Below are 142,488 nucleotides of genomic sequence, written 5' to 3'. Positions count from 1 at the left end.
TGAGATAGAGCTGCAGGGAGATCAGGACACTTCTCTGCCCCATATTCCTTTAGTCCTCTGTGTCTCCTTGGCTCACAAGACATTTATTACCCTGGGCATTCGCTGCATCACTTAACAGAGGCCTTGGCCCTGGGCTGCTGTGGCCCTTGACATAGAGAGAGTCTCCAGAAGTGACTGGCTTACTTTCCACTAGACTGCTGTGCCATGCGTTGTCCAAGGATAAGGTTACAGTACACCTTGGCAAGGTGAATCCTGGACATTGCTAACTTCTCCAACACATTGTCCATTTCTGTCTTCTCAAAAGATATCATAGTCCTGTTGAAAACAAAAAGGGAAAAAAGTGTTCAAGGGAGGAGCTCTGGACAGAAGGGATGCCAGAAAGAGTGGCTGTTCTGAGAAGTGAGCCTTCATTTTCACGCACATAGACCAACGTGTTGCATGATACCACCGTGAAGAGACCCCACCGTGGCAAGCCTGGGTTCAGATGCTTCCAGCGCAGCTTGGCAATGCTGGTGGGGCCACAAGACAGCCTCTCTTACTCCACACAACCCATAAGCTGCATACCCACAGCCCATCTTTGATCCTGCATCGCTTATGAACCCTTTCTGCAGCCTGCATAAAAGCCCTGGAGGTGCATTTAGATATCTCCAGGCGCAGGCTCTGCCACCGGGTGGCCTGGAGCAGTTGGTCTGGCTCATTCAGACACAGCACTCACTCCTCTTCAAAAACACACACGAAACGCTTTTGGGACCGCCTCTAAACAGGAACGGCTGCCACCAGAAGCCTGTATTTTAAACCAATTCAGATCAAACACTAAGGAATGCTAAACCAAAGAGCTTTCTATTTCCTCTGCTTCCCCTGTAATCCACCTGAGTGTCTGGTGGTGCCTGGGAATGCTGCTAGCCTAAAACTTACCAGCCTCCTTTCACACTCAGGAGAGTTGGTTTTATCTGTCCTATCCCTGATGGCCTCCAGCTGTAAAGCTTCCTACACAATCCATCCTTAATAAATTAGGACAATTACTCTGGGCTCCTGAAGGATAATTGCTAATAAACTGTAGCAGATTTTTCCCCAAAAGACATGAAAGGGTTGGAAGCAGAAACAGACAATAAAGGGGGGGGGGGGGGGGGGGGAATGCAGAACAGAAATAATAGCCCTTGTTCCATTCATGTCTCATCCACCGCTGGCAAGTTTTTGTTCTTATAGTCACTATTTCAGAGGTGAATACTCCCAAGCTGTCTGCAGTGTGGGAATGCCTCATGCCCACTGCTTGGAAAACTGGTTGGTTATTTTTGAAGTTAGTTACAAGATCTTCCTGAATCTAGAAAAAGCCAGGAAAGTCTCAGGCTTGGATTTACAAAGAATCAACATGGCATCAACAAAAGACAAAGTCACAAGAAATCAAAGATGTCCAGGTTCATTCTGATAGGAACCCCTTTCAATACTTTCTTTTCCAAAGAAAGTTCAATGCAAAGAAGCAATGACTTCTGAAGCTAGGATGGTCTTAGATGTTCTCTTGAGGCAATGTGGGCTAGGTTCAAGGCAGTAGAGGAGCTCAGGCTAACCCAGGCTAACAGGCCTGGCTCTCTGTAGACAAAAGTAGACCCAACAGCTGAGTTGGGCAGCTCAAATGACAGGAATCCCAAAACACACCAACCAGGAGCAGGAATAACCAGTGCTGTTTTCTGTGTTGCACAGGGGCTACAAGAAGAGCAGCTCGAGAACTGCAAAGCCATCGGATGTGTCTGTCATACAGGAACACGAGGCTGATATAGGACTAGGTGGGTCACCAAGCCTGTCTCCAAGTAATCTGTCTGTCAGTTAACTAGGAGCAAATTATAGGTATCACTAATGAGAAACATGAAATGGTACCAGCAGGTCTTGCCTGCAGTCTGTCTCTACTTGTGGCACATAGGCTGTTCTATACAGGAAAGCAAGAAAGCTTCTGTAAAATTTATAAATATAAATTATATCTTGAAGGAAGGGGGAGGGAGTTTTCCTCCACAGCAGGCCACTCACAACAGCCCTGAACATGGGATGTATGTGGGATAGATATAGGAAACCAAATGGCTATGCAATTTTTTTCACATTCTCTCAAGTACATCAGTATATCACAAACCCAAGGATTCTTATCACCAGTGTAATTTTATGTCATTATGATTCTATTATGTAGTTATAAAAATCCCTTTCACAAGCTCATGGAGCTCCACCTTCAGAAACAAAGTAGTTTTCTTGTCTGCCCCCACTGCTTCTAGTGGAAGACCATTCCAGATGTTTACTCCACAGGAGGTAAAAGTCCTTGCTACATTTGATTTGAAGCATATCACATACCAAGTGCAGAATTAGACCAGATGGATTGCAGAGGAAATGGGAAGTTATTGCATCTCTTCTCCTACTTGAACAGGAAAAGAGATGAAGTATCAGAAAGCTCTTCACACCATGATTAGTATCTCCCTGCTCCTCCAAGGCAGTGAAGGTGCTAAAACAATTAAGGATGAACTTCAACATTAAATAGGACCTGAAATTGCCTTCTGTCATTTTATTTTCCTTCCTTGTATTTATACTTCAGTATGTCAATATCCTGAATTCCTGCTTCTGAATGGCATTTTTCTTTAAGCTTTTCTGATGTTAGCATAGTACAGTATGCAGGTAATCCTGACAAGAAAGCCACTTCCCTCCAGGGAAGGTAACGAATTTAAATGAAACAGTATTGTAGAAGTGGAGAGTAAGTACATGTTTCCCACCAAAAGGCAGATTCACTTTGGGAGCACTGCATGGCAGAATGCACTGAAAAGTCTCTCCTGGCACTGCTTATAGCTGATACCTACTAACCAGAGCCCTCTTGATCCAAGAAACACTGCAACAGGTCCAAACTTCTCTTTGCTTCAGTCTGGGTTTGTATTTGCCACACCAGTAGATGATACAATCCATATTGAGGAGTCATGACCCATGGAGTGGCCTCCTTGTCCTCTACCAGCCAAGAGCAAGGGTATCATTTTGTAAATTGCACCCCAGAGCACTTCAACTGAATCTACGATGTTTGTGTATGAAACTAGGCTGACGGTTTTATTTATGAATTACTCCTTGCACAATGAAAGAAACACCTGTCTACATCTCTGGATGTAGAGCAAATCAATTCCTTAAGGCCAGCAATCCTCCAACAGTGTTTTTCTTCAATCCAGATAAATCAGCCGCTCTTTATATCAAAGCTTCATGAATTGTGAAGTAAGCAATCATTAAGTGTTTTAAGAAAATCAATTCTCAGGGACAGTTACAGACTCCAGAAAGTCACTGAAGTTTCTTACAATCATGGTTTGTAATTCTGTAATGTTTTCTCCCATGTCATATAACCCTCTAACACAGCAGCTCCTAAACTATTCCCCTTCCATTCTGCAAGGTAGCAAGTGTGGTCACACACCCTTACTTGGGAACTGCTTTCCTAGCATGTATTCCTCATGTTATAACATGTTCCTAGCACCTAAGAGTCATCTGAACCTGCTTTGCAAAGTATTTAGAAATGAAGTATTAAAGTGATGTGACCCAAAGCACACATTAACACCCAGCAGACTCAGGTGTTTTTTGCTGCTTTGTATTGCAAGCAGAAATGACTGGATGCTAATGTTAATACTGGGAAATGTCATTAAGGGATGGTAATTTGATCCAGGGCACTCACACAGGTTTAACGTTGGTGGTAACAGTAATGATTTATTCAAATTGCAGCATTACCTTGAGAAGCCACATTATTTGCTGACCCTGTTGCAACAGGCACTGCATCCTGCCACCATCTTGAAAGGGAGATTACGGTGATGCCATGCCATGGGAACAACAGTGCATGCTGCTCAGGGCAAAGCCGGGGCAAAGTGGGGCTCCAAACCTTCCAGAAAATCTGTCTCTACATAGTCAGAGGAACCTATGTCTTGGAGAGTATGGGAGACATAAATGGTGAGGCCAAGGGCTTTTTCTCTGTACTATTTGATATACTAGGCCAGTACAGCAAGCAGTCCCCATTCACACAAAGATTCCCACTGATTCTGACATGAAAGACTGCCCTGTGATTCCAAATTTGCTGGGGCAAGCTCTGTGTACTTACACCCCTAAAGTCTTGTACTCACAAAGTCAAGGATCTGTATTTCTTTTCCAGGGCAATTTTTTCCAGGTAAAAAGATATGTAGAAGAGCAGGGCCATGAGGAAGTCATCTAGTTTCTCATTCCTAAATGAGAGGTAGAAAGGTCACTGTGAAGTCTTCAGATTTACAGATACAGACACTACCAGACCATTGTGAAAAAGAACAAAGTCTCTGCTCAAGGGCCTGCATAATATCAAATATTAGCTATGTGGCTAAGATGTATTCGTAACCAGCACTACACCTCAAACTAAGACTTTGAAGGCTTTTAGAGAATTACTAATAGAGTCCAATAAACATGATAAAGAATGGATTCAATTGGATATTATCAGACATACTTCCAAGAAGAATGTTTTCTGCAGTGAACATACTGAAAGAGTGGCATTCATTTTCAAAGGAAGATGGATACAACTCAGACACCTCTCCCCTTCTGAAAGGACAGTATGACTAAGGCTCAACAAGGTCTGGAGATGCATTCCTAAGTCAATGACAGTGTAGCCACTGTAGGGCCCTGGTGATGACAGGAATATGCCTTTCAGAAATAATGCTCCACCTGCTGCCTCCTTGCTTATAGCCTATAGAGAAGTGATGCTGATAAGTGACAGCAGCAAATAAAGAGCCCTGAAGCTCTTACATGAACAGCGGCAGGACAGGAAGGAAGCCCAGACTCCCAGTCATGTTAGCACTCCTGGTGCACACAATGTTGCAGATGTGCTGGCTAACATGGAATTTAACTTAGAGTAAAATTGGTAATAGTCTTGGGATATTTAGGCCCAAGTTCTTGGCTTCTCTTAGGCAACAGAGTGGAAGGCTTTCAAACAGGTGATAGGATTATTTCTCTGCACATGTCGAGGACAACATGCATTTGGTATTGCTTTCCACTGAACCTTCCAGATGAGATTTTAAACCTCCAATATTTCACATTCTACTTCTCATACACTCTGGTCCCTCCCCTACCAGCTACACACAAACAATTCCCAAAACAAACTCTAAATGACATACCCCATGACTACTTCAAGTGACAACATGTGATGTGACTCATGTGTGTCTTTCAAAAGCAAAGCAGCATCTGAAAACATACACAGGAGAAAAGCAATACTTCCTCAAAAAAATTGCTAGTGTTAGTAGAAATAGCACCCTAACTGGTATGGGCGATGCCTTGCTGATACGAAATACCAGCAATTACTCACATTTGACGTCATCTAACGTCACATATTCATGTTGTACCCACTGGGATATCATATGCAATTTTCCGTCTTTGTCAGCCAGCTTACTTTCAGGGAGCTTTGAACTGCAATCATCTTGGAAGACGCTGGTGGTTGACCAATACATAACATTTAAGGACACAGTGTTAATTCCTGTCTGAGAATATTAAGATTATCTCCTTGATATGTACTGTCTTCATTGCACTTAGTTTCAAAGGGACAGGCAGTGAAATGTGTTTGGCAGGTATTCTGAACTAACTTTCAGCTATTATTACCACAAAACAGGCTGGGGATGTGGAGGGAAATAGGACATTGCACCTCTAAGGTTGCGTCTGAAGTTGCTCTTTTAGTTGCTAATATAATGAATTGCAACTATATTATTTAGATCAAAGAGGTTTTAAGCAATGGATGAAAGTCAGCTATACTGTGTTATGAATTTATAAAATTAATATTAATAATAATTTAATCTTTGAAGTGCCTTACACAGATGAATTAATTACCTCACAATACTCTTTAGAGTAGATGAGAATTATTACCTCATTCTAAGTGATCTGGAAACAGAAACAAAGATGCTGACTGACTTTACCAAAGTCATACCAGGCTAGTGCCTGAGCTAGCATTCAACATCAGGCATGTCTGGCTCTGTCTTTATGTTCAGACCATTCATCCACCCTGTTGAAATGACAGCTGGTTTCCTGTTTCATGTGCTTTGTTCAGGCATGATCCTAAGACAACGAATAAAAATATTCCCACCCAGATGATCTTGTTTCATTTTGAGCCAGGCTAGTCAAATTGAAATACCTCTTTAACGTCCTTACACGTATTTCCTGAAAGAAAGTATTTTTTCCTTCTTTAAGGTTTTTCTCAGCTGCTGGACTGGAGCTGAAATACAGAGTATGAGCGTGCATTAGTGTGAGTTTAAATTACTAGCAGCAGTACAAAGAGGTCAACATCCTATGATACAAAGCTATATCTACCCTGGTCTCTGACACTAAGAAAACATCTCGGTTGTGGTGAGGTCAGGATGAGACACTGCTTTCAAAAATACAGAAGTAAGAGTAATGGGGTTTCCCTGGGTCTTCCTGCTCTATCTCCTGCTACCATATGCACTCTGTCGTGTGAACTCCTCAAGCAATGTCCCGAGTGGCTTTAGGAAGATTTTACACATAAACTGCTCCATTCCAGAGCTTTTATTTGGGATCTTTGAGGGCAGAGACAGGCAGAGGTCACCAGGGAGCTCACACCTCTCCCTGGAGAGCTACTGGGCAGAGTCAGCAGCGTTCCCAAGCCCAACAGAGAAGCTGGCCAGAGCTGCTGAGACACAGAGCATGAGAGGTGCCTGCAGTAGTGTGTGACCAATAGAGAGGTGAGCAGCCTGGTTCCGCCATAACAAAGGTCTGGAAAATGCCCAGCAGGGCAGGCGGCAGCAGCGGGCAATGCGTGACTGACCCACCATAGCCACGCTAAACCATGATCCCTGCCCTGCACTTGAGAAGAGAGCAGGAGGGAGATAGTTTGAGTGTTGGGGTCTTTCTGCCCCAGTGGTCTTAATGGCCTGAAAAAGTCTTAATTCACAATTGCCACAGACATTCAAAGCACAGTTATGTGGAGTTTGGCCCCTGTAGAGCTGTGGCTTCCCTAAAGGTCTGCAGTACTCTGATGTTCTCACCATTGCACAGGGTCAAACGTAACACTGGCAAAAGAGAATGACCAATTTGGTGGCCTTCTATGATGGGGCTACAGAATTGATGGACAAGGGTAAAACAGTTGATGTCATCTACTTGGACTTGTGCAAAGCGTTTGACACTGTCCCACACAACATCCTTCTCTCAAAATTGGGGAGACATCAATTTGATGGGTGGACCACTCGGTGGATAAAGAACTGGCTGGATGGCCGCACACAAAGAGTTGTGGTCAATGGTTCGATGTCGGGCTGGAGACCGGTAACGAGTGGTGTCCCTCAGGGATTGGTGTTGGGACCGGTCTTGTTTAACATCTTCATCGCTGACATGGACAGTGGGATTGAGTGCGCCCTCAGCAAGTTTGCCGATGACACCAAGCTGTGTGGTCCGGTTGATACGCTGGAGGGAAGGGATGCCATCCAGAGGGACCTTGACACGCTTGTGAGGTGGGCTGATGCCAACCTTATGAAGTTCAACCATGCCAAGTGCAAGGTCCTACATCTGGGTCGGAGCAATCCCAGGCACAGCTACAGGTTGGGCAGAGAAGAGATTCAGAGCGGCCCTGCAGAGAAGGACTTGGGGGTGCTGGTTGATGAGAAAATGAACATGAGCCGGCTGCAGTATGCGCTCGCAGCCCAGAAAGCCAACCGTATCCTGGGCTGCATCAAAAGGAGTGTGACCAGCAGGTTGAAGGAGGTGATCCTACCCCTCTACTCTGCTCTTGTGAGACCTCACCTGGAGTATTGTGTGCAGTTCTGGTGTCCTCAACATAAAAAGGACATGGAACTGTTGGAACAAGTCCAGAGGAGGGCCACGAGGATGATCAGGGGACTGGAGCACCTCCCATATGAAGACAGGCTGAGGAAGTTGGGGCTGTTCAGCCTGGAGAAGAGAAGGCTGCGTGGAGACCTCATAGCAGCCTTCCAATACCTGAAGGGGGCCTATAGGGATGCTGGGGAGGGACTCTTCGTCAGGGACTGTAGTGGCAGGACAAGGGGTAACGGGTTAAAACTTAAACAGGGGAAGTTTAGATTGGATATAAGGAGGAAATTCTTTTCTGTTAGGGTGGTGAGGCACTGGAATGGGTTGCCCAGGGAGGTTGTGAGTGCTCCATCCCTGGCAGTGTTCAAGGCCAGGTTGGATGAAGCCTTGGGTGGTACGGTTTAGTGTGAGGTGTCCCTTCCTATGGCAGGGGGGTTGGAACTAGATGATCTTGAGGTCCTTTCCAACCCTAATTATTCTATGATTCTATGATTCTATGAATATGAGTCTGTGGACCTCCACATATAGACACCTAGGGTGGCATCTGGCCCTCACATCCAGCACTGCTATTCCAGTGTATTGTGCATGATTCTGACACATGGCAGGACTTGCCACATACTTTTAGCCATTCCCCTGTAGTGGGTTCGGCTTGAAAGCAGTATGAAGTAAATGTGTATTTCTGGTTTTCTCTGTTAAGATGATGCCACAGAGCATCATCAGTTAAGGAGCTCCAGTCTCAATTAAAAAAAGAAAAGATAAGAAAAAAGAAAAGATAAGAAAAAAGAAAAGAAAGGAAAAGGAAAGGAAAGGAAAGGAAAGGAAAGGAAAGGAAAGGAAAGGAAAGGAAAGGAAAGGAAAGGAAAGGAAAGGAAAGGAAAGGAAAGGAAAGGAAAGGAAAGGAAAGAAAAGAAAAGAAAAGAAAAGAAAAGAAAAGAAAAGAAAAGAAAAGAAAAGAAAAGAAAAGAAAAGAAAAGAAAAGAAAAGAAAAGAAAAGAAAAGAAAAGAAAAGAAAAGAAAAGAAAAGAAAAGAGAAAAGAGAGAAGAAAAGAGAAAAAAAAGAAAAAAAAGAGAAGAGAAGAAAAGAAAAGAAAAGAAAAAAAGAAAAGAAAAGAAAAGAAAAGAAAAGAAAAGAAAAGAAAAGAAAAGAAAAGAAAAGAAAAGAAAAGAAAAGAAAAGAAAAGAAAAGAAAAGAAAAGAAAAGAAAAGAAAAGAAAAGAAAAGAAAAGAAAAGAAAAAAGAAAAGAAAAGAGAAAAGAAAAAGCAAGAATTTGTCCTGTAGTCAATGTTCAGGTAAAAAAAATATTATACACTGATTTTACCTTACCTGGAACTGCTGTATCAAGGCCTAAACCTGCATAATTTGAAACTAAACATCTTTCTTACCTTGCAAATTCAAGGGTGTTAGTATCATCTTTCCAGTACCACATGCCTGGTCTTACTGTCTGCAAGAGAAAGAATACATCATAAATCTATGCTCAAGTTCTCAGCCCAGCAAGGTGTTTATCATGCAAGCACTGTGCATATGGGCCAATTTCTATCTTTCTTCAGTTTGCTTTTCACCCAGATGTTGTTTGTGCAAGAGTTATTTGAACAGAAGTTCTCTGAGATTAACGGTTGACAGCGAAAGAAAGAAAAACATGTATCTGTCTCTTTTTGTGTCTTTCAAGTTATGAATAAATAATTGAAAGTTTGCTAACGAACATCAGTTCTTTGACTGCCAGTGAATCAATAAAGCCTGAGAAATCAAATGGAGCCATGCATTGAAAAACTAATTGTTACTTTTATTTAATAATATTTATGTAATTGTAGAGACTAAGTGTCAGGAGAAAGGAATATGTTATGCATTTTCCTGATATTCTGAGAAGTTTAAATAAACACCAGATAGACGGTTCAGGGGACACTGGACAAAAAGACCTGTAACAGTATTTTACAGTATCCATACGTTTTTAAAAAACTATCCATTAAAAAAAAATCCCCTGGAAATAAAGAAGAGGTATTAGTCCTTTCTTAATTAACATGAGAGACTTGCAAACCCTGAACTACTATTTGCAAGTCACCTTTAAAGCAAAATTACTCTTATTGCTGAAATCCTTCTGCCCACAAATTTGAATTGAGTGAAGCTTTAAGGCTTTCTAAGTCTTTCTGCCAGGTACCATTCAGCCAGCCAGCCACGAGGCTCTCACAATCCTTGCTCAATCTAATTTGGTAGCAGAGTGGTGGATATGGGACACCAGAATAATTTCACCTCCGCAGCCAGCAATCTGTGTAATGGTTAGACCACAGAGATGAATATTAGGAAACTATGGCTCTAATCCTTTGACAAAAAGTGGTTATTTGAACTTGTCTGTTCTAGCCTTCAGTTCCAGTTCTCTAATACTGGTTTACAACTCTTGGATGAAAAGGGCCGTGCAGGTGCTGTACCTTTATGTTACACACAAGGGATTATGAACCACGAAGGAAAAACAGAAAAGGTGGTAGCACAGCATAGCAAGGCCTACCAGCACATCACAAGAAGGAGAAAATACCACTCCTGTGTCTTCAAAATACAGCTCAGCTGCTTCTCACTATTACGAATGGCTGAATGACTGTCCCCAGCTGCTGTGCTCCCTGGCTGGAGCAGTGGGACAGGTCCCTGCCCTGCCCACCCCATGCAGCCCTCCCATGTGCCCCAGGATCTGCTGCAGAGGCAAACATGAATGGCAGCAACAAGATGGAGCTGGGAAAGTTGGGGAGACTCACAGGTAGCATGGTGCTTGGCTGGAAGACCACCAGAGCAAGGGGCAAGGCAGGCACTGTTTCTGGCAGTATCCTGGTGACAGCCTCCTGTCCCCTAGGAACCACAGATCCCAACACACAAGTCCCCCTTCAGCCTGCTCTGTTTGCTGGGATTCACAGTCTGTGTGCTTTGCTCCCTCCCAGCTCTGCTAAGCAGCTTCCTTGGGTGACATTTTAGTCCAAACAGGCGAATTAAGCACTTTCCATGCAATATAGCATCTCCACAGCCACTCACTGGGCTCACTGTGTTTTTGAGGGGTGGGAGCTGCAGAGGTTTTCCTGGTTGCTGGCCCAGGACCAGCAGCAGTGAAGGCAGCTGTGCCTGGCCCCTCTGCTATGGGCATTGATGTCTGTACAGCACTCTGAATGTTAAACATACTTTAGTTTCAGACTTTACAAGATTCAAAAGTATATCTACAGCGTCCCAAGTCTGTGACATGACCTAGGTCCCAACACAAGCAACCGGCTCAAGTTGCCCCTAGAAATAATTCCCATACGCTATGGCAGATCGCTTTTGAGGGAGAGGTTTTGATCTTTGGGATATTATGAAGCACTTGCTTTTGCAAGCAGAGAATCTCTCATACTAGTCATTCACAGTGGGTCAGTGTTATATATAACTGGTACTGCTTAGATTGCACCCAAAATTAGTACAAGTTATAGGGACAAAAGCACTTTTTGCCAATAGAAGTCAAGTCCCCGTGAGGAGGGAGGCTTCACGTTACAGCTAAGCCAGCCTAATAGCTAGTTGTTGATGGAAGAGGCATTCTTGCTCCCTCCCATCAATTTTTACAACATTTATCTTGTGTTGATTCTTTATCTTCTCTGTCCCTGCAGCAAGGCGGCTCCCTACACTGTCAAAAATAGTAATCCAGCAAAAATAAATAAGAAGCTTTGTGCTGAGTTAGCATTTTACATCAGTTCATGGTGGAGTCAAAGAAGGGCCAGCATTGATGCAGATAAAGACAAGGGGACAGGGGGGAGGACCACACTTTTCAGTACATCGGGTCAGCTATAAGGTGAAAACCAGCCATAATCTAGGAAAATGTTGTTAGTATAGCTGCACTAGGCCAGTATATACTTTGAAGAGATGAAGATACCTGACCTAAGACTTTTAGATAAGTCAGTTCAGTAAGACAGAAGGAACATATTGTGTGCTTTCGGCTCTTAAAGTTGGCATTCATTTTTGCAATAGTTTCTGAGATGTTCATGATCACATGGAATAACAAATGGGGAAAGAAAATTTCTTTAAAATAACTTGTCCCTAACTTACCCCCATTTCCACAGCCCTCCGAACACTGCAACTATTCTCCTACAGGTACTCTTTAAAGGTTTATTCATGCAAACAGAGTCAGCCCATGGATAGATAAGCAAAAATCTCAGATCAGCCTGAAAATTCAGCTCTGGCTCTGTCCTCTACAGCCATCTCATCTCTTCCTTTTCTTTTTTTCTTTTTTTTTTTTTTTTTGCCAGTTGTATTGTGTATGTTTTGTTTCCAGTTGCTATTGCAGGCTGCCAAGTACATATCCATGACTTGGCAGCCAAGTTACATATTTAAGAGGATGAGAGAAGCAGGTTTAGAAACGACCTCAGATCTCACCCATGGCAGCCAGGCAGCACTATAGAAATAGGCTCCCCACCAGGGGAAAGGGGGAGGTATGGAACTGGTAGCTTGTTGACTCATTTGTGTAGAGTAGGGCTGTCATCAGCCTCAGGAGACCATTATCCTATCTTGGCTCCAGTAGAAGTCGTGCCAAAAGGACTGGCAAAAGTAACGGCGGAGTTGCAGATACTTGGGCTACCTAGGCTAACATTCACAGCACAGGAGGCAGGGGAGACAAGCCTTCACCTGTGCTAATGTTGGGAGAAAATTGTCACAAAAAGCCCAGACTAAAGATACGGAGAAACTAAGACTCAGAACTACCTACAGGGGGAGCAACTGTGAAGGAAAAGGCTGGGGCTGAGAGCTAAAGACAGAGCTGACTAGGCAGGCAGCGAAGGCCTGGGAATCAGGGCAGCAGACAGGTGAACCAGGGCAAAATTAAGACAAATCCAGCAGGAATTTATGGAGAGTGGGACAGAATTGGCTCTGGCCCAGCACACGGACTAGGACAGGCAACAGTTTCAGGGGGAACCCCAAGACTGACTGAATTACCAGGGCAGGAGACTTGGGATACTCAGAAGCAGCACTGTACTACCCTTCACCAAGTGTTTGCTGGAGGAGAACAGAACAGCCCAAGTATTTCATGAGCTAAGGCTGCAGAGGTGAGCATCAAGCATCCCACCCATGCTGACTGCCCAAATGGGTATCAGTCTTGAAAAAGAACTAGAAGCTTGGCATTGTGTGGCAAAGAAGATTAGTGTCTGCTGGATCCCTGCTTCAGCTGTTGCAAGAGTTGGAAGCTGTAAAAGGAGTGAGCCAGAAGATTAGAAGTGGAATCAAGGTATAAAAGTTGAAGCAGTTGAAGGCTACATGGAAACTGATTTCCACATGGGCTTCAGTCACAGAATGCCAGGCAAATCACTCCAACCTGCATTCAACCCTAATGACCATTATTTGCATGCTCTTTTCTTTCTGAGCAAATGGCTTGGCTTCGTGGAATTCTGAAATGCAGGACTCAGTATCCACAGCTGTGACAGAAGCCAATGGGAACTCTGCTTTGAACAGCCTTAAAAAGCATTTAATACTAAGCTGTCTGAAAAAAAGCTCCTTGTCATCTCCAGGGAAGATCATGTAATAGACACGTGGCAGCTGGCTTTTGCTGATTTGTTTTATCACCGTCTTTCTGTGGGAATTATGCACATCTCAGGGGTGAAAACTGAACTGATAATATTGTGAAGCACTTGAGATGTAATGGTGATGACCTCCACAGGCAACCTCCTAAGCGATAATTCTTCTCCAGAGCCGAGGCTGGAAAGCACACAGAAAATAGGGTGTAAATTGTACTGGGAAGTATTACTCTCTTTGAGCACACGCTGCCCATTGTGTGCACTGTCTGAGGCAGGTGCCCTACAGAAGGAAAAAAAAGAAAAAGAAACTGTTACTGCATAATTAAAAACTGGGTTCTAAAGCACAAGCACAAAGCAAGCAAGAAATCAGCTTGTTCTGATGGTCATAATTCTGAGCAACTGACCTTGCAGCCGTAATAAGCTTCTTTTAATGTTGTCATGTTTGTGTGTCCATGTGCATCCCAGTAGCTGGGAACACTCAACAGTACGTGAATACATCCATTCTGTAAGTATATCTGATGTTTCAGTTGGATATCACACCCAGAAAATAAACACATGAATAAACTCAACAAAATTATCACTGACTCACCATCCAGCCATTCACTTCTTTTCTGCCTCGTTTCTTCTTGCTGGGTCAGGTCTGTCTTCCATACCCACCGCATTAATTTCCTCCTCTTTTCCCAGGGTCAGTTAAATGACAGGCCTGGTTTCTCTGGGCATATTAGGCTCTGTGTGTGCGCACTACTGTTTGTATTAGAAACACAAGTGCAGAATTCAATTTCACAGTAACTAATTCTTAGTCCATGACTACTCCATTTACCTGCCAAGTATTTCTGCCTGCGCATTAGAAACAGGATCATGCTATATGAATGGAATAAATAATGTCCTCAGGCATGATACCAGGAACACCGGTATGTTTTTTCACTTCAGATTTGTGCAAAATTGAAACTCAAAATTTCTTGGTTTCAGCAATTTGCACCGTTTTCACTTATCAGCACTGCTGCATTCCAGTCCCATTCCTTGGACCATGCACAGCAAAGGGTAGTTAGACAGCTGCACTGTAAGTCCTGGAGAGATACTGTGTCCACCTCACATCCTGTCTTCTGGGACACCGGCACTAGCCTTGCCACAGATTCAGAGCCCTGTGGCCTGGCTATCTGCCGCGTTCAGTGGTGGCTACATCCACAGCCACCAACTGCCTAAAGGTGTTTGATAGGCAAAGGCAGCAATAGCTACAGAGCCCAGGTCTAAGGGAAATCAGGAGGCAGAGATTGCCTAGCACCGCTTATGGGAACGCAGGCTGCTTTTGGAAAGCCAGAAAAACCAGCTGCACATTCTTTTACTGAAATCCTCATGCAATTACTCCCTGTGCATTGTTTTATCAGATGAGATTACTGAACATTAGCAGTTGTCAGCTGTTTTCATACAGCTAGGCATTTGCCTTGTGCCCCCAGTAATCAACCTTTTGTTATTAACATGCCTCTAATAGAAAGGCCAAAGTATTCGAATGTACCTCATACTCAGTAGGTATTTTCAAAACTTTTGATTCTGTATTCTGAGGTACTCAGAAATCTATGGAGCTTAACAAAAATGTCATAGCCTATTTTCTAGTTCTGCTGTAGGATATAATAACCATCTACATGCTACAGAATTAGGAAAACAAGTGAAAATTAATATAGAAGTACTATAGGCAAGATCTTCTCTATTCAACTCCATAAGCTTTGAAGGTAGTTTTTGCATGGAACTCCTTCACTTTTAATTTCTTACCGGACTTATCGGCTTATTAGAATATTTAGTTTAGTTAGCCTCCACCTGCAGTGCTGGGGATAGGACTAAGGACTTACTAGCATGAGTTCTCTTTAACCAGACTGTGTTGGTACATTTGCAAACATGTTGTGAATGAGATCTGCAGCAGGAAAAGGATTCTGCCAAATGAGAGATAAATGTGGTTTTGATAGAAATAAGCTTACATTTTTAGATACAGCCTGGAAAAAAAATAATGCTGTGTTCAGCTATGACGTGATTGCTAGAGTGTCAGTTCAGCCACGCAACAGCTCGTACAGGGGTTGACTTTAAATATTTCATTATGCTTTCCAGTGAATAGCAGGACAACCAAGACCCTAAATCCATTTTTTCATCCAGAGTGCTGCCTGAAACAGATAGCACTGGCACTGCTAGAAGTCTTTTTGTTCTTCAATCCTATTAAAAATAGATTTTTTAACTGCTGACCTGCAATCATCTGGAGCAGCAAAATTTTGAACTGCTCCAACAGACAGGGTACAGGTGATGCTAATTGTTACCTAAGCAGAAGCAAGAATGACCTTACACTGCTTGGTCCAGGATATAACAGCGATCTGTCAACTTTGTGCTGGCCAACACACACTAAACCAAGTCCTGAATGATGGGAGAGTGTCTTCAGCAATAGCAAAGGAAAAAAATTTCCTATACTGCTATTGATTTTCCTTAAAAGAAAGACTACACGAAACATGTTGGCTCTTAAAGGAAAATTCACCCCCTCTTTGAAATTCCTGGCTCATGCTGTTATTGGGATGACAAGAGGAACCAGCTTGTCTGTGTCTACACCCTACTGATGCAGGAGAGAGTAAAGGCAAATGGGTCATGCAAGGGTGGATCAGGGGTTTTTAATACTGCTGCTTCATATGTGGAAATGAAATATGTTGTTGCATCTGGAAATGCTGGCCTGCCCAACTATATAATCACCGTGCTGCTGCAAGCAAAATCTACTCTGGAGGCAGGTCTATGCTATAGGCTTCTGCCTGCATAAGTATGTGGATGAGAGTGGAGGAGAGATGTGATACCTGACCCACATAGGTGTGCTAAAGCAGCTTTACTAGCATAACTTGTTTTGCTGCGGGTTAGGGAGGGGTTATAACTTTCTTGTGATGAACAACTGCAGAGCATAATTTTGCTGCAGTAAGAGCATCCACAAGCTTTGCTGGTTTAATATCATAGAATTCCCATGTGCCAAGGTACAGTGGCTGTGATGTAGGCAAAGATTAGACCACTGTGTGCTTTCTAAAGGGACACAGTAAGGGAAACTTATGGCAGGAAGAAGGCAAAAGAGGAGACCTGGAACACCTTTTAAATAAGTAGACCTTGAAATGCAATGCACTGACAAGACTGAAAAAAAAGAACTTTAAAATATATCATGTCCTAACTGTGAGTGTAAGGACACGCTTTTGATGATGCCTTGCATTTAGCATAAGTGCAGAGACTGGAAACATGAATTCCCTGAACATTTCCTTTCTTTTTTGCTGTTCCTCATATGTGTCTCTTGGAGTGGCTCACAATGGAGAAGACAAAATTTCTGGTGTAGTACTAAGATGCCACATCTCCTTCAAAGTTGTCACCCCGTGGCTGTGCCCCACAGTGCCCCAACCCTTCAAGGAGAACCTCTCAAATAAATGACAGGCAGCTCCCAAGAGAAAGGCTGCCCAGCCTGCAGGGCCCTATGCCATTTCTCCCGAGAGATAAAAGGAAGGCTGCCAGGATATATTCATTCCTGCCCTTGAGATAGTATCACAAGGGATGAGCAGGGCTGCAGCCTGTCTGCTAAGTCCTGTGTGCAAACTTCAAACAGATGCTCTGGAGGCGGCAGGGCACGGGGCTGACTCACCCAGCTGGCTGGCTGGACACAGCCTGCCCAAACACGTTTCAGCGTTCCAGCTCCCGGGTGGGTTGCCCCCAGACACCTCTCTTGTCCTCAGCTCCCTCCAAAGCCTCTCACATGGCACGTTGCTGCAGTAATGCTTTTGGGCTTTGTCTTTTTCTGGCTCTTCCCATTCCCCTGCAAAGCGAGGGTAGGGAATTGCAGGGTGACCTGCATCACACACAGGAGTGATTGCTTTGCATTGCTCCACACCTGGATGCACCATAAGTAAGGCGTTAAGGCGCCTAAGATTTTAATTTGGGTGACTAAATTCTCCAGTATTAATGCTACAGGTGTTCTTCTATATGAAATAATACCATCCGTACAAACTCGATCAACAAATATAAGGAGTTACAAAGTTATAATCACTCTATATCCTTCCTATGGGCTTGGCCCTTTGCACAGCCCTGTTTAAGTAAGCAAGTTCAGAAACTCAGGCCCATGGTTTTGACAGAAGACGCTGGCTTTCCTGGTGAGTCAGGACAGTACAAAGGATGAGAGACGCGGAGCACGGAAGCAATGAAACTGCAGATTTTAGACAAGATTATTTTCCTGGCTTTGCCAAATTAATTTGCAATGTGCAACTGCTGCCCAGAACTACATGTACTCACCAAATACAGCTATTTGCAAATGAGGAGCAGCATTTTCCCCTCTGACATTTACTTTATTTCTTTAAGAAAACTGGGGGGGGGGGGGGGGCAAATGTAGTCCCACCAGAGTCTATGGGAAGTTTCGACTAATAGGATCAGAGCTCACGCTATGGTAAGTACAATATACTGAAAATCAATTCAGAGTTATTCTTTGTTTTATAAACTGAGTGAATGAATGCAAGGAATCTAGCTCTGAGCCCTTCAAGTTTCCTGCCACTTGCATTCTGGGGGCTTGTTCACATATTTGAAAGGCTACTTTGTGCCTCAGGACTTAAATCCTTTTCCAGTCATGTAAGTCAGCAGAATTTTCTCATCTTTCACGTATCTCACACACAGTCCAGGTGTGTCCACACCAAAAAATATCCCTTTCCAAGGGGAAGATAAATAAATAAATATATATATATATATGCACACACATATATACGTATGCACACTATTACTCCAGTGTTAACCTGCTCATGCCCTCAGCCCCTGGGGTATTTTAACCATCTGGACAGGTACTACACTTCTGTGGTCTCTGTTGCTCCCTGCCTGCCCCACCACCAAAGGGCACAGAGCAGCAGTGGCCAAGCTGAGAGAAAGGACAGATGACAGCACAGGCTTGTAACAAACCATCTGCTGTGTGCATTTAGCTACAGCAGTTCTGCAACATACTTAAACAGACATTTGGGAAAAACAACAAAAAATTGCATTTAATAACTAGGTAGCAATGCTGAGGAATGCACAGCAAGGGCTGAAAAGTAAAGGAAACTATGTGGCAAGGGCAATTACCAGTCAGTTAGTAGAAAAAAAGGTTCACCTACATTTTCAACAAACATGAATGCTACCTAATCCTTACTACTGCCCCACAGTAGTAGGGTTTCAGTCAGGAAGAGTGTATCTAGCAAAGCATGACAGTTTGCAGCAACAGCTTTTCACTTACAGATCAGCTACTCTATTCATAAGCATATATACCTATTAGTTCCTAAAAAAAGAAGTAAAATTTAAAACTCATTCTATCGCCTCATTCTCAGGGGTCCTGTATACCTCAGCCTGGCAATCAAGAGCGTGATTGCCAGCAAGATGCCATGCACACCAACACCAAAAGCACCCAGCCTCATTATAGCCTGTCAAGATTTTACTGCAGCACTCAGCAGGTGCTGAAGTTGCTGTGACTTCTCAGATCTAGCGATGGCACAGCCATTTCACTAGGAACCATTCAATAAACTTGAAGTGGGTTGAATCACTTGTGACAACAGTTGATCATACAAGCTTTTAACAAGCCTCACACTCCCCCATGGCAGCTACTGGAGCCCCTTTCAGTAGCCAGTGAAGAAAACCCCACAGTCAGTGCCCTGGCAAACAGGCAAAGAAAAATCCATATAGTAAACCAGAGTCCTACATCTCTGATGACTATTAAACACCAATCAAGTTTATTCTTGTCAGCCTCTTATCGCAAAATATTTTTATAGACTTTTAATATGCATATATACACATCAGCTACAAGCTGAAGAAACTTAAGTCCTCACCCTTCCTTGCAGCACAGGGAGGCAGCAGGGCAGCGCTGCTGTGCTTCCCAGCACCCCAACACTCCCACTTACGAGCAAACAAACCAAAACACAGCAGATGACTGCCTTCAGCTGCCCACTGCTCTGCGGTTTTTTCCCTTAAAGGATAAGCCAGTCAAAAAATGTGCATGTCATCAGACTCCTCCATTAGAGCTCATTAATTTGCAGCTCCTCAGAGTCTAAACACTGCATGTTTTTTGCTTTCTTAAACAAATGAAGAGCTCCGGAGACGATTTGTAGTAAAGCCAGACAAGTTTAACTACTACAAATTTTGCCTGTTCCATCAAGTTCAGCGTCTCAGCTCTCTGCTCAGCACTCCCAGCTCTCAGGGTGTCCTTGGCAGCATTGTAACGGAGTGGCAGGGGTGGAAAAACCAACCCCACAAACAAAAAAAACAAGCACATTCAGTGAAGTATATGCTCAGCTTGCACACTAGCAACCCCAAAATAACTCTGTAGCAACACAATAGCTGGTCACAAACCCATTTCTGTTTTACTGAGCCCAGCTTTTGCAAAGCACGACTGTGTTTGTTGTACTTATTTCCCCACTGCTTGCTTTCAGCAAGAGGAACACAGCATTTCCCCGTGCATTTCCAGGGCTGCAGCAGCCGGGCTGGGTCCTGCCGCCCACACCACAAGCTGTGGATGAAGAGCAGGTCCTGCCCAAGAACACCCCCCTTACTTCGGGTAACTTGTCCCCCCCCAGCATTCCCCAGGCTGCACTCTGTTCCAGCGAGCTGCCACCCCACATCCCAGCGCGGCAGCCACTTTACTCACTTTCTGCTCCCAGCACCTTCTCGGGTGCAAGAGCTCGGGGAGTGCAGATACCAGCAGGAAGGTCTTCCTCACACAACCCTCCCACACCTACCCCACTACTGCCCCTTCACAGACAGAAGGAAGGTTTATGCTTTAAATAAGTTTTATTTATTACCAAAATTTCCAGAAGCTGAATTTGGCATATATTTTTAATCTTCTGTAAAGATTCTCATGCATAACTTGAAACATCTCAGCTGCAACAGTCAAGTGGTTACTTTAGAAGAGACACTTAAACAGAGACAAATATCCAGAGTACAAACAGCTGTATCTGAATTAACAAAACTTGTCTATTACTAACCTTATAAAGCAGGACGTGCCTTCCCTTTTATCAAAACCAAGCTGACAGATCTGCCTTTATACACACCCAACAGAATAAATTCTGTTATCGGCAAGGACGTTTTCCTTAAAGGTTAGAAAAAAAACCAAAACAAAACAAAGCAAAGAATGGAGTGACTGTCCATTAACCAGTCTATGGTTTAGTCCTCTTTAATCTACTTCTTCAATGGTTGGGCCACCGGAGCCACCTGCCCCAGCACCTCCAGCCCCCTGGTACAATTTTGTGACTATCGGGTTGCAGAGTTTCTCCAGCTCTTTCTGTTTGTGCTCATACTCTTCCTTCTCAGCCATCTGGTTGCGATCGAGCCATGAGACCACCTCCCGGCACTTGTCGAGCACTTTCTGCTTGTCCTGGTCACTTATCTTTCCCTTCAGTTTCTCATCCTCCACTGTCTGTTTCATGTTGTAAGTGTAGGACTCGAGGGAGTTCTTGGCAGACACCCGATCTCTGTTAGCTTCATCCTCTGCTTTGTATTTCTCTGCTTCTTGCACCATACGGTCAATGTCATCCTTGCTAAGGCGACCCTTGTCATTGGTGATAGTGATCTTGTTCTCCTTCCCCGTGCTCTTGTCCACAGCACTGACATTCAGGATACCATTGGCATCGATATCAAAAGTGACCTCGATCTGGGGGACTCCACGGGGCGCTGGAGGGATGCCCGTTAGGTCAAACTTGCCCAGCAAGTTGTTGTCCTTCGTCATAGCTCTCTCACCCTCGTATACCTGGACCAGGACACTGCTCTGGTTGTCTGAATAGGTGGTGAAGGTCTGAGTTTGTTTGGTGGGAATGGTGGTGTTGCGCTTGATGAGAGCAGTCATCACTCCACCAGCTGTCTCAATGCCCAGGGACAGAGGGGTGACATCCAACAGCAGCAGATCCTGCACATTCTCAGACTTGTCTCCCATGAGGATAGCTGCTTGCACTGCAGCACCGTAAGCAACGGCCTCATCGGGGTTGATGCTCTTGTTGAGCTCTTTGCCATTGAAGAAGTCCTGTAGCAGCTTCTGGATCTTGGGGATACGGGTAGAGCCACCCACCAGCACGATCTCTTGGATCTGGCCCTTGTCTAGCTTGGCATCACGCAGAGCCTTCTCCACTGGCTCCAGGGTGCCACGGAAGAGATCTGCATTGAGCTCCTCAAAGCGGGCACGGGTAATAGAGGTGTAGAAGTCAATACCCTCGAAGAGGGAGTCAATCTCAATGCTAGCTTGTGTGGAAGAGCTGAGGGTGCGCTTTGCCCTCTCACAAGCTGTACGCAGCCGCCTCACTGCACGCTTGTTGCCAGCAATGTCACGCTTGTGCTTACGCTTGAATTCTTCCACAAAATGGTTCACCATACGGTTGTCAAAGTCCTCCCCACCCAGATGGGTGTCACCAGCTGTGGACTTAACCTCAAAGATTCCATCTTCAATGGTAAGGATGGACACATCGAAAGTACCCCCTCCCAAGTCGAAGATGAGCACATTCTTCTCACCAGCTCGAGTACCTTTCTTGTCCAAGCCATAGGCTATAGCAGCTGCTGTGGGCTCATTGATAATACGCATCACATTAAGGCCAGTGATGGTACCAGCATCTTTGGTGGCCTGGCGCTGGGAGTCATTGAAATAAGCAGGCACTGTAATGACGGCATTCTGCACTTTACGCCCCAGATAGGCCTCAGCAATCTCCTTCATCTTGGTTAGGACCATAGAACTGATCTCCTCAGGAAAGAAAGTCTTCATCTCACCTTTGTACTCCACTTGCACCTTGGGCTTGCCACTATCATTCACCACGCGGAAGGGCCAGTGTTTCATATCCGACTGCACCGTGGGGTCATCATACTTGCGGCCGATGAGACGCTTAGCATCGAAGATGGTGTTGGTAGGGTTCATAGCCACCTGGTTCTTGGCTGCATCACCGATGAGGCGCTCTGTATCGGTGAAGGCCACGTAGCTGGGTGTGGTTCGGTTCCCTTGGTCGTTGGCGATGATCTCCACTTTGCCATGCTGGAAGACACCCACGCAGGAGTACGTGGTGCCCAGGTCGATGCCGATTGCCGGCCCTTTGCCAGACATGATGTCAGGTTGCTCTGATCAGCCACTCACCCACGCTCGCAGCTCCCGCCACCCGCTCTCGCTGCTCTCCGCGGCGCGATGTGCCGGCCCGCTGCCGCTGCCGCACGCTTTATAGCCGGCTGGGCCGTCTTCTGGAACCTGCCAGAACCCTGATGGCCAATCTGGACACCCGCCCGTGGCCAGCGGCCAATCGCCTCTGAGAATTACCGCAGAGCACCCACCTCCTACGCCCTGGCCAATCAGAGCCGTGGCTCCCTCCCCGCTGTACCGCTGCCAAACGAACCCCTTCTTCCGGGTCCTTCTCGATCCGTCTCGTCTTGCAGTCTGCGCCACAGCCCTCCACCAATCACCACACGCGCTTGGCACTAGCCCCGCCCCCGCCGCAAACGCTGCGAGAAAGTTCCCGTAGACATTCGAAGAAGGGCCGGTGATTGACATCAGTGTTATCCAATGGGGATCGGGCCGCCGCCACCGGGAGGGGCAGGCCGGGTGGTCGCTATGCGACTCACTTGCTCGTCCCCCTCAGGGCAGTGGCGTAAGGGGGCAGCGTGGCCGCGCCTCCTGGTGTGTGCCTCAGCGCTGCGGTCATCTCCGAGCCGGGCGCCAGCTGAGGGGGAATTTACCCTTATTTGGTCGCGAGGAGGCAGAAATTCAGCTCTCTCCACACACACCCCGCTCTCCGTCCAGTCCCCCCCACACCCGCGGCTTGTCGGTGCCAAACGGCAGCAGAGCCGTGTCCGCCCTGTCGCCGGGACCCCGGTGGGGCCAGGGATGAGGCGCCGCCCGCCTGAGGAGACCTCTCCGCAGCGCCGGTGGCTTGTCGCCGTCCCGCTATGGCAGAGGGAAGGTCCCGCAGCGAGCGAAGGCTGAAGCGTTTTTTAGCCTTATTTCGGCAGCAGTTGGCTGGCTGACCGCCCTCCGCGCACATACCCGCCCGGGCGGGCTGTCCCCTCGCCCTGAGCGGCCGCAGTCGGTGGTCAGTCACGGCTTGCGGGTGCTGCCGAGGTGGCGGGTAGCCTGTCCCAGTAGCGGGAGGCAAACATGGAAAGAAGGAGTTCGGGGCTTGGGAAGCCCTGTTGCTGCGTGTTCCTGCGTGGTGACCATTCTTGAAACGTCTCCAAATTTTTTTCTGTTGTGCTAATGCAGAATGTCGTCACGCCTACATTTAGCAAAAGCTATGAAGCTATTAACTCGGAGCTGGGAAAGTGCTTTGATGGAAATCTATTACACATGAAAATGCGCTGCTGTGCTTCCTCCAAATTACTCTTCCTTACTTTGAGACAAACGCTTCAAAATACTCCAGTAAGGAGAGCAAAATACCACACCGAGTTCTTTGTTTCCTCCGAGGCTTAGTGAGTCGCTCCTTTATGATAGCTACTTTAAAAGTGCGGCTAAAAGTCTGCCACCCACGTGAGACAAGGATTAAATACGCTGTATGCTTAAATCATCACTAATTTTGTCCCCAGCCTTGAGCCTTACGCTGTAGCAGCCCTCATAGAAAATACGTTACAGCTTTTCCCAGCCTGGTTTGTTTTCACGCAGTTACTACAGATAACTCCAACTCCCGATCGAAAACATCCTTGCTGCGATTACTGTGGTTTTCAAAACCTTTTTGCAAGACATGAAGATTCCACCCCTTTTGTGTGGTATGTCTGTATGTAGTTTTGAGATGGAAGAGCTTCAATTTCTGACAGTAAATACTGTACATGCTTAAGTAACTATTATTCTCCCACAGATCCTGGTCTTTTTTCACACAGGTTCTGACCTCGGGGAAATCCAAGTCAGTGGAAAATGGAAACAGTCAGCTCCCCCTGCCTCCAACAGGAGCTGCTCTGTATATACCATATGCATATTTCTTTGATGGGAAGGGTGTCAGTTTCTCTTGTAGTTAGACCAGTGACTGATTCATCACCAAGCTATCTCTTCCTGTAATTCTGCTACTTCATTCAGTTGATTGTATCGTATGGAGAGAGGAGAAATGCCAGAGCAATACAGAGAGGTGGTTGATAAATTCCGTTTCAGCTGAAAAGTTGTATTATTTATTATTTGTGTCCTTGTGAGGATTGTCCCTTAGGAGCACTAGTAATGCACAAGAACCCTGTTTTGATAGCTGCAGTACAAACTCAGATCATGTTATTTCTGAGTAAAAAGAGGATTCCTGCCTCAAAAAGGTATGTACAGAAACAGAAATGGAGCTAAGAAATCATACAGTATCGATTAGCACAATAACCAGTCTTTGCAGCAAAATTAATTTGATAAGCCTTTTAAGTGTAGCTGTAATCAATCAGGTTTTTATCAGATTTAGAAGTGACATTTCATTAATTTTGGCCTAAAACTTTTTAATATATGTTTTATCAGCTCAGGGACAAAATACATACAACAGCTCCAGACAAAACTTGTTTGGGGTTTCCTTGGCCCAGTAACTAGTATAGCCCTGATATGGTTGTACTGATACCCAGATGTGCTGATATCCCAGATGTGCTGATAACCTGCTAAAGAGCTGCTTGCATTGAGTGGGTTACTGCTTATCCTGATAGTACTCCCTCAGTCCTATTTATTTCATCATTTGAATTGTTGTTTTGCTATAGTAAATTTGGGGGAAAGATCTTGGAGGAATTACAATTCTTACAGTGTAAATGACACACTCGCTGTCAGTCTCAGGAAAAATCAAAAGGTCTGTAGACTCAGGCTACCAAATATTTCATTAAGCTTGTTGCAGAAATACTTCTTTTCCAGTTGAGCACATAGGTGCTGTTTTCTTCTCGTACCACGATACGTACAGGTCTGAGCTGCTCTTTAAGCTGTTGTTCCTAATCAGAAGTTCATGTGATGTTCTTGCCATCACCTCTCATCTCTTAACAATGTCCTTAGAGAAAGTCCTGTCTAACTAGAGAGAGCAACCTCCAAAACATTATTAAACTTATTCCCTTTTCTCAGCAGAGCTAACAAGCCTGCTGTTTGTCAGCAGTTCTCTAGGACTTTTTGAACAATTTGTGGACCAACTCATCTATGCTGTCATACTCTTATATGGGAAGAGCCACATGACTTTCTTTTATGTTGCTTCACATGCAGTCATGTTATAGGTGAGCTAAACAGACTGGTTGAGAAATTAAAGAGTGAGCTTACGGTGAAGACTTCAGCACAAGTCTGATTTTCCCTTTAACAAAACATTAGCTGTTATTCTCCCATCCTGAATGTGTAAGCCATATTTTTCTAGTAACTTTCAGAACAGCAAGTTGGCACCTCTGGAAGTAGGAGGCCTCTTTCTGATCCATTTATTTGTGTTTAGGATCAATAATACACCCATGAGTCCTGTTTGGCAGCATTATGTAATGTGCTGTAGGTTCTTCTCCATTACACTACCCAGCCAGAAATGAAGGCGGTATTTAGATTCTTCAATGAAGCAAGAGCTCAGTATCTGGCACAGAGCTAAGAATTCAGCCCTTTTCTTTATCTTGGTATTTCATAAGGCAGTGTAGTCTAAAAATAGGAGTGAACACAAGTTAAAGTTCAGTCAGACATCAGCCACTTGAATCATTAAAATTATAAAAGTAAAAATGCAATGATCTGTTCAGGTTTGAAAATCAGAAGCCCTTAGACCTTAAATTCTGGTATCCATTTCCCTTGTATCCATTTGCCTCATATCCATTTCCCTAGTAAGTCCATCCAGAATATTGCATAAATCAGATTGTATTGGTGAGGATAAATGAATTATTTTATAATACAGCAATCAGTTCAGAAAAGTCTAAGTAACAGCTGTGCTAAGAACGAAGAATATTTTGCCATAATACCTTTTCATCACTGAAATTCTTCATCATTTATATTTGTGAATACACGTCTAGTAACTGGAACTCAGACAAGAACTATCAGTATATCAAATGACAAGATTCTTTTGACAAGGTGCTGCTGTATTAAAAATCATCGTGTATGTGGGAGGGAACCATGTAACTTTTCTATGTTACTTTTTTTTTATATACTTCCACTTTTTGCACAGAGATGCTCCTTGTTAATTTGAAAGGTAGCCACAATACATGATTTTTCTTAAATAAGTGTTCCTTTGTGTTTGTACATAACAAAATAAAGTTCTGCTAATCAGTATGGTTTTGGCAGATTACACAACTGCATGATCACTAATATGGACATACTCAGAACAGCAGAATATAGGGCAGGGTAATTTCGTATTGCCAAACAAGGAGCTCAAAAATCATGAGTCAGATCGCCTAAAATTATAAACCTAGTTTAAAATTACGAGCTTAAAAAACACACACGGCTTTATTTACCTTCTGGCTTTTTAATCTTTAGCATATGGTCAGATTACACTTTCAGGATTTTCCATGTAATCTGCAGAGCTAAGTTTTTAAAAATTAAATAAAATAGCTGATTACACCATCTCACAACAAAAACTAAGCTGCTTCAGATTGATTAGACTCAATAAAATCATGGAAGTTGTCAACACTGATTAAACTAATGCTTGATGTTTCAAGGAATAATTATTTTATAATTAAGTGGTTTTAAAACACATTTATTTACATAGACTTCTGACAGTTACAGAGGCATGATTAAAAGCTGGGGTTAGTATCACTAGTGCTAACCAGATGAACTGGTGTGCTGTGCATTTTAGGCAGTTGGTTCTTTACTTTCCTAGAACTGTGGCCTCCTTTTCTTTGCAGTCAGTACCAGCTCTACTGACAGTAATAAATAAGGGACTTTAAAGCAGATAGTTTGCAAGCAATAATAGAATCAGATCAGAAAAGGACCTTAGTAAGATTAGTCTCATTTTGTGTCTCATTAAAATCTTCTTTCTTGCAATTTAATTTTTTTCCTCTGTCAGTTGTATGAGAAAAAGTGATTTTATTCTTTTATATATATGAAAAAACCCATGTTTCCCTTTTATCATCTTTTCTGTAAGATGACCTAAAATCATTCAATCTGTGCTCAAAGGCAAAGTTTTCTCAGCTTCTAGACATTCTCATTGCTTTCTTCTGGATTCTCTGCGTGCATCTTGTATCTTAACTCTTCAAGTGCATAATCAAAACTGGAGATGTTACTAGCTCATGCCTTAGAAGTTCTGAAGGAGCAGATTATACTCCAGTTTAGACATTTAGGTTTTACCCTTATTTGCAACAGCATGATGCTCCAGACTAATTTGCAGGATTTGATCCAAAATAACACATTTATTCTTTGCAATGGAAATTGAAAGGGTAGATTTAGATGAGATATTGGGAATTTCTTTACTGTGAGGGTGGTGAGACATTGGAACAGGTTGCCCAGAGAAGCTGTGGTTGCCCCAACCCTGTAAGTGTTCAAAGCCAGGTTGGACAGGGCTTGGAGCAACCTGGTCTAGTGGAAGGTGTCCTTACCCATGGCAGGGGGTTTAGAACTGGGTGGTCTTTAAGGTCCCTTCAACACAAACCATTGTATGCTTCTATGAAATTAAGCAATTGTTCCTGTACTTTCACAGCTAATGATTCCATCTAGCAGTTGTTTCTAGTTCCTATTAAGTAACATCTTATGTTTTCAGGTCTCATCTGCACCTTGCCAGGATTATTCTGAATTCCGATCTTACCTTATGGTATACTTGAAGTCAAACTCTACTTAGTCTTGTTTGAAGATACTAAAAGGATACTCTGCATGGTCCAGGGGGTGAATAAATGAAAACAGATCATTTTGTCTAGAACAGGTGTGAATGGGGTTAAACAACATACTGTAATTATTGGCAATAACTGTAAACTACAGTTATTGTAAGTCTTAAGGGAAATAGTGTACTGTAAACACAGGCAAAGACCAATACTTCATACTCAGAGATCAATATAATTTGATTAATTGCTCAGATTAACTTAAATGCTTAAAGAATGTTTAGAATAACTGAACTGTAGCAGCAGTAAAAATTTCTCTTTATTTTCTCATTCCTATGATTATGTTTTTTACTCATCTCAGTTTTCCTTGTCATTCTTAGCAGGTGAATGGGAAAAATGCAGGAGCAGATGAAACAGGTGGTAACCGGAACTTCACCCTGTTGTCAGGACTGTTATTAACTCAGGTATCAGGTGGAATTAAATGAAAATAATAAGCAGATTTGTAAGAATATTTTATTAGAGATACTGTATCAAAGCACAGAATAAGCTTTAAAGATGATGAAAACTAACCTGGAATGTCTTCAGCAATACTCTACATAGACTACAAATAATTGCTAAGTTACAGAACAGTCACAGCCTGTTCTAGATGTTCTACGCTTAGTATACTGTTGAAGGCCTGTCTTTAGGTGATGCTGTAAACATAATGCCCTTTTCTCCTCTGCTTCACGGTGGTCTTACTGTAAAGGTCCTTCCTGTTCTCTAGGGCAAGGACACCCCATTTTCTATTAGAGTTGCCAGCTATATTGTGCCTTCTCCCTGCAGAATCCCCAGTGGGATCTGGCTTTGCCCAGATAGTCACCATCTTCCCCTTTGCTCCAGCACAGCTACTTGGAAGAAGCATCAGCATTCCAGTATTGTACTGAAGGCTTTTAAAATGCCTACATTAATGTTCAAGGTGTTATGTGTTAATAGAGCTGATACTTTCAACATCTATATGCTGAAATGTTTGGGGCTGTGTAATTAGATTAAGCAACCACATTCAAAAATATCTGAACATCTTTTCTTGCATTTGTATAGCAACTTTATAAACTCAAAAAGAGTAAAGCAAGCACAGACACATGCCCTATACAAGCTGCAATACAGACAGTATTTTACACACTTCATAACAACAGTAATGAAAATTATGCCAATTATATATAAAATTATAGACAGACTCTTCTTGAGATAACAGTTATACTGAACAATGAAACATCCTTTTATAGTCATGAGTAGAATTAGTAAGATGCATAACTATAGCAGAATATAGATCAGCATGTTTAGTCTGCTTATGGATCTCAATCTGATCCATTGCTGTCTGGGGGAAACAAATATTTTTTTAATCCATGCTGGCCCTAAATTGAAACATTTACTGCCTTGGTTTTTTGGTTAGGGCTCCCCCCCCCCCCCCCCATTACTTTAGCTGTAAACATTATAAAAAATGCATAAAAATGCATAAAAAATGCTTAAATCTGAACATGAATGCCTGATTCTCTTCTTCAAGACAGGTTTTGCAAGGCTTAGCTCCAGAACAATGTGCACCCTGTGCCCTGTGAAGATGATTTCACATTTACTGATCTCCTTGTTGGTAAAAATTTTTCACCATTCTTGTAATAAGACCAGAGCACCATTTCTTTACTATCCACATACAAGCACTGTGCTTCATGGAAGGTCCGCTTCAGCTTGCAAATGATGATCGTGGCAGCAGGGGAATCAGGTCAGCTGGATCTTTCTCACCATCCTGCCCTTCCTCTGCTTTTAAGATTTTTCTTTTTCACCTCATACTTTTTTTTTTTCATTTCTTTTTTTTTAACACATGATAAGTTTAGCATTGTACATAAGTATATACTTCTAATGTTTGAACTAAAAAAATCTAAGCAGTTTTTGACAGAAACTCTAAGAAGCCTTATTTCAGAAAAGGAGTACTCCAACATGTGAATAGCAAATTCTGCAAACTCATTTCGTGCAGCCCTTAACACCTGGCATCTGCCTCTTTTGGCTGTCTGCTCCATGAAAGGAGTCTTCAGATCTGTTTTTAACAGGTGTAAATAATAGTCACAAGGAGGTAAGTTTTATCATACAGAGAGAAGTCCAACAGAACTTTTACTGCAAGTTCTAATTTGACTGTTTTGGTGCCTTTTGCGACTGCTGCAGTATGTCAAAAAAAGGAAAGGTGGTGCCAATTCAGATCTGGCACACGCAGTTCTGAGTTTTTATGAAATCTTTTGACGACCAGTTCTTCCTCATGTCTTCTCCAAACCTGGTTCTCTCAGTTGTTCAGAAGCTTAGAAGTCCCTATTTCACTACTGCCATGCAGAAAAGAAATGCAAAAAAAATATTAAAAGTCAGAAGCCCACACTCCAGTACTGTATTTGCTAGCATGATGTGGTCCCTCCCACCTCACTATGGTGTGGTTTTGCTCCAAATACCCATCCTTCAGTTCTATTCAGAGCACCTACCACAATCAGGAACTCTGTTTAAAAGCCATACAGTTAATTTCCTTAAGCCCCTACCCTAACAAAACATAATTTAACCTTCAACCTGTTTTGACCTTGTTTCAGAAGCTTTTGTTTGTTCTTTTCTCCTTTGCCTTCCATTTGCAAAACAGCTAAAGATTTGCTGAAGAAAAACTTCTCTTTACTATCCAGCAGTGGTTTATGACTTAGCTTAGTGGATACTCGAAAAATTGCATGACTGTTACTTCTCAGCCTGGATTTCTCATAGCTTAGAACCCCCCTTACTCTGGAGTACTTATTACTGCTTCATATTTGCCTCTGGGTTTTGGGTTGTGTTTGTTGTGTTTTGGTTTTTTTTTTGTTAAATGCAGATAAATGATATAAACATCTACAATTCCCATAAATCTCTTTTGACCAAACTAATTTATAACAAATATGAACAGCTCTGTATCTGACACGAACAGTCAAGAAATTAGAAACATGCGGATGTAACTTCTAAAGACAATCCCCAGCGTTTTTTTTGTTGGTGCACCAACTGCTTTCTCTGGATATATAAATTATGTTGTACAAATACGCAACTGTCCCGCTTCTGACTAACCTACACTTGCTGTGTCTATGTGCACTATGGCAGCCTGGACCAAGTAGCTGTGTCTACACTGCAGAGGAGGAAAAGCTTCAAAGCTGCACATAAGCCAGGTTTATCAGCTGTCTGCATTACTTACCTGCTAGAGCATCCTCAAGACCAGCTCAGGGCTAAATTTGCTGGCACACCTTTGAGAGGAAAGCCTTAGGAGCGGTGCTCCACACTTCAGCATGCATTATAACATACCCTGCGTGACATGTGGCCAGGCCCTCACGGCATATGCCAGGTCCACAACTGACTGTATATTTTATTTGCTCTCTGTATCATGTCACATACTTCATGGTAGGCAAAAAAGCAACCTGGGACAAATTACTTTTGTTTCGTGACAGGAGGGTGATGTGAACATGCAGGTCTTGGGCAAACTGCTAGCTTCAAAGTACTGCTAGTTCTGGCAGCAAGTTCGTGTGTCTACCTACTACTTTCTTCAAATCTCTGAGGGGAATTAATTGGGCTGATGCTGTTATCTCGAAGTAGCTTTTACCTGGCTAGCTCAAAGGTCAGGAAATGCCTTTTTTTTTTGTTTGTAAACTAACAAAGGAGAAAAAAAAAAAAAGGTATTCTAACTACAGTATGCATGTAAACATTACTTTTCCCCAGGCAAGATCAGTGTTTAACACTGCTATCAAGATGCCAGCCTGCATTTTACAAAGATCTCTGTCATTTGCAGATCATACATAGCTCACACGGCGTGACTTGAGCTTCTTGACACCACCACCCTCATATACACCAACTACGCTGTGTGGGACCACCTCTGAATGTGGGAAGGTAGGTTGCCTATGAATATTAAATAACATTTTTCCGATGAGACTGCAAAAATACTGTAAACCAGTGCCAGCTGTGGTGGTATAGTGTACATGCAGAACTGTGAACACCCAAGAACTGCTGGCACTGGTAACAGCTTTTAGCCCACAGTAAGATAGACTACAGGTAGAATGTTGTGCCCTCCTCCCAGACTCTAAAATCCTCTCGATACCCTGAAAACAGAAGCTGTTTAAGGAATGCACAGCTGCAAGAGGATCTGCTTCACTCTTCACACAGTAAACTCTGCTCAACTGTGGAAACGTTTAGCTTTTTAAATGGAAATATGCATGTTTCCAGTTATCCACCAGATGGAGCTCATACCTCCCCATCACACAAATCATGAACATCTGCAAAGTTAAAGCTCTTCAGAGATACTACAAAGGATGCAGTTTCTTTCACTCATAAAAGTCAGAGGAAGTCTGTGATTAGCTGTATGTTTACAAATAAAAGGAGGATCTGGAGACAGATCAAAGATAACTCTCCAGATCTGGCATGATACAAAGTTCCTGTACTAATAGCTTCTGCATCAGTTTGACTGTTACATTATGTGATTGATCTCATCATGTATTAATAATGCTTTTTTAATTCTTAGTGCATTTATTAGAAGTCTTAAGATTCAAACAGCTGAAAAAAAATTATAAAAAGAACATCCCACAGCTAACAAGATCTCCCAGGTTCCATTTAAGAGAAGCACCCGCTGGGTTCTTCCTTACCCTGCTTTCTGCAATGTAAAGGGTATCAAGAGGCAAAGATAAGCACAGTTCCAAAATCTGAAGAATTAAATACTTCAAGCTTAGCAAACAGGAGCAGTAGCACTTAAAGCCTGTTCTCTAATGATCTAAATAGCTCTGGTGGCCCAGTCATACCATACAGCTTTTTACTGAGCAGTCTATAGTTCATCCAGGATCTCAGTAACTTTGGCAGAGCCCCAGTGACTGGGGAGAAAAGCAGATCTGAAATAAAAGATTATGGTGTGTAAAATACACTGAGTTAATGTATATGTGTTTTAAGGGACATCTTTGTTTTGACTCTGGGTAACAAACCAACATAGCCTGTGAGGTCTGGAAGGCCACAGACTATTCCTACTTTCATAGTACTGCTCTGTTTGAAACTAGTATTTCTATTTGGGGTCTAAGCCACGCTGAGCTTGATCAAATAAACATTCTCCAAAGGAAACTGCTTTTGAACTGTTTAACTCTTTGCCCAGCAAACTGAAGTTGAAGGACCTATAATAATTACGGTAAGATTTTTTGTGTATTAAGCAGCTTATTTTTCAGTTTCTAAGTTACTTATCATCAGGATCTCTGTCTTTTCTGGCAGAACTGACCATGTTAGCCACAGCCTTTAAAATCTAAGTGAAACACAACGCTGTCTGAAAGCAGACTAGGTGGGGCTCATTCTTATACTTCAGGCATGCAGACTGTGCCAGTGTCATGTTTGGCAGCATATATAAGTGTATACAAATTATATTTAATCTACTTGATAGCAGAGCAGCCCAGAGATCCAAGCTCTCTCCTGGGCTGTGGGACATACTAGGACAATTTCTTCATCTGTTCTAAGGGATCCTACCCTGTATTTCCTCTATAATACTACTGTATCTGTCCTGAAAGAGGGATATTCTAGATTTCATCTCTTGTTTCCACTTTGTGTAAGTAGTTAAATGACCAATGGCCAGAAACCCAGACCTAAGTAGTTTGGCAGCTGGGGCTCTACCAGCAGGTACCAATAGGAACCCCATAGGCAGGGAGGAAACAGGCACTGTCTTTAGCATCCTGAATAAATGCTCTCATAATGACTTGTGTAAAAGGAAAGAGTGTAACTGATACCGGAAGTATCTGGTGTATCTATTGCCAAAACCAAAAGGAATCTGGTATTCAGCAAACTCCTTTTTTTTTTAGCCAGCATATCTGCATTTCCAACAAACTTTTATGGTCTTGGGGCTTTTGCCATGGAGAGAAGGACATTATATTATTTCTCCCATCCGTTTTCTGGGGAGTTAGAAGCTGAAGTCCCTCTGGTGACCATCCCCAATATAGTGGGATGATTATCTAAAAGAGGAGAGGGTAGATTATTATTGAGTTGTGTAGGTTCAATTGAACATGCGAGAACTATTGGAAAAGGCAAGTTCTTAGCTCTCGTCACTGCTTTAAAATAGGAAGAAAGCGCATCTTCCCATTTCAGAGTAACACAAGGCAAACAGAAGAGCCAGAAGGATGAAGTTTTTAAATAGCAGCTTTGTCATCAAGGGAGATGGGGGAGAAGATACGGGAGAAGACTGATTTTTACATCTTTCATGTTGGCAACGCTGCTGCTGCAGAGACAGTGGCAATTGCTGACACTGGTGGCACTTTCCCTTACAGACAGGTTGCGAAACCAAGGGCTTGCAGACAGTCCTGATTTCCAGTGGATGTCCCACAATGCACACAGCCTCCAACAGCTGTCTTCTCATTCCCTATCAGGAGTCTTGGGATGTCTACAAAACCACAGATGTACTGAGATCATCTCTGATTTGCAACCAAAAAAAACCTACACCCCAAAATCTCCAACTGATGCAAATCACAGCTGAGTTTGAGTGAAAACAACAGCAACACTAGGATTTCACCAGAGAGGGAAGTTCTTGAACAGCTCTGGAAGAGCTAATTATTTTTTTTTCTCCCATAAGAAATGCTAGATGCTGCATTGTTCTTGTGGTTGTAGCTGCAGGAAGATTTACCATGGTTTTATTATGCCAGAAGGCCCAGAACAGGATTAAAACTTTTCTGTTTTCTTGCAAGAGAAAAGATACTGACCACTTCTGAAATTCTAGGTTCTTGGGGTAAGGTGTGCCACGGTAGCTATGCAAAACCACTTAGTCAAAATCTGACCTTGGACTATCTGCCTATTTCTCATCTCATAATTCTGTTCCCTGAAATATATTAATACAAAACTTTAAAAACATATTTTCAACTACATATATATACGGACTATGCACGAATTACTGAAAATAGTTTCTCTAAAAGCATGAGGCACGTCACTGTTTTCCTTGTTAACTTAAAACCCAAACCAGAACAAAAAAACAAAACTACAAGACATTTGAGGGCAAAAATGACCCAAAGAAAAATCTGGTAGCATTTCTCTTGTAAAGTTGTCACTGGTCATTCAAGTACATGACAAGGAACATGGGCTGTTTGTCTCAGGGCTGAATATTTATAGTCATGATGAACTGACTCTTGAGTCATGAGCTCTGTGGCACTGTACCAAATTAAGATTTGTCTTTCTGCATGAAAAAAAATAAATAAATAGAATCACAATTAATTCCAGCATTGTAGAAGTGACTAGAAGTAGCAGAAGACACTTAATTTATAAAACATGTCCTTGGCATCTCCCCCCTTCAAAATCTCAACCTAGTAACACATCTTGAGACTACACTGCACAGCAATATTTTAGGAGTTTTTTGGAAGTTGAAAGAAAACACAGAAAACTGAGAACTACAGAAAAGTCAGCTTTTACAAACATGTTCCTAATTTCTAGCCTTCAACAGATTTTTACGAAGTGAAATTAGAGATGTTTTGTCCTGTAGGTCTGTGACAAGCATCAAACCAGCTGAGAATTAGGGAAATCAAAGTATTTGATTTTCAACCCTTTCAGATTAGAAATCTCTTAGAAGTCAGAAGCAGGCACATGTGGATGTAACAGATAGTGCCAGCATCTCCTTAAGGAATTGTCCTGAGTGTTCAATATTAGTTCAGAAAGGAGATGACTGCCCCTCTTATTGCAAGACCCAGCGAAGTGCATGTTGTGAGTGGCAAGGGAGGAAAGCAGGGGTCCAGCTGCCAAGCATGTGAGCAGCACAGCTGCATCTGGGCCCACAGCTGGAGGGCACAAAGACCAGAGGAAGGTGGGAGCCAGTCCTGGTGTTCGGCTGGACAAGGGGCCCAGCTCATTCCTGGCCTTAGGCCAGGCCAACTACAAGAACCCAGTAGCGTGGAATGCCACATAGTCTGTTTCAAGAAAGGTTAAGAAAGCTCCAGACCATATTTGAGGGATGAACTGAACACAGGAGGGTATCCAGTTCTTGTAAAGAGGGCAGATAGCATAGTTGTGTCTCATTTGTACGTAAGAGGCTGGGCTGCCTTTTTACCTTATCAGGAAATAGGAGATGAATGTAAGAGTTCAGCTTCCACAAGGATGCTTGGGGAAGACAGAGACCAAGTTAAGCTCAGGATGTACTTTGAGTGCTGGCACAGCTGGTTTAAGCAAACGAGCCCTCTCCCCACTCTCCCCTCAAGTCACCCCTTCTATTGTGCTAGCACTAAATCTGACATAGAGCCGGAGAGGAAAGCACAGCGGGGAACTTGTCCATTGTTTGATTCAGTTCATTGTGAAGCTACCTAAATATGTGCTTTTGACAATGGAGAGGGTGGCACACAAGGGCTATGAGAGCTGAAACGAGGTGGGGAAGGAGTAAGGAGCTACCAGGGCTCAAGGTGGCACTGCCTTGAGGAGCAAACTTAACATCCTCACCAGCGGCTGAGATACTCGTGATACTTTAGCACTAGTAAGTTAAAATACAATAGTGTAGTTACTTTTATAACAATGTATTTTTAATATATTGGGCAGTACATTTCCTGTCTAGCGCTTTGAATAAAAAGTATGCTGAACTTTTCTCCATTAACCTGTTAAATAGAAAAGTCTCCTAATAAAAGCATAAATTTGTAGAATTCTGATATTCTAATCTATTCAAATCAAAATTTCTCCACAGACCTGTTGGCTACAAGTATCATACACAAATGGAAGTACTCTTTGAACTCAAAAGTTGCCAATAAGCATTTACAAATACATGTAAACATTTCCTCTGAAACTGAAAAAGAAGTGTAACAGCATTTGTGGCATTCTGAAGCTCATCGCAGGTCTTCATGAATTCCCTCTTCTTAACTTTCAGTAAACCCTGAAAGCTAAGAGCTAGGCTGGCTATTTACAAATGATTTTCAGGGTTGCAGCCCACACCACTGCCAGAGTTAGGAGAACAACAGAACATAGAGAGGTCCTCCAAAAAGAATAGATCACTTAAAAACGTAAGTCAGAACATCCAGCTGGTATTTCTGGCTGTGCCTTGTGCAGCGTGGTATGCTTAAACCTCCACTCTCAAAGATCAAGTGCTTTGACACTCTTAACAGACCACGTAGTGTAGTAAGGAGACGCAAAGGAACTATGCTATGATGATATAGTACAAATTTGTTAGAGGAAACAGAAGTCTAAATGAAGTATTGTTTGCTGCCCTTCACTATCTTTCAAGTAACAGTAACATTTCTAAGATATCATAACTGCAATTGTTTTGTTGGTGTTTTTTTTTCTTCCAGGTCTGCTTTTGCTCTGTCTGTACAGCAACCAATGCTGGAACTAGATGATCTTGAGGTCCTTTCCAACCCTAACTATTCTATGATTCTATCATGATAGGAGTGCTGAAACACAGTCATTTCACTCTCCTGCAGATGTCCCATTCTGGGGAGAACACCCCTGTCGTCAAGAGTGAGCAGCCTCAGACTGCCTCAGCACCCACCCCTTTCCCCCTTCACAACAGCCAAATTCCTTCTGTAACTCCGGGCCTTTTCTTCAATAGTCCCATGCTGTTCCCCCCCCATACTTTTACACCTCACCATAAACACTCTCCCCGTCTGTTTGCAAGCCAGGCTATCCTCTTTATGCCTTAGTACCTTTGATTTGCTCTCCTATATTCCCCGTGATAATTTTTCAAGCTACTTTCTGCTTTTTTTCTGCTTACATACAAGTAGATCCACTCTTAAGCTCCCTGAAGTGCAATTTATGCCCTTTTTGAGCCCTACCATGGACATGCATACACGTGAACTCCAAGGCACTCTGTTTTGTTTCACAAGAACAGGAAAAACAGTAATTCAAGTTCATTTAGAAAGGTTTAACAAACTTTCTTTTGAAAGGCTACTACAACACAACTTATAATTGAAAACAAAGGTATTCAGGGGTGTTTATAAAGTTAGTACACATAAATACCATCATTCCCAGTTCATCCATTTAACTTCTGTAGTTGTCGGGTCTACTTACACTGGGAAGTCACTTTTTTCTGAAACGTTTTTGAGTCAAGTTCAGGCTAATACACTGTAAACAAGGGCTCCTGACCCTGAGCAGGAGTATCCATAAATCACCTTTAGCCCTTCACTGTATTGAGGAACAATCTTTTAGTTCGCAGAGGTCAACTCCTCCTTTTAAATGAAGTCTTTAATTCAGTCTTTGCTGCGCCACCACAGCCCTTCCCCAGCATAGGAGCTGGCTGTACTTGGTGTGCAATTTGAGTGTGCAGTAGTGAGCTAATCACCGGGGCTGACAGCTCCCCCAGCCAGGCTGAGTCATTCTCACTCTGGTCTACAGGACGTTTCATCTGTTCCTTCAACTGCCCCCTCCATGCCACCTTTGGGATTTGCTTCCCATTGCACAGCTCTAATCCTGCCCCTCCAGACTTTGCCACTCCATCCCACTCAGGATCTCCTCTCCCACTCAGCCTTCCCACTCTCCAAGTGCCACAAGAACCTTCTGCCAACTCCCCCAGCACCTCCCAGTTTTCCCTCACTTTCCTTGGCAGCATTTCCCAATCCAGACATAGCTGGTACCATAAGGGATAACATGCATGTCAGAGAACTGTCATGTGAGGTGTATTAGCCCCCTCTGAACTCTTCCGCTACAGCACTTGATTAACTAGTTCATCTTTAAGATGATCATTATATTTAACTATTTTGTCTTTTTAAGATCTTACAGTCACCTTAACACTGATTCCAGTGCTAAAAAGAATTAAAATACCCATCCTGCTTATGTGATCTCTTACACACTGAGTTTTAGTCCGGGTTGGGATGGGGAACGTGGAATAAATTCTGAGGGTGCAGCTCTGAATTAATTGAAATGTTGCAGTACATTCATGTCCATAGTCTTTTTGGCCCCAGGATTATTCAGGACTTGGTTGACTTCATCATCATACAAGAAAACGCAGGACTGAGCAGTTAGGGCAAAACTAGCTAAAGGCCTGAACTGCACCTGAAGCAGTCACAGCCCAGGGAGCCAGCTGCTGGCACAGGACTGAGATCTGGCAGCAGGGTCCTTTCTCCATCAGTGCAGAAACAAACACATCTACCAACCAAGAGAAATTCAAATGCATGTTTAGAACTGAATAAATGCAAGGTGACTTATACCGATTTAAATAGTTACAGTGGAGACTCTGAACTGTATTAATTTCTCTAACAAGCCTAACATTACAGCTCAATACCCATCGTAATCTCCCGCATAATCCCCAAGAAACAACAAGGGATCAAAACTCAACTCTGACAGTGACAAGCACATGAAAGCCCTGGACTAGACTCAAAGCCCTGGCTCCTATTCTCAACCCCACCACTGGCATGTGAGGTGACAGAATAGAGTATTTCAGTTGGAAGGGACCTATAACAATCATCTAGTCCAACTGCCTTAATTGGTGATCTAAATTGCTTTCCTCCCTCTCTAGGAAATAGCATTACTGACCTCTCTGATAAAGTAAAATCTGCTGGGAGAAAGTACTGCAAGGTTTTATTTTTTAATAGTTTTCTCCACCATTACATATCAGGATCCTGTCCTCCCCCCATTAAAAATCACACACTTAACAAACATTGAGACAGCTGGTGCCTAAGAGTCAAAGCCAGTCATTCTCTCAAAGGCCAAACTGCCTCACTGAACTGATGTCAGCTGGTACTTAGTAGGATTTTTAAATTCAATTAAGAGACAACCTACACAGATGAGGGCTATACTAGAATCAGAAAGGAATCTTAAAAGGCATAAAATGTCTTTACATTTATTAAGCAAACTCTGCAGTCTTGTTATATTCCTGTTGAAAACCAGAACATTCAGAACGTATCATGAAAACACGAAACAAAAAGACTAAGGTTCACATGAGCCACACTCCCCCTTCCCCTCCCCGCCCAAGCAATGGGACTATCTTCACGCCCATCCATCCCACTTTTAACTTCACAACACAAGCAGCAAGGCACCATTTACAGCTAGGCTGAAAAAGAGAGTCTTCAATGCATATTGCCATTCTGCATTCCTAGCAATTCACCACAGCCACTCTTCCCTTGTATAGTAGGATAAGCAGGTTATATATACCCACACAGGTACAGATAGTAAAAGAAATGCCAACATCACTTGTACAGTTCTGCTAGGACTTCAAGTCTTGAAAACGACCACTCTGCTGGGAACTCCTCGGGTATCCCAACAGGCATTAACTCCCTTTCCCTTTGCATACACCAATTCAAATCTCCAAGGTTTAACTGAGCCTACGTGCTCTCACTCCTGGGATGCACCTTCCAGCAAAGCCAAGAAGCAGAGGACCAGGACAGCCAGCTCTGCCCTTACAGACAGAGAGCAAAGGATTATTTCTTAGCATCTTTTTGTCATTTTGAAAATGAATTTGGGGATTAAGAACAATTACAATTATGCTCTTGCACATTAATGGCTGTGATCTAAAATTTGCACATGAAGAAACAACACATGGAAATATTAAAGCACTCATCTTACGGAAATGGATCCGAGAACTGTTTAATAGCAGTCAGTGAAGGGGTAACATTGTGCTTTTAATCTACAGTTTAAAAATAATGATTTGTATATCTACTTAGTAAAACAATAAAATTAAGAACAGAAACTTATATTAGGAAACAGTGAAAATGTAATAATTAAACACATGATGCTTTTCAAAGCTATATACTTAATGAGCCTAAATAGACGCCTATGGTTAGGAGGGTCTTAAAAAAAATAATATAAAAAGAGACCTATTTTCTTTTTTTTTTTTTTTTTTTTTCTGTACTATACTGTATGCCTTGCTTTGGTGTTCTCTCTGCTGCCAACTTAATGCTTTAACAGTATTTACGCTTATGTTCTTTTCAAATGCTTGGCATTATAGTGAGATCTCATATCTTTCCTCAAATTAAATTTTGCTCCACATACTCCACATGTATACAGATGAACATCCATGTGCTGCTCCAGTTGCTCATTATTTGGGAATATCTGAAAGCAGACCTGGCATATAGTCTCTCCAGCTGATAAGTGAGATATCATATGCCGTACATGGTCATGTTTTCGGAAGTTTCCTTGATCACAAATGGAACAGACATACCTGGCCATGCCTTTGTGCATATCATTGTGGAGCCGCAACTGGCGCTCTCTTAAGAACTGCTTCCCACATGTCTGACAAACAAACTGTTTTTCCTTGGTATGAACGGTATAGTGTTCCCGCAAGTGGCAACGCTGATAAAATCCTTTCCCACAAAGATTGCAGAAATGCTTACGTCTGTGATCCCTCTCGTTCTCTTCCATCATGGAGTTCTTGAACAGATCTTGCTCCAGGCAGTTTGACATATGTTCAACCGCAAGGTTTTCAGTTTCAAAACGCTGACCGCAATTAGGGCATCGGAAAGGACAGGCTGAATGCTTGTATAATTGTTTTTTTTGAAGGCTGTTCATTGGGAAGTGACTGTCCCTGAAGTCCTCCAGCATCTCTGCAAACATCATGTCCCTTATTTCCGACTGCTCTTCAGGGTTTTCTTCTAAGTCCATTTTCTCCTCAGAATTTCTGATACCATTCATGGTCAGATCCTGGGGTTCTCCACACGTCTGCGCATGATCTTGTAACTGCTTGCCTTTGACCAGTATTTGACCACACTTGCCACAAGCACATATATTTTCTATGTGTTTGGATAAATAATGAGAGGACAAATCTTCCTCGGTGATCGTTAACCCACAAAGTTCACAGGGAGCATTCTCCACGTCTTCCTGAACTGAAGGAGCCTTCCTGTTAAGGTGGCGTGGACTTTTCAAGCACTTTCTTTCATCCTCATCCATGGATAAACGGGGTTTTAACGTCCTCCGAGCACTTCTCTTCTCTCTCATCTCTTCCTCAACATAATACCTGTAAAGCGGCTCTTCCTGTTCATCATCTAGGTCATCATTGTCAGAGGACTCATTGCAGTCTTTATCTGTCACCTTAATAATATTAAAATCCTTCAGTTCATCAGCAGGATTGTCCTCTGGTTCCATCTTGATAACAATCCTCTTCCTCTCAGAGGCTCTACTTCCTTCTTCACCTGATGTCTCGGAGGCAACTGTGCTGCTTTTTCTGCTCGTGACGTTTGACACAGGAGACGAAGAATCGTCCGCTGCTTGGCTCGAGTCCCCCTTGTATTTTTCTGTTTGCGTGGAGATAACTTTAGAAGTAGAGTCCTTTTCATTAAAGTCGATTTTTTCAGTACTGTAGTACCTGGCACTTTGGTAGGAATGCCTGTTAGTGCACGTTAACACATGCTCATCCAGTAGCTTTTCACAGCTAAAACTAAACCCGCAGCTGTCGCAGGTGAAGCTTCTTCCAAAGCGGCGTGAGTGGGACACACGCTCTTTTGTGTGAGAGAATTTGGACGTGGTGCTTTTTTTGCAGACATCAAACAGTTGTTCGGGGAAGCTGCTTAGTTGCAAAGCTTCCTCATCAGGCTCTTTGTTATGGGATGTATTTACTGTTGAACTTGGCGGCTCCATGCCCCACCTGTTTGCTTCGCTGCCATTTCTGCCAAGCGTGTCTTCATACATTCTCACGCCAAATATCATTTTGCTATTCTGGGTGCTAGAAGCAGAAGATGAACATTTTAAACCAGATGAGTCTGTATCCTGTATATCTTCTAGACATTCAGGTACATTATATAACTGTAAATAGTTCATGGCCACTTTAAACTGCTCAAAATTGGTGGGAGCTGTCATAATTTTTCCTAAATACATGAACTGTAAAATAAGATCAAAGCATTCAGCGCTAATCTTCATGTTGCTTAGATTCAGCTGGGCTGTAGTGTGTTGATGGTTCATAAAAAACATCCTAAAATAGGAGCTGCACGCAGCAAGGACTGCTTTGTGTGCTTGAAAATAAATATCATCGATAGCAATACAGCAGTCGCACAGAAAGCCCCACTCTCTTTGGTTGTTTAGCTGCTGAAGGACATAGTTGCTGTGGCTGGTTCTTGCCATCTTGTACTTCAATTATAGCCCTGCATAAAGAAGAAGACATCTTTTAGATCACGAGCACAAAAACAAAACCTACTTAAACGGAGGGGGGAACTGCCATCTTTTTCCTCTCTAGGTCCTCCTATTCTCACACTGGTTTTGGTTCAGCTTCCTGTCTGGAGATCTTCACTGGTAGCTACTTACAAATATTGATGCCAGTGAAAACACCTGTAACTCCACGCTCTCACCACTAGACTTACGAGACTAGTAAACTAATAAACATCACCACTGCACATGTCAATCAGAGCAACACTGCTAAAATATAAATTAGCAAATACATCTCAAAGTCCTGCAGCCATGATTTTCAGATATGAATTCTGAATGCAGAACTTCAAAAACTTCACAGGGCAGACTTCTGTAAGATGGCCTAAAGACAACACCTACACAAGGTAAGCTGACTCTCAAAAAGTAAGCTTACCTTGTGAGGTAAATAACCACTCTTCAGTCTCATCTTCCATTTTTCACCCATCAGTCCAATGGGCATATGATACAACATATAGAACACATAGTTCGTAACCAGTCTTTCCCTCCCCATTAAAGGAACCTGAGAAGAATCATCAGCCGAGCATCCACACAAGCTGCATCCACACAAGCTGCATCCACGAGCTTTTGCTCTTTGGGGCAGCTCAGGGACAGTTTCAACCTTATCTGCAAAGCATCTTGCAAACCAGGAACTGCAAACTCAAAGGCATTCTCAGAAGTGGAGGGCAGTCCAGCTGTGGTGGCACGTCCCACGTACAAGCCCGCTGCAGATGGTGACCAGGCTAGCTGCGTGACAACCACACAGACTGCACAGAGGCAGGAAGTGGTGCATGCTGTGCCTCCAACTGCTTTTAAAACCACTCGTTCAGAGTACTGTAATATAACCAAAACACGTAGATGGGAGACCAGACAAAGGAAAACTTCACAACGGAGAACTGCGAAAGCTAGCAAAGCAGAGGTGAGGCCATGGTGAAATGAAGCCTTGACAAAGACTAGAGGGAAAGGCCTATGAGTGCTGACGGTTGCTGTAGGTGAAAGGGCTAATTTGTCCTCAAGAGAAAAGAGGAAAATACTGATTTATGTTAACAAAAACATCCAGAAGAAATGTATTATACAGAGAAGGTGTGCATGTGATTTACAGAAGATAAACTTCAAGCGCAGTTACTTACTTTGGAAAACCTTCACCTGCATACATAATTATACTAACTGCACAGGGAGGGAGGAGAGAACCCAAAAGAGAGTATGAACAATGCCCTAACTGAAATGAAAAACCTAAAGCAGTAATGAGCATTCTTAACATTTTGCAAGGTTATTGCAAAGAATGCAAACTGTAAGAGATCTGTACAAATAATGTATAGGCTAGCAAACAGCATACATTAAATGGCATTTGATAACTCAATATTTTCAACTGTCCAAAATTTAAACAAAATACACACACAAATGCTCCCTATTCTTTTTCCCCTAACAGCTTACATCTCCTAGAGGCTGAGAAACAGGTGGAGAAATTAAATTCCAAAACTAGTACTGAATTTGCAAGTCATAGGTGTTGACTGGCTTGTTTAGTAGCAAACCTAATGTTAAGTCACCATTCTTCATTCCATGAAGGACTGCCATGGAAGAAACATGCTCAGGCTCTCAAGACAAGAACATTCTCATCCCACTTGGTAATATACCCTGCTGACTACTCATATAGCACTACCTACGGATCACCATCAGCACAAGACCTTGTCTGGCAACAGGAGCCTTATGACTTGGGTTGAACTACAGTGAGACAATGAGCATCTGCATGGCAGCTGTGCTCCTCTGCTCTCAACCCAATCCTCTCAACACCCAGAACTCAGGGCAAGCACCCTGCCAATAATAATTCTCTGACCAGTTTGGCCCAATGGTGGTCCCTGCAGAAATATAACTCACGGCATGGAATGAATGTAATGGCTTTCTTAATGACTTGCACAAGGGTGGCTTTCAAAGTAGGATAACCTCTGAAACAACTTCACACCTTTTCTACAGAAACTGATTATAGTCTAAGTCACTGGGCATATTTGGGTGTTTCTGTGAAACCCAGCAAAGCTCTCAACACCAAGTAATAATAAAAGTGCACTTAGTATTCTTCCAAGTGCTTTTTTTGGATTTGAGGTAATTCATTAGATGCTTACATGCAACTCAGTATACTGTATCAAGTGTTAAGAGCAGCAGCTGCATAATGACAAAGAATTGACTTTAACTTCCACATTATAAGAGTGAAAACCAAAAGTGAAAAGATGCAGTCTAAGGCACCACAGGCCTCTTGGGATGAACTGCCATCAAGACAAGCAAAGGCTCAGGGCAGCTCGTTTTAATCTCCTCATCCTCATAAAGTGGCAAATTTTATACAGGTTTTTTTTTTGCCCTACACTGAAAGTACTCCATCACATCCTCCAACAGCAAAACAGCAGTACAAGCAGCAAGGCTGGACCAAAAAGAAGGTCACAAACTATGTGCACACACTTGCATTTCCAAATGGTGGGAAGGATCTGGCAGCTACTGGAGTGACAGTATGCAAACTCATCAGAATTTATGACGTTTCCTCCTTCTTTGAAAAAGGTGAAATATATTCTCCTTTTGGCAGGGGAACTCTTGCAGAGCCTTCAGCACAAGTCCCAGTATGCAAGAACGAGCCACTGGCAATGCCCACCTCCAGCCACTGCTCTGGAAAAAGCCAGCTGGAGCATGAGGTCACGTGGCCAGGATAGCAAGGTGCTCAGATACCCAGGCTCTCCTGCAGTAGTACTACACATAGGTATTAAAATAGAGAGTGTTTGAAGTTATTTATGTTAATGAAAGCATTGGCATCCTCCCTCTGGATGCTGTATTAACCTGCTGGATGTAACTATATACTTACAGCTGCCAACACTTCCCACTATGACAGCCTGTGTTGGGCTATTTAAAACTTCAACATATTTCAATCAGCAAAGGCAAAACTTCCCCTTGGAATTGTCTGCTTTGGACTGATCCGTTCTTTTTTTTTTCCTTCACAGAAAATTTCAGCCAAAATGGGTCCAAAAATGACGCTAGGAAAAAGCTTTCATCTATTATTTCATTATTTCTTTTTCTTTTAAAAAAGTTTCTTTTCCAAAATCTTTGAAGAGAGACTTCATAGTGCTACAACTTGGCTACATTGTCACGGTATAAAAATCTGCCTGAATCTGGCCAAGCTATAAGCTTGACAGGAAGAAGACAGAAATTATCAGTTTGTTCACACTTAAGACTTTTGTTAGTTACTAAAGTTTCAGCTTACAGCCTCACTGAGAACATTTAACCCTCTTGCAGCTCCTCTGTACATAGGGGCCTGCCCGAGCCACCCCACCCATGAGGAAACCCTCCTTTTGTGCAGAGCTCTGCCATGGGTTTAAACTCCAAAAGGGTAGATACAAACTATATACAAGGAATAAAGATTTTATTATGAGGGTGGTGAAACACTGGCACACGTTTTCCAGAGAGGTGGTAGATGCCTCATCCCTCACAGGCTAGGCTGGATGGAGCTCTGAGCAACCTCATCTAGTTCAAGATGTCCTGCTCATTGCAGGGAGGTTGGATTAAATGGCCTTTAAAGGCTCATGCAAACCCAAACCACTCCATGATTCTATGTGTCACCTCCACAAAGTCACAGCAGGGCTTGCTGGAGATTGCTCTGTACCACAACTCACTGATGGGTTTTAGCATCCCTCCTGGTAGCTGGATGGAGAATCATAGAATGGTTTGGGTTGGAAAGGACCTTAAAATAATCTTGCTCCTACACCCTGCCACGGGCAGGGACACCTTCCACTAGAACAGGTTGCTCAAGGCTCCTTCCAACCAGGCCTTAAACACTGCCAGGGATGGAGCATTCACAACTTCCTTGCGCAGCCTGTTCCAGTGCCTCACCACCCTCACAGTAAAGAACTTCCTCCTTATACCTAACCTGAACTTCCTCTGTTTTATTTTAAACCCACCACCCCTTGTCATTTCACTACAGTCCCTGACAAGAAGTCCCTCCCTAGCATCCCTATAGGCCCCCTTCAGATACTGGAAGGCTGCTATGAGGTCTCCACGCAGCCTTCTCCTCTCCAGGCTGAACAGCCCCAACTTCCTCAGCCTGTCTTCATACGGGAGGTGCTCCAGTCCCCTGATCATCCTCGTGGCCCTCCTCTGGACTTGTTCCAACAGTTCCATGTCCTTATGTTGCAGGCCCAGAGCTGAGTGCAGTACTCCAGGTGGAGCCTCAGCACAGCAGAGTAGAGGCGTTGGATCACCTCCTTCGCCCTGCTGGCCACGCTCCTCCTGACGCAGCCAAGGACATAAAAAGCTCCACAATGAGACATGGCCTGCTCCTGCAACTACTCTGTCCCATTCCTCCCAGCCGGGTTCCGGCCCAGCTGCGCTGCTGCAAGGTGGGAGCTCACCCCACAGGCAAGAAGATGCATGGTTCTGGGTGACGAGAGCCAGGCCCAGAAGAGGACTTGGTGAAAATGCAGGGAGATTGGGAAATGTAAGAATGTGAGGGAAAGCCTGTGTTAATGGAGAAAGCAGGGAGAGGCCCGCTGGGCCTCTGAGCAGAGTGCTGAGCTGAAAGGGGACTGCTCATTCGGCACCGCACTCAGAGATGTGAAGCAAATGAGAGTGGAGGACAAAAAGGAGACTCTCACAGCAATGAACACTGCCTTGGAGAAGAGCATCCCATCACCATCATTGCCAGAACAGGTCATTTCAGCCTTTTTTTTTACAGTTGCCTGGCTTGCATTTTTTGGATGTCCAGTTTACTCACACAGTGAAACATTATTGACATCAACTGAGGCCAATGGGAGCTATCATCTGTATGTATTAATCACTGAGTATCTTGGAAAATTTAAGATTTACACGGGCAAATTTGTCAATCCAAAATTTGCAAGTATTTTTGACCTTCTCTTCTATTTCAAAAACAGGAGAGAGGCCAGCCACTTGCCCAGTGGATAGCACACTGACTTTGTGAAGCACCTGAATACTGTAGGCACAAACAGCCCACATCCACAAGGAACACGAGTAACTCCACCTTCAGCCGTGATCGATTTGTGCATTGAATACAGCAATGGGCCACAGTGTAAGCAACAGTGAACACTGCAAAGATGTTCTGAAAAAATCGGCTAGAAAAGCATCTGAAATGAAAAGTGAAGATATTTGAGTCAGGTGTGATTACTCTGATTTTCAAATTTAAAGTCTCTACAGGCATTTTATTTTCCTAATACATGTTTATTTTTCACACTGACACGCTCTGATTCAAGCTGTCTGTCTGCCACCAGGTATTTTCTTCTGAGTAAGTTCTCAGATACTACTGCTAGTCAGATGTTACCATGAACACGGTTATATGCACTATTACACTAACCAAACATGCTGTTTAGAAGTCTGCTAACAAGAAAGAACAGGTATTTACTACAGCCCCATGTGGGTTGCTTTTTTTTCATTTCCTCACACTCAAATTTTTCTGAGATGTTTTAAAACTAAATAAGCAAAAAAGTACTAAAGCAAAGAACTGGTAAAGTTCTTTTGCTAACTTTGCTGTCTTTAAAAAAGACATACCACAAGGTTCAGAACTTAGGAGTCTTTTGGCTCCTAAAATTAGTAAGTGGTTTTCAAAACCCAGCATTTCCACTGCTGAGCCAGCAAAACAGAGCACTTACATGCTCAGTTACTGGCTGCTTTTCTTTGGAAACCAAGAGCAGGCTGGACAAAAGTATAATACATGAGTGGAGAATTTGGTGCTAATAGAAAATAAGACTGGAAAACCTCAAGAAAACAACGCCCAGTTATCCAAAGACACAAGCACACAGGCACCAGAAAGCAAATTCCCCACTCCAGTCTGATACCGTATATCCCACGTGGCACGGGTTCCAAAGAACTCTCCTCCCTAAAGAGTTAATTTGCCTTTGTGGGTCAGATCCACCACAGAGCCTGGGTTCCTAAACAACAGCACCCAGATGCTCAAGAGGAAACTGTACGCAACATGTCTGAATTCTCCATGTGAAGCCTGGAAAGCTTAGGTGTTCAGCTAGTGCACTGACCATGGAGCTGTTGGCAGGCTCCAAGTTTAACTGGACATACTTAACAGGAAGCCACCGTGTACTGCGTAGTCTAAGAAGGCGCCTCAGTTTACACTAATGTTGCAGAAACAGCAAAGACCTTGGGGCCAGGTGACCACCTCAACAGCAGGAATGGGCAAGACGCAGTTTGCACTGCAAGCGTAGCCTTGATCATGAATTAAAACAATTATGGGAATTCCATGTAATGCAAGGGAAAATCTAATTAAGCTCCATTATTCAGGCTACAAAGGACTGAATGTATAATTTATCCTCCTCCCATAGCCCTTCCAATCAGCTGCCTTCAAGTGTGCTAGTTGTGAAGCCATTTCCAATGAAGTAGATACTCATCTTCAGACACATCCTGATGGCTGAATTAACCCATTTTAAACAGACTTGTGGCCAACGTATAGAAACAAGTTTCAGCTGACACTCACGCTACTGAACTGGGGAAAGGTAAGATGCTCCAAAGCCCTGAACCACGAGCTGTGGATCCCCAACTCAACAGGCAGTTCTCAGCTTATTCAGCATCCATGTCCACAAATGAGAAAGGGCTGTCAAAATTTAGCAAGTTATTAATTAAAAAATTTAGCCAAAGTTTAGCAAGTTTCTCAGTTGCTAATTGAGAATTAAGATGTATTGCATGCTCTTAGGTAAGAACACTCCTCTAAAGAAAAGGAATAAGGTGTCAGAAAACCACTGGTGAATAAATTAAGAAAATAAAAGAGTTTGCACTAAAGCCTCATCTCAAAAAACTTCAGATCTATGGAGTACAAGTACCAGAGAGAGCTTGCACAGCCTTTTAAACTAACTTGCTAGCCACAGAGTATTACTCTAGAAAGTCACAGTTATCTTTTATCTGACACCTTTACAGTCGTAAAAAGCTGTCAGGCAACAAGGTAATAATATGTTTAAAAGAAACAATTAGTGGGGAAAGAATTATGACACCCCATTTATGCCTCATAGCAGAAAGACAAGCCTTTTCCATGCTCTTTCAAGAGCTTTCAAGAGGCATCTTGGTGGTCACTCTTGTGACCCTCAAATGAAGATACGTGTACCTTCCAGGAAAGCATCCCTGGTTACATACAAGTTGCACTTTGGCATAACAACTTGCTGGATGCATATGAATGAAGCACAGTAACTTGTGATACACAGGTCCAGCTACATATTTCTGGTCTTAAATGCTTCACATTTTACCTGCAGCACATAAAAAAGATAAAGCCACTAAAGTACTCCATCCAATGAAACAACTTTAATATGGGGGGAAAAAAGCAACAGCCAGCTAAGAGAGAGTTTTGCAGTGGCACAGCATGCATGAAGAAAAAATTACAAGACAAATCTGAGGATATAGATGGTCTTCATGCAGATTATGTCAGCTATTGTGCGCACAAGCTGGGTCTACAGCAGAACTCTCCACGTGGTGGTGTATACTGCGCCCAAGCAGAGGGCGGGCAGGATAACCCAACCACTGGGAACCACTGGTCAAACTGAAAAATGCACACATGGCTTCTCACGCTACATGTGTGCGAGGTCTGGAAGGACTCTAGTGAGAGGTCCAGCTGTAACAACTAAGGGAAAGGACACTGGAATTTTTATCAGGAAACTTCCATTATCTCAATTCTGAACAGCTATTTTGTTTCCTCACAGATGGTAAGTAACTACTAAGGTTTTGTGCATCCTGGACTTTCAGGGCTCTCCAGTCAGCAACAGTGGAAATCTGTGAAAGAAGCAATTAACACATTCAAGTAAGAAAGCATCTAAAAACTGAAATCACCGGTTGGTATGAGCACTCAATGTAATTGCTGCAAATTCCTGTGCCAGTGACAACACCAGTTGAGCATGATGAAGACAAGACTTGTGCAAGCAGAGCTGAAGCATCTGTGATCTTATTCCACACAAAATGTTCCGGCTACAAGGAGGAAGGGGCTTCTATTACTTCTCGCAGCTTCCCACGCCGCACCAACCCATGTCTTCGTTACCAACATCCTCCTGCAGCAGTCTGTGAACACACACACACTCCTGGTGCCTGTTGGTTCACTGCTACCTCGAACAGCAGCAGAGTGCAACTAATACGACTTGTTCCTCCTCAGGTTTTCTGGCTAGCCACCGAAAAATCTCTCTTGTCAACTTGGTGTGCTGCTGCTAAGAAAATCTCTGCCAGCGCTGCAACCGTTCGTGTTTGGCCAGTTTTCCCCACGGCCAGATGGTCTTAACACCTCTCCCCCGCTCACCATGAAAGCTTAAGTTGTAATTTGGCAAAAATGAGAAGCCCGCATGCCCCCTGCTCATGGCTGCTGTGTGGGTTTTTCCAAGAGCTGTAATGAGGAATGTTAAACAAACACCTTTAATTAAAGGAATGTTTGTTTAATGTAATTAAATGCCTAAGGAACACCACACTGTTGCAGCCCCGGATAGATCTGCAGTATGTGCTTGCAATACTCTAGTGCAAGGAAAATAATGCAAGCAAATGACATAAGCTGGCAGTAAATACCAAATATTACACAGCATCCAACCCATGCTATCAATTTACCAATGCCTACGTGTCAAAAGAAACCAGCACTCATCTACCAGCTGACAAATAGGCCTAACTTGAGAGTCTCAGTTACAAAAAATCCTGAAAAATGGAAAAGAATAAAACCCTGGGCCCAAACCCACAACGTTTTCAGTCCCCTCTGCTCCTTCTGCTACCTTTCTGTCCTTTGGGGGACGAGACTTGCGACACTGCTCCCAGAGCAACACAAGGCTTGTTTTTATGTGACAAAACTATTCCCTTTCCTTTCCAGCCGCCTCCAAGGCGATCCTGGGCACTGCCAGCCCCGAGTGAAACCCAAGTCTGCTGCCTGGCAGGGTGGAGCATTCCCTCCAGGCTGCAGCTCCACTCGGTTCTTCGTTCAACTCCTGCAACTCGCTCGAAGTTTTGTTTTGTTTTCGGAACAGAGGGAGCAGGGCCCGGACCCGCTGGGCTGTGCCGGGGGGACAGGGCTCGCCGGCGATAACGGCCCCGGGGATGTTTAACGTGACTCCCAGCCCGCAGCGAGCAGGGCAGCGCCGTGCCCTTCCTGGCCCCGCGCCTCCGCACCTCCCTAGGCCGCTTCTCGTTTCTCGGCGCGGCTCCCCGCCGACAGCCCCGGCATCCCCCCGCCCGCTTCCGCCGGGCCCCGCCGCCGGGAGCCGCGCCCGCGCCCCCTTCCTCCCGCCGCCACTCCGCAGGTGGAGCGCACCCGCCCGGCTGCGCGCAACGCGGGACAACCGCGCCGGAGCCGCCGCCGCGGCGCCGCCACCGCTCGGCCCCCGCGCAGCCCGGGCGGCGCCGTGCTGCACCGCGCCGTACCATACCGTGCCGCGCCGCTCCGTGCCGCGCCGTACCGCGCCGTGCCGCGCCGTGGCAGGCCGCCTGGCGCAAGGTCACGGCGGCGGCCGCTCGCCAGGGACCGGCCGCTGCTGGAAAGCCCCTACCTGGCAGCGCCGCTCCCCCCGCGCCACTATGGCGGGCCATGCCGGGCCATGCCGCGGCCGGCGCCGCTCGGCACTTCCCACCTCCCGCCGCCGGCGGAGCTGCGGCCGCCGCGCCGCCTCCCGCCTCCCCCCTCCCCAGCGCCCGGCGGCAGCCCCCAGACACGGCGCGGAGGGGCGCGCAGCCCCGCTTACCCGCTGCGCGGGGAAGCGGCCGCCGCCGAAGGGGAACTGCCCGCGCCGCTCCCGCCGCCGCCGCTGCTGCTGCTGCTGCCGCCGCGGCTGCAACAAAGGACTTCCGCCCCGCCGCGCCTGCTGCTGCCGCAGCGCCGGCTCCGCCGCGACCGCACGGAGCCGGACCCCTCCCCTCGGCGGCCGGCGGCTCCCGGCCCCGCCGCTGCCAGCGCTGCTGCGCCGCCGCCAATGCCCGGGCCCGGCGGGCGGCTCCCTGCCGCGCTCCCCTCTCCTCCCATGCCGCCGGGGAGGCGGCGGGGCCGGCGCGGCGCGGCGCGGCCCGGGCTAGCGCTGGCGGCGCCCCCTCCCCATGTGCTGCAAGCCCGGCCCTCCGCCGCCTCTCCCCCCTCCCTCGGCCGCCGGAGCCATTCGGGGAGACCTGGAGCGGGGCATCATCTGCCGGCGGGCGCCCGGCCGGGACCCTCACTGCCGGGCGGTCCCGACCCGCTCCCGGGTGGGAGCCCGCCCCCTCCCCGCGCACCGGGGCTCGCCTCACGGGGAGGGGAGTTCTCTCCCCTTCTCAAGCCAGCCCCGACTGGCGGTAGCGGGGAAGTCTCGGTTACCCACGTGGACGTCCAACGTCGCAGGCCTCCTGCGCTACAGCTTCGTTGCAAGTTGCAAGAAAATCAACTGCAAGGTGCATGAGTTTCCTTTCTGCTGCAGTTTTCACTTGTATCACTGCCTTCCCTCGTCGAGTTCTAAAGTGATGCAGGGAGCACAGGGGCTGGCATGATCCCTGCCACACATCCCCAGGACAGCACTTTTGAGTTTTTTTCCATCTTTCTAGGTGCTTTCCCAGGCCCTCTTCCCATCACTCTCCAGACCTCTCTTGTCTAACAGCATCCAGCTCCTCTGATACTGGCTCGTGTGAGCAAATGGGATTTCCCGAAGCTGCCTGCCCAGGTCAGTCTTTCCCCCTGTCTTGCCACTTGACTTTCGCGCCCCCAAAGTGACATTTGTCATTCAGCGCAAGCATCGGAAGTGTTTCATCTGCACAGCTCCTTCATTCAGATTCGGTTTCTAGAGGCATCATCATTTTCATGTTTGCTGCAGCTATCCAACATCCCTCTTAGCTCCAGACAAGTGTAAGGGGAAAATTTAATTGTAGCAAAGTTTAAAATATTTTATTAAAATTTTTAAAATTACAAAAGTAACCAAAAAGCAACAAAATAATATGTCACAGTGTCAGAATGAATCAGCATCAATCCCTGCTTCAGTGATTGCCAAGGTTTTCCTGAAGCATCCCTCCATCATGCAAGAAAAAACAGGATAAACCCAACTAATGTAATCCCAGTTTCCAAATGGGACATCACCCCGTCCTCCTGGGTCCCTCTGAGCATTTTTTTAACCGCTACAAAATAAAAGTGGAGCTTTCAAAATGTGTCTCAAAAAAACCCTCATTTTTCCCCCTTACCCCACTCCTGCTGTGGCTCCAGGGCGTGATGCCCATAGCGGTGCTGAGGGAAAAAACCTCCGCGGCTGTAAGGCACCAGACCCCCACAAAAGGTGGAAGGACCCCCGTGGCCCAAGTCCTTCACAGGTTTTCCTGATTTATAGGAAGTTAAATAAATGGCCTCCATAAGGCACGGCTGTGGTTTTCAAATCACACAGAGAAGTTGTTTTCCTCACAGTTCAAGGGTCTTTTCAGCTCCTTACACGTATCGGGGGAGCGGAAGCCAAGAGCGCCCATGTGGGGCTGGAGCAGCCTCTCACTCTGTTCCAGCCCTTCCATGTGCATCACACCAGGAGCTTCTGCCACCACCACTAAGACGAGGCACAAAGCAGCCCCCTTTTCACAGTCTCCATTCCCTCAGTGCCCCCCACCACAATTCTCTTCCCCGTTATTTTCTGGCCACAGAGGAGGAGCAAGCAGAAGCACTCAAAGGCAGCAGTGATTACATCCTGCTCTCTTTTTTGACCTACTGGCATAGGCATATGATACCAACACCCGTGTTTTACGTCGAAACGCCAAAATCCATTTCTCATCATAGCTTCAATCATTTTGGCTCCAGTTGCTCTGAAGCTCTTCAAAGTCCTCTTTGGACCAGAGTCAACCTAAATAAACATGTGAATTGTTAATCATTTAAATAAATAACATGCCGTCTGCAAATAGCGGCTCACCCTGTACGCAGGTTAATACGTTAAATAACACAGGACGGAACACAAAACCTCGAGCCACCTCCTGCCAACCTTTTCAGGGAAGGAAAGCAGCTACTGATACCTGTAGGAGCAGCAGGATCACAGCTCTACCACCCCTCAATCTGCTGCTGTGCAAACACAGGGGGGAACGACAGTCCCTGAGCCTTGTGAGCTTTTTATTTAAAACAGACAAACCATAGAGCAATGGAAAAGAGAAAGCTCTACTGGGCAGGGGGATAAGCAGCAAATACTGCATGGAGGTAAATGCCTCAGAGCCTGTGCCCCATCTTCTCTTGGCCCATCTCCATTCTCTACCCAAGCTCAGCCTGCCTCAAGATGCCACTGGAAAAAGCCCCAGAAGCATCTGTATTTGGAGGAGCAGGAGCATTATCTGCCCTAAAGACTCAGACACAGGCCAATTAAAAAAAACTGCAATTATGGGCACGCAATAGGAGAATGAACTGCAAAGTATCACATGGTGAGAGAAAATCAAGAGGGATGCTCCAAGGCCTGGAATGTCTTGTGCAGAACCCCAAGCCAGGTGAGATGCCACTAAGGAGGGCATGGTAAATCTCTGAAACTGCACCAATAACAGCAAAAGCACATCAAGATCAACTTCCATTCCCTTTTCCATCCCAAAGACAACCCGCTGACAACAACGGTTGCAGGGACTGGAATTTTAAACGGGTTCAGAGAGCAACGGGATGAAACTCATGGGAAAGACGCCTCAAAGACCGGATTGAGGACCAGACCAAAGGTGCTCACAGCGGCGGGAGGTCTGAGAGTGGGTGGCACTGCCTGTCTGCACCCTGTCCTCTGCCAGGCCCTGGGGCACGCAGCTGCACCCAACCCAGCGTGGCTGCTCTCACCCAGCATAACCCTGGGTTAAAAATTAGGAAGAGACTGGGGGGGCGGCCGAGAAACGGTGCGTCTACAGGATTCACCGGTGGTTACAGCGAGCTCTTAGGCCGCAGACGGTGGTGAAAAAGACAGATCGTATCTTCGGTCCATCTTCCTGTGCAGGCAGACCGGGGCGCCGCCTGTTACACACGGGTTTTTCTGTTTAAAAAAAAATGGCAAAAACCCCCAGCCCTCACCCAAGGCGCTAGCACAAAACCACACTTATAGCAACGGCCGAGCAGCTCGGCAGGCGGCACCTCTCCTGGGGGGACTGAAGAGCGAAGTCCCCCGGCCCCCGGTGAGGTCCCTGCAGGCGGAAAACAACCGCCCCCGAAGTCCCTCCCTCCCGCCCTCGGGGGCTGCGGGCGCGGTGACCGCCGCCAGGAGCCGCGCAGCGCCGCGCCTACGCCCGCGCAGCAGCCGCGCAGGGGCCCGCGCCCGCTTCTTCCTGCAGCAGCGGCGCGGGCAGACCCGGCCCAGCACCGGCGAAGGCGGCAGGAAGCGGGGAGGGGCAGCGCCCACCCCATCCGCCGGGCGGGCAGCGGCGCCGCGCCGGGCTCAGCGCTGCGCTTCCGCGCGGGTAAGCGGCTGCGCGGGCGCGGGGCGCCGCGGGGGGCCGGGCCCCAGGGCAGGGCAGGGCGCTGGTTGCGCTCCCCCGCCGCCTGCCCCCGCGCAATAGTTTTGGGCTGAACAATAGCGAATATCAGCATTTCTTGTCAAAGGGCCGCGGGCGGCGCCGGCTCAGCCCGGCACAATGGGGCTTTGTCGGGTTCCGCCGCCAGCCCCGCGGCTCCCTACGCCCCCTGCGCGGCCCCGGGGCCCAGTGATGGCCAGCGCCGTGAGCCGCGCGGCACCGTGCAGGGTCCAGGGGCAGAGCGAAAACGCGAGCGAGGTTTAAAGTTAGTGCCGGCACAGCACGGAGCGTCGTTAACGTGTAGGGGAAACAGCTCTGCCTGGCACGTGGGAAGATCCCGGGTAGGGTCTGGGCGCGTTTAATGCGGGCCTGCGCACCGGCGGTGGTATCGTAGGGGCAATTATTAGATCGGGGTGCAGGGCCCGGCTGGAGCGGGGAAGGGGCTCTGCGGGGGCGCCCAGCTCGTCTCAGTGATGAGAAAGCCACCCTGGAGCCTTGGCGAGCTGTGCGATTGCTTCATGAGATGAACAAACGCCTTGTGCTCTTGCTCTCAGGCTCACCATGGATGCGACCGGCCACAGCGTCCTCCTCCTCCAGCAGCTGAACATGCAGCGGGAGTTCGGCTTTCTGTGTGACTGCACAGTTGCCATTGGAGATGTTTACTTCAAAGCCCACAGAGCGGTGCTCGCTGCTTTTTCAAACTATTTTAAGATGATATTTATCCATCAGACGAGGTAAGGACACACAGCTCTCCTACCTTTTAAGTACTCTGCCCAGCTTCACACATTTTCCACTTTCAAAAGGTATTAAAGTCTAAAGTGGGGATTTTAGGTGCCCTAAGATTATTTTCCTAACCCAGAGCATGCCTTGGCTCTACACACTCCCGGTCCAGAATGTGCTGTCATTTAAAACCACCCTCTTAGTCTGCAGACACCAATATCAGGTCCCACATTTTGGATATGAGACATTTGTGTGATGGGGAGAAAATAAACATGTAAGTACCACAGTCCTCCTGCAGTGAGTACCTCACAGATTTGTTATCTAGGGGTTTCCAGGTGCCTCCCACCCGTACACAGTGCATCCATTACCTTGCACTAGATTGCAGGCAAGTTTGCTGGGTGGGACTGTCCCTTCTGGCAGGATCCACAGGCTTGAAGCAGTGTAGAGGCCATAGCCTTTATCGCAGTTCTGCACTTGAGACTTCTGCAGATAAGGACTGAGACAGATCATAAACTTCAGGCTGCTGTTCAGGCGCTTCACCCGACTGGCTCAGGAGTGGTTCTGCAGGTATAACAACAGTGGTGCCAAGGTCTAATCTCATCTCTGATCTGGGCCTTGCTGCTTGTAATTGACTTGTCCATTCCTCTTACTTTTGGAGGGTCATGTTGCCCAGCACCTTTGCAGGATAATCATTAGGTATAGGCTGTGTAGACCTTCGTCTGGAAGTGAGAATATCAATTAACTTCCTTTCCGCTAGATGTTGTTTACTGACACTTAAATGCAAAGCTCATAAAGATTATACAGTAGCAGCAGCTGATTTTATTACTTCAACACACAAATATTCTTTGCCTTGTGTTACTGGAGCGGGACACACCGGTGATGCGTAGCTTGCATGCCCTCGCTGCAGTGCCGCGTGGCAGCAATTGGCCGTGCATGCGAGTGACGGGGAGACTGGGAGCTGGCCACTCTCAGAATCCCTGGACACGGTTGTGCACATGGTTTTTATAATAGGGATAAATACACGCTCAGGCACTTTGCTGTGGAAGCAGAGCACTTCTGCTTGTCTTGGCAGGGAGTGTTGCTCTAACAGCAAACAACAGTGCAAATGGACAGGCAGGTTGTGGATGAGGACTGTAACTTGGAGCCCTATATGTATGTAATCATCTGTCTTGTTTCAGTGAATGCATAAAGATTCAGCCTACAGACATCCAGCCTGACATATTTAGTTACTTGTTGCATATCATGTACACCGGGAAGGGGCCGAAGCAGACTGTCAGCAGGAGCCGACTGGAGGAGGGCATCCGCTTCCTCCATGCAGACCACCTCTCCCATATCGCAGTTGAGATGAACCAAGTGTTATCCCCAGAGATGGTGCAGTCTTCAAACTTGTATGGGATCCAGATCTCGACCACACACAAACCAGCAAAGGAACGCCTGGGAACAAAGGAGAGCCTGCCCAAGGCAGGCAGCAGGCCTGCTGCCCAAGGCGATCACCCCCAGCTGCAGCTCTCCCTGGCCATCGGCCTGGATGACAGCTCCCTGGACCAGCAGGTTGCTTGCCCCTCCACTCAGCCTGCTGCTGTCACTAAGCCAGCAGAAGAGCATCCGAAGCTCTCGGTCTCCATAAAGCAGGAGAGGTGCGACTCAGAGCCTGTGGTGTCCCGGAGCTGCACCCCTCCTTCTCCAGAGGTAGCAAGCCCCATCTTCGCTAAGGCCAGCCTCAAGGTGCACTTGTGTCACTACTGCGGGGAGCGTTTCAGCTCCCGGGGGGGGCTGCGGCAGCACTTGCACACCCATGTCTCGGGCTCACTGCCGTTTGGCGTGCCAGCCTCCATCCTCGAGAGCAGCGACCTGGGAGAGGTGCAGCCTTTGGCTGAGGACAGGGAGGCTGGGGATGGCCACCGGCTCGGGACCTTCCTCCTGAAGGAGGATGAGCGTCAGCTGGAGCATCCGAGCTGCAGCGACCTGGAGCCTCTGCAGATCAGCCAGCTCTCGCTCATCTCCAAGGACCACGAACCAGTGGAGTTGAACTGTAACTTTTCTTTCTCGAGAAAGAGAAAAATCAGTTGCACTGTTTGCGGCCGCACGTTTTTCCGGAAGAGCCAGCTGCTTGAGCACATGTACACACACAGAGGGAAACAGCACAAATATGGCCGCTGCCAGCGGCTGGAGAGTCCTGCTACCCCCAGGTTTCATCCTTACTGTGACAGTGAGAGCATAGGCAAGAGCTCCAGTTTACCTCAAGACCACTTAGATGAATGTATACTGGAGTCAGATCTCATCCAAGAGAGCGTTGATACGATCCTGGTAGAGTAGTTCTCCCCCTGTGCAGCCTTCAGATACTGAAACTGGGTATTTTGGCATTCTCTGGATAGTGAGCGACTGCTCTCTGCAGCTGACTTTCCTCAGCCACCATTCCCGTCACCTCTGAGATGACTGTGAAGAACTGTGTACTTTGGTTTGTGTACTTGCTTTTTTACTTCTCTTTTAGACTGAAGCTAATTCCCACCCAAGTCCTCCTTGGAATCCTCCATGTAACTCAGTTACATTTTTGGTAAATGTGAATTTATTCCTGCTCTGCTTCACTAGAGTTAATCCTGTATTGCTGGGTGTGAGGTTTAAACTTTGCTAATATGCTGTGTGGTGCCTAGGACTGTTTATATCCCATATAGTTGCTTTTCTGAAACTAGGTGGAGGGGAAACATAGAGGGAAGTATGTGTTGAGTTTCCCAAACGGTTTGCTTTTAATTAAGTATCTCAAGATGAATCCTGATGTTCGTGTTGTATAACTGCAGTTAATAAATCTCTGCATAAATACATGCAGGAGCCATAAGGCTGGTCTTTTCACGGGAGCTGGCAGTGCTGATGGAGGGGGGGCAGCTTCTGCTCTGACAGCCCCTGGAGTCCCGTCAGTACAATCTTTTAAATTTACTTTTGGCCTCGAGGTTTGCATGCATTTCTCTTCATTCCTACGCCTCCTCGGCAGCTGCTACTGCGTAAGCAGAGACAAATTTTGATGCCCCTCTAAGACCACATCCCATTATTGGACCATCTCTGCAAGCAGGAATGAAAGCTGCAAAGATGTGTTCTCTCGGAGAGGAGGCACATCCTAACCTGAGTCTTTATGGGATTAAATACCACACATTGATTTTCTCAGCAAAAATGATTTCTGACTCTATTATAAACGGTTTGGTGCAAACACATTCTTAAACGTTACAGTCTGTGTGTTCGGTATGAGCAAACACATAATGTGTCATTTCTTCTCTGCTTATGGAGTCACCACGCATCTTTGCCTTTCATTTGTCATTACTTGATATCTGAAGAGTAATGATTTATCCAAGACGGCTTAAAAATTATATGCATTCTTCTTGGATTCATGTTTTGTCCCTCTCCAGTTTTTCACCTGAGATACGCTCGGCTTCCTACCAAACGGATGCCCCTCAAGAGATGCTCGTAATCAGAAGGCCTCAAAGAGGCCCACAAAGTTCTTACAGTGCAAAGGTTTCTTCTGCAGTGAAGAGCAAAAGCCCCGCGAGCTGCTCCCGTAATCTCATTACCCAGTTTTTGAGAAGCTGGAGGCTCCCTGCCAGTTCTGGTGCATTGAGTCATTGCCTTCGGAAAGGGGGAGCCTGAACAATGGTGAGAACAGTTTACTGTCAAAGTGCCCTCTCCAAAGCTCTCTGTATTCAGGACCCTCGGGCTGTCTTCTCTGAAACTGTCCTGAAGCAAGAGCTACATTAAATCGCTGCCGAATTAAAAGACCATCTGAGGTCTTTGTGAGGGCAGCTGCTGCTTCTCCTGGGCAGGGAGCTGCACACTCCAGGGGATGGATTGGTCGCTGAGAGCTGCCAAATTGTGTTTTAAGACAAAGGGGAAAAACAAACAGCCTCTGAGCCTGCCCGAATGATGTTACAAAATGCATGCTGCGGTTTAGTGTGTGCTTGCCTGTTAGACAGAGGGCTCCTCTCCCTGCATGTACCCATCAAAGCTGCTCTGGTGCAAATGCATTGTAACTCTGCTTTAAAAAGCTTTTCTTTAATACAAGCAAAGCAACAAAACCCTGCCGACATCCAGGCCTGCAAATGCTGCATCTAAGCACGTAGTGCTGCACATGGGTTGTTTCCTAGAAAAGAGCCTTCTGGGTCTCTCACAGGGTAATCCCATCAGCTAAGTCACATCCAGACTGCTTATAACTGGGACAAATGTCCTCTGGCTTCCACTGATCACTATTTCTACACGATGGCAAAACAAACAAAAAAAAAAAAAATAAAAAATGGTATTTTATTGTCATTCCCTATTTGTGTGCAACACTTTGCCGAGTGGGCTGGCTTCTCTGGGTGCTGCTGCTTCCCTTGGGTTCCCACATTTATTTTAAGAACAGAAAAGAGTATCTGCTGGGTTGGATATAGCTGTGAACAAGAGCTAAAAGTGAGTTTCCAGACTATTCAGTCAGTAGATGAGCATCTTAGAACTTTAGTTGCTTAACTTCCTTGAACTAGTTGATACTGAAAGTCAAACAGCCCTTGACGTCTCTGCAAAGATAACTGGGTACTGGTAATAGAGCTCAGTACTCGGGATGGCGGGGGGACAGCAAGCAGCAGTGCCCAAAGGCATCTCTGGGACATGCTGGTCACCTTCAGGTTTGTGGCCAGGATCGTTTTGTTCACTTGTTGGTTATTAAAAGGCAACTTTAATAAAAACTGTGAGCTTGGGTAGAAGACCCAAATGTCTATCAGCAATACGTGTGTATGTCTTGTAGGAGTGACTCCACTGTACTGACTGCAAATACATCCTTAAGGCTGAAATCATCCTGAAATCAGAGCTATGTTCATGTACGTGTTCAGTATGTCTCTGAAAAGTTACAACTGCAAGCAATATGTTTTTAATTGTCACACCCCTTTTTAGGGTTTACTTTGGTTGAGCTTTGCACTCCTGAACATCTGTGACATCAAACATCTGCAAAAGGCGGTTTTTGCATCATTTGCAACACAAGAAATGTATTTTCAGCAGTTTTCTACTGCAAGCATAAAGGTTATAATTAAAGCAGTAGAAAAAGCTTGAGAGACGGAAGTTGTCAGCTCCGAGTTACGTTAACTTAAAAACATCATTCTAAGTCTTATAAATAGAAAATAACTTTAGAAGATGGTTATGTTTTCTAAGCAGCTGCTCCTGGATACATCATAAGATGTTTTATTACTCTATGTGGAAGACACTTGAACTACTGAGTGCTTAACCTTTATGGCAGCACATGCTAGAAAATCTGCCTGACTCGTACAGCTGGGCTTGGCAAATGCTCATTTCTTGTGAGGTTTGGGGCTTTTTCTTCATGAAAATGTAAAATAATTAGTCACAATGTGCAGAATACTGATACTGGTGATTCCTTCCATGTGCCTGAGATTGTTTGACAGATGCACATGGGCTTAGGCAAAGCAAGTCCCAGGGTGGTGATACTTGAAGTCAGGAAGTCAAACAGCTCCAGGGGATCCGCAGAGCTTTGTCCTGTGCTGTGCAGGGGTCCCAGCATCAGGGCTGCAGAGGTGACGAACCACTGGCATGGGAATGCCTTGTCTGTGGGCTCTGCAGCTCAGGGTTTATGAAGAATATTTTAGGGGCTGGAACTAGGTGATCCGAAGGTCCTTTCCAACCCAAACCATTCTATCGATTCTAAAACATGAGAAGACTGGGGCTCAGACCCCTGCCAAAGCCCATAGCATGAGACCTCTTGGCCAGCACAAGTTAACCGCTGAAATGCCAGGCTGGGTCTAAGAGGGGCCATGTTTCTTGGGCTGCTTAGGATGCAGTAAAGGGTGTGGAATAAAGGGTATTTATCCTCCCCTTCAGCCTGGGGTCTAGTTAGTTTACTGAGAAACTTGCTTTTCATAACCTGCGGTGCTGAAAAAAGCAGGTGGTGTTTTCACCTGCCTAATGAAAAGCCATTTGGTAGCACTTGTGCAATGAAGGCGTTAGGCTGAACTCCTGCATGATCAGTGCCAGAGGAGCGAGACTTTGGTGCCTGTTATTTACACAAGTCATCCTTAAAAGATAACCCATCTCCTCAACGTTCACCTGCTAGTGTTCAGATTTTGCCTCTTCCACCTTGAACTTTTGGGTGTCAAAGGGATGCGGGCACTTGCCTGCTGGCTGACCAGGCAGTGACACTGATGGCCAGGCCATGCTCACCGCATCTCCACACAGGACAAAAAAAAACCCTTCAGCTCTTCTTCTTTTTCTTTTTTTTTTTTTTTTTTTATATATTTTTTACAAGAGCCTGTAGGGATAGGACAAGGACAAGCCTCTAAACTGCAAGAGGGTAGATTTGGACTAAGTATTAGGAAGAAATTCTCCACTATGAGGGTGGTGAGGCTTTGGCACAGGTTGCCCAGAGAAGCTGTGGCTGCCCCATCCAGGTAGGACAGGTCATTGAGCAACCTGGTCTAGTGGAAGGTGTCCCTGCCTGTGGCAGAGGGTTGGAACTAGGTGATCTTTAGGGTCCCTTTCAACCCAAACTGTTCTGTGATTCTGTGATGATTCAGTGATTTCACTTTCTGCACAGACTGTGGTTACAACATGCATCTTCAGCCATCTGGCTACACCAGCCATTTGCACAGGCTCTCCACTCGCATGTCGTCTGTCAAATCACTGCAAATTGGGTGGCAGCAGCACAGGGGGGTGTGGAAGGGCTGACACATGAGTGCAGTGCCCCTCACCGGAGGGGTTTGAGACATTTGGGCACATGGAGAAGGTTAAAAAGGGAACAGAAATTTGCTGTCAGGATGTAAACCTGAAGCAGTGCTCATCACCATCAAAAATAAAACCGTGAACTACTAGAGTGTAACGTTCATACTGAATAGTTTCCTACTATTTTGGAGGCAGAAGGTATAAATCCCATGTAAGCAAAGCCTTCAGAAGTGCAGGGAGAAGTGATCTCAGCATCTGCAATTCAGAATCATTGAATGGGACTATCGTGAGCTATCAGTGCCAAGGCAGGAGGCTTTTTGGCTTGTCAAAGCCCTCCCACGGTAATCTGCCAGCAGCAGGTCGTGTCATATCTCTGTAATCATCTTCAGCTTCACTGTTTAATAAAGCCCAGCCTTTTCTTTCCCCCTCTTGACATGGTATGCTAAAAAGGATGGCAACTGAGTGGGTTTCCCAGCAGTCCAGCACGGGGTAAATATATTCTAAGCCATAAGAAACTGGGAGGAAAAAGGTAATGAGGATGGATCTGCCCTAAATTACATGCCAGTTAGGTACTTACAACTGGAGCTGTGTCAGGACTGAATTCCTTGAGATGCAATCACAGCATCTACCAGATTTGCATGTTTCATTAACAAAAATTAATGACACAACTTCAAAAGCAGCCTAGGAGTGGAAGTGTTTCCACTAACTATTCTGAACTGGATGCTGAACCCTCAGAACAAAGGCGCAGCAAAGCTCAAAGCCTTGTCTGCTTAATTCGGCTGGTTTTCACCGGAGCCCAGATGCCTCTGGGAAGCCTTGCAGGACTCCGGGCAGTACTGCAGCCCGTGCTTGGCTTTACCCTCCTGGGCTGTGCAGGGCAATGCTGCTAAATGCTTCCAGCAGCAGCTGGGCAAAACTTAGACTGTTACCTCTGCTGTTCTTGAGACAAACAGCATAAGAAAACATTGTGCAAAGCCCTCTGTCCCTCCTGGCACTGGACCAGCAACCCGCTGGTTGCAGGATGTAAAGCCAGCTCTAAGCACCAGGGAAGGGAAACCAGGAGTGGTGCAGGGGAAGAAACACCATTAGGCAGAAACGCGGTGTCAACCATCGAGCCAGGCCTCTGTGGGGCCAGTGCCGGGCGTGCAGCCCCACCGAGCTCCGGCCAAAAGCGCTGCCGTGCCGGGCGGAGGCTGCTCTCAGCGTCACCCCCGTTCCCCGCAGCCATCCCGGAGGGGCCTCTCCGCCAGCGGTCGCCTCCGCCACCCCGCAGCGACGCCGGACCCGGCAGAGCAGGCGCCGAAGCCTGTCATTAGGGGCCAAGCATCCCCCATCAGCCCCTGTTTATGCTGGCGGTGCGGTTGTGAGCCGCTTACTCATCGCGTTAATGAGCAGGGTGCAGGTGTGCATTCCTGTTGTGCCTGTTGCACACGCCTGCCGGCCCCGCGTTGGCGAGCCAGCCGGTCCCCAGCCCGCTGCATCGTGCCCGGAGGCTCGCAGCTGCTTTACGAACTTGAGGGGGGTTTGGGATGAGAGGCTTGCAGCGCTTTGGCCTTCCCTGCCTTGTTCCAGCGAGCAAAGCAAATGCAAATCCGGTTGCGGGCTGTCTGGGCTGCGAGGAAGCGCCGCGCAGCGTCCGCCCGCGCTGCACCGACAGCGCCCGACGCCTTTGTGCAGCGGCAGTCTGGGGAGCTCTTGGCAGGCAGAGAGCGAGCGGCTGAGGCTGCCGGCAGGAGCTGGGGATGTATCGCTCCTCCTCCCCGGTGGGGATGCTCAGAAGCGCCGTAGGAGTCGGAGTACTTGCGCTTCCCACCCAGCTGCCATCTCACCAGTCACATCACACGGAGCTGTCACGGCGCTGAGCCTTGACGCATCGGCACCTCAGCCTCGTGTCTTCATTAAAATGGCAAACAGCGAGAGCGAATGTGACACGGATGAGTTAGATCCCGGAGATGACATGCCTCTCCAGATCAGAATTAGCTCTCTGGGACAACAGCAAAGCAGTGCTTGACGTGTTTGTTCGCCAGCAGGGACTTGGTGCTGGAAAGACACCACCCACCCAAAAGGCCACTGGTACCTGCAGAAGGGACCCCACTGGGGCACCCACCTTGCCGGTGTTGTGTCTTTCCTCTTTCAGATTAAAGAGGTTTGAAAGGATTATCTCTGCCAGGTCTAATGTAAGGACTGTTAGGGTGACTGCCAGTCATAGCTGCAGATGCCACTTTCATCCTAGCAATCTGAATTGCAAAATGTGTTTTTCTAATGTCTCCCTTACTTCTGTATCCAGCATGTTTGACAGTTTTTATGGAACAAAGCTTATTTTAAAACGCCGGGTTTGGGTATTTTAGCTGAAACCCACATTCTACCTAGAAGGACTTTCACCCCTCTGGAAAAATTCCGCCGTTAAGCACAGAAGTGCACTCTTCGCAATTCCCTGCAAAAGGAAGAAATGTGAAAGTTGTGCCTCCTAAAAGTTGATTGCAGATGTAAAATAATACTAAAGCAAATTATTTAAATCGATGTGTTCTCTTGGAGTATTTAATTGCTTTGTGCTGCTCATGTTGAAAACCTGTAAGACAGGTGATATTAGGGCTTCACTGCCCCCAACACGTGGGTCCATCCGCAGGGTCTGGCTTCCATCCATCCTAAGCACAGACCAAGATTCCTGTGCATTTCATGGGTTCTTACATGCATTTGTGAAAAAAACAAGTGAAAACACAGCTCCTGGATTTTCACTTCTCTACATAAGGACACATATGAAAACATCCATCACTTATGCAGGGGCTGCATCTTAGATTCAAACACAAGATTCCTGGCTGCTGTAGATTTAGTCCTTTCAAGCGTATGGAGCTGCAGTGAACTTCAGCAGCTGGAGATCCAGCCCTAAGCAGCTCATGCATTTCTGATCTCTTTTGGTGTCCCAGGGCAGTGCTCTAGGTTCAGCTGTAACGCTACTAAGAAGGAGAAAAACAACTGTTACGGCTGAACCCAGGACAAGCAGGAAATAAAAGGCAGTATTTATTTGTGCCATCATTGCCTACCAGCGATTTCCACAAGGAACTTTTCATTGGATACGCTTGTTTTCTGTTGGGCTGACATAACAGAAAAACTTTTTATCCCCCAGAAGCCTTTCTGGGCATGAGTAGTTCTACGAAACACTCTTTTCTTTGCCACTAATGTAAAGAAACTGGGGGAAATTACAATATTCAGAATGACACGGCAAAGCAGGGATAGGGGACGTGTCTAACATAGAGCCAGATTGTCCCCACTAAGGAGAGTGCTGGAAACATCTGGGAAACAAGCAGCAACAGCACAGGCCGTGGGGTGAGCAGGAGAGCCAAGTAAATCATGAAAATACTGCTGCAAATCAACCACTTCCTTAATTCAGAGGGGCAGCAAGTAACTAACCCCTGGGTAAGAAGCCAGATGGCCCAAAGCAATCTGAATGGGCTATCGGCAAGCAAGGTTTATTTCAGCTATCAGTGAGAAATGTGGTCCTAAAGGCAGGCCACCCTTTCATGCTTTGGCACAACCAGGCAGTCGCATCCTCACAGGTTGCCTGGCCTGGTACTCATTCGCAATAGTAAATTTATCATTCCTTCTCCGACAGAATGAATGTGTCATTAATGTTCAGCTCTCTATCCATAATGAAGGAGTAGGTTGTCTTAAGTAAGTCATTAGAGGCTGTTACAAGTCTGTATTTTGTTCTGTAAACCTGAAAGAATAAATAGTATTACTAGGGTTAAAATGTATAACTTTTTCTCTTCCCCATATTTTGTTTGTTATAGAGTGCATCAAGAAATTACACGAAAGATGTTATGCAAAAATCGTATCAGGGTGTGGGGCCCATTTGAGCTGTAACAGGAAGTGCCAAAGCACTGAACTTGCTGCTGCCCCTCCGGAGGTGCTGGCCCTACTGCAGACCACATCAGCACCAAACCGTGCACCTGGAAATGGCAACCCAGAGCTCTGTAAGCAGAAAGCATGGACCAGCAGCTCACAGGGGAACCCACACCACCCAGATGGCACCAGCAGGAGCTGCACCGCTCCATGCACAACGGGGTTTGACCCTGGTCAGTCTGCAGCGCCTCAAACGCTTTCCCCTGGCATTATGAGGCACCCAATAGGGAATTAAACTGTCAGGCAGCTTGATGGCTTTTCTTAGCCACTGAAGACTTGTGAACCTTCACAAATACCTTACAGCAGTCCCTGGGCAGCCAGGACTCTGATGGAAATGACTGGCCAGGAACTGAAAGGAAATCTTATGAAAAGAGTGCAGGAGGAGCAAAACTCCAAAAAATTCAGGTCTGCTACCAACTGTAAGATCTCTCTCTGCTCACCATATGGCTGCCTGAAAACGCTGGATACAACAGAGCACCACCGCGAGTTTATCCTTTCATGTATAAAATCTCTCCATAGCTGCTCATGCAAAACACAAGGCAAGAAAACAACAGGTACAGTCACCTTTAATGAAATAATCATCAGTTATATGTACAGCTATAACAGAGGGAAAAACCAGCTACAGAAAGGATGCAAACACAACTCTGGATGTGGAGAAACAGTCACAGGGACTGGGCTGGACCACAGCATTTTTACCATTCTCCTCATCTTTTGAAGATGTGTTTTGCCCAAAAGGCAGTACTGAAATACATGAAATCCTCCCGAAACTGCTGATCGGGCCAACAGAAGATGACAGCCTGGCCCCACAGGGTCATTTTGTGTTTCTTTACCAGGGACCAGACATCCTCCTCCACAGCCAACACCAGTGGGGCCTCACAGAGCTGCTGCAGCCCTTTGCTCAGCACCGGCCTGCTGCAGTGCCCAGCATAATCCCATAACAACCCCCAGCATCATTATGGCTCTTCTCAAGGGACTGCAGCAGGTACATATGAAAGTCCTTAAAAAGTCCCTTTCAAAAGTATGGCAAAATACCTGGAAAGACCAGTATGAAGTACAAAGCCATTAAAATTGTACACACTGAATTATTGATATCTGGTCACTTATTAAATAAATCCACAAAAAAAGAAGACACTTTTTTTTAACACTGCTTTTTCTGAAGTTTAACTTGCGCAGAAACAAGCTGTGGCACTCGCTGCTCACAGTCCTCTTGTAACAACGGAGATGCTTTATCAAAGTTTAAAACATGGTTGCGCACCAGGTACTATGAAAGTTTACAGCCCTTGTATTTTAACAGGAATCCAAATCCTACGCTGGGAAGGGAATTCTCAGCGCGCTGCTATGGTCAGTGAGCAATTGCCAAGCAAGGCTGCTATTTCTGTGTCAGCTGAGAAACACGCAGGAGAATTTTCCCAGAAGAACAGGCTGGCTTGCCCGCAGCTGTACGTAAATCCCAGCTGCGCAGATGCGGTTCCACGTTATTAAAAGGCCCCTTTCTCTTGGAGAGCTGGTAGTTAGAGGTGATGCTCGTGTACACACACCATGGTGCAAACCCCCTCGGAACATGGCAGTTGATGGGTTTTGGTGGCGATTGGCCTGTCCAGACATTTACAGCCTCGTCCCCAGGCCCTCACGTCTAGATTTTTTCCCTGAGGACTTTGGTAAGATTGCTCCAGCATTTCCCTGCATGCTTCAGCGCAAGCTACGTGGCATGCCGGAGCCAGCCAGAGCCCGGCAGCAGCGAGCCAGGCATAATGCACATTTCCCAAGGGATGCCCAGGCTTGGCTGAAGTCAGGCAGGCTTTGCAGAGAGGGGGGGCTGGAGCAGTGCGGGACAGGCTGCCGCCAGCACCCAGGGATGCCGGCAGCGCTCAGACCAAATCAAAGCAGTTCTAGCGCCAGCAGTTCCCCAAACTATGTCAGCACGGAGGCAATGTTGACTGCTAACACACATGCAGCTCACTGCTATTTATAGCACATGCCATATATCAAAAATATGCTACATCCGAGGACAGCTTCACCACAACATCATGACTGGAATGGAGGAAGGCAAGGGAAGGAGAGGGGCTGCCCGCAGCAGGCACGCTCCAGCCCAGCCTGCACTGCTGATGCCACTGGGAATTTTGCCCATTGAGCTTAATGGTGCAAGAATGGCCCCCGGCAAACTGTCTGGCTGTCGTTTCCTTGGCATTTGCACCACAGCCCGGGGTCAGCAAGGCAAGCGGCTGATGCTGTGCTTTAACATGTGTGGAAATGCACAGGCATTTGACAGAGGAGGAGGCCGAATGAAAACCACCACTCACTGCAGCCATCCAGCTTCATGCAACATGACAGCAGGGGTGACCACAGTTTCTGGCATCTGTACGAAGCAAGTACCTGTCTGCAATACTAAACACTGAGCCTGTCTGGCGTTGACGTCTTCATGTTAACATTGCAGTCATTTGAACCCCAGGGCAAACCTCCAGCCGTGTCTGATGTGCCCTGAATACAGCCCAGCGGTGGGTCGGGTGCTCGTCACCGCTTGGGACCTCTCACTAAATGCATGGTACATACAGATTTATAGCATGAACAGTGGGGAAACCTGGCATGGATGATGGCAGAAATGTGGCCTTGACACAAAGATGCCAATAAGTGATAATACAGTCACTGCAACACCTTCCTTTTTCCGCAGCTGCGGTCAATAGCCTGTTTGAAGCCCCGGCCCCAGGGAACACACTGTACATAGCAGGTTTGCCCCTTGTCCCAGGATCCGTTTCACACAGACACACAACTGAACGGGCATGCAGAATTAACTACACCTCGGCCCCAGGAGCCCTTCGAGCCCTCCATACACACCCCATGCCAGCTGGAGCTTTAAATCACTCCCTGTACCCTTTAGTTTGGGGGCATCACTGCCATCACAGAAAACTGTTGTGTTTATTCTGTTCCAGGGCCATTTCGTTGACCAGCTGCTCTATGGACGACTGAATGGCTGCCTTCACGAGGGAAGAGGCAGTTTCTATGAGGAGCAATTCGTACTGCTCCCCAGTTCTGTGCTCATGATCACCTTGAGCTTTCTCCTCTGCTTGGCCATCACCACCAGCCTCAGGACCCTCTTTTTTACCCGAATCAAAGCTGCTGCTTGATTTTTTATTCCCTTTTTGCTTATTTCGGTGCAAAACAGGGGATGGCTCATAGGCCTGGTCAGAGTCGGTGTTGTCAGAGTCCTCAGCTTCGGTGACGGTGATGACAATGCCAACAGCGGTGCCTATGTTTGCTCCTAATGGCACCTCATGGCTGGAGCTGTCCTCCACACTCACTGCATCATCTTTAGATGCTGACTGACTGAAATCCATTATGGACTCATCGGCTTTGCATTCCTCAGGAAGATTTATGCTCTTTTCTGATTCATTCCCTTCAGGCAGCTCTTGGCAGATATGAGGGATTTCCTGCAGCTCAGTGGTTTCTGGGGCGCTGTCAGGTTGATCCTTGGAAATGGGCACTTCAGGAGCAACCTCGCCACCTTCCACAGGGACTGTGGTTTCGGGTGGGCTCTCCTCCTGCGGTTTTTCCTGGGATGTTTCATTAACTGTCTCTGAATCAGTTACCTCTGACTCCATGGTGCACTCTGTATGTTCCTCTGCATGTTCCTCTGCTTCAGGTGTGGGCTCTGTCAAGGGCTCACTCTTATCAGCTGAGCTGATACTTTCCTTTGCCATATCCTGGTTCTCCTCCACAGAGACCGGGCTTAAGGATTCAGACTTGTCCACTGGGGATTCATCCTTCAGCTCTTCACTAGCTTTATTCACAATGCCCATCGCTTCATTTGTTTGAACACTGCCCTCTGACTCCTCCACTGCTTCAGAGGGGCTGGGTTTCTTCTTGCCCCTGGAGAACCGAACACAGGGCATCTTCACCCCAGAGCAAACACGTTTCTTTGGGACGCCTTGCGCACAGCCCTCCTCAGCATCCACCTCCAGCCGCATTTGGGAATCAGAGGGCACCTTCTTCCGGGAGGAGGATTTCTGCCTTCTCCGAGGCCTTGCAAGGTTTTTGATGGCTGTCCAGGCTCCTCTGGAGGATCGTGACTGGTTAGAACCTTTCACCTCCCCTAGGTCAGTGCTGACACATTGGCTTTTCTCCTCCGAGGCTCCTTCACATGCATCCCTCACGGTCAGCCCCTTCTTACGGGACTTCTTTCGCTTCTTAAAACAGAGCATGGAGGGTTTTTCTGCCTGTTCCTCCGATGGGGAGCATGTCGCCCCGGCACTGTGAGTCTCTGCCTCTCTTGGGTTCTCCATTTGAATTTCCATAGCTGCCTTCACCATATTTGCTTTGTTGTTGTTACATTACCGATCTCCTTGGTTAACGCATCAGACACAGGAACTGCAGAGATGCTCAAGGCACATTTTTCCTCAAGTTGTTTTCAAAATAAAGTTAGTTGCTTTTTAACAAGAGGACGTGGCAGTGAAGTTCTGCTGAAGCTATCACATACATGTAAAGGGAGCTTTACAACTACCTCTTCGTCTTATGACTTCCTTTATCATCTCTCCAAGGAATCCCGCATAGACGTGGAGTAAGCTTCTCTTTGGCTTTGCTGGCCAGAGTCACTCTCACCTCTGGGACAATCCACTTCCAGTTGCGCTGGGTCTAACCGCACGACCATTTAATTGCCAGTCTGACATTACTTTTTTTTCCCCCAAAGGATGACAATCAAGCCAAAGGTTAACAGTTTTTATTCACCCCATGGACCTGGAAAGAACTTGCACTTTCTGAGCTATCTGCAGTTCCACATTGCCCAGGGAGCTGAATTGGAGCACCAGTAAAGCCAGAGGCCGGCAGTGGCTGTTTTCTGCCCCCCAGTGACAAGTCAGATGCTGCTTTGTCTAGCTTTGCTTTCTGCTTCAGTTCCCCTCGCAGGTTACATTAGGTTTGCTGCGAAGCGTGGCCAATGCCTCCATCTTTTATCTGTAACATAACACAACAAAGAAACGGTAAGACCCGAAGAGCAATTATTTTGTTAATTAGAAAAGTATTTCCAAGTGTTCTTTGGTTTGGGGGCTGTTTCTTTAATATTTCAATCTGGGAGGCAGACCAGGGCTGGCTGGAAAAAGCAGTTCTGCCTCGGGATGCCCCATAGCAGTTTTCCCCGCTAATTAGCATCAATATCCAGAGGCAAAATCAGGCCACGAATATGTCAACCCAGTGACGTTCCACCACAGAAAATACTGTTTTGCTATTTTGTGTGGTAAAAGGGAACTTACTTTTTTTAACTGCCCATATTACAGCAAATCCATATTACACATGCACATGCATATATTTTCTTCTCCTACGGTTAGCTGAATCTTTTCCCCACCACTCCATATGCACTCACAGTTCCAGCTAGGGAAATTACACCCTGAGACAGCAGATATTTTTATCTTTAATGCACCATATGACAATATGCAAAAACACAGAATACAAAAAGGAGGCTTGTGGAATACAAAAGCGAAATCACATGGCAAGAAGGGAGCTTATTTATACTATGTGCATGCCTTCCATGGCAACCTCAATTAACACCGCATGTGTTCATCAGATACATGATCCTGGAAGATGTATGTCACCCTTCAGAAAAAGAAAAAGAAGGAACAATCGCTGCCTCCGAACACCGTCAGAGCAGCTTTGGGTATAAAGACGCAAAAACACGCTACTGTGAACAGACCAACTTCTCCGGGACCGGCTCGGAGGCTCAGGGCGAATCTCGCACAGCGTTTTGCGCTGCGTTCAGTAGTAAGGCGATCGAACGGGGGCTCAGCCGGGGCGCGCTCCCCGCGGAGCAGGAACGGGGCTTTAAAAAACAGATGAAGTAAAAACGAATGTTAATTTTTCAGGGAGCAGCAGCGGAGCCGGCAGAGCCGCGCGGGCGAGCCTGCAGCCCGCCGCTCCCGCTGCCCCGAGCGGAGCCCGCAGCCTCGACCCCGGTCCGGCCCGACCCCGCACCCGCAGCCCGGGAAGTTCTGGGTCGCTCGCAGGAGCAGGAGCAGGAGCCGCCCGGCACCGCCGCTGCCCCCCGAGACCCTTCCCCGCCCAGGGCAAGAGGCACCCCCAGAGCCGACCCGGCCCGCGGGGGTGCTGGTGCCGCCCGGGCCCACCGCCACGCCGCCCGCCCCGCGCCCTCACCTGCGGCCCGGCCCTCGCCGCTCCGCGCCGCTCCGCGCCGCTCCGCGCCGCTCCGCGCGGCTGCGCTGCCGCCGCCTGCGCCGCAGCCGCGCCCCCCCGGGCCGGCGGGGAGGGCGCTGCCGGCAGCCCCCCGCCCCCCGCCGCCAGCCCCCGGCCCTCCCCCGGCCCCGCGGCGGCCCTGCCGGCACCCAACCGCGGCGAGCGGGGAGCGCGGCGCTGCGGGGGGGGCCGGGACCGCCCTCCCCTGCGAGCGGGCACCGTTCCGCCGGGGGCAGGACCGGGTCTCTCCCCGTTGGCACACCAGCACCCCTCTCTCCCGTGGGATGTCACCCCCTCTTCTCGCGGGGCAGCATCCCTCTTCGCAAGGCAGCATCGCCCCTTGCTCGTAGGGCAGCATCCCTCGCTTTTGGCACGGCGGCATCCCTCCCTGTGGGGCAGGATCCCTCTCTCTTGCAGAGTAACCCTTCCCCTCCCAGGCTGTGCACGGCAGCAGCAGACGTTAACCGCAAACTGCACTCAAGACAAAGGTTTTCCAGGAGATTGAGATGGGATTTTCAATTTGGAGCCCAATGGGAGCAAGAGGCACTGTAAGATGTGCACCCCGGTGGAAGGGACCGCTAGCATTTGTGGATCCAGCATTTATTTACCTGGATGTTGGGGAAGGAAGGGGGTCTTCCTTATTAGGCAGCTGCCTTATTTTGTCCCACTTGAAACCTTTGCAGCTGTAAGCACACACAATTCGGGTTGCTGCAGGAGCTAGGCCTTCGGAGGTGTTGGTAAGGACAGCCAGTTCTTGGGTTTAAACTAACCCTCGCCCCAAATCCCAGAGAAAGTGCCTCTTTCATGAGCTTCTTTCCTTCTGACTTTAAAAAATCGCATCTCCAGCTGTTACACGATTGGTGGGAAGGCCTCGGGAAGAAGGACTACCAAGTGCGGCTGATGAACTACATGAAGCTATAGTTGGAGATGCCTGAACAATCCCCATTCATCTCCACAAGGAGCTGACTGACGCCCACAAAGGTTTTGAGGACATTAACTACTTCACAGCATGCTTGAACATAAGAACCCAGGCACAGCAGCACACTTTGAACCTGCAAGTGGCTTCCCGTGAAGGCCAGCCTTAGAAAAACACACATGGCCTCCCACCTCCTTGGCTTCTGCATGGGAAAAATGCACTGAACAGGCTCACTGGGCTGGAATGTCAGCCAGCAGGGCAGCAACGTGAATCAAGCGACAAGGAATTGCCTTTTTAAAAGCTCCCCTATGAGATGTGTTTGCTTGCCTTCACTCAGGATAATAATCTTCATTTGGAAACTGCTTCTCTCCCTAGGGTGGGTGGCGAGTTCTAGTTACGCCTTACTTCTGCATTAAAGATAACTGAAGCACCTCAAGGAGATGTTCCCTCGATGCAGCCGGTGGCAGGAGGAAGGGAAACAGACAGTATCACAAGGATGGCTGGCGTGAGGATGGCTCGTATGTGTACCAGTGTGGGGGCAGGTTCTCATCAATCCCTTGTGGAAATATGGCATGGAATTCAATTAGTCCTGCACCTCTGCAGGAAGATGGTACCAGCAAAGGCTGTGGTGGAAGGCAAATAAATAACAGGGTCTGGGGCACATAGAGGATCTGGTCAGAAGATAGGTAAGCTTGAAAGGTCCTGGCCCAGCTGTAGGCTGTCTTTTCTTTCTGGGCCCACGCTGGTAACATGCAGCAAGCCAGCCAAGCAACACTCGCTCCGATTTCTTTTGTCCCTATCACCAGTAAAGAAAAATAAACCAAACCAACATCAAACCCCTGCATTATTTCTTACATGACATGATGCAGGACTCTTATTATAGCACAGCTGGGGAAACGGATGGCCATAACACCAGCTAAGGGCTCTGGGCCCACAGATAGCCCACAGAGAACAAACTCGTACATAATTAGATTTTTCTCTAGGCAACAGGAAGAGAATACAATCTTCCAATATTTACTTAGCAGAAATTAAGTGTCCTTTGTGTCCTATTTAATAGGGCAAACACTAGCTGGTGTACTTAGTTGCAAAGGAGAGACTTAAGAAAAAACAACCTATCTATGTGTCAGTCCTGCAAGACCCAGAGTTATCATCACAGAACAGTTTGGGTTGACAGGGAGCTTCAAAGGTGATGTATTTCAACCCCTGTAATGAGCAGGGAATCTTTAACAAGATCAGGTTGCTCAGAACTACATCCAGCCTGGCCTTGAATGTCTCCAGGGATGGTGCATCCAGCACCTCTCTGGGCAACCTGGGTGCTTCACCACCCTCATTGTAAAAAACGTCTTCCTCATATCCAGCCTGAATCTCCCCTCTATTAGTTTAAAACCATCACCCCTCATCCCATCACAAGAGGCTCTGCTAAAAAGTCTCTCCCCATCTTTCTTATAAGCCCCTTTTAAAGTACTGAAAGGCTGCAGTCTTCTCCAGGTTGAACAACTCCAGCTCTCTCAGCTTTTCCTCACCGAAGTGCTCCAGCCCTCTGATCATTACCGTGGCCCTCCTCTGAACCCTCTCCAACAGGTCCATGTCTTTCCTGTACAGAGGACTCCAGAGCTGCATGTAGTACTCCAGGTGAGGTCCCACCAGAGCAGAGAGGCAGAATCATCTCCCTTGACCTGCAGGTCACACTTCTTTTGACACAGCCCAAGGTACATTTGTCCTTCTGAGCTGCAAGCACACACTGCCAGCTCATATCCAACCCTTCATCCACCAGTACCCCTGCTGAGTCCTTCTCCTCTGGGGTACTCTCAATCCTTTCATCCCCCAGCCTGTGTGGATACTGGGGGTTGCCCCAACCAAGCACACTGGAGAGCTCACATCTCAACACATTCAAAGTGAGGGTTAGCAAAGCATTCCCCACTAACTGCCAGGGATGCTTGGGGTATTTCTTTGCCCCTCTGCTTTGTTGCCACCAGTTCTGCCGTGCACAGGAAGACCTTCAACAGTTTCGTGCCTGAGCCATTGTTCAGCCTCCCTTCAGGAGCTGGACTAGCAACCTCTTGAACCATCTCTCTCAAGCACATGTCTATGAGCTCATGCTAAACTAAAAGGAGGCTAATCTTAGCATAAATTTGCACTTATCCCATCTTTCGTAAGCATAAAATGAAGGTGGAACACAGAGCACTTGCAGGAAAGCAGTGTAGCAGGGAAAATTAAATGTAGGAGCTGACAGTGGACTTGGCAGCAGCTCTGGCAGCCTGCTTCAGGGGAAGGCTTGGCTGAGGTGCCACAGGTGAAGAGGTACTTTCAGCCAGGCACAGAGGCTGCAGCAGCAACTTCTGACCCCCTCAAGTGGCCTGCTTGCCCTCTGGCAACCCTGGCTGCCAATAAAGCCTCAACTGAATATCATAAAAGAGGAAATTTTAGGAGGCCATGAATGCATCTTAAATGGTCTGATGACAATTCAAGCTGTTCTCTCTGCTTCTGTGACAATCAGGTAATTTTTAAACAATAATCTTCTCCTCCTGAGTAACTCTAGAGCTATAGCTTTCTCTCTGTATATATACACAGTATTTGTCTACTACAGATGTGCCTTTACACTGGTGCATACCTACACCCTGATTATTCCAGTTTTCACCAAAATCAGCGTATTTTTAGATTCAGTTCTGATGTAAACAGATCGGCCTTGCAAGTCTTAATTCAGATCTTTTGCTGTCAACTGCAAGTATCTCAAATTCAGAGTAATTCACGTAGTTTATTTCCTATAGATGACACACATCATCTAGGAAACAGGATTAAATGCACATACACGGTGGTGCATTGCAGGCAACTTATTGCTGCAATGATCACTCTTACTTGTCAATACAGGGATTGCTGCTGTGTAGTTGATCACAGAATTAAGTTCTACTTTGGTAATCTCGGTGAGTACATTAACACCTCAAATGCACTTATAAAGTATTTACCAGTTTATTTGTATTAGCTAAAAAATTGGCAGCAATTGTATTTTTATGTTACAGAATGATTCTTGGCCTGCTGACAAAACCTACAAGTTACTTGGTTGCTACTCATGTTGTCTCTGTTCACCAAACAGGTAGCTCAGGAAACAAGGCACATAAAAAGTGTAACTGTATTGATTGTTGAGCATAAAATGGGTTAAAAGATGGGTGTGGTAGAAGCACACCACAGTTAATGGGCCAGAGGTCCAGTCCCAACTGATCTGACATCCCAAGGTTCGTTTTCTTTCACAGTGGAATATGGTTGTCACAGCTGGGCTTTCTAAAAGGGAAATTTGATGTGGCTCAGATGATCTGCAGGAATAATTCAGAGCAGAAGCCAGGGTAAGCACTTCTGGAGAGAGGCAAGAAGGAAAGGGGATTCCTCCTTGCTCCCTCTTTTAAATGGCACTGGTTCAATTTCATAGTGCAGCAGTTTCTCCCATAGTGGAGAAGTAGAATACAGAATTTAGCATGGTAAATAGGAATATGCAGTGTACAGGTCTTTCAAAGATAGCATATGCTACAAACCCCCTATGGCTGAGACAGTTAGGACCCAAGACTGTTCCGAACAGCTCCAGCTTTAGGATTTTTAATTATTAAAATCAGGTACTTGAATCAGAGGTCACTAAACCTAAGCTTCTGTATTCTGCTTCAGCTATAATTAGGAAGCAGGTTTGTAGAGGAAGTATGCTTTATATGCTCAGTGTTAACTAGCTTGGAACACAGAAGTATAAAAACTATTATAGATTAAGAGTAAGTGGTTGATGCTTTAGCACTCCTCCTTCCAGTCACTTCTTGCACTGTATTCTCAGTAATATCTTGTTTTGACTCAAAAAAAAAAAAAAAGATCAGGGCATAGTTCCGTTACATGACTCATCAGGTGTTCTTCTGGGAGCTGGAAAGAAAGATAGATTTAATTACTATTATATAGTACTGCAGGCAGCTTTCAGGCTGAATTATAATCAAATGTCATTTGGAAACATATGGCATAATGAGACCGGCTTAACTCCATTATCTCAAGATGAGAAATAAAGCCCAAATATTGAAAACCTTCAAGAAGTCACCTACCTTCAGTTAATAATTCCTTTCAAAAGAGACCATTTACTGCTCCTGACACTGGGTCTAAGTCTATATCATAGAAACAGGGTCTTGTAGGAAGTCCAGGCATAGTGCTCATCTGTACAACAAAAGATAAAATGTTAAAATGGAAGCAGCACAGTTTCATGCAGAAGATACAATACTAAAGACTATGATGGCAGCTCCTTGCATACATACAGCTCGTTGGATGATGGTCATGTACGATTTTGAATCGTACTGTGAGAGTCGGGAACTTCTGGCTCAGTACACAGATCTGGAGGTTTGGGTTTTTATGAGGAGGGTTTAGTTTGGCTTCTGCCACTGCCAGTGACCAATCCCAAGATTTGGCAAAGTACTCAGACATCTAGCTGACCAGTTAACTGTTAGAGGAGCATTCATGGACTACTGTGGTGAGCCAGTAATTACCTGTGGCAGTTTCCTGGTTATTAAAATGAGGCTACATATTTTAATACAACTTTGCTGACTGTGAAGTGTCTCAGCTGATTATAATTCTTTAAGGGTCTAGAACTAGAAGTGTTAAATAATTAGGAATAATTATTATTGTAAAGAAAGTTTAAATAGTTTGTGGTTTTCAACTGGGATAAAGCTTAAACAGAGACGAAAAGGTCAGTTCTGACCGGAACATTTCTGAGGCATTCGAGTCAGAAGGGCTGTGCAGTGGCAGAACTGAAGCTGGCAGAACAGCTGTCAGCACTACGCCTGCCTCAGGCCGGTCTCCTCCAGTTGTCCCATTACCTGGTACCCAGTTTTCAAAGCCACAGAATGCAAGACCGGAAGGGACTACACTTGGTCTGATTTACTAATACAGCTGACAGGATTTTCCCTTCCCTAACTCAGCATTTAGTCCAGCAGCACATGTAGGCTAAACACAGATGCTCTACGAAGGTGGGCAATTTGTGACCTTGCTTGCTAGTTTGTGTCAGTGGTCATTAACTGCTTTAATAAAAAATTCAAGGTCCCATTTTCTATCTGCATCCTCAGTTTCACAATCAGTATTGTTATGCCTAACTCTAAAGATCTTTTTGCCAACCTGGTGTTTTCTCCCTGAGCAAGTATTTTGCACACTTATCAAATTACCTCCCAATCTTCCTGATAATAACCTAAGCAGCAAGGAGGCACAGCTGTATTGCTTAAGCATTTTCTGCAGTACTCAAGACCATCAGGTGAGCTTTTGGAGTCCCATCCATTTTCCTAAGCCATTTACAAGTGCAAACATTAGTCCCATATGGGCTATACTATTGCAGGTCTTGCATGGTTTATGCGGAAGCAAAAATCACTTCAAGAACACTCTTCATAATGAATTCTAGAACTGCATTAGCTTTTTGTCAGAGCTGCTGCTTTCTCTGACAGAGAATTGGGGAGCTACAGAGAAGACCCCCATTCCTTGTATTTATGTTTAGTTGTACGATATTTTGCTCTCAAGAGCCAAGATACTAAGGAATTTAAAGTGCCTGGAGAGGTTTTCCTGTTCTCACCACAGTCACCATGGTCTTGCAGAGCAAGAAACTGCCAATTTATTTACTTAACACTGAAGAATCAGAGCTTTGCAGATCTCCACTTACAGATTCAGAGGGCCTCAGCAAGAACTGAGACAGTGACATTCAATAGAGAATGAGTTGCCATATTGCTGAAGTTGGGCCTGACTTTACCCTTTCTTGCACTGGCTATTCTGAAAGGAATAGTCAGTTTTCCTCCTTTCCTTTCCTATCCATAGGGCAGCCATAGTAGCTACCCTGCTACTTAAAAGCAGTCTGCTTAAACCCTGAATTCTCATGCTGTACAGGATAATTTCCATCCAAGCTACTAATTTTCTGTACAAGTGCCTACAATGCTTAATCCACTCAGTTATTTTCAAAGCTGAAGAAATGAACTTTTCCTCCATTATTCTCCCCCCTTTCAATACACCATGTGCTGTAAAAGAACACAGGGCAATTCACTCTATTTACTTACCTGAAAAAATTAGACCACGTGGATATAATCAACCCCCTTGCAAGAATTCAAATAAACCCAATGCCAGCTAAGCTCCTATTATTTATTGCACTCATGAAACTCCAAAAAAAAAAAGCCATTTAGAAACTAAAAAAAATAAGAGCTGAATAAATAATTTGCTTTCAATTCATCAGCAGCATCAGAAAAGAAACCCAAACTCTTTGAGTCCAATGATTTATTTCACTTTCACTTTAAGACTAGATAATATTTTAAATTACATTTCCTTTTAAACCTCAAAGTATTTCATTAAACTACAACAGCTTCATCTTTGAGCCAGAAAGGGAAAAAACCAAAACTCAGCAGCTGAGAGAAAAAAAAAAAGTGATATACCTTTGCGTTTATCTTCAGATAACAAGAATATGCATTCACCAGTGATTAATTTAACCTCAAATTCCTCATAAAAGATTCTGCACTGAGCTACACATTTGCTGCATTTTCAGCTCAGAGTTCAGTGGGTGCTGCCAGAAATTTATTCTGAGGCTGAAACACCTCCTGCTGAATGGGTTTAAAATAGTGGTCTGATTCAAAATGCCCTGATTTTTTTCTCAAAAGGAAATCCCTTCCCTGGCTTTACAAACACCACAGAAAAATTATCTTCATGTCCCTAACTGGAAGACTCACTGTTAATTCTGGCAGAATTAACACCATGATTTCCTACATATGCAAGAAAACATTAGGAATCTAGGAAGGGAGCAGAAAGGAGAGTCCAACGTCATAAGAACTGAAGACATCAGAAACTAAAGTGTTAGTTTTAATGTGAGGTAACGTCTTACTCTTGTGCAGCTCATTAATGCTGTGAGCCTTTCCTTTCTCCAGTGATCATTAAAAAAAAAAAATTCATAATCTGGATTAAATCTTCGCTTGCAAAAAAACCCACCACAAAACAGAAAGCCATTAATAATAAGCATGCTCTTCCCTTTTATCCCAAAACACACATTACTCTTTAGAAGGACAGATGAGCCAAAGTTTAATCAGGATGTGGTTATTTTATCTATGTTGGATAATCTGGAAACCCTTACCTAGCTCTTACTTTGTCTTTTTTTTTTAGAATTAAAAAGATATCCAATATTTGGCTCTAGCATTTGAATGAAAAAGGGGTCCAACTCTGAAATCAGCAAATCCCATAATCAGAGCCATGCACCCTTAACGCTTTTGAAAACTTATCAAAACAAACATGCTACCATGAAGACTTCAGAAAAAAGTTGAGGCCCCAAAATAAGGAAAAGACAAAGCTGCTTGCTCCAACTGTTCCATCCCCTAAAATAATCAAACAACACTCAACATTTACCCAGAGGAGATTCCCCAGATAAGATTTCCAGTGGATCCTTTCATCCTGAAATTCCTTCTTTGGATGCAAACCTAAACATTAGTTCATTTTGCAGGTAGCTTCTCTTTCTGCCTGTCAATTAATATCAAAGCTGTGCCAGGATCCTGTTTCCATTGTGGCTACTCTCCTCTCAGCTGACACTGTGCCAATCACATCAAAGAACAGAAACGAAAAACTCAAGGGCACAGTGAAATGAATTGCTGGAACTGATGCAGGCTGAATAGCAAACAGATGGTTGGCAAAACCATGAGAACCAAATGGGATGGGAGACTGATAAATGATTAATAGTACAGGTCAGCTCCACTTTGGAGGTGTCACGTCAGAAGTTGTTTGCTTTGTAAGCTTTGGAGTTGCTGTCTCGTTCTACCCTGATCTGCAAGTATACACAGACTTCACCTGCAATACTGCAAAGTGCTTTCTTCAGGAATGCAAAGTCACAACAGCAAGTAGCTGGGCCAAGGGTTTCTCCCATCCCCTCTACCAGAATGTAGTTCCTAGATTTCATTAGCTACAGAGCTCACTCCTTCTGCAAAATCCAGGAAGACAGAGATATGGGACCCAAAGAGTATCCTGGGGGCTTGCTAAGTATTCAGATAGTCAAGACAGTCTATTTTAGCTTCCCTCTTCCCCTGAAAAAAGCCTGTTCAGGGTATCTAATACACTGGACTGTTGAAACACCAATTGCAACTGACAAGGATTCTCCTAATCTAAGATACATAAAAGTAGCTGCTTATTGGCATGCACACAATTTTTTTTTCCTCGCCCCACAGTTGAGGGCTTCATGCAATCACATACCGTTCCTACGAGTGGATACAGGAACCCAGCACCAACACTGGCCCGAATGTCTCGGATTGGCAGAATAAAACCTGTAGGTGCTCCTTTTTGTTCAGGGTCATGAGACAATGATAAGTGAGTTTTAGCCATGCAGATTGGCAGGTTTCCAAATCCCTGGGAAAGGCAATGAAAAGAAAGAGAAAGTGGAGAGAAATAAGTGAATACCTGGTTTAAGTGTTCCTGTACACAAATGTAATTGCTCTGTTATGCCATTCTCTGCAGCCATCCAACATTTTACCAGCACATTTTACTCCCCACCAACTGCTTCATCCGCAGCTTGTCAGATCCATTGACCCTTCTGCATCCTCATTTCTTCTCCCTCAAACTCTGCCCCTGCCCTCCATTAAGTATTAAAGAAAGAATCACCATGCCCCCCTGTACATCCAACTCAGCAAAAAACTTCTGATATGGAGGTGTTAGATATACAACTTTGATAGCCAACTTACTTACTCTCCTCCAGAATCTTAATTTAAACAGCTTGGAATTAAAGTTCATGTTCAGATGAAGTCAGTTAATTAGAAATGTTTGATCAATATAATTGAAGTTTATAAGGAAACGGCAGTTACAGGCCTATGGCATTTTGACAGACTTTTAAAGGGATACACAAACATGAAAGAGAAAAACCATGTATGCCAGTGGTAAACGAACTGCAAAAGCAAAATTATTCAAGCACACTGTAAACAAAGAATGGCTAGTTCTCACATTGGTCTTCTCTTCAAAGCCCTTTTATAGACCTTCGTTAATGCAGAAGCAGATGAATTCACAAGAATGGCATGGTAGAGAGGAGTAAAAGCAACACAACAACGAAAAAGCACTGAATTCAACAACTAGCTGCCAGGTTCAAAACTTATAAAAGTAGACTTTTTTCCACAAATAGTATTGTATCAACCTCTGGAACATTTTCCCCAACAAAACTGTGACTACCAAAAATCCACATGGGTTTAACAATTAATTAGACAATTCAGTGGAACAAGAAGGGAAAAAAAATTAAAACAACCCCAGAGACTATTTAGCATCAGTTTGACTACTTGTAATTCCCCAATTCCCAAATTGCTGAAGTAGAGGAGAATACAGTAGAGAAAGATCACTGAATCTTCCTGCCCTCCTCTCCCAACACACTATCACAAATGTGCTACTGGGCCAGATGAGTTCTGTCTTCTCCACCAGAAACCAGGGCCAGTTTTTCCCTCCACATACCACCTTCCTCATTCTCCTCTGCCATGGCAGCACATAGTGAATCCTGGGCAAAGAGATTATTCGAGCAATGATTTCCTTCACACACAGTTTGAGCACCACTGTTCAATAAGAGCATTTTAAATGAAAAGCACCACTGATATCACGTGATGCAGAAAACTCACTTGCTTAGTGTACAAGGCAACTTTCTCCTCTGCTTCTGGAAGTAGCTCAATGTCCCTTGCCCCGTAGATCTCCTGTGCAATAATCCTGATCTTATCTATAACAGGGAGCTAGGGGAAACAAAAAAAAGACAGGCAAGTTTGTGGAGCCAAACTACAAAGAGCTGTAACATAACAGCAGCTTCATATTATTGTGCAGTGCTCATCTGCAGATGGGAATAGCTCTTCTATTTGCTGTAGACCAAAGCCATACAATTTGAGGGTTTTCAACAGACACTTCATTTATCTTGTTGCACTCGTTTCTCTTGGTAAGAGGGCAAAACTAGTTTATTACAGTTAGGAAAAAAAAAAGATACACAACAGTATCTCTTATGTGCTGTGCTTATGTGTTAACTACTGCCACCACAAAAGAGGCATCTTTATTTTCCTCCCAAGTCTAAGCCAAAAAGCAGATGAAAATAATTTGAAGGAATATATAGCAATGGTTAAATAAAAGCAAGAGTAAAACAGGCTAAAGAAAAATTGAAAGCATCTGGAGAAGCTAAAATAGATATAATGACATAGCTGTATACCTCATTAGGTTCTTGAATAGGTGCTTGCTATTCAAGAATTCAGGCTATAACCTAGGAACTAACAGTGACTTCATTACCTCCATGTCATCTGTCACATTTGCTTAATATCTTAATAAACAAATTCATTAAAGAAACCACCCCCACACACTCTTCCACCTTGACCTGTAGTGTGACTCTGTAAGCCTTACTTGCAGAGAAAGGAAAAAAAGTTAAAACTGGAAAACATAGGCTGGTATAGAGACTTCTATCCTCAGCAACAAGCACGCCTAGATGCTCTGCAGTAAGGTAACAGGTTTGGTCAGGCTTGCTCCAGTCCATGCTCTGACAGGAATGCACATCTCAGGTTCAAGAACTAAACATCTTCCTTAACCTGAAACAGGGCTGCCACAGTAGAAACCTGTGTGTCATCTCCAGCAGAGTAAACAATATTTCATTGGGCGGTCAAAACAACATGAACTGAGTAACTAGGTCTTTGAGATCAGTGGAATAAATGTTATGCTCTAAAACCAAATTTCTTCTCAGTTTCTCAGAGCAGCCTTTCAGACAGTCCTTAGCAACTTAAGCTAGTGAAACCACCTTACAAAGTACTTCTGTAATATTGCCAGTTCGTACCTTCACATCATAGAGGAACCTGAAGTTGCTGGGTGTCTGCGATGCTCTCTGAACAGCTTCTGCCAGTGCAACTGCTCCCTTACCTCCCTCTGCCCAATGAGTGCACACCACAGCATCAAATGCTCCTGCTTCCTTTGCCTGTTGCACCACAAGGGCCATTTCAGCCTTTGTATCTGTTCTGTAAGGAGAAATGTTTGCACATTTGTATCAGAATGCACACACAGTAAATTAACTGTTCAATCTAATCATTTTCACTCTTGACAAGACCCCAAAGCTGTCCAAAGAAATCACACCATCCAGCCAGTGGGAAGCTGCTGAAGGACTGTCCACCACAGCCTTTACCTTGGTGAAGACAACTATACCACAGAGTAACTGACTGTAACAGAACCCTGGAAGTACATGCCAGAAACCCATGACTCCTGATGGAGAAGTGTTCCAGACCTTCTACATTTCTCTCCTGTATCAGCAACGTAGCTTCTGTTTTCACAGGTGAACTCAGGAAGGCATTAGTATTGCTGATTTAGAGACACCAACCTTAAGAAGTTTAACTATGAAAAGTGCAAGGTCCTACACCTGGGTCGGAGCAATCCCAGGCACAGCTACAGGCTGGGCAGAGAAGAGATTCAGAGCAGCCCTGCAGAGAAGGACTTAGGGGTGTTGGCTGATGAGAAAATGAACATGGGCCGGCAGTGTGCGCTTGCAGCCCAGAAAGCCAACCGTATCCTGGGATGCCTCAAAAGGAGCGTGACCAGCAGGTCGAAGGAGGTGATCCTGCCCCTCTGCTCTGCTCTTGTGAGGCCTCACTTGGAGTATTGTGTGCAGTTCTGGTGTCCTCAACACAAAAAGGACATGGAACTGTCCACATCGTCACAGGCACCTTTTGTACACAGTAATATGGCCAGTTGGGGCGTAAGTAGCGGCAGATACTAGCCATAAAATCCTAAGCTAATTTTAACTAATGGATGCATTTGAAATGACTAAGCAGAACTTCCCTATTTATTCAGCATCTTCCAACAATGTAAAATGCTGCAAACAATATATCAAAAGTACTGAAAACAAGAGATTGCTAAATATAGCAGATAAAACGTCAACATTTTACACCAATGAACCACTTCCACATTTCAGCTCACTTACTTGAAAGCATTGACAGCCACTACTACTGGCACACCAAACATCCGTGCATTTTGGATTTGCTTGTTTAGGTTACTACACCCTTTTGCCAACAGCTGAAGATTCTGTAGAGAAGACAGCAAGCAAAAAGCATGTTTTATCAGGGGCACTGAAACTTTTGTCTCAAATCCACTACGTACACAGCTAATGATAGAAATGTCAAAATGAGAATGACACTAGAAAGGCCAACCCCCAGGGGCTTTCTGAACTGTCCAGTGAAACAAGGGGGACAGAAAATCTCCGAATCACCAGACCAACGCATGCTCTTGGATGGAAGATCGGAAAAGAAATGACTACTTTTAATGTCAGTGGTTTCAGCTGCCAAGCCAAGGTAAGAGAAATCCCTTATTTTTTTTGTTATTCTTAGTAAGTTAATACCCGTGCTCATTAACTCCCCACAGTAAAGCCTCATTTTCCTCTTTGACACATTCCTCTTTATGTATTAAATACCATTAGCAGTGAATTTCATGACACTTGTTTGAAGTCTGTGGCGACAGCTTTTGGCTTACATATATTTACATTTTGCAGCATCAGTGACTACTCATGGAAATGCAGACATTTCATCCCTTCCTATGCAACAAATAATCCATACAGAAGCTCCATAAGCAAAAAAGCTACAGCTTTGTAAAGAGAGCCAGACCAGTTATCCAAATTTACACAACCATTCAAAGAACAGGGATAGAAACCGAGACTTTAACTTACTTTTCTCTCTGGTACTGCTAAGAGAGTAATTATAAAGGCACTCTGAATATTTTCAGAGAGAGTATTTCAGCCAAGCAATTACTCCATACTGAGAGGATCAGGGGACACAGAGTAGATATTACTATGAAAAATTGAGTGCAGAGACAATTGCATGAGCTCAGGAGAAATGAAAAGGCTAAGTCAAGTATAAGAAATGCTTGAAAGAGCAGAGCCAAAGTAACATTATTGAAAAAAGAAGAACATTACAGCTCATATGAGGAAGCATTTCCCTGGCAGCCTAAAAAGTGACACACTAGCTATCCAGGCGTGCACTGCATGACAACATTGTGGTGTGACCACAGTTAGATGGTCAACTGTCACAACAGCTAAAGGTTACCTCTTCCATGTATTCCTTTGGTAAAGGTACCCCAGCAGTGACCTGGAAAAAAAGATGGAAATCCGTAATATTTTTATCCATAACAGCAATTCATGTTTGATTCTTATTAAACTGCATCAAAATACAACATTCTACTCCAGGCTGATTCCTTTCATAAGACAAAATACTGAAAAAACGAAAGGAGAGAAAGACTGCAAGATGCACTCACAACTTAAGACTGACTGAGGTAGTATCACAAGCGCCCCAACATACAAGCACTTCACTAGGATAATGAAACAAGCAGGTAGGTAGCTGTAACATACTACAACGAAGCAGCTTACAAGCAACAGGGCTATAGATTCCTTTTACAGCTGCCAATCTCAAAACAATTACAAGCAGATTACACCATACCAGGCTTTAAGTGACTGGATCAGAACAACAATAACAGCCCCTCAGGCCTAAAGAAAACCTTGTCTAGTACTTACTGTAGGGCCCCCTCCATGCATTTTGAGAGCTCGGACAGTAGCAACCAACACCACCACATGAGGCCGGAGACCAGAATAGCGGCACTTAATGTTAAAGAATTTCTCCATGCCTATGTCTGCACCAAATCCTGCTTCTGTAACTAGAGTAGGAATGAAAAAAAGCCTGTGAGAGAAATCATGCTGTGATTATATCTGTCAAAGGTTTCTTCCAAGACAAAAAAAACCCATCATGATAAAAAAGGGCATATCCCTCCCTTCAAAACAAACAAAAAAACACACCCTATACACTTACCAACAAAACCATCTTTACCCACAAGCTTCAGTGCTATTTTGTCTGCCAACACTGAAGAATTCCCATGTGCAATATTGGCAAAAGGTCCAGCATGAACAAACACTGGTGTTCCCTAGAAAAGCGGGGGTGTGGGAGAGAGAAAGAGAAAATCAGAGGCTACAATTTAGCAGATCAGCAGCGTTTCAGGAACTAAGTACTACAGTATCTGAAGGTAAAGAAAAACTCTTTTAGGAGACATATCTTAAAGCCTTCTGATCAAACATTCGTTATCAGTAATTAGGACTGCAGGGCAAACAGGATTATAATAATCTGCACAAGTAGAGATATTAATCCTCTTAGGAAAAGGATAGCTAAGTCCCAGAAACTCTCTGCCATTCTCCTGCATTCACACCATCCAGATTCCCAAAACACTTCCTGGCATTAAAGACAACAGAACAGAGACATATGAAAACTTCTTGAATTGCCTTGGGGTAATCTGACCTAGAAAGAAACCAGCCTTCTCCCCTAGCCCTGAACCTTAGGTAGGAACCACAATAAATCCCCTACTCTACGCCAAGTAAGCCCACGCTGACTGTGATGAATGAACTAAATCAGTTGCTTCTTGGCTCCAAGAATTCATGTCCAGCAAATCATCTTTGCTCACCTCTAGTGTCTGCATGAGGTTTGGTTTAACAGCATCTTTCATCAAGACAGCCAGAGCACCAGTCACTCCCTAAGGGAAAAAAAAAAAAAGCAATCAGTACCAAGACAGCTCCTTTGCAATGTCAAGGCTCGGCTTTTTTCCCAGTGAGCTTTCAGGACCAGAACCAGCAGTTGCTCTAGATGAAATTAACTCTAGTCAGGACAAGGCAGAATAACGACCTTTACATTCTTGTAAGAGGATCAATGATTTCTGTTCAGGGCAGCCTCTCTGTTGTGACCTTGCTTGGCCATTACTTGCTATAGCAAGATTAGTAAACAGTAGCCATGAGAGAGTAACCCTTAGGTATGCATGTTTATGGTAGCCCATTCCGTAGTACAAAGCAATGTTGTTAGGTTTTGCAGGTAGACTGGTCTTGGACTTGTTTCCTTCTTCATGTCAGCAGCTAGGCTCAACATACTGGTCTTGAAATGTTGCAAAAAGCTGCTACATTCCAACCAAGTCTCTTGTACAGAAATAACTTTTAAAGTGAACCTCTGTGACCATGAGAAAGACCAGGCTGACATCATGAAAGGTAAACACTGGAGCCCATGCTTCCTCTGAGGTGCAGCAATATACCCTGCTGTAATTCTGTCTCCTGCTAAGTGAAACCTTGTTAATTCATCCACATTTGCCTTCCAAAGAGAAGATGAGGGTTTGGTGATCCTTGTGACTGACACAGTCCAGTGGGAACCAATCTGGCTGTTACCTAGCACTTGTAAAAGTAACTAGAATTGCTATCATGGGTACAGAGACAAATGTTCACAGCAGTTATGAAAACCTTGAACCATTTACTTCCCTTTTAATTTCAATGGGATTGCAGCACTCACAATCTTTCTTTTTTTTTTTTTTTTTTTAAAAAAAGACATTCACTGCTTTGTTTCATTAGTTTCAATCTTGCCACATGAAAGATTATTTAACATTTAATGGATAAGCTTAAACTTCAGTCATCTCCAGAATAATCAAAACTACAGAGCAAGATTTCCATGGAGACATTTTCAGGCCTGTGTCACTCAGCAGCACTTCAATACATCCCATCCAAAAACCTGCAGTCAGTTTTCAATTCCACATTTCTTCCTAGTGCGCTTCCTGGTAGCATGCTCCCAACATTGGTAATGTCACAGCAGAGGGACGCAGACATCTTATTGTGCCAGCGTGGTCTCTGCAATCAGCACGTTTCTGCCTGCAAGAGGAGCACGTAATGATGCAGTCCTAATGATGCAAACTTACGGCTGCTGTCATTGCAAACATGTAACATTAAAGAGAACCTGCTGAACAGGTCTGGCACCATTCTGCAGTTGCAATGGACAAAACTGAATATAATTAGATTTTTTTTTTTTTTTTTAAGTAGAAAAATAAGTCTTGAGATTAGTCTTCTCTCACCTGGTCCCTACATAAAACTCAGAGCAACTCGCTACCCAAGCACCACCTGCCTCCACTGCAGATGGGCAGCAGGAGAGACTCCTGTTTTCCAGAACAGGGTTTAACTCTGGTAATTAAGGATAAAGTGGCAGCATGCTAGCAGCAGGAATTAAAATATCAAAGCTGGCTACAGAACTTTGGCACGTGCCCTCTCTCATTCCCAACAATGCCTCGCATAAAGACATTTACCAACAAATGGTTCCCAGACTAGCCCTTTTCCTGCAAGGCCAGAGTCAGGCCACATTGCTAATATACTGTTTCTTAGGCTTATCCTGGGAGGAAGTAAAACAAACAAAACAACCAACCCCAAACACACAAGAAAACAAAAACCCCACAGCAAGATAGCAAGAGCCGGATAGGCCTTACTGCTGTGTCACACCCTGCTGGAAACACTGGTCAGGCTATGCACCCTGTGGGTTCTTTTATCTCACTGGAAATGTTCATTCGGAAAATGCAAAACAAACCTCATTAACACCATAACATATAAACTTGTAAGACTCTTACTTTTTGCACAGGAGACTGTGAAGTATCTACTACATAGGAAGCAGTAAGTGCCAATGTATCTCTGTTGACTACCAGTATCTGTATCTGTTGACTACTGCAACAGTGCTAAGCTTGTTCCGTCTTTAAGCCAATTAGCAGGGCATGGCTCAACCTACAAGGCTTGGTTCGCTTTCCATTCTCCAAATAGGGTTGCCATCTTCAACACATTTATTAGAAGTGTCTGGGGCACAGGATATTCCACTGAAACCATGATGAAGCACCATCTGTGAGAGTGCTTATTGACATATTCCACAAATATGCCAAGAACTCTAGTAAAGTCTTGCATGGGCAGCTGCAACTGCTGCTTAGGTCTGCTTTACATACTGGCAATAGACATCACCTGTGCTACCATATTTAGCATTTCGTACAGTGGAAATAAAAGATTTGCGTCCCTCACCAAAGGTTGCCATATGGAGACTCTGTACTTTCTGCAAAGGGTTTAGCTTTTATAGGATTCACAGCCTCCCAGAATGAGATACTTCATAATCTGTAGTAAAATTTGCATGAGGCTTTGGTCCTGCACAATGTTTTCCTTACTCCAGGGAGCCTGAGAAACAGGATGGCCAGCACGATGCATTTTGAATTTTTCCGATTCATAAATATGCTTTCTATCTAGAAGACAACCATCTATTTCCCCGTTAATTTCTATGGGGCTAACTTCAACTTGACACACAGCACATCACACAGGACCTGCCAGGTCACATGCACACACACACACACACCCCTACCTCTCTGGATAAGGTGCTAGCCACAATTAAGTAAGAAAACATTCACTAACTCCAGGGACTAAGACTTCATCTTTGACCTTCTATATGCTAAGGTCTTTTCTGTACTGAACTGTCTATGCTTTTCAGTCCAAGGATTTTCAGAGGTAAAAGGAAAAAGCATTTAACAGCTGAATGACTCTCTTACAAGGTCATCTGTTGTAACTGGTTCTCCTTTCTTGTTGGAAGCAACTACCATTCTGCCCAGTCGCTTTTTCATATCGTCCAACCCATCAGAGAGTGCTAGAACAGCCATGATTTCGCTGCTCACTGTGATATCAAACTGAGCCTGCAAGAGATCAATAAAGAACATGAACTCATCAAGATTCCCTAGCAGCAGCTATTAAATTCTTAAAACAAGGTCAATCACCACCACCATAACAAAAAAAATATAAAATTGTAAAAATAAAGCTACATTACTCTCAGACCACACTTCATTTAATTTGGACATTCAAACTGATTTTTTTTTCCTGCAAAATTAAGTAAAAACTATTTATTCCATTGCTATTACATGACTCTCTCCTGGTGCATACATTAGTGATTCATGTTAGAATGCTTAACACTAACAAATTATATTTTTGAAGACTGTACTAACTCATCTGACTATCACTAAACAGTACAATACATGACAGAAAAAAAAAAAGATTCTATAGGAAACTAAGGGTAGAATTCATCTGACATCTAACACAGACACCGCCATCAAAGCTAACACCCAAGGGACATTTCAAGTCAATAGAAGGATGCTTTTCAGAGCACAATTAATTTGAACTATTAACTTGACAGTTACTTAAGGGATGAGAGGAGTCACAGCCCATATTGCCTGTTTTCCTCTATTGATTATATAATGAATCCACACAACTAGCTCAGATACTGTAGCTAGTTTTTGCCAGATAAATCCCACCCAAAGTGCCTGTAATGGTGAATATTAGCCATTGCCAAGCATCATCTTTACAGAGTCACCCATGTACCACTTACTATGCCACAGTCATCCCAGTTTGGGAAACCAACATTCAGGAGAGATCAGGGAAGGAGAGAACTAACAATAATACCAAATACTGCACTGGCAGTAAATTTAAACGCCTGGTTGAAGGGACATTCTTTCCTTCAACAAGATGTTGGTCAAAGATGGAAATATCTGGAGTTACAGAAACTTGCTTTAGGACCACGTTTTTCAAAGTATTTTTTAAAACATGCAACAAGAGGGAATAATTACCGTTCGTGAGAAGCCTTTTTCTGTTAGAGACTGTCCAATAGTGATTTTCCTAAGGAACCTGTCATTTGTATCCAGTACTGTGAGGAATGCAGAAAGATGAGAAGTCACGTTGCAAGTCATGTTACATTTATGCCCTATGACAAACACTCAGCTAGATCACTTATGAAGGAAAGACAGCAGTTTGACATACCATCCTCTCCTACAGAATGACAAATGCTACTCAACCTGATCCTTCCCCAAGACTAAACTGCAAAATTATGATACCCAAAGTCACATGCAGACCCCGCACCACATCCAGAGGGAATCTATGTCCTTCTGCATGCACTGACAAGTCCAAAGTCTCTCTGAAACGCAGAGCTGCTAGTATTACTCCAATTGCATTTTCACCATCATTAGTCAATTTGAAACCAAGAAATTATTACAGCCAAAAAGAAACAAAATTACAGTTTTATAAATTAAGTGATAAAATGGCCAGATACTACCATTTAATAAGAATAGTTTCACACAGACCCATTAACTCAAATTACCTTGGAAACACAAACCACCAAATACTGGCTTAAATTTGCTGTTTCTTACTATATGCTTGAAAAATTTTAAGTATTTTATAAAATATTTCCCATGAGGCAGAATACTTCAGCCTCATCATGAGTTATGAAGCAAATTCTGGAGAACACATTTCACGCTATTTTAATAGGGAAGAAAAGCAGTACTTTTGGGGTCTAAATCAGAAAGAAGTTTCCGTATTTGAAATTTCTTTTGCTAAATCTGCCAGATCAGCGACTGATCTTACCTTCAAGTATCTTTAAAAACCTTTTAAAACTCTGGCCTTTATTTGCTGTCAGTCCCCAAAAGAGCAAGCGGGCAGATTAAACTGAGTTTAATCCCAAAGCAGAACCCTCTCCTTGCTCTCAGAGTTTTCTCAGTCAGATTAAAAGGCTGTTGGCTACAGTTGCCAAACTCAACTCTCTCAGTGACTGATAAATCCAGGAACACAAAACTGCACAACTTGTGAAGTCTTAATCTTTGTGAATTCTGGGTGGATTCAAAGTCTGTGTATCAGACCCTTCAGAAATGGGATCCAGATGCAGGCGTCTATCCCACCAAACACTCGAAAAGAGAGGCCAGCCCTGCCCTCTTTCCTATTTTTCCAGGAAACAGAGTTCTGGCTGCATTTGCAAACCTCTTTCTGATACACATTTTGTTTCTTGATAATCCTTTCATTTAATAGCTCTTGTACCTCTTTGCCATGTTATGGTGCCTGGGTCAATGTCCAATCTCACAAATAAATTGACTTCTTCCTTTGTCAAAGCCATAGGATCAGTCTTGTTAATGCCCAATTTCTATGGGAGGAAAGGACAAATAAAAGAAAAGGTATGACAAAAAGATCCACAGAAATTAACTTTTCACTAGAGCAATGAGACTTCAGCAGCAGCATCTGCATAATCAGAAATAAGGAGAAGCTGCCTTTTTGGTGCCCTTCTCCTAGACTCCACAACAAGGTAAGATGATCCATTAGTGTGTACCTGGAAGCAGCACTTGCTGCTGGCCAGCTAGTAAAGGGCAAGGCAGACAACAGAGTTCATTAGGGCAGGTTGTTTCCAAGCTTTGTGCAAAGCATCTACAGAAAGAGAGCTCTGCAGTTCTTACATGCCTTGTTCTAATCATTAGTCTCACATGCTTACATCCATTTCTCATTAGTTTGCCTAGGGTCACTGCACACAGCCATACGTATTTTAAGACACTGCTTTCAGCACGCTGGTTAAGCAGCACAAAGGAGGAATTAAACAATTCAGTCACAAGGCTGTCAGCATCCCAGAAAGCTGATCTTGAACATACTGAGAGGATGGGCAGTTTGCCAAGTTGCTTAATTGAAAGAAGAATTATCTCAGGAAGTCTGATACAAGCATAAGCTTAGGAATAAGAATGTTGAGTTGATTTATGAACGAGGTTTTTTAATTAACCAGACAGCTAATATGTATTTTTCTGAAGAACAGCAGGGAAGAAGAAAGTCTGTTCTCTTAGTCAAGATCATCATTTTGGGAAAAAAACAAAACAAAACCAACCAAACGCACCCTCCCCCCGCCCCCCCAAAAAAAAGATTAATATAATCCTTCTGGAGTACTGGCATTCCATTCACACCTCAACATTTAATAACCATAAGAATGGTTAGGTTAGAATTCCCCCAGCAGTCCGTCAGGAACACCAAGCAACATGACACAGCTTCTTTGCTCAGCAGTAGAAGCAAGCCACACATTCTCCAACACAGAAGACATTATAGCCAATTAATAAATCAGAGTTCCAGCTTCCTAAATAGTCCGACTACTGTTCCCGACTTCCAAATGGACAACTGATCCAGCCTGAATACTTAACAAACAGGTTTGTACTTTTAATGACTTGAGCAGGCTCCAGTCTATCCTCCTAGCCAGAAAGTCCAAGCCCACAGCAAAGCTATTCCTCTGTTAATCTTAATTTTTTTGTGGAAGTCAGGGACACATGCTAGTTCACATTCATTTCTGGGGATCAGAGGAGCTGTGGTCTGCTCAGGGTCCCTCATCTAACTGGGAATTCTTTTTTTGGGAATAGGAGGAATGGGAAAAAAATGCATGTCACCTACATTGCCCTTTCCCATTTTCTCAGTCTGGATAAGACAAGAAATTCTCTCCACTCTCCTTTTGCTGAATTTTATAAACTACCTTTTTTTTTTGTGCTGCATTATCTATATAGCTGTCACATGGGAACTATTCATCTCTAGCTTGGTCCTTTCTTAACTGCATTAAGGACACTGAACGGCACCATTAGTAAAGGGCACTAGTCCCTTTGCCTCTTCCCACTGTGTTACTCATCAGCATATGACAGAGTTACACTAAGGATTCTTCCCCTTCAGGCTGCATCTCAGTTTTCTGTGCTGTAGAAAGGGCTATTACACTTCTGCACACTTTATGTAAAAAATAAAATGCCAGCAGAATGACCTAGAAGACAACACAAGGCTTCTGTAACCTTGTTCTGCCTACATAAAGGCTAAGTAAAAGGAACAGAGGTAGAAACCAATGTAAAACGGTGAAATTACCTGTAGTCTTCGGATCTGAATGTCTGAGAACTTCCTAACACCATTGTCAGAAGGCACCAAACGGTTGTAGAGAGCCTTACATAATGAAACAGATAGTTAATTAGCAACACCAGTACAGCCAAAACATCTAGGCCAAAGTGGGTTGGGCTCAAACACCTCTTAAGTAAAGATCATACCTGGTCAGTCTGAGTGAGCTCATGGAATATACGTGCATCAACAGCAGCAGCAACCAGGTTGTTGGCTGCAGTGATAGCATGGATGTCACCAGTGAGATGAAGGTTAAACTAGAGGAGATAAAACATATCAGTTACCTCATCCTGCTGCAATTTTCATTTATTTCAGTTCACCACAGACAGATGGAAAGAGAAGTATTAACAGCAATGTTAAAGTGGGTGAGGATGGAGGGGGAGAGATTGCTCAGTGCAGTATATGGAAGAGAGGAAAGAATTCCTCTAAAACAGAAAATTCCTCCCCCACATTTATGTCATTTACAAACTTCCAGAACAAAGCTTCCAAATAAAAAGGTCTGAGGTTTGTTTGTTTGTTTGTTTGTTTTCCATGAGAATAGTTCTCACATGCTCCTTGACACCTGAGAAGACCGTGGTATGGCACATCTGCATTGCTCTTCCTTCACCTTCCTTCTGACCCACTCTTTTTTTTTGCACAAACAGGTTTCACACATACATTAACTGAAGCTGCTGCTGCTCCCACAAAGATATCTGAGCTAAATTGAAACTAGCAACCTTGTGTAGTGCTAGCAGTAGAGCTGTGGTTGCACAGAGCTCTGCATAAGCTAACCACTCAAACACACGGTATCACAGGCAGAACTTGTAGACCACGTACTACACCGTGACACTGCTAATAGTTGTCTTCGTTCTATCTCATCAAAAGATAGTTTGAGTGGGTTTGCCAGCATGAGTTATCTAGCTGCACTGCAGCTATAATGACAAAAGGCTTGGGATATATAGCTCTGTGACAAACTTGCATTATGGCGGGGAGTAAAAGGTGTGATTAAAACAATACTCTGTAGCTGAGCAGCAAAGGAAGAAGACGAAACAGGGACATCAGAAAAGGTGATACGACAAAAGACCATACAATAGCATTTTATGGCAGCCTTGCTACTGTCGTCTTAAAAACCAGATAGCTAAAAGCAGAACATAACTAGTCACACACAGTAACTAAAAACCCTAATTAGTAAATGCTGATTGTCATCTCATTCTACATACATGCAACAAGAAGCAATTACTACTACCTTGGTTCTGCAGTATGACCTCAAAAGTGTTTCATTCGCTACCATTTTCCTAGGATGTAAGCTGCATGCAGAAATATCCAGTGATGGATCAAGGTCATTAGTGTAAGTAGTGACTCCAGATACTTCAATTTTACGAGACATGCATCAACTAAAACACCCCCACAAAACTGTGTATTTATACCACGTGGGTCATACTTTAAGAAAGTCCTTTCAGCCAGTTTCATTCCAAGAGTGGAGCTGTTTCCCACTGCTGCACACAGTGAAGTATTTTGACTCATCTTATTAACACTCCCAAAGAGGAGGAGATTATTTTTCCTGTCACATCTATCCTTCACACATGTTCTTGGCACCTGACTAAATCAATATTCTACCTCCTTAACATTTTTATCTTTTATGGACTTGCTGCATCAATTGGAACAAACAGCCCTTTTGATCATTTCTGCTTTTCTTCCTAAAATTGCCCTGTGTCAATCTATAGTGCACAAGACAAAGGTAGAATTCTACAGGCAATTACTTTGAGAATTGAGAGAAGCACGAGAGCACGTGCTACACGTGCCTTTCAATTCCCTGCCCCCAGAAACAGGATTTTACTTGCTGCCAAGCCACATCAGAAATATTCTGCAGTGCCAGTCCCCCACAGGCTGAGGTCTTGGCATTACTGATTCCCAACCTCCCTTTTTCCATTTCATGTTAGTAATCTAAACCAGAAGTACACCAAAATAGCTCACAGAAAGAGTCTGTGACCACTGCTGCTGACAGAACTACTTAATATGCTTAAAAAATGTATTACATCATTATCACCTTCATTTCAGTGCTGGGAAAAAGAGGCGCAGGATGTGCTTTTCTCAAGGGTATACAGCAATTCAAGGTAGAGAAGGGGAGGGAACAGAGAACTAGGAATTCCTAGTTCTGGGAAGTTCCCTGACCATGCAAGCACCCTTCTGAAACAGCTAAAGACATTTAAAAGAAAACCAAACATAAAACTGCTGAAATAAAGCATTCTTCAGAGTGCTACACTGGGCCATAAACAACAAAGATTTTGCAAGTTATCCAACAGCAGTATCTCTTCAAGGTCTGTGAGCTCTATGTGCAATGAGACTTTGTATAAAAAATTACCTCTTCCATGGGGATAACTTGACAATAGCCGCCACCTGCAGCTCCACCTAGAGAGAGACAATAGTCAAATCACAAATAAAGGTCTCTCTAGCCCAGAGTGGTATTACATGTGTTTGCTTAATGGCTTTAAGAAGGCAGCTACTGTTGAGCAGCTTAGTTTATATCCCAGCATAGAACTTGAAGACAACGCTGATGGTTTTATTTTCTTAAAAGGAGATGCAATTGTAACTGGGAATTAAGCAGCAGAATGAAATCTCCAAATTCCATTTTCCCCCTGTTAGTTGAACTGCAAGCAACAGAACAGTTGATACCTTTTATACCAAAGGTTGGTCCCTGAGAAGGCTGACGAACACAAGCAAAGACATTCTGGTGAAGGTGTGCTCCTAAGGCTTGAACAAGACCGACAGTGGTGGTGCTTTTCCCCTCTCCCAGGGGTGTAGGAGTTATCCTGCAGTGAAAAACCAGAACAGACACAACTAAACCCTTGTAGTGGATGAGACACAAAACACGTAGAGGGCTAAAATTTCTTTTCACCGTGACATCATGTAATAATCTCAGTTAAAGAAATACCTACCCAGTAACAACAATGTATTTGCCATCTGGCTGGTTCTTCAACCGTTTCAGAGCTGACAGATGAACCTTGGCTTTAGTTTGGCCGTAGAGTTCCACCTCATCAGGGAGCAGGCCAACTTCTCTTGCAACTTGATCAATGGGCTTGGGTATGTAAGACTGCGATATTTCAATATCACTTAAAGAAAGAAAGGTAAATCTGTAAGTCAAAGAATTCTCACAAATTCCCTGCTTCTGGACAGCGTAAAGTACAAACATCTCGTCTGCATTTTAAAAGGGAAGCTTTAACTCCCCCTGGTTAAATGAAACAATCCCACTGATACTGCCTACATCAGAATAGACAAAAAACAAAATACCAACGTAAACAACAAAGCCACCCCTCAATCCTCCCCCCACCAAGAATACCTTTTTTGTAGGCAGTATCCTATGCTCCCTTTGGTATTTGTATACTTCAGCTGATCTTTGGGGACTTGACACCAACAACTGCTACTTCCAGAAGCTAGGTATTTGCCTTGTGAGAATGAAAATTTTCCAAAATCTGTGTGTCTCACTATCTGCTGAATCAGAAACTATCTAGCTGATCTAAAAAGTCTGTGGAAGTCCATGTTTATGGCTTAGTATTATCAGGACGACCCAAGCCTACACTTCAACATATGTCACAGCATCACTGCAAGTTAGCTCTGCTCACTTAGGAAGGCCTCACAGTTTTCTCTCTAGTTCTCTCCAAACTTCAGTGCCAGCTACAGTCTACATATATGTATGCCCCATATTACACAAAGCTTGGGAACAGAAGTGAATATTGCATTAATATTGCCAGTGGGCTCATCTGAAAGCATTACCTTGGAACTGGCATCTTTAGGATCAGCTGGTTGTATTGGATGTTCCATTTTCCAGGTTGGAACTTCTCCAGAAAACGCTGTGCACTCTCCACTGTGCTCTAAAATGAGCATCAGAGGGCATTACAGCAATCAACTCTTTGAACCATGCTAGTTAACAATGAGACTCAGAAAGGTTACCCTCCCCCCCGGCCCATGTCTCAGTTGGGGATTAACAAAGTGCTTTGATTAAAGCATTTGCTAATAATCCAAAATGAGATTCTGCTCATAGTTTTCTTAAAAAAAACCAAACCAAAACCACAAAAAACAACAACAAAAAAACCCCAACACCACCAAAAAACCAAAACAAAACCCCCACATCTATCCATCTACTGACCCATATTCCAGTGTGATTGATTTTTTGGAGTGTTCTCTGCCAGCAGGGTTTCCCAAGCAAAGCGGGAAACAGGGAGCTGGCTTATACTGTTACTCTCTTTCTTTTCATCCAACATACTTACAGATAGCTTTGGAATTACAGCCAAAGCACTGTAAGAAAAGCCCGTTTCTTGCTGTTTTGTGACCAGGCTCAAAAAAAACCCAACCCACTTCTCTGTCAAAAGCAAAACCAAACCAACCAACCAAAAAACCCCCTTAAAAAAAAACCACAAAACCCCCAACCCCTCTCCCCCCCCAAAAGGCACAAAAAACAAAACACACCCCCTGCCGCCCCCCTCCCCCCAAAAAAAACACAAAACCCAAACAAACCCCACAACCAACCAAAAAACCTCTGTCCTAACATTTTCTTAAGGTCCATCTTCTTCCTCAGTTAACCGAATAAAAATTGTTTGGACTAGAAGTTGAAAACCCTAACTAGACCTCTAAGAGCAAGAAGGAAGCATCAGTTGCCTTGGTAGCATGCTGGTGGTCAGAAGCAACATACTCTAAAAGTAAACGTGGAGGAGATGACCACATACCTGCATCAACATGGCCACAGTCATAGGCCCAACACCACCAGGAACTGGTGTGATGTAGGAAGCTTTCTCCTTTGCTGTGCTGTATGCCACATCTCCTACAACTCTTTTTCCACTGGCCTTTGTGCTGTCTGGGGATTTAAGGAAAAAGTTCTACATCACATTTCACCAAAACAAAAGGGAAGCCAGCACTGACTGAAGCTGAAGAATTTTCCTCTACTGAAGCAGCCCGAAGATGACTCCAAAACAAATGCAGGGGCAGAAAGCACAGATCAAGTTTTACATCTGTGCGATAATAAAACACAAATAAGACAAACAGAGATGTCACCTGAACCACCCCTTCACAGCTCCTGCTATACTGTTGTGAAGGATTAGTACAGCTTCCAATTTGAAGGAGATGCAAACCAATGGTCTAGAAGAAGTGAGAGAAGAAACATGGCTGACTTGTTCCAAAAATCCAGATTTACATTTGCTCTGTTTGATTTTGGAGGACACCTGGGCCCTACTACTGAATAAAATCATCTGCCTTTACAGAAACTGAAGACAGGAAGTGCTGAGCTTCTCAATTACTCATTGCCATTCTAATGATGGACTGGTAAATACTGCAGTTCATAGAGATCAGAGTATTGTCAAAACAAACCTCATAGGTGGCTTAAGATAGCACCAGTAGAACAATCTCCTTTTTCTCTGGGGAAAAAAGAAAAGAAAGACAGAAAAGCCATATCCTGCTGCACTACATGGCCTGACAATTCAGAAGCAGATACAGCATTTTTTCCCCAGTGGTGACCTTTAAGCTCACCCATAAAGACAGAAAACGACAAAATGCTTTGGTAAGCTAGCACAATCATCTGAAGAACTCACTGGTTATAGACACAGCATATAAAAAAAAGTTTAGTCTCTCCTGGAATGGCAGATCCTCATTTCAGATATAAGGATTCCAGGGAACTTCTGAGCAGTGTGAAAAATCTGAAGACAGATTTTAATGTTGTTAACATTGAAATATATTGCATACAATAAGCGTATGTTTGAACAGAACACAGTCAATAACTTTAACATATGTTTGGCGAGGGGGAGGAGTGGAAGAGAAACCAAACTCCTAAACAGCTGATTATGTTAAAATCAAAAAAGAGGGAACAAAAGCAGCTCCTGCCAACTGATTTTTTGATGCATTGTTACTGACAATTAGCAGTTTGGATGCTTTTGCTGTGTTTGTGTTTTAAGCAACAGTTCTTCCCCCCGAAGTTCAAAGTTTGAATGACATCACAGCTGTTAAAAAGTGTTTCTACAGCCACTGTACAGAGATGTAGCTGGAAAAGCTGGCAAACTAGGTACTGTTTTTTCTGTAGCATTACAATTCCCACAATTCTGGCACTGATTTCCCCAAAGATTAATCTGAAAACTTTTTCACAACCTATCAGAAGGCAAGAAAGCGGCAGGAAAACTCAGCAGCTTCAGAAAACTGCAGAAAAAGAAGTCCATGCCATCCATCATTTTGAAACCTCACAATTTCCATGGTACTCTATCAAGTACCTGACTACCAAGTCTCACAATGCCATTAAGCATATTGCCATGCGACGCTGACTAGGCTCAGAACTCAGTGCAGTGCCCAAGGCACACTAATTGCGAGAATCAGGGATGTATCCTCAGAGATGCGGTTCACATCAAGCCAGAAAAGAAAGGTCATACTGTATGTCAGAAACACAACGGTAGTTTTATTTGCAACATGTTAATGGGGAGACTCCAAGCCATTCCGTTTCATGCAAATAAGCAGTGACCCTGTGGGTTTGGGAGAATTGCCTAAGTTTGGGTACAAATACATCAAACAACAAACAGCAGCAGCAGACAACTTTAATTAGACAGAGGATTAATGTTTTTAAATGCAACTCAGTGTCATCTTTGAGGAACAAGACTTCTGAACAGAAATTTCTTTATATTCCATTAAATAATGGCAACAAAATGACTGATTAATTATGAAAACTACCTTCTAAAAGCTATGTGGGTGTAGTACAGAGATAGTTGGATGGTGACTAATTTTCCATATCATTCAATATCTGTAATTTAGATTTAAAATGAGATGAAAACAGAAATTGCCAGACTGCCTGTTCCTTCTTTACAAGGAAGGAGTAGCTAAGTGAAACCCTACCCTAAAATCCATTACGTTAAAGCACTTTGTTCTGTGCCAGAGCCATTGTCACCAAATACTCTTGCAGAAGCTGCTTTGTTTCAAGACAACAGCCATTCAAGCCTAAGAAGTTAATGTTGTGACTCAACAAATCCACAGCTACTTGCTTGCCATTTATGTATTTCAAACAGAACAGCTTATAAGATCTAACTGCAAAGTAATAACTGCACTCACAAGTGACAACAGCAGCAAGACTTCACTATGTAGCTGGGGAAAATTACATAGATACTCTTTTGCAGTATTTCCTAGGCCTCCTCTTTCCTCTACTAATCATCAGCATCACGGAAGGCAGAAATGAAACTATCTGCTTTAGGACATTACTTCAGACCAACCTTTTCTTATGCTAGCTTTTTCAGGGGTTGCCATCATTACCTAAGAGACTTAAAAGAGAAAGAAGTCCTATCGACTAGAAACACCAAGGAAACAGTATCCATGTACTTACTTAGCAACTGAATTTATATACAAATAAACACATTCCCACTCTTTATACATTACCCACGCACCCGGCACATGGTTAATTCCACAGTCTATTACGATCGCACCAGGTTTGATCCATTCACCTTTCACCATTTCAGCTTTACCAGCTGCAACCACCAGGATATCAGCTTTACCAACCTATATAAAAAAAAAGGCAAACAACTCTGTATCACACTGACAGTGGAAAAATGCAGAGCTGCTTCAGCAGCTTCAACTGCAGTGAAACTGTGTGCTCACCCATTGCTATTGGAGGGATGAAAGGGCATTGTCAGCAATTAAAGGTAGCTAGCAGTTCCTTGGCATAGACAAATTCCTGTGATCAGAAATTATGGCCTATTTTCACACTCCTACCCTGAACTACTGCTAGTCAACACTTCACAACCTCCTTTGAACTCTTCCATGATTCCCAAGTGGATCATACAGACTACTTTTAGATAAAATTAAAGCCTTCTCCATATTCTTATGTTCCTCCCTTCAAATATCCTGCATATTCAGTTGCTCTTTTCAAAGCTAGAAATATAACCAGCACTCCTCAGTCAGCAGCCAAGAACAACCCCTGCACGTTCACCCTGAAGCGAACTCTAAGCGTCACTTCACTTGTGGCAGCGCTGTCTTGAGATTTTTACATCCAGGATTGTGTAACATACAACTCCAGAGAAAGCTGACTGTAATTCAGCACCAGTATTTGATCAGACAGTACTCAGTAAATTTGACAGATTTGGTCACAAAGCTGGTGCTGAAGACACTGATTAAAGCTCGTTCCTGCACTGTTTCATTCATGTTTGCTTAGGAAGTTGATATCCCTTGGAAGTTTCTCTTTTTATCTTCAAGGTAGATAAATTATTTTTAAGATTTCATTAAGAATTAGCACTTCAATTGTTAATCAACCTAATGACAGTCTTATTGAACAGCAGCTTACTGGCACGAAGCATTGCAGTATTTCTGATCTTTGTGACTTATATTCAAATACACCTACCCCCTTTTCAGCTTCAATACTTGCCTACAGAGCCTGGCAGTGTTGATTGCTCTATGAAATCCAAGTAGGTGGCAGCACAGCAACACACTATTTCTGCCATTCTCACTGCTAGAGAGGAAAATGGTACCAACTCACAGTCATAGAAAATAGACTGGAAAAAAAACCCAAACCTGGAGAAAGCATTTGCCAGCCATTAGAGCAAAAGAATACCTGGCCTTTCTGGGAAGAAAACAACCCCCAAAAAACCAAAACCAAACGTGTTGTCTTGCAGGCCACTACATGGAGGAAGGGATGTTTAAATTCTCAGCACTTGCCCAAAGAAAATAAGAATTTTACTGTTATAATTAAAACCCTCTAATTAAGGGCCAAAAATAACCAAGATCCTATTCCAGTGTAAGTATTCACACAGCCATGCGATGAACAGAACTAGAAAAACTGATTCAGATGAAAGACAAGCCAGACCAAATGACTCGGTAGAAATACACCAAGCAGGGATGCGCAGACAGCACCGGCTTGCAGCAGGTAACTAACAGACTCATGCATCCAGCCTATCCTTACCTCCTCCGCCAGTGTTGAGGTCTTCGAATGGCAAGTGGTTACAGTTGCATGATTCCAGAGCAGCAGATCATGCATGGGAGCACCAACAATCTTGCTGCGACCAACCACTACAGCCCTTTTCCCTGCAACCTGGATGCCTGCACCACAGAAAGTAAAAATAGGTCATTGTGCATCCTAGTACAAACTAACCCAAACAGCTCTGGAGTCATTTGGTCAGTTTCAGTCTGGCTCTGGTACTTCAGGATAGTTGTGGTTTAAGCCCCAGCCAGTAATTCAGAACCATGTAGCAGCTCACTCACTCACTCCCTCCCTCCCTTCTTCCCTCCTGCCCCCCATCAGTTCCCAGAGGGATGGGGAGGAGAACTGAAAGGATATAAATCCCACAGGCTGAGATAAGAACAGTCCAATAACTAGAAGTATAATATAAAACTACTACTACTACTGCTGCTAATAAGAATAATGATAAGGGAAATAACACAGGGAGAGAATATAAAACTAAAAAGGGAAACAAACAAAAAAAAAATATCAAAAACCAAACCAAAACCAATAAACACGAGCGATGTACAGTGCAATTGCTCACCACCTGCTGACTGATAGCCAGCCCAACCTGAGCAGCAATCTGGGCCTTTCGGGTGACTCCCCCAAGTTTATACACTGAGCATGACCTGCTGTGGTATGGAATACCCCTCTGGCTAGTTTAAGTCAGGTGTCCTGTCTCTGCTTCCTCCCAGCTTCTTGTGCCCCTCCTTACTGCCAGAGCATGAGACTGAAAAGTCCTTGACCAGGGTAAGCATTACTTAGCAATGACTAAAACAATGGTGTGTTACCAGTTTGTTCTCAGACTAAATCCAAACACACAGCACTGCACCAGTTACTAGGAAAGAGAAAAATAACTGTTACAGCTGAACTCAAGACAAGGATCTGTTTTAGTTCTCAGTTGTGTGTGACAGGGAATTGGAGTTGGGAGGGAGGAAGGAAGGACCATTTTAAAACCAGTTCTTTTACTATCTGAAAAGGCAGAGATGAAATGCGGCATCTCAACAGAAGTTTTGATGTGAAGCACAGCCTTGCAATGTACATAATTTATCCTCTTATTGAAGACTAGTGCACTCATGAATAATGGATGGAAACCTCCTTACCTGTCTGTCTGATTAGTTCCATGCATCCTTTTGGTGTACAGGGAATAAAGCAGTCTCCAAGGTCCCCTCTGGAGAGTTTCCCAGCATTGATGCTACTTAAGCTGAATTTTGAAAGAATAAAGGCCAAATAAGATTCCCAGCCTCATTATCACCGTTTGAAGTAAGAAAGAGTTTTCTTTCTGGAGTGGCTGTCATGCTCTCCACAGGTTAAGCCAGCTTACCCATCTACATCCTTCTCAGGTGCAACAGCATTGGTTATTTTTTCTGTATTGATGGGTTTATCAGAGTCAAGTGGCAGCTGCACTATAAAGCCATGAACAGCAGGGTCTCCATTCAAAGAGGCAATGCACTTGAGGACCTACAAGTAAAGACCAAAAATGTAATGGCCGATAAACTGAAATATGACTGATGTAAAGAAAAAAAACATAATCCTATCTGGATTAAAAGATGCACACAAGATGTTTAGTTTTTCCACCCAAAAATATAATGACTCACATTTTTTTACTTTTAGAAAAATACCTGTTAAAGTCTAAATTTTATGTTGTAGTGTTGTAATTTTAAAACTAAAAAATAATAACAATAAAAAACCCACATCAAAAACCTCAGCAGGTTGCAGTTCTTTTTTTATTAGTTAATATCTACAGGCAAGTAGTCTCTTTTTTTATATAAAATGAGAGGACAAATGTTAGTTCACCTGTTGAGCTCAACACCAATGTTATGTATTTTTTCGTTACCGGCTATAACTACTTACATCAGCTTCTGTTGCTGTGTTTGGCAGTTTTATGTGATTGGCACTGATCCCAATCTGCAAATGAGAATACCAGCAAATTACATGATTTCTGAATTGACATCAGGGATTGATCTGGCTATTCTCCCAGTCCAGCCCAGTCACAGCTACATTCTGTCACATTTCCCAGGTCTATCTCCTGTTCCTGTGGCTACAGTCCTATTATTTGGAAATGCCATCAATGAAAGAAGAAAGATTAGTGTTTTGCATACATAGATCGGTCCATACTTCAACTGTCCTATTCACCTTTTGACATGAACATAATCTTAGTTTGACAGCATACTGCCTTGAAATACCAGCAAAGAAGATGCTAGATATCACACAGGGAAACAGGGACTCATCTACATTCCCAGCCCTATACCACTTGGTGACAGATGCAAGGCAACTGCAGTTACAAGACATTCAGGAAATGTAAGCACATGGTGACAGGTCAGGAAAGACAGAGCATCAGCACTTCAGACACATGTAATCTAGGAGATGATCACACAAGAAGTGGCATCAGCCCACACTGTTGTTACTGGAATACCCCACTTTGCTACATGTCAGGTTACACACCTATACTACTTACTTACAACAAAGAATTCAGGCCAACACTAGTTCTCCAATACAGGCAAAGCTTAGACAAAACTATTTGACTTGCATCTGTGTTTTCATATTGAGATTTGACCTACTGTGGGAAGGTAAAAAGAAATATTAAGAGGTTGGGCATTACCTCAGCAGCGGCCTTCAGCTTCATATTAATGTAAAGGTTTGAATCATCCCGATTTCCAACCTAAGGATGAAAAGACAGTTGAGTCACATTGCAGAACAGAGACACAGTTGCAGGCTGAGATGGGCTTAACCCTTAGCTTTCTTTGAGCTACACCAAGAAGGCAGAGGTATTCTTGAGTAACTGTAAAACAGACTGGTAGAGGCTTTAAGCATCCGGAGCTAACAGGAAAGAGTTCTGATTTCCTCCATAAACACCATTTTCCCTGTTGAAAAACCTTATGAATACAGTGCTCTCCAAAGCAGAAAATACTACCTGCCATCTTATCTTAGAAAGTTAAATCTCTAGCTAATTAACATGATCAGCAGGTGCTGGTAACATTCAATCATTGGATTAAGGCTTTCAGAAAAGTTGGGCCTCTCTGATATCCAGGAAACTTAATTTTATGCACACACATGTGCCTTTATGGAGCAATTTCTTCCACTACTGTTTCAAACCTTGAGAATTTTCCTGCCAAACAAAAAACACCAAAACTAGAACAAAGCAATGCACAAAGAGAAAGCAGCAAGTGGAACAAATGCCTGTAGTTTTTGACAGTACTGGGTGCTTACAGTACAGCTGCATTTCAGAAGACTGCTTGCAACATTCAGTATATTTTGTTAAAGTAATATTCCTTGTAACTATATGAAAATGAGAGGCAAATAAAGAAAAAGCTGGTAAGCGAACTCTTAAAACCCCATTCCCTGATACTTGAGGACTATCCCTGGTTCTCACACAGATTACAAACTACAGGGGTGACTGCATTACCTGATCACTCAGCATACACTACACTGGTTCTTCTTCCCCAGGGTTAGACAAAGGGGCTATCTCCCTTTAAAGTCTGTTAGGTTTAGGAAAAGGTATGCCTCAGACAGGGCAGAAAAGAAGGAAGAGTGCAGGCATCAGGATATGTCAGTGAACAGACCATATACATTGTGTGAAAGAGGACATTCCTGACTATGGAAAAAAAGATTCTTTGAGCTCAGAGGACACCAGATACTTCTCAAGAAAATAGCATGTATTGTGTGAGGTACTATGTACCAGAAACAGCTAACTGTCCTAACTTAACTGAAAAACAGACAGCTGAGAGTATCTTTATTAGGAGGTGAATGCCAAGCCCAGACTGTTTGGTAGCTTACAAAAGCATCAGAGAGCCAAAAAGCAAAGAGGTTGTAAAGGACTCTCAGACAACCCAAGACCGAAGAGAACACAGGCCAACCAAGAAAAAAAAAAATCCAACATCATAAGACAGCTATTTTTAAAGACAATTCACAAGGTCATCAGTTCAGCAACTTCCATCAAAGCATCCCTTGCTAAATCTTGACAGACTTTCCTCCTTTTTTCTAAACACCTGAAGACAAGTTTTCTGTAGAGATGATCTTCTTAAAACTAATGTAAAAGAAAAGCAGAAAAACCCCAAACCACAGCCAATTTTGTTCATGGCACTGAAGTGGAACACAGTCTTTGTGTACTATAGTGGTCTTCGCACCAGAATCCAGAGACAGGCACCAAGAGCTCTTCAGGAGCCTACAGTACTGAATTAAGGACAGAAAACACTTTTCTAATCACTCACAATCCATCAATGCTCTGTGGCCACAGTTCCTTCCTTTTACATGACACTTCCTACTGCTAGTCACCACCTGATCTAAGCATAAAGAACTTCCGATTTTTATAGCTACAAGCAAAACAAAGCCAAATAAATCACCTTAATTCTGCCAAATATGGGCCCAATCCTTGTACTGACAAGTGCCTTTTTTCTCTGCAAGTGTTTCTGTGTGGCCTCTAGCACTTGCGCTTCTGATGGACATCAAATTCAGAAATGGGATTTTGCTCCACCCCACACACTCAAAGCCTTCTTGGCCAAAGGTGGTTTTGGCTGGTTCCCCCCACCCCTTTGTCTCTCCATGTTCTGATTTAACAGCATACCAAATCCTGTAATAAACACATTTCAGAGATTTCTGGTACAAACTCGTTTCTGAAAGCTGACAGACTTCATGGCTCGCAGAAATGCAAAGACTTGCAATAGAGTCTACAAGCACTGCTTCTTCTTAATAGGCAAGAAGCCTACTTTCACCATTCCACAAACACACATGCTCAAAAAGAACTGCAAAGGTCTGATTTAATGAATTAAAAACAGCAAAAATCCCCTAAAATGTTCCTAGGCCCCAGTACCTGGGGAAAAGGCATCTCAGAATTGTGCTACTATCCCTCAGGGGAACTCTGCTCTTCTGTTCCTTTTAAATGTTACCCGTGCAAAGCACCTTTGATGAAGCTCATCAGCTGTGCACTTACCATTGCAATAGATTTTCTGTAGTTGCCATTAAAGAAAACAATACCTGTAAAATTGCAAGTCCTGGTCTGAAGCCTGGAAATTTCTCTTTCATCTCAACAACTTGCTGCTTTAGTCTCTCTCTCACTTGTCTGAAAAGGGGAAAAAACCAAACAAACAAGGCTGAAGTTAATCAAGGAGTGGAATTCTCATACAGTACTAAGTCAGGAATAGAAAAGACGACAGATGGGTGGACTGGTAAGTATGTACTTTTATGCCTGAGTACTTGCGTCCCAGCAACCTCCAAAGAAGGTTAATGTCCATAAGTCTCTTCAAACACTTTGGAAGTTTCAAACTTACTTAACATCTTCTGGGGTTTATGTTGGTTTTTGTTGTTGTTGGGTTTTTTTGTTTGGTTTTTTTTTTTGTTTTTTTTTTTTTTTGTTTGTTTGTTTTTTAATAATTCTACTTTGTGCTTCTTCACCCTCCTCTTTTCCACTTCACAGGACAGAAGGCAAAAAAAAAAAAAAGCCAACCAAAAAAACCAACCAAAATTTGGCATGGAAATTCCTGGGATTTCAAACTCCCTACTCAAACACACATCCTCTTTCCACACATGCCATGGTATCACACATGCTGTCCTGGTAAAGCATGATGGATCTACAGTGGTAAAACTATAAAACAGCTAAACAAGCGGAAGGTACCTGCAGATACACCTCTCTCAGTTGGCCAATACTATGTGTTTCTATTTCCTGCCTGCTTGACCTAACCAGGCTGGATAGGCTACAGTCCTACACCCACCTTCCTGCCTCCAGCCTGCTTCTGAGCTTGCCAACATGTATGTGAGAAAATGCCTCCAGCCCAAGGGCTTCCAAACAAGACGATTCTTCCATGGGAGCAAGAAAGAGAATGGGGGCTGGACAGAGGTGAAGTTGTGAGGAAAATCAGCTAAACCCTGGTACACAGCTCAGATCATGTCTTCAGGAAAAAGAAGTTTAAAGGTACAATTATTAAAACACAACTTTAAAGGAAGCACGAGAGGATTCACTGATGAGTTAATCTAGCTCAGATGTCAACTTATATCAGTTCACTATGCAATGTTTTAGAGATGGCAAGTATCCATCACCAATATATTTGCCACAGACAGCTCAAAAGCCACTGTCACCACCCTCCCTAGCCTTGCACTCCAATTTCTCTGTCTGGGCCACGCGCATGATCCTTCATCTGGGAAGGTGGTATGAAAGATGCCCTAGTGCCAGGCTGTTGTGGTTTTTCAAATTTGAAATTCTGCCAAAAGCCCAGGTGCAGCCCAACACCGCTGCTCTGTCTACTCACTAGAGGCAGTCAGGATTCAGAGAACTGACCAATTGCACCCATCTCATGGGCTCACAGAGCTGGAAGGAGGCAGTGGCACTTCACTGCAAATATAGGAGATACTTAGAAGCAAAAGAAACATAAGCAAACCTCACAGGACACCATCAGAGGCTTGACAGGTCTGTCCTTCTCCATGTGACCTCCAGCCTGTGTCCCACGCACTATCCTCAGAGATGAGAAGGCACTACCATCACGTTTAACAAATCCACCCTGCTTCAAACACTCTATGGGTTCAAACACAGATGGTTTCCTTGTGCTCACCTACCCTCAAATCAGTATCACAAGGGCTCCCCAGACTGGAGGAGGTGCTGTTGGTGTCAGTTCATTAAAAATGCAAAGAGCAAGGGTACAGGGACAGAGTAAGTAGCTGATGCCAGCTGGAAGACTGCAATTCCTGCTATATAGGAAAATTCCAAGATGACAGATAGCCAGTGAAGTCAAGTCTACCCTTCGACTATGAACTCCAAATCGCAAATGCAAGAGGCAAGAAGGGAAATGTGAGCAGCATACAGCTCTGCTGCAACCCAGCAGCACTGATCCCAAGGGACAGTTGCAGCTGGCCCAGCCAGAAGCAGCCCTAAGGCTGTTTTAAGTTCTGCCTCAGGGGGAATCACAGCCTCTCCTGCTACATCCCAAATCATGCATCTCTCCTGCTGCATCCCAAACCACATGGTCAGAGCTCCACTGTACCTGAGGAGAGGGTTCAAAGTATTTTTAGGTGTTTGTGTCTAGCCAAGCTGTACAAAGTCTCTTAACAAGCTTCAGTAAAAGAGCTTGTTTTCAACCTTAAGAAACAGTAGTTTCTAGGCTTCCTTTAGCTATCACCTCTGTAAATGACCTGACACTACAACTGGCTGATGAGTTCAGAAAACAATGTCACAGCAAGCCCTGTCCTAGCAATTCTTCATGCTGAAGTGACAGAAGTTCATCTCCTGGGTGGCAAAATCAACTGCTCCTCCTTACACTCCTGCTGTAAGGCCCCAGGGAAGGAACCAAATCTACAGTTGCAGACACAACATGGCCTGAGCTCAAAAGCAGCACATAACAGCAATGCAATAATCTCAAGGAGCATCAGAAGCCCACTGCACATGTCCTGTGAGTGTGTGCTGTGGGCCAGCTCTTTGAAGGAGCTATTTCTGACAACAGTCTCTGGTGTTCCAGTAAGGAAAGCACATCACCGATCTGTGGCCTACAAGCAAAAAGAAATGAAAACAAACACAAAACACATGAGGGCTCTACTGCATCATAAATTATGATACGAGACAGGCAACTGGAAAGGGTCTCAGGTCTGGGTTTTACTTTCAATCCAGCCTTCTCAGTGGAGGAAAAACAAGCCCACCCAAGGGTGTAGTTTCCCTCTGTCCTCTGTGAAGCAGGACAGTGGCATGATTTTAAACCCAGCAGCCATGACTATTCACATATTATACTGCTGTCACTTTCTGTAATTAGACACTAGTTCACTTCCCTTTCAGCTACAGAAAAGTACCTTCATTCACTTCAAGAATCTTCACACACACACACACAGAGCAGTGCAGATTTGCTTTAGAAGCTTTAAATCAAGAAATCACTTGTTAGACAGCCACCTAGTGTTAAGTACCACCGCTCTCTAGTTACCACAAAAGCCACAGGTGCAAAGGTTTGAGAGAAAAGTGAGAAATAAATCCCGTTTTAACTCTGCAGACTTACAAATACATTACAAAATAATCTTTGAAAGACAGCAGCTATTTAGTGATACAGTTTGCAAAATTCTATTGTGGACTTCAGCTCTTCACAAAGATAAAAGTTCATCTTGTTAAATCAACATATTTTTACTAGCTGTATGAAAACATTTTTAAGTCTTCAGACATAAATTTGCAACTGCACATGGCTATTTCTCCAAAAGTCCTCTGATGCTAAGACCCATGTGCCCTTCTTCAAACTCACAGTGCAAACAAGGGTCCAGGGTCCACGCAGGTTAAGGACAGCACATCGCTCTAAGCATACAGTGCAAAAGCCAGCTCCAAAGATTAAAGAACCTGTTAGCTTTTCTTTCTCTAGACTGCAACAGTGGGCTGAATTTATATTCATTACACAAGTTTTCCAGAACAACAAAGGACAAACCATACTCCTCCAGCTCTGCTGTAAAAGGAGACAGAAGCATAGCTCCCATGTCAGTGCCTCCCACCACCACACCTATGGGATGACGTATATTCAATGTCTCGGGTATTGAGCACACACATAGCCATACTGAAGATGACACCAGGCTGTTTCTGTCTCTTTCTACAACGAGCAGTACTGGACCACACAGTCCACTTTAACTTAGCACATCCACATGTGGTACGCTTCAGTGCATGCCTGAAACATTCTGGGTAGGACGCGGCAAACAGACCTCACAGATGAGGACATTTTTTTAGTTCAGGCTAGAATTAGCTGCAGTTTCAATAGGAACGCCGAAAAACTTTTGAGGCCCAGTCTGAAAAAGCTGAACAGTTGTCTTAACTGCAGTTACCTCCAGTTATAAGCTGAGCCTTATCATCACTATATCCAGTGCTCCAAACTCAAAGCACTACCTGGCCCATCCCTAGGGGCTGGGAAGGATGTTAAGTTTTCCCTGCCATCACAACACATCAGCTGTTCATCCATTCCAGGAATGTTCATATATTCCTGGTGCCATCAAACAATTCAGGCCAAGCCAGGGGTTTTCAAACCTGGGCTACTTAAGATGATAATGACTGAATACACTCCTTACTGCTGTGAACATAAGCTGTAAAGAGGAGCCACTATGATGTTTTGCTTTGAATATGTATTTCAGAGACAGTATTTTTACTTTAAGGGAATACTAGCAACAAAATAAAAGGTTGAGAACACTCTATTTTGATTCCCACCATGCCCTCCGTAGGCTGCATACGTAAAACACTGTTTCTCTTCATCTTATTAGCAATTTGTTCACTGTTCTGTTGTGCAACACCTCACCTTTTGCAACTCATTTGCAATGGGGCAAATTTAATTTACAGCAAAATCTAAGGATGAATTACTGAACAGCCACTCAGAGAAGTAGAGGAAAGCCACTCTGACATAAGTAGTCAGCTCAAACATTTTATTCTAACATTACGCATACTGTCCAGGTACAAGAGTTTGCTTCTACTTGAAAAGAAGCAGCCTTAGCAAGAGAAGCATTAACTTAAACACCACACAATGTCTGCTACCCTGGTATGTTCTCCTTCCCATACACGACATAACCAAGCTTATTATCTTCAGGTGATATTCAAAGCCACTGAAAACATCTGTTTTTCTTTGTACCCTTTCTGAGCCTTCCAAGACTTACTAGGTGTGAACTAGCTTTATATCAAGTTTTCCTTATAGAGGCAAGGAAGCTCTCACTCTCTCAAAGTATTTATTCTCTTTACATGTTTCACAAAAATACAAATGCCACTATCTACCTGATTTTTGTTTAAATAACTGATATGACTCTGAATTAGAGAATTTTTTCACCTTTTTTGGGGGAAGGGGCGCTTGGTGGCAGGAGAAAAAAGTTGACAATACTTATGACTTTTGATTTAACACACACAGAGAAACCCAGATTTACGTAGTTGTAACACTACTTCATCGATTCACCTCATTTGTTAATATTTGACTGACTTACACTTTTCTAGACTAAAGGATAAGGTAACGAACCCCACCCCTTACAAAACAGTCACTGAAAAGATTCTGCAGTTGATGTAGTCAGAAACATCCCCCCTTTCTACAACAGGCAATTCAGCTGAAATTTCCTAGGGAAAAAAAGGACATTCCTATTGCTGCTTCTGCTGCTGCACACTCTTGGCCAGGACGTGAACTCACAATGAGAATCCTCTGGACCAGCATTTCTCTAGAGGGCCTGGAGAAATGGACAGCTATCTGCAGGGTGGATAGCACATTTCCTCATGCCTCATTCAAGTACTCCAGTAGGAAAAAGACTGCCAAAATCATAAGCTGAAGCACAAAAACCAGGCTGCAATACCCAAGCAGAACCAGCCCAAAAATTACCGGGCAAAAAAAATCAAAAGCACCCTTTCATCATCGGTATTCAGATTCAAGACACATTAGGCCTACTTTTCAGAACTGCTCCACTGTCACTCAGATGTAGATTGTTGTACATATCCATACTTAAGATCAGGTCTAGCCACTTTTTCTAGATTTCTTTAGACCATTTCAAATTTACCCTTTCTGTCCAAATTCCCTGGTTATAGACAGGGGATACCCAACAAACCTATCTAACCAAACCTTGTTTGCACAGAACTTAACAGTGCAAACAAGGTTTGGCAAACAGTTTAGCAAAGGGTAATGCTTCGCTAAACACTGCACTTTGCTAGAGTTAGGGAAATGGACTCAGCTTTCTTAATAGATGTGCATGTGTAGTAGCAGCTGGAAAAGCAAACAAATTGAAAGCCACAACACAGGCTCACCTATACTCAGGGCTTGCCAGCTAAGTAAAAGCGGAACAGCACAAAAAGAAAAAACCTTTTCCTTTACAGTCTGCCAAATCTTCCAAATAGCTTTGGCAGGACACCCGTGGACACTCATCTTCATGTTATCCAGTACATGCATTAAAAGATTTTGCCACAAAAAGGAGTGACCAATGCCTGCACCATATGAACACAGAGACCGTACTTAAAAGCACATGCTCCCAGCTTGTAAACCATCCTAGCATGAATCCATAAAGACTGCACGTCAGCTAGCACCTTCACACCTCACTGTGCAGAGATCCTGAGCCACCCTGCAGGGGTGGTGCTGCACGCTGCCACCGACAACCAGGCAGATGCACCCCATGCCTTCCGGATCGGGGGGGGGGGGGGCGTGTACAGACAGCACTTTACGTTCTTCTGATCTGCAGTGCTACCTTTATTTAATAACTCCCACTGTTTCCAGCCGCAAAAAGTGAGCTTTGACTGCAACGTAGTGAAAAAAAACTTTAGGGTATCCTTAAACCTCCTTCGCCCTGGCAGAGGCAAGGCAAAGGCCACCCCAGGCCCATTCCACTGCTGCCCCCCAGCCCCGGCAGCCACGCCAGTCTCCTTCTCGATCTCTACCACCCCAAGGGGTAAAAATCCCCACAGGCTCCCGCCCGAGGAAGCCCCAGCCCCACGCAGCGCCGCGCTCTTGGCGGGAAGGACGGGCGGGCCCCTGAGGGTACGTACGCGGAGACTATCTTGCCGCTGAGGATCTCGGCAGGGGCCATAGCGAGGGCAGGGGAACGGCGACCGGCGCGGCACGACTCCCGGAGCGGCTGCGAGATGCGCTGCCCCCACGGCCGACCCGCTCCGCGCCACACCGGCCCCGCGCTTGCGGTGGTCACCGGGCCTACCGCGCAAGCGCTGCCCCCGCCCCGGCGGAGGGAGGGGAGGGGTGTTGATGGGCGATCATGGGCTCTCAGCTTGGGGGGGTTGTGCCATGTGTTCGGTGGCCCTCGTTCCGTTGCTGTGGGGAGGGCACTGTCCAGCCGCTGATGAGGCGAGCCGGGTAGAGCGGCGCGGTGAAATGGCCGCCAAAGCTTCTCAGTGGCGCCGGCCCCTTCCTTTCTGGCGCCCTGCCTCACTCTGCCGAGAGCGGCCTAAGCGGCGGGGCTGGCTGCGGGCGCGGGGAGCGGAGGGTGAGCGGTGCGTCCGGGGCTGCGGGCGCTGGTCTCCCATGTTGGCTCTGCACGGTGGATTCCTGGCTGTACGTTAAAAGCAAATCGCAGATCTGCATAAGAATTATCTCTTGTGTTTCATGTCCTGGGGTGCACTGTGGTACTTTTGAGAAGTTATGCTGAGAGTCGTTTATTTGGTCAATATAAAGTCACCAAAGCACTGGCTAGCCAGTGTAGAAAGGGGGAGATGAAAAGGAGGGGTGGGGTTCAACCATGACAAGTGCAAGGTCCTACACCTGGGTCGGAGCAATCCCAGGCACAGCTACAGGTTGGGCAGAGAAGAGATTCAGAGCAGCCCTGCGGAGAAGGACTTGGGGGTGCTGGTCAATGAGAAAATGAACATGAGCCGGCTTCAGTGTGTGCTCGCAGCCCAGAAAGCCAACCGTATCCTGGGCTGCATCAAAAGGAGCGTGACCAACAGGTCAAAGGAGGTGATCCTGCCCCTCTACTCTGCTCTTGTGAGACCTCACCTGGAGTATTGTGTGCAGTTCTGGTGTCCTCAACATAAAAAGGACGTGGAACTGCTGGAACAAGTCCAGAGGAGGGCCACGAGGATGATCAGGGGACTGGAGCACCTCCCGTATGAAGACAGGCTGAGGAAGTTGGGGCTTTTCACCCTGGAGAAGAGAAGGCTGCATGGAGACCTCATAGCAGCCTTCCGGTACCTGAAGGGGGCCTATAGGGATGCTGGGGAGGGGCTCTTTGTCAGGGACTGTAGTGACAGGACAAGGGGTAATGGGTTAAAACTTAAACAGGGGAAGTTTAGATTGGATATAAGGAGGAAATTCTTTCCTGTTAGGGTGGTGAGGCACTGGAATGGGTTGCCCAGGGAGGTTGTGAGTGCTCCATCCCTGGCGGTGTTCAAGGCCAGGTTGGATGAAGCCTTGTGTTGGATGGTTTAGTGTGAGGTGTCCCTGCCCATGGCAGGGGGGTTGGAACTAGATGATCTTGAGGTCCTTTCCAACCCTAACTTTTCTATGATTCTATGAATGTGGCCTGTTTATAGAAATTGCCACAGGTGAGAAACAGGTTCCTAGCGGTTGCTTCCAAGGGCTGTACTTGATGTGAGTAATCCCATGGAGTGTGCTTGATGTGAGTAATCCCGTTAGGACTGGTGAAGGTGTAGCTTCCTGTCAGGTCAGTGCACTTGTCTATGTGTGCTGTTACTTGTACAACCAAGGCTTGCCCTTGTACTGCAGGCCAGTACAGACGGTTTAGGACCTTGCTGAGAGAATCGGCTTTCAGTGGTTTTCTCACGCATGTGGCAAATAGCCAGAGTTGGAAATGAGAAAAGCAGTTAAATGCCATTGAGGCAGGCTTGCTCAGGCAAGATAACACCACGGCCCAGAGAAGTTAAGGAAGTCATAAATGTTCTTACTAATATCTAGCATCTGGTTAGAGAACAGGACCACGACACAAAACCAGTGTTAAAAAGGGCAGGGACAGGGAACTGGCAAATTGGGATCTGTGATGGGGTGGGCCCCACAGCATTAGGTTGCTGTTGGGGAGCAGTAGAGTATTCTTGTGCCTGCAGTAAAGCAATACTCGTACTGTAGCCACAACTGTCACATGAAAGAAATGGGATAACCTCACTGCAGATTAACAAGCTATGAGGAAAGGGAGCTGGATGCTAAAACAGCAGTGTTCCTGCTGAGAGTTTGAGTCTTAAAAGGCCTGTGTGAAATGCTTTCACATAGATTTTTGCTTTACATAGAATGCATAGATTTGGAAAAATAATGTGTCTGTTTCAAAGAGTTTGCTGAGAAAGCATTAAATCCTGCTATTCCCTAATGTAGTTGGTTCACAAAAGGATTTGGGGAACCATCAGATTTTGAAAAGGGAGAAGTGCAGGCTTTGCAGTTTCCACCTAGGGCACAAAACCACAAGGACAGAAATATACGAGCCGTTCTGTTTCAGAAGCTTTATGGTTGCTTCTCTGGTGTTCTGGGAGGGGAATGTAAACCATGTATGGTTCAAAACTTCTCTGAGGGTAAGGGTTTTCTTCTTTGTGTTTCCTTTCATAGCCTAGCAAGTGACACCTTTTCTCCTTTTTCTGCTTTCTTTTCTATTTAGGGGAGAGATTGTTACCTTGAGTGGTTAAACTATCTTAACAATATGTTGTAATTGTAGGATTAAAGGTCAGAAATTTCTCTTTAGAAGTGACTTAGAAAAGACAAATAGGAATAGGAAAAAGCTAAATAGGAAAAGCTAGAAAGAACTCCTTTTTCTCTTTTTTCATTATGTATTTCCTGTATTTCCTGGAATACTCATCAGGCACTTGGAGTATCATACAATCAAGACTGAGATTACACAATTAAGTGAGAGAAGGGATATTTGTAGGCTACTTAAAATTCTGTCCCTTACTTGTTTCTTCTGTTGCCTTTATCTGAGGCACTAATAAAGTCTTGGGGTGGGACTCAGTGTTTTTTGAAAAATGCAAGAGATGGACTCCTTCAGTTAAGGACAGGATAAGCTCACAAAACAAAAGAAGATTTGACACTCAGGATGGTAATGTAAAAATGCAAAAAAAGAAAAAGCTACCTTGTTTAAAATATTCAGATGACCTTATTTGCAGGAGCTGTGGATTCCTGTCCAGAGTTGCTAACTTGCATGATTTGCATGTGTGTGAGCATTGATCTTACTTGCTGCTTTTTTTTTCATTTAAATGCCTCAGCTCCTGAAAAATAACGTCTCATGATGACAGATAAAACTTTGGAAATTACCTGAATTTATTGTAGTCTAAAAACCTGAATCTGTTGAGTCTGAAAAATAGGAAAGGAACTAAAAATAATTTTGAGCAACTTCTATTACTTCACTATTTTTGAGCTAGATTCTCCTTTTTTGGGAAGGAACAGATTCATGAATTTTAAGTGTTTATGCTGGAAAATCAGACTAGCAAATGTCCTTGTATCATAGCAGGACATTCTTTTATATTTCTGGCTTGTCTTATGTGGCAATCAAGTACTAAAGCTGAGACTGTTACTCAGAAGTTGTGTGTGTGACACCTTTATGTAAGAACATGTTTTTTAACATTTGTTCTTAATTGTCATCCTGAGGTCAAAATACTGGAAATGGTATAGGAAAGGTTCAAAAATGGGATTATGTGATGTGAAATGGCTGAACAGACCTTTCTGGTCATATCAGAGCCAAATCCAGCTCCAAAATACAGTAAAAAAGTTAAAGCTACTATTGACATACAGGAAAGCTCAGAGAAACAGTGGCAAAGGAGACAAACATGGTGAAAATGTTTACAAAACTGACAGCAACAGTCAATGTTTTATGCTTTCAATGCAATTCTTCTGACCATATAAATGCAAAAGGATGAAAAAAAAAGAGGCTAATACCATTATAAGAACAGACAGCTCTGAACATATTCTGTTTTGTACCAAAGTACTTATTTTCTAATGGCTGTTAGGATGTAGAAGGATAAAACCAGTCACTTCAGGATAGGCTGAAGCCTCAGGATAAGAGACCTCTGAGTGCTGCCCCAGAACAGTTGTTCTGCTCACTCACCTTCCTGGCAGACATCTCTGGGTCTGGTTTGGAAACTCCCACAGTTTGATTGTTTACCTTTGCATCCACCCCCTCTTTCCCAACAAGTCAAAAGTCATGGAGGCTGATCTTTAAAAAAGCCATGAAGGCTGCAAAATTCATGCCAGAAAGACTTTCAGTGTTAATGATGAGCTAACAGCTGTGCTGCTGCTGGCACAGGGTCCCAGAAAGCTGTGATTTGTTATGAGAAACTAACTGTGAATCATCAAACTAAGGAAGAACATTAGGGTTTGCTTCATCCATTAAGTGGGACAGCTGGGATAGGATATTGTCTCTAGTAAAGGAGGAGGACTGGAAAAATTCAATTAGCTCCATAAACCTTGGTTAGAAAAGAGATTTTGAGAAAGCTTGTTTGCAGGAGCACACCAGAAGAATAGTATTAGGCTTTGATTCTTCAGATGCATAAAGGAAACCTTTCCTTCTTAGAGATGCCCCACTGAACAAAGCAGGATTGGTTAAGTGAATGATATTACTCTAGAATGTACCCTAACTACCATGATGGAGAGCACAACTTTATAAGGGGGTAACAGTGACGTATTTAAATACATGCTATTGGTCAACTTGCCCTTTGATCAGATCATGCTTTGAAATAGCCGTTATAGCTAAGCTGTATTAATGTAATAGTAGACAGCATGAGATAACATTTATTTCACCATAACGTGTTTCCTCAGTGTAGTTATCCCATAATCTGTTTAGCTGCCTCATGTGGCCCATTTATTTTTGATATTTCAGGGAAATAACAAGTTGTGATGGAGGCAGCTGTTGGACAGTCACTGAAAAAGTAGCTGACCTGGGTTAAGATGGTATTTGCTCTCTGGCCTTCTCCTCAGGGTTTCTGGTCTAACGCTTGAACTAGGAGAACAGGGACTTGAATTGTTCCTCATCCACTTTAAGGCAAAGGCAGACAGATTAATCAAATCACTTCCAAGAGCAGTTTTAACTACAATGAACTGATTTTCTGGAAAGCAAGGTATTTCCATCACAGGTTTTTCTGACAGAGAGGTAAAGCTGTGTCCCACAGGTAGCAAACAGGCCTCTGAGGTGCTGAAGTGAGCGTACACGTGCCTATAGAGATGCGCATGTATTTCCTAGCATATATGCTTTATATTACAAACCTTTGTATCCCAAAAGTTTGTCAGCTTCTAGTTGGACCAAGCATATTTCTGACCTTTCCTTTTGCCTGATAGCTGAGTGATTTGTTTGGTATTTAAAACAAGAACTGCTCTATTTATAAATGAGGCAGAGCCCAGTGGAGGCACCAGATTCAGAGACACATTGCTAATGATTGCCCTGAGGCTGTGGATTGTGTCTGTTCCTGCATGCTCAGCTGCATCAGAGAAGAAAAGCAGTAAATTAACCTTGGAAGTCTGTAGAGCTCTACTGTCTGCACATCTCTGGATGAAGAATTTCTCAAAAGAGCAGTAGGACTTGCACGTGTCTACTACTGTGAGCTCTCCCTGAGCTTTCCAGTTCATAAATCAGCTTGAGATCTGATGAGAAAGTCTGTGCCGTGAAATGGTCTGTCCTTTGCTGCTGTCCAGAAGAGCTTCAAATAATCCAGGAGAGCAGTGTAATGTTTTGTCCTATGGCGTGTGTCAGCTGTAGCTGGCAAAAAGCACAGTAAAGGCCCTTCTGGTCCCCTCCAGCCTTTGTTTTGAAGCTAAGCATTTTGAAAACCTTTAGTTTGCGCACCTTGGTGAAGTTGCTGAGCTTGCACATGAGGTAGTTTTGGTCTGGAGCCCCAATGCTTTGCAGAGCAAACCATGATAAGCCTGTGCTTAGAAACTGTGCCTGGGGCAGAGACAGTGATGGACACTTGGCCAGGCCACAGGAAGATTCAGAGCCTGTAGACTTGGTGTGGAACAAGAATATGGTGAGCTTGGTAGAGGGTAATTTGCTTGGCCTGTCATTCCTTTTTATGGTCTAGAAGCCTGGAGAAGAAAATGAATAATCCTTCAAGAGGAGCTGTGCCAAGCTGTTATGTTATTGGTGTTACGGGTATCTCTTGTGCCCACCAAAGCAATGTAGGACTGGCAGGCTGGTTCTGAAGGAGACAGTTGCTGTACCAGTTATACAGCAAAGAAGATATTGTAGTAACAAGTGAACAAGGCAGAGCAGATTTGGCCCTAAGGCCTTTCATGCAGTATAACATTGACACTAGTTTAGACATTGATCCTGTGAACACAGGTGGTGAAATGTCAGTAAAGGACAAGATAAGCAGCATGGCCTGAGCTGCTGCTGCAGGAACACATTTGGGGCCTGACTCTTCCTTCTCTTTTCCTTTGAGGATTCAGGTAGCATTCCTGGAACTTTGTGAAAGGATCTGCTGAATAGGACAAATAATTTTTCCTCATTATGGGCAGTTTTTTATTCCCACCTTTACTGCTTTCTATCATTTTACCAGTTACAGGATGACAGAGGTTTTGTGCTACAGGCAGCCCATGTGGCTTTCAGGAGCAGTAGCCTCTCAGGGAGGCAGACTCTCAGGGGGATGTAGATGTAATAACTGATGCTGGTAGCTCTTAATGTAATATTTATTGTATCTTATTTAATTGAGATAGTTACAAGGGGAAGAACATTCATGTTATTACCTGAAATTGCATACAAACACAAATATACACTCACACTTCCCCTTAGTCTCTGTGATTTACCATTTTCAGTTGCCCCAGTGAACAGGAAAAGCAATTGGGATACAGAGCTTGGCTTTTGCCCTGGCTGTTTCCCACCAGGAACCTTCTTACAGATGATGCAGGCTTAGATTCAGAAGATGTATGTCCTATTAGAAAGAGGACTTCTATGAAGGAGCCTGGCCAATTTGTCTGCTTGCCATTGCCCATATGACACCCCTTCAAGGTTGTGGGAGGAGATGGTAGGGAATGGATGAGTCTGTTGGGCGCTGGTGTCCTGCCAAACAGCACTGCAGGATAGATGTGGCAGAGCCTGTGCTGAGCATCTGGACAAGTTCAGGCTTTCCTTCTAAGTGTCCCAAATCTCACCATGACATAAACATGTGCTTCTGGGCTTGGACTCGTAACCAGGCAGCTCGACTGCAAGACGAATTTGGGCTTAAAAACTGATCAGGCTGACTTGCTTGAAATGAATCAACAGAAGTACGCAGGTCTATACCAAACATCCCAGCTTGTGGTCTCTTGTGCTAATCGTTGCGAACATGGCACACTCGGTCAAAGAAAAGGTACCTCATGTGACTGTCACTGTACTCATGGTAGCAAGATTTCCTGCAAAGATGCGCCGACTTTCTATGTGTAATGGGATGCAGTCAAATAAATGTATCCAGTCTAACTGCTGACATCCTTATGGATCAGTGTTCCCAACAGGCAGAGCCAGTGTTAGACACATGGGTTCAAGGCATTAGGATGTGGACCCCTACTTCCTATCCATATGCTTAATTGCTTGCACTCTGTAGCTTATTTCAGCCCTTCGCATCTTGAGCTCCAGTTAATTGTGAAAAACTGGCAGAACAAATGCATTTAAAAATTCTTTGTAGCAGTTTTCAGATTGGAAGAACAAAAGGCTGCGAACAAATGTCCACTTTTGATATCCAGGCTTTGTTGCGTCTTTGGAGCCAAGGAAGTTGTGATAGAAGAAAGAAAAAAATTCAAACAAGGTGTAAGACATTTAGGGAAAGCATTTTCTGCAGGGACACTTTAAAGTGGAACCAAGTGGAAAAAAGGTAGTTTTCCTCAGCTTTTGGGTTGCATTATGCTAGTTCTTGCAAAAGGTGACACTAATGAAGAGGACATGCTCTTCTGTTGACTCATTACTGAGTGTACCCTGGGTTAATGTGAGGAAGGGCAGATGTGAGGACAGTTTGCTGTAATAACTGCCAACTTTGGCATTGGGCTTTCTTTAATCCAAAATTTAAGGTGTTCAAAGTGGTTTTAGCTGGAGTACTTTCCAGGTTTTCATGGCAACAGATCTCCCAGCTACCTACTGCATCAGGTAGAATACTCTAGGGTGGAAGGGCGAACATATGAACATGAACCAGTATTCTGTTTCTACTGTGCTTCCTATAGCTGTGCAATTGGTAAAATTTGAAGGGGAGTGCCTTCATGTGTGAAGAAATTAAAAGATGTGGGCATAGTTCAAGTGTCCTTGCCTCCCTGATGCTTTCTAGGGAAGACAGGGTGAAGTCTGGAGCTCTTAGCACTTCTTATTCAGAGTTGGCTGTTGCACATTAGGAATTTAATTGCATTGGTGGTCCCTTCAGAAGCAGTCTATTCCCAGAAGCACTGAGTGGGAACATCTGAGACGTTTCTGCCATAATCTCTTTGTAACAGCTATTCCTGACCTTATTCTAGCAGGCTTTGCTAATGCCGCCTTCTTAGCCTTTGCTTCTGGGTCCAGTTGTTCTCTGCTGTTGTGTCAATACTTGAGGCTGGAAGGGACCTCCTGAAAACATCTGATCAAACTGCTCCGCTCAAGCAGGGTCAGCTAGATCTGTTTGCTCAGGACCGGGTCCGGTTAGGTTTTGATCTCCAAGGATGCACAGTCCACAGCCTCCCTGGGCAACCTGTTCCAGTGTTCAGCTGCCCTCATATCTCCCTTATTATTGCTGCTTTTTCACCGTTGTCTCAGCTATTGCCTCACTGAACCACTTCCTTATGCTGTGCTCTGTCCATCTTTAATACTTACACATGTTCCTCCTGAGGCCCACCTCATATTTAAGGAAGCAGTGAGCCAAACCAGAATAGTTGGCGATTCCATGACAGGACAATATTCCTAGAAAGCTTTTCATCTTGCCATTACTTGAATATATATGCCTGGACTCATGAAGAAATCATAAGTTGTTTTATAAACCAAGAGCTCTGTCTTATCAGAGAGTAACATCTGTGCTTTTTCAGCCACAGGCAATCTTCTCAAATTCTTAAATACTTAATGCCCTGAATGTCATCAAGGTAAAAAGGCACCTGAAGATTACAAGTCCTTGTCAGAGAAAAGCCTAAGTCAGCCTTACAGAGATGAATGAGAAGTTTATTAGTATGTGAAAAGGACAACAGAACTTTCTATCAGTTGCTTCTTGTAAAACTTCTTACTTTTTCAGTGCTGTATTTTAAGAAGTCTAGAGCATTCTTTTGTTTTCTTTTGTGGGCTTTGTTACATCAAGGTTGCTACCAGGAAGGAAAGAGGCTAAAATCAACCCAGCCTGATTACTTTTAAATCAGAAAGTGCCCAAACATTTCTGTTTGGAGGAAGAGAGATTTTCCTGAGGATGCAGGTGTAAAACACTACTTATTACATTGCTGAAGTCACAAAATTATGTCCCATGCCCCAGAATTAGTAGATCTCAAATACTTTTTTATGGCAGGTTTAAGAAGCAAATAGAGAGTAATACAATCCATACTGCAATCCATATTGCAGTATTGGAACTGGGTCTGCTATGACAGGCTATAAAATCCCTCGTTTGTTTTTGGTTGCCTTGGTGCTGTGGCACCTCGTATGGGGTGCTGGTGTCATGCTGTTCCTGCTGTGGTATTGCAATGGTACATGCTATGTGAAATCCCAGCCATGGAAGTCAGTGGGAATCTTGCCATTTGTTATGACTATGTCAGTGATTTCTGTTATCATAGGTGATGCAATACATGTGGTACCATGATGCAAACGTCATAATGTAGGTGCTTGACAATGTGGAAAAACAGCAAACAGTGCCAGTAACAGCCAGCCAAGACAAATAAAGAATTAGAGCAAGGTAAGTTGCTCACAATTTTTGTAACTTTTACAAGGTGTTTTGGATACACACAGAATTTCTGTTCTTGCTGTTAATTAGCTCTGAAAAAGAATTAGTCAACATTTCTTAAGTATGAGAGGGAGTTTTTACAAGGGCATGTAGTGATAGAACAAGGGGGAATGGTTTTAAACTGAGTGTAGATTTAGATTAGACATTAGGAAGAAATTCTTTACTATGGGGGTGGCGGGGCACTGGCACAGATTGCCCCAGGAAGCTGTGCCTGCTCCATGCCTGGCAGTGTTCAAGACCAGGTTGGATGGAGCTTGGAGCAACCTGGTCTAATGAAAGGTGCCCCTGCCCATAACAGGGGGTTGGAACTAGATGGTCCCTTCCAGCTCTAACCATTCTATGATTCTGTGATTCTAAGTAGTTAGAAACATTTTGTCTGCAGCAGCAGTCCAAAGTAAATGCTACTCACACAGCAAGAGTAGAAGTCAGTTCTATTCTCAGTGCTGTAGAAATACAAATTTTGCTAAGAATTTCTTTAATATTACTCTGTGAGGTCTAGGTTGGATTAAGTGTCAGCTATGTCCATAGGCATGCTGCTCCAGCCAGAAGTAGTCACTTCAGATGCAGCTTTAGTCTTTCATATTCAATATGGCCCTGATTCTGCATGAGGTATGGCAGATTCTGCATCTGGGAATGGTGGAGGTGAGCAGAAGATAGAAATCTGCACAGAACAGAAGGGACATTTTAAGCTGCACGTACTGAATGTCACAACCTCGCTTTCTCAGTGCTTTGTCACAGAACCCCAACAGCCATATTTGAGTAATCCTGGACACCCCTGGTAAAAAGCAGTGCTGTCTCTTCTAGTTCTGAGGGAGTGATGGATACATACTGAACCTTTTAGAATCACAGAATCATAGAATAGTTAGGGTTGGAAAGGACCTCAAGGTCATCTAGTTCCAACCCCCCTGCCATGGGCAGGGACCCCTCACACTAAACCATCCCACCCAAGGCTTCATCCAACCTGGCCTTGAACACTGCCAGGGATGGAGCATTCACAACCTCCCTGGGCAACCCATTCCAGTGCCTCACCACCCTAACAGGAAAGAATTTCCTCCTTTTTCTGCATCCTCTCATAACAAAGAGTAGTTGTAGCACATGCTGAGCCTATTCAGGCAGTGGTAGTGTTCCCAGTGAAGTACATGCTCCTCTGAGCTTCAGGAGCGGAGCTGGCTAGGCCAGACAGAGTTTTGCCCAAGGCCTTTCCATGCTCCCAGTTCTAGTTGGAGGGAGCCAGTTGTTTATAGAAAGCAACATGAGTTCTCCTATATGATTCTCTTCCCTGCAAGCCTTTGGCTTTTTAAGACTTCTTTTTTGGCAGTGCCATGTTCTGCGAGTGATAGTATAGTCAGAAGTCTCTCTTGGAAGAGTCTGTATAGCTTGCATATTTTTTGGAGAGTCCTCTGTACTCTTCAAGAAAATGGGAAACAGGCTGAATTCAACAGCCTATGAATTAAGCACAGACCCACCACTGAAGCCTATTTTATGAATGTTTACATTTTTCAGTAACTTGAACAAGAACTTTGTGGATCTAACTATGTATTTTGCCATTTGTCTTAGTACCAAAACTACTGCTGGAATGAATCTGGTAGAATCAAGAATACTGAAGGACAAAGCAGTTTCCCGCTGCCTTGCGTGAGATCAGCAGACTGAGAACAGATAGCAGAGTGATTTGTTTTTCTTGCTAAGTGACCTGCCTTTGGTTTTCTCCTCAGAACTCCTCCTGCAGTTGTAAAACTGAAATAGATTATGCACATTTCCCTCTGAATACTGCATTGTCACTCCAGCATGTAGTAAATATGGTCCACCATACACTGAGTTTAGTGCCCATATGGCTATTTACAAGCCAGAATCTGGAAGACTGAACCCAACATAGGCCATAGGTAAATTGTGCAGCTAAAGCTGTTATTCATACATTTGACACTAAGGGGAGATCTTGTAACAGAGAAGAGAAATAGGCCATACGTCTTTTATGAACATAGAACAGGAAGAGGTGGTGTAAGGCTGCTTGTAGCATTAGGCTGGCCGTATGCCTTTATTTTGCAAAACCTAAATGTATTTATCTAATTTGTTAAAAAAGATCTCTTTTTATGCAGGCAGCTAAACCTCATGCAAGTAGTGAAATAATGACACATGCCCGTGTCCAAGCTTCTGTTCATCTGACTGAAGACAAACGCTTTCTTTGTGTCTTTCTGATCTTTCAGGTTTCAGCAACAGTTCTTACCGGTTACAGATTAGTTCAGTCCTTGTGACCCCTTGGTTTGTGCCTGGTCTACAGGGCAGAGTACATTATCTGAAGGTAAGATTCTCTGTTGTAGGATGATCTCATATGTATTGCTGCCATTATTATTAATAAAGGAAAAAAAAAGCTGTAATTTTATTAAGTCTTTTCTGTTTTCATGGGCAGGGTAAAGGCAGAAGGAAAGTTAAGACCAGCTTAAACTTTTTTTTGGTTGCAAAATAATTGTCAGGGAGCAGTAAGGGCTGTTTTCTCCCTAAGGGAAGGAGAGCCAGAGCCTGAGGGTGGCCCCAGCCTGGAAAGTGCCCTCACTGGTGGATGGCCATATCCTGTCTGAACATGGGCAGAGCTGGGTGATGGTAACAGCATCCATCAACAGTCTCAGACCAGGCAACCAGTGAGCCAGATTCAGAGTCCAAACACGGAGTCAGGAGCAGATGGAGACAGGGCCATAGACATGGTTGGGATTTCTGTTTAGTTCTAGTAATGATAGTGAAAACTCTGATTATTAGTCATGGCTCATCTGGATTTTTATCGTGGCATAGCAAGTGTTTTTAAAGAACTACAGCCTGCATTTCAGGCTTTCCCTGACTGCAGCAGGAATTGTTTCTGCAGTAACACCAAAATGATAACTTGCTTAATACTTCCCATTTGCTTTTAACCTGAACAGCACAATTCATGAGAAACAAACTCATATACTTTTTGAAAGAGGAGCGTGTAATTCTTTTACAGAAAGCAGTTTCTTTTAGTTGCAACCTTCCTGCAGCATGTGGAGAAGTTTGTCTGAGAAAGATACTAAATGGTTTACCTCTTGGTATGACAGATCATTTGTTGGTCACTCATTTAATATACATTTGCATGTTACACTGGCTCAAGCTGGTAGAAAAAGAAATAAACTTTTCGTGTGCTGGCTGCATTTTCTGTTCAAATCTGATGAGCAGCCCAGTTTGAAGTTTGGCTGCAGACTCACACAATTTCTGTTATCTTTTATATTATCTTCTACATTATGGTACCCCAGTTAGCCTGGTCTTCTCTCCTCTGACTATCCAGGTTGTTTAGGTAGATACTGCTCAATGTGAGGGTATCACCATTTTTGATGCTAAGCCATGATTGCTTGTTCCTGTTACATGTATTGCACCTGCCTACTTAGTCAGATGCTTCATTTCACCTTAAGATTTTGGCTTTTCTGCAACTTAGTCACATTTGACAGGTACATAGCTACAGTAAGATTACATGGACAATTTCAAACTCCCAGACTTGCAGATGAAGTTTGTGTATCATTGCTTATGTCAGAATTTCACTGATTTTCTTTCTGGCTAGCTGTTGGCTCCTCTGTTAGGTCAGCTTACTTTAAAAGATCCCACAGCATAGCAGATTTATTTTTGAAACTGAGAGCTTTTGTAAGCTGAGGGGACTGCTTTTTGGGACAAAAAGATCATGGATCATCTTCAGCTGCTCACCTTTCCACTGGCAAGTGCTTCCTGGAAGATGTTACTATCCTAGCTAAGCCTGGTGTGACTCAGCCAGGCCTGGTACAAAAATAGTAATGACTTTCAGATACTTAGCAAGTGACGAAAGCCACTCTGTTACGGTGTGACACTGATCAACTTCATCCAAAAAAAGCAGCCAGGAAATAAGGGTGAGAGACTGATTGGATTAGGAATTTAGTAATGTGCTAAAATAGATAAAAAATTCCAAATAATTGTGGTAGGGCTAGCAGAGTTATACTACACGGTTATAAAATAGATATGATAAGAACTGGTACTCTGTTACCTGGAAACTGTACTAAGAGCATGCACAGATTGGAACTCGTTAGCTTTCACTCTGAAGATTGCACCAAGAGAACAGCAAATAATTCAGGGTGGAGAAGACATCCACCGAAGATAATATTCAAAAAACAGAAGGGGGGGACACTTATGCCTATACCTAATAATGGCTTCTCAAAGGACTTTCTTTAAATGAAACTGTGATTAGTTTAAAATACCTATTTCTGACACCTATTCCATGAGAACAGGAGCAGCAGCAAGAAATCAGGTAATTGGAGTTCTTGTTGGTTGCACAGATGCAGGAACCTACAGATATCACGTGTATAAGCATTAGGATGAGTCAGCATAGTGTTGTCAAGAGAAGAGGAAGGTTTTGTGGTGTTTTTAAATCCCTCAATATACTCATAGGAACTTCTCACAGTTAATATTACTGGGTTTTTTTTTACAAAAAAATATACTTAAAGGTCATTTTCAAGTTAAAATGATTAGTAAGAAGTAAATTTTGCTTTAGAAAACTGCATCTCTCAAGCAGTAAATAGCAAGAGTTTTGAAAAAGAAACTAATTTTAACAAAAATTATGAATTATAGTGCACCTGTAAAACTGCCTAATAAGGACTTACTTCTCTTATATGACATCCTTAATGGTATTCCATTGCATCGATTTTAATATGTGCTAGCAAAACATCTTTTTAGGTGTTGCAGACTCGCTTATTTACTTCGAGTGGGTTACAAAGAACAGTCCTAATTTTCTATGTGATTAGCTTAAATATTTTCTTGGACCAGAACTGTTTTTCAATGGAAAATTCAGGCATGAATTCTCCTTAGTTGGGCAATACTGTAGAATCTGGAGAGGAACATAACTAGCATGATGGAGTTTTATACTTCCAAAGAAGCTGTCATTCAGATGTCTCTGGTGTAAAATGGGAATGTGGTCATTTCTCCAGTTATGTAAGAAAATGGGCAGAGAAAAACATAGCCCTGGAGTGCAGGCAGAACCTCAGTGACTGCAACTACAGTTACTGCATCAAACCATCAAAACTCATCTAATTTCAACTTTGAGTATGAACTGCAGGATCTCTGAATATTTGCAAAGTTGCAGATCTGAGCAGCCCTGGACAAAGTATGACAGTTTCCTACTGCTTCCATGAACTGACTGTTTCTCCTATGAAGTGCAGACCATTCCATCATCCAGAAAGTGTATTTAAAAGTATAATTTATGATTCATAAAGTCTATGAATTAATACTTTAAGCTGAAGGAGGGTAGATTTGGATTAGATATTAGGAAGAATTTCTTCATTGTGAGGGTGGTGAAGCCCTGGCACAGGTTGCCCGGAGGAGCTGTGGCTGCCTCATCCCCGGCAGTGTTCAAGGCCAGGTTGAATGGGGCTTAGAGCAACTTGGTCTAGCGGAAGGTGTGGAAGAAGAAAATGATCTTTAAGGCCCCTTCCAACCCAAACCATTCCATGAATACATATCTTAGAACAAAGTTCTACTTAAAACAGTATCTCATTTCTAATACTGGTCATAGAATCATAGAATCATAGAATGGTTATGGTTGGAAAGGACCTTAAAATCATCCAGTTCCAACCCCCCTGCCATGGGCAGGGACACCTCCCACTAAACCATGCCACCCAAGGCTCTGTCAATAATTAACATCCAGGAAAAAATATAAGGAAAGGCTTATGTATGGAGCGATCCTTCCTCAATATGACTACTCCTGGCAATCAGTAATCTAAGTTTAGGTTTTTGTGTGGAGGTATAAGACCCCCTTTCCTGTATCTGGATATAGGTACTTAATTGTGCAATCTCTTTCCTCAAGCTTTCTTCAATAAGCTCCTGCTTACCATGTTCAACAGTATTTAGTTAATTGTGCTGAGCCTATCTAAAGGCAACTTCTTTTCCCAAAGGAAAATCCCACAAGAAATAAGGAGCAAAGCCTGGAGGCTGCAGGTAGCTCATGTGCATGTTGCTTTTGGAGGGAGAGGTTGGGCAGCTTGTAGTTGATGCAATTTATTGCAATAACAATATGTTCCTGACCTTTTGTTGATCACAAAGCAAAGGTACTTTTAGTGTAATCAAATATCTCTCCTATTTGTCTCCTGCTACTTCTCAAGGGTGGCGTTATATACTAGGCCATTTAATAAGAAATTTGAACTAAGATTATAACAGAATGTTATATTTGGAGATCTTAATGGCCACCAAACAACTAATTCAATTTTCCTGTATCACTATTTTTCATATTTACAATTGACTAAAACATGTATGCATGTGTGAGAGAGCAGGGGAGCTGTCAGCATGACACTGAAGAACATAACATTTTAATACAGGGAGATTTATGCAAAATAAGGACATAGGAAGTGGTGCACAACCAATTCCTTATGTTAACTGCCACTCAGATCTCACAACAAACACTAATGGCCCTAGAAGCACATGATACTGCCACTGTAAGAATTAATACTTTATTCTGCTTATTGTTACTTGGGGATTTTAGTTAAGCAAAGCAGCTTTGCAAGATTTAAACCAAGGCACAAAGTCCTCAGTTTCAGTACAAGAGAGGTTGGCAACTGGAAGAGGTCAGAGGAGAGAGGGACAAGGATACAGTACCTCATGATGGAGATCGTTCCTACTTTGTGCTCCCCCTCCATCTGGGAGGTTAGCACAGTAGTAAGTTTTATATGAGGATCATGCTGTTCTGCTTTGACTGTCTCTTGTTTCCTCACACCAAAGGGAACTGTGGGCAAGCTAAACCAGCTTTATTCCAAACATAAATTCTTTAACTTAAACCAGAACTTGTGCAGTGATTATGTAGAGAGCTAAACAACTGATAAACTTATATTTGCAGTGTGCTTTAAAATAGTTGCTACCTACATTTGGGGATTTGGGGAGCACTGCACTTTAGTAACACTAATAGTATTTGAGGGGCACTGAATATCTCAGTTTTGTTTAGAAGTTCTTACAGACCACTTTAGCCACTGTAGAAGTTATTTTAATTTACCAAGTTTTGTAGCTGTCACGTATAATCGGGGTGTAATTTTGCTGCTGTTCTTTTAGTTAATATCACACAAACATAGCAATATCCAACAGAAAAATTTCATAGTTTCTGAGCTGCCTTTTCCTTCTATATTACAGATACTGCATGAAGTTGAACATAAGAAGTTGGAGCTCAGCATTCTGTGAGAACAAGGCAAATAGCAAGATCATAACACTCGACTTCAGAAGAGCAGATTTTGGCCTGTTCAGGGGATTTACTTGGAAGACTCCCATAATATACGATCCTGAAAAGAAGGGCCCAGCAGACCTGGCTGATTTTCAGATTTCCAAAATGATCCATTCACGTGTGCAGGGAATCAAGCAAAGGTGGCAGGAGGCCAGCATGCATGAACAAGGAGCTCCTGAGTAAACTCAGACATGGAAAGGATGCATAAAGAGAGGGAAGCAGGGACAGGTAACTTTGGAAGAATATAGAGACACTGTCAGGTATATAGAAATGGAGTTAGGAAAGCCAAAGCACACTTGGAATTGAATTTGTTTGGGGTAGAAAGATAACAAAAAGGACTTCTACAGGTAAATCAATAGTGAAGGGCTAACCAACCTGGTAGCCTTATATGATGAAATGACAAGTTTGGTGAACAAGAGGAGAGCAGTGCATGTTGTGTATTTGGATTTCAGCAAAGCTTTTGACACTGTCTGCCATGACATCCTCATAGACAAACCAATGAAATACAGGTTAGATAAATAGACTGTAAAGTGGATTGAGGACTGAACTTCTGGTCTCAAAAGATGTGAATGACACAAAGTCCAGCTGGACCAGTGATTACTGGTGTATTCCAAGGGTCAATACCGGACCCAGTACTGTGTAACATCTTCATTAATGACCTGGATGATGGGACAGAGTGCACCCTCAGCAAATTTGCAGATGTTAAAAACTGGGAGGTGGTTGTGCTACAATTCAGAGAGAGAGCAACAGACTGGAGAAATGGGCAAACAGCAGCTTACTGAAATTAAATAAAGGACAATGCAAAGTCCTGCAGCTAGTGAGGAGAAAAACAATGCGCCAGTACAATCGGGGGACCAACTGGCTGGAAAGCATCTCTGCAGGAAAAGCCCCAAAGGTCCTGGTGGACAGCAAGCTGGCCATGGACCAGAAATGTGGTTCTGCAGCGAAGAAAGCCAACACTCTGGGTTTGGGGGAGATCTTATAAATTTATATAAATACCTGACATGAGGGTGTAAAGGCAGAGCCAGAGTCTTCTCAGCAGTGCACAGTGAAAAAGCGAGGCAATGAGCACAAACTGAAATACCAGAAATTCCACTTAAACATAAGAACCTTTTTTACTGTGAGGGGGGTCAAACAGTGGAGTTACAGTTACAGGTACAGTTACAAGTTATAGGTTCTTCTCCTTTTGTATCATTTTCTTTCTGTGGTGTGGCTTCTCTAGAGCCAACTGGTAAATGAAGAGTCACTGTTACAAGGAGTGAAGTAAAAATTTGCAACCCACAAAAAAAGATTATGGCAGTCATCTTGCATTCAGTCCTTGAAAGCTTATGTCAAGTAGCTGGAAGAATTTGCTGCCTCTGTAACCACTGTAGAGTCATAGGCAGTGTGCGCTCACAGCCCAGAAAGCCAGCCGTATCCTGGGCTGCATCAAAAGGAGTGTGACCAGCAGGTCAAAAGAGGTGATCCTGCCCCTCTACTCTGCTCTTGTGAGACCTCACCTGGAGTATTGTGTGCAGTTCTGGTATCCTCAACATAAAAATGACATGGAACTGCTGGAACAAGTCCAGAGTAGGGCGACGAGGATGATCAGGGGACTGGAGCACCTCCCGTATGAAGATAGGTTGAGGAAGTTGGGGCTGTTCAGCCTGGAGAAGAGAAGGCTGCGTGGAGACCGCATAGCAGCCTTCCAGTACCTGAAGGGAGCCTATAGGGATGCTGGGGAGGGTCTCTTCGTCAGGGACTGTAGTGACAGGACAAGGGGTAACGGGTTAAAGCTTAAACAGGGGAAGTTTAGATTGGATATAAGGAGGAAATTCTTTCCTGTTAGGGTGGTGAGGCACTGGAATGGGTTGCCCAGGGAGGTTGTGAGTGCTCCATCCCTGGCAGTGTTCAAGGCCAGGTTGGATGAAGCCTTGTGTGGGATGGTTTAGTGTGAGGTGTCCCTGCCTATGGCAGGGGGTTGGAACTAGATGATCTTGAGGTCCTTCCCAACCCTAACTATTCTATGATTCTATGATTCTATCAGTATTTATATACTGGGTAGGGAGAACTAAGTGAAAGAGTCCGAGAATTGAAAAAGTGTCTTTGGAAGTAGAATTCCAAATTTTCCAAAATGTCAGATTTACATCTATTATGGTTGTTAACAATTTGGCTGTAGCAGGGGTGACATGTTGCTCTAAATGAAAGGGAACCATGACAGCCAGGATCCAGTACACCCATGATGTGTCTTTGCAAGGAGTTGAGAGAGAGTTCAAGCATTATTCAGCCACAGTGCACATGTTATGGGTCTGCACAGAGTGGCTAAGGGGTATGTAGGGTGATGTGATTTGGAGTATTGTTATCTCTGGAATTAAAAGATGTGAATAAACCAGGCTTTTCCTGTGATTATTGACTTGAATGCCATGAGTAATAATTATAATCAATGACATTTTCATTCTTTCATGATAGGCAGTGTCTTAATGCCACTAGACAGGTTTCAGTGGAGTTTCAGAGCAGATAATGGTGGGTTGGAAAGTCTCTTTCAGTGGGAGTCTGGGAGTCCTCCTGGGGACTTCATTCTGCATTGGAGTTTGCACCATGAGGTAGGACTGGGGCAGTGGAACTCTCCCATTCTCCTTGTGACACACAATTCTTTAGCTGATCACAACCTCTCTTGCCCCCTTCCCTAGTCCTGGAGTTGTGGGTCAGCAGAAATAATGCTGACATCCTCTGAACAGCAGGACACATGAAGAGACAGAATGACAGGGTAATACTGATTATAGTCAGGCTATTCCATGGAAGGCAGCACAGGTCGTATACAAGAATAGTCTTTCAAAATACTACCAGAATATGGATATCTCATAAATTTTGGTACTGATTGGTATCAGGCACATTTAAGAAGTACAATGCTACCAAAATATCAATGGATTGCTTCTCACTAGTAGTAATGACTGTGAGAACAGTATGTGAACAATGTAATTTACTGCCTCCTCTAAGGACATGCAATTTGAGCAGCAGTATTAAAATCTTGACACTACATGGAAGCTGTGTCTTAGAATGCAGTTTCAGGTATTTTAATGAAAAAACCCCAGCTATTACAGACTGTCCAGTATAGGAGATCATTCATTGTCTTTTGAAAATCTGGCTGGAAAGATATTCTAGCCCTCACACATAGGCTATGCTGCAGCTTGTAACTATTCCTTGGGAAGTTTTCATAACTTGAACCAGCTTTCTTACCCCTGAGAAGGCAAAAAATATCAGAGATACGTGCAGTCTTAACTTTCTTGATATTTGCTTATTCCTAGATACCATTTTCAGCCAATTTTGTTCTGAAGAGTGCTCTTTCATATTTTATTCTGAATGACTTTACAGAGTGAGAGAAAGAAAAGCAGCAGCAGCCTAGAGAAGAGTCTGAAAGGCATATCCTCTTATACTGCGTTAATGGCAAGAGGATCTGCTGGGATTTCTACTAATAAAGATGAGGGTATTCAACTCCTTCTTTATTTGCAGAGATTATGAAACTCTTTCCAGAGGGGACACTTGCTTTTGTTGTTGGCTCTCATCAGATTCATCAGCACTGACTTAATAGGATATGTTTAGGTAAATTTTGTGCCCAGTTTAGAAACTCCAGCATGTGTAGAGCATATTTCTGTGTCATTGAATGCAATTGACTTTCAGCTGACATAATAGTCCTTCAGGATGTCAAAGATTGAGCATATGCTTCCTGCTGTGTGGTAATGAAGTCTAGTGGCTTAGGAGGTAAGTTGTGATACCCAACTGTGATGTTCAGCTAAAGATACAGGTGAATTTAAAGTCTCATGCTCCAGCTTCATACTGATGCTCCATAAGCACATCCATAGCCAGTAACAGCTGAACAGAAATGTAAAAAAGGTGCTCCTAATCATCTCTTAACTACTAGTACCAACTCCCTTCTGAGACCAGGACTTTCTAAAAATGTACAAGTGGATTTAGCTGTCATCTAGTGTACCAAATCTTTTTGTACATGCAGTGTATCAGCAGACACACTGTGTCTGGGACCAAGACCTCAGTGGATGTGATGAGAGTCAACAACTTCCCCAAGAGAAACCAGTAGTATTTCTTCTGTAAATCTGGAGCAATTTGTCTCTCTCCATTCCTGTTTGAGGTGAACTGTAGCTAAAAAAGATAGTGATAGACCAGTGCTGGTACAGCATCCAAATTTTTGTGCTGAGAGAAAAGGTTCTAGGGAGACTGGTGCTCTCTTTAAAGCATTATGTCCTTGGATTCCTCATGATAACCAACATGTTCCTGTGCAGCAATTTCAAACTGGTGAAATGTTCCTAGAAGAAACATCCTTGCCAGCTGCTCCAGGTCAGAGTAACCAATGGCATCTCAGAGGTGCAAAATAACTCCTTTGTTGATTTGCCATTCACTTAGTAAAGTGCACTAAAGGTTGTGTAAATAATGAAAGGTGTCTGCTGTTGAATGACACTGGTGCTCCCATATTGCATTATATACTACCTAATACTACTTTCATTCCCTGACTTGAGCCATAAGTAGGACAGCAAAATGTAGCAGTTTGTTTGGGCATCTGCTGGTTTTATCTACATGATTCACAATACCTTGAAGAACCTTAGCTGGGGAAGACTGACATTTCACTCTTGAAAAGGTATTGGCTGCTCAGAAAATTAAATTTTAAATCGGTAGGGAAGCTAAAGCGACTTTACTTTGAGATATACAGTAAAAGCAATGGGCAGCAGCTTAAATCTGCTTAACTGAACAACAAGTGATACCAAGAAAAGGTAGGAAATTCTTCTTATGTACTTCTGGCAACTGTCAGTTGGCTAGCATCATTGTGAAGAGCTGTGTTTTCTAGCAAGAAAATGGAAAGCAAGATGCCCTTTTTACCTTGTGAGAAGAATAGCACTAATTTATGGTATTTTGAACTGCTACCTGTTGATGCTCAAGGAAGTGCTTATCTAGGGCATAGTACTTGGTGTTTTCAAGTTCAACAGGAGGTCACTTTCCCTTGTTGCTGGGCATTAGTGCCCAGATAATTCCTGGATAAAAAGTTATGGAGGTACTGGATGATGCAAGAGGGTTCTGAAACTAATTCTGCAGTAAAGAGCACAAAGTACAGGTGCCATCCTTGCCTCAGACATAAACAAGCCATTCTGGTTTTGTCCTATAAAACAAAATCAAAAGGTAGTGAAATATGAAAGGGTTTTAATCCTGTTTGGAGGTGTACAACTTGCAAGGAAAGGGAGTACCTTCCTATGAAAATTACATTATGTGAATAATGGTGTGTTTAGAAGTCATAAAAAGATTTAGCAAAAAATGCAGCAAAGTCACAATCTCTCCCTTAGAAAACAACAATAATGTATACTATTTAATAGGCAGGAGAAAAGTATTGCTATTTTTCTGAGTCAAGTTGGTGTTAGTTGTCCATGACCGTCTTCATAGCCTGGGAAGCAATGCCTTGATATAATGTATTACTGTTGACAGAGATGAGGCTGTACTGACCATGCAAAGTGCTGAAAGGAATGGTAGTATTTTCCCAGAGGCAGGCAAAATATTTGCCAAGGTCTAATTGCACAAACTTCCACGTAAAGAGGAAAAAAGCAGTAAGTTAAAATTCTGTTTGCCTCCAAGGACAATAAAACTACTCAGAGCCTACCTCAGCAGGCTATACTCCTGAGCAACAGCTGCATGACTGATTGAGACAAAACCAGCCAAAAAATGATATAATAAATCTGTGGCAATGAAGATTGCAGTAATGTGCAAGACGGATCTGTCTAATTTAAACTAACATTTCCTGTAGGATTTATAGTAAGCCATAAAACGTAGAACTTTGTATCTTCCATTTTAACACTGGGTACATCACTTTTCTGCAATTCTGCAGGATGAATTATTTCCAGTAGAAGGATTTGAAGTGCTGCAGTTACATCAGTTGGCAAAATATGGCATACAGAACCACATGCATTTTTTTTAAAATGTCTTTGTTTCTGTTTTCTGCTTCACTTCAGCATCATGAAAATCCACAAACATTTGGGCAGATATAGATTGGTTTTTTAGCACTGCGCTGCTGAGAAAAATTGAAAGGAGGGTTTGGGTAGAATATGTGAGAGTTACTTCAGTGAAGCTTTCTTCCTTTTCAGTCTTCCCTTTTACCTTCTACAGCAGTTGCGTTATTTCCTTTTTCTCCACAGGTGAGAATCAGATTGAACAAAATGATTTCGCATAGATGTGGCAGACGTCCCTGTTGCTCTTCAGCCTTTCTGATAAATCTAAAACCAATATATCCTGCATGATCTATGATTGTGTTGAAAAATGCTCAAATATCTGCCCTATTAGTTTTTGGAATAACCCAGAGTGACAATGGGCTAAATTCATCTATCGTGAAACTTAACAGATTATGAAGAAAAAGGTAAGATAGATGAATTTTCCCTGAAAACTCTTGCTAAAATTATTGCAATAAATCAGTGTTACTTGGACATATAATTCCACTCTCTCTATTTTAGAAATTGCACAGAAAAAACAAACCAATGCCATTTATAGCAAAGTGTTAATACAAAATTTCCAGACATTTATAGGTTCTACCAAATCTCTTTCTGTAAGTTAGCTGTATTATGGGAAAAGGTCTTGTTTTAGAGATGTTCTGATTTCATTGGCATGTTTTTGGTCTGCACTGGAAAGGGGACAAACTAAAGAACTATAGAATCTCTTTCTACTCTCTTCCATAATTGAACCCAAATCTGGCCATGGGCTTACAGAGCTAAGCAGTTCAAACCAGCTGTAGCTGTTCCTTGCCTCTGATATCAAGACTGTGTTTTGACAGAAGCATGTCATACAAGCCTGCTGTCCCACACAGCTACAACACCACTTTTTGGAAGGCCCTTCTGCCATGCACAGCATTTGCATGGGTAGTCCTTGCAAGCCTCATAATTATTCCCTAAATTTGCTGGAAGTAAATTTAAGTAAGGTGCTTTGTCCTAATGGCAAATACCGCTCTTATTCCTGGGGAGTGAGGAATTGGGGAGCTGAAAATTTCCTTATCCCTTACTGTGTCTTAGTTCCCAGAGCACTACAGGTTTTCTGGCTGGAAGGATGGTCACTCCTTTTCCCAGCCTTATGCTGCACGGGCAATGGGAGAGAAATAATGGTAGTTACTATGGCTGGTATAGGGTAAGGTAGGCAAGGTACATCACAAACTCAGATAACAGTACATGTTTCTTTGTGGTTCCACACATGATTTTCTGAATTTACTTGTTTTGCTCTTTCACAGAAAATCATGCTGTCTTTTTAATTCTTCCTAGAAGATAGGAAATTTCCTTTCTCTCCCTTTCCACCATCAGTGTTCCCCTTCTGTTGCTTTCCTGTAGTGTCCTTAGTAAAATACCTTATTCTCTTTCCTTTTAGTTTTTTAACTAAAACCAGCTTGAGGAATAGGATCAGTACAGATGCTGTTTACTTTCAAATAACATATTCCTTAGATAAGGGAAGGCATAGACATAAGCATGTAATGGAATCACTTTGCTTTGGATTTCAGATGTCTTTAAAAATATTTTACTTTGTGACTAGAATAATAAAGTTCACAGTTGGTGAAGCATCATTGATTTTATTTTAGTTCTATCAGACTGTGAAAGGATCCCTAATTATATTGTTCCTGAAAGTACTTAATATTTTTCTCAGTGATTTTTTGGAGATCTTTTCCTCTTCTTTGCCACTGTATTATAAAAGAAGCAGATGAGCAATTGTGCAATATAATTTTGATGAAACTATACTACAGCTAAGAAGACAGCAATATTTTTGCCATTTGATCTATTGCATTTACTCTTGTTCACAAAAACTTCAAATTAAAAGCAAGTTCATGGCCAGTTTTCTGTGAAATCTTAAAATAAAATGAACTCCTACACAAATTAATATAGCATCTGTTGTCACTTAATAAAAAACAATTGTGCCATCTTCAGAATTCACAGTGTAAGTTGCTGGTAACTGGGAAGATACAGGTAATACTGTTTAATATTGGATACCTAAACTGAAATATTATGAATGTTTTATTTTCCTTGGTGTTTGTCTACATTGCAGATGGCAACTTCATACAGACCTACTGGAAGTCAGTTAGCCGTGGCATCAGAAAGGTGAGAACTTCTTGGTAGATAAGGGAAGGCTTTGTGAAACACCAGTTTGTCACAGATGCTCCAGGAATTTGCACTTAGTATAGCTATCTTGAATATCTCTGCAGTTCAGGCATACTATTTGATACAGTGATGACTGTTTTGACAGGAGGCAGAATAAATAACAAAATGGGTAATTGATTTCCCTGGCTACTGCAGTCCGCTGTTCCCGAACTCCTTGACTTCCGGAGCAATATAGTGGTACACTGGATGTTCATTTTCCAACACTGCAAGTGCAGATTAATAAAGGCAGAGCACAGCTCTTCTATCAGTGTTTTTGCAGGGCAGCATTCTCACTTTGTTGTTAATTGCAAGTCTGGAAGCAAGAAGCTACTAAATTGCCTGATGAAATACAGGCTCAAGTAGGGAATGATTAGTTAACTGGCAAGTGTTAGAATCCCTTGGTCGCTGAGCTGTTTAGTTTTGTAAACAATTTAGTTTTGTAAACAACTGGATGCACGCACACGTGGGCATGCCCTTCTGCAGAGCAAACTCTGTACTACTCTGTTGAAACCGTATATGTGGTGACAAAAAGCTTCCACGACAGCTCTTGCTGCCCTCCACTCTTCCTGTGTGGTTTTGTTTAGAAGGAAGATAGTCTGTAAATGCTCTTAGAACTGAACAACCTGGAAGAAAGATGCCATGAAGGAATCAGTGTGTCCAGTACCACAGAGAACTGATGAGTTGTAGCAGCCCTCTAGCTACTCTCTATTGCGCGCAGCAAATGGCCACCAAGAACATTA

The 142,488-nt window shown here is 44.0% G+C and overlaps 6 protein-coding genes and 1 long non-coding RNA gene across 20 annotated transcripts in view; 2 read left to right on the top strand and 5 right to left on the bottom strand.

Annotated features, from left to right (window-relative positions):
* Positions 1–9,214, bottom strand: part of PPP1R36 (protein phosphatase 1 regulatory subunit 36) — a 16,857-nt gene extending 7,643 nt beyond the window's left edge. Inside the window, exons 1-6 of the mRNA XM_065685788.1 lie at positions 9,157–9,214; positions 6,131–6,211; positions 5,315–5,436; positions 5,127–5,193; positions 4,113–4,211; positions 184–315 (exon numbers count right to left, since the gene is read on the bottom strand). Of these exons, the coding sequence (XP_065541860.1) occupies positions 184–315; positions 4,113–4,211; positions 5,127–5,193; positions 5,315–5,436; positions 6,131–6,211; positions 9,157–9,200 (545 nt within the window). The 5' untranslated portion in view covers positions 9,201–9,214. The remainder of the gene's footprint in view (positions 1–183; positions 316–4,112; positions 4,212–5,126; positions 5,194–5,314; positions 5,437–6,130; positions 6,212–9,156) is intronic.
* A 10,828-nt stretch (positions 9,215–20,042) lies between these two features.
* HSPA2 (heat shock protein family A (Hsp70) member 2) lies at positions 20,043–22,491 on the bottom strand. Its single transcript, XM_065685474.1, has one exon. The coding sequence runs from the start codon at positions 22,346–22,348 to the stop codon at positions 20,444–20,446; it is 1,905 nt and encodes a 634-aa protein (XP_065541546.1). The 5' UTR covers positions 22,349–22,491; the 3' UTR covers positions 20,043–20,443.
* A 5,928-nt stretch (positions 22,492–28,419) lies between these two features.
* Positions 28,420–53,541, bottom strand: ZBTB1 (zinc finger and BTB domain containing 1). Of its 11 annotated transcripts, none has more exons than XM_065683210.1 (3): positions 52,629–52,912; positions 41,175–42,914; positions 28,420–30,266 (listed from the first exon to the last, which is right to left on the bottom strand). In XM_065683210.1, the coding sequence occupies exons 2-3, from the start codon at positions 42,892–42,894 to the stop codon at positions 30,256–30,258; spliced, it is 1,731 nt and encodes a 576-aa protein (XP_065539282.1). In that variant the 5' UTR covers positions 42,895–42,914; positions 52,629–52,912; the 3' UTR covers positions 28,420–30,255. The 11 variants fall into 11 exon arrangements, with proteins under 11 accessions (XP_065539282.1, XP_065539280.1, XP_065539273.1 ...); XM_065683208.1 differs by having other exon boundaries at positions 41,003–42,914; positions 52,629–52,911; XM_065683201.1 differs by lacking the exons at positions 28,420–30,266; positions 52,629–52,912 and adding exons at positions 50,755–50,979; positions 52,317–52,514 and having other exon boundaries at positions 40,413–42,914.
* Positions 53,542–56,107: 2,566 nt separating this feature from the next.
* ZBTB25 (zinc finger and BTB domain containing 25) lies at positions 56,108–61,767 on the top strand. 3 transcript variants are annotated; one of them, XM_065683212.1, is made up of 3 exons: positions 56,108–56,286; positions 56,895–57,074; positions 58,239–61,767. In XM_065683212.1, exons 2-3 carry the CDS (start codon positions 56,902–56,904, stop codon positions 59,374–59,376), a joined length of 1,311 nt encoding a protein of 436 aa, XP_065539284.1. In that variant the 5' UTR covers positions 56,108–56,286; positions 56,895–56,901; the 3' UTR covers positions 59,377–61,767. The 3 variants fall into 3 exon arrangements, with proteins under 3 accessions (XP_065539284.1, XP_065539285.1, XP_065539283.1); XM_065683213.1 differs by lacking the exon at positions 56,108–56,286 and adding an exon at positions 56,304–56,640; XM_065683211.1 differs by lacking the exon at positions 56,108–56,286 and adding an exon at positions 56,304–56,681.
* A 6,417-nt stretch (positions 61,768–68,184) lies between these two features.
* Positions 68,185–73,829, bottom strand: AKAP5 (A-kinase anchoring protein 5). Of its 2 annotated transcripts, XM_065684273.1 has the most exons (3): positions 73,774–73,814; positions 73,316–73,441; positions 68,185–72,582 (listed from the first exon to the last, which is right to left on the bottom strand). In XM_065684273.1, exon 3 carries the CDS (start codon positions 71,940–71,942, stop codon positions 70,533–70,535), a length of 1,410 nt encoding a protein of 469 aa, XP_065540345.1. In that variant the 5' UTR covers positions 71,943–72,582; positions 73,316–73,441; positions 73,774–73,814; the 3' UTR covers positions 68,185–70,532. The 2 variants fall into 2 exon arrangements, with proteins under 2 accessions (XP_065540345.1, XP_065540347.1); XM_065684275.1 differs by lacking the exon at positions 73,316–73,441 and having other exon boundaries at positions 73,774–73,829.
* Positions 73,830–77,676: 3,847 nt separating this feature from the next.
* On the bottom strand, positions 77,677–116,783 carry MTHFD1 (methylenetetrahydrofolate dehydrogenase, cyclohydrolase and formyltetrahydrofolate synthetase 1). Its single transcript, XM_065683160.1, has 28 exons — positions 116,594–116,783; positions 110,131–110,215; positions 107,759–107,818; positions 107,011–107,064; positions 106,481–106,617; positions 106,260–106,360; positions 105,121–105,257; positions 103,613–103,724; positions 100,931–101,058; positions 99,981–100,078; positions 99,146–99,319; positions 98,883–99,019; positions 98,572–98,618; positions 96,380–96,487; positions 96,204–96,278; positions 94,374–94,476; positions 93,137–93,213; positions 92,072–92,212; positions 89,159–89,227; positions 88,516–88,627; positions 88,224–88,363; positions 87,760–87,801; positions 86,646–86,746; positions 85,512–85,689; positions 84,331–84,438; positions 82,934–83,086; positions 78,793–78,901; positions 77,677–78,619 (listed from the first exon to the last, which is right to left on the bottom strand). The coding sequence occupies exons 1-27, from the start codon at positions 116,632–116,634 to the stop codon at positions 78,812–78,814; spliced, it is 2,808 nt and encodes a 935-aa protein (XP_065539232.1). The 5' UTR covers positions 116,635–116,783; the 3' UTR covers positions 77,677–78,619; positions 78,793–78,811.
* On the top strand, positions 116,525–135,978 carry LOC136016254 (uncharacterized). The gene is made up of 4 exons (XR_010613547.1): positions 116,525–116,585; positions 126,225–126,343; positions 128,593–128,687; positions 133,523–135,978. It is a non-coding gene; the product is annotated as an uncharacterized LOC136016254 (long non-coding RNA).
* The last annotated feature ends 6,510 nt before the right edge of the window (positions 135,979–142,488 follow it).

Source organism: Lathamus discolor, chromosome 6 (genome assembly GCF_037157495.1).
Source record: "Lathamus discolor isolate bLatDis1 chromosome 6, bLatDis1.hap1, whole genome shotgun sequence".
NCBI classification, from domain to species: Eukaryota; Metazoa; Chordata; class Aves; order Psittaciformes; family Psittacidae; genus Lathamus; species Lathamus discolor.
Note: the sequence above shows the minus strand (reverse complement) of the source record. Positions and strands in the feature narration are given on the sequence as shown.

Bases quoted from the DNA above. Each gene is read 5' to 3' on its own strand.
- MTHFD1 (XM_065683160.1), bottom strand. From the start codon at position 116,634: ATGGCCCCTGCCGAGATCCTCAGCGGCAAGATAGTCTCCGC. The intron at 98,619-98,882 runs GTATCAACTGTT...GTCTCTCTCTAG, and splicing joins ACCAACCTTTGGTATAAAAG to GTGGAGCTGCAGGTGGCGGC. The intron at 83,087-84,330 runs GTGAGTTTTCTG...TGCCTTTCCCAG, and splicing joins TTGCCTTGTACACTAAGCAA to GGATTTGGAAACCTGCCAAT.
- ZBTB1 (XM_065683205.1), bottom strand. From the start codon at position 42,894: ATGGCAAGAACCAGCCACAGCAACTATGTCCTTCAGCAGCTAAACAAC.
- AKAP5 (XM_065684275.1), bottom strand. From the start codon at position 71,942: ATGGTGAAGGCAGCTATGGAAATTCAAATGGAGAACCCAAGAGAGGCA.
- HSPA2 (XM_065685474.1), bottom strand. From the start codon at position 22,348: ATGTCTGGCAAAGGGCCGGCAATCGGCATCGACCTGGGCACCACGTAC.
- ZBTB25 (XM_065683212.1), top strand. From the start codon at position 56,902: ATGGATGCGACCGGCCACAGCGTCCTCCTCCTCCAGCAGCTGAACATG. The intron at 57,075-58,238 runs GTAAGGACACAC...GTCTTGTTTCAG, and splicing joins ATATTTATCCATCAGACGAG to TGAATGCATAAAGATTCAGC.